The sequence below is a fragment of the Rhinolophus sinicus genome, chromosome 2 (genome assembly GCF_057876585.1).
Source record: "Rhinolophus sinicus isolate RSI-liver-muscle chromosome 2, RSI-T2T, whole genome shotgun sequence".
Lineage (NCBI taxonomy): Eukaryota > Metazoa > Chordata > Mammalia > Chiroptera > Rhinolophidae > Rhinolophus > Rhinolophus sinicus.
Genome location: NC_142502.1, coordinates 151,461,033 through 151,605,211, shown reverse-complemented (window position 1 = coordinate 151,605,211; position 144,179 = coordinate 151,461,033). Strand labels below are relative to the sequence as shown.

Sequence of the window (144,179 nt, the reverse complement as noted above, 5' to 3'; positions counted from 1 at the left end):
TTTACACAGGAAAAATAATGATTTATCTCAAACAGCATCATGATTTTTTTGTCTCATCAGGCAACGGCTAAATCTATGGTTCAAGTGTGGTAACTATCCTACTTCTCTGGCTATGCAATAGTTACTGTGAGCTCACACAATACTGGAGGGTATGTGTAATATCTGGTACATGTACCTCCTTACCTTTCTACAATAAAAATATTCTGAATTCTGAAACATATTTGGCCTCAAGAGTTTCCATTAAGGGATTGTGGACTTGTAATAAATATCTTCACCATGGGCCCAGGCAGACTTAGCGTCCTTCTTGCTCTTTATGGTTTCTGGTTTCACTTTCTAACATTATTGTTAATAATCCTGTTGCATATGTATTTTTAGTATGAGCTCTCAGTGTTTTTGGGAATAGGGGAGTGGAAATCCTTTTGGAGGATCCATAAGAATCCTTGCCCTTGTGTAATCTCCTATATTAAAGCAAAGCTGATTTGTTCTGTTCTTTTAATCACTAAGCTTTTGGGTGATTTGGTATGCAGCAATAGATAACTAATACATAATGAATTAATTCTAAAAAAGCATCCACTATTTGGAAACTGTTTTCTGCAGGGCCTCAAACCAACAAGTAGATTTCATGTGGTATTTGATCTCTGCATTGCATTTCCTGCATAATTTGCCTATTGACAAACTCTGGAATTTTATCATTTATTATACATAATATTTAAAAATTTTTCCTCTCTTCTTTCCCTCTTCCCCTCTGACAGAATTGCTGACATAATCTTATTTTCATGAATAATATGTTTATTCAAATAAGGAGTTTTACTAAACTTATTGTGTGACTTTTAAAAAAGAGATTTTTATTAAAAATATAGTTAGCATACAATGTTATAATACTTTCAGGTGTACACAATAGTTATTCAACATTTATATACCTGAAGAAGTGATCACCATGATAAGTCCAGCAACCATCTGACACCGTACCATGCTACGACAATATTATTGACTATATTCCCTATACTGTACATTACATCCCATGACTTTATACCTGTAAATTTGAACCTCTTGTTCCTCCTCACCTTTCCCCCTTTAAAAAATTTTTCAGTTACAGTTGATATTTAGTATTATTTTATATTAATTTCAGGTGTACATCAGAGGGTTAGATATTTATATAATTTAAGAAATGATCCCCCTGACTAGTCTAGTACCTACTTGGCACTATATATAGTTATTACCATATAATTACCATATTATTGACTATATTCCCTATGCTTTACTTTACATCCCCATGATTATTTTGTAATTTTGTCTCTTCACCTTTTTCACCCTGTCCCCTAAGCCCCTCCCATTTATCACCCCTGTAAACTAGTACCCATCTGATACCATACATAGTTATTATATATATTATTGACTATAATCCTATAATCCTTATGCTATAACTTACATCCCCATGACTACTTTGTAACAACCAATTCATACTTTTTTTTTTTTTTTTTAATTGGAGAATATTGGGGAACAGTGTGTTTCTCCAGGGCCCATCAGCTCCAAGTCGTTGTCCTTCAATCTAGTTGCAGGGGGCACAGCCCACCATCCCATGTGGGAATTGAACCGGCAATCTTGTTGTTGAGAGCTCATGCTCTAACCAACTGAGCCATCTGGCCGCCCCCCAATTTGTACTTCTTAATCCCTTCCCCTTTTTCACCTACTCCCAAACACCCACTTATCTGGCAACCATCAAAATGTTCTCTGTATCTATGAGTCTGTTTTTTTTGTTAATTTTGTTCTTTAGATTTCACATATAAGTGAAATCACATTGCATCTGTCTTTCACTGTCTCACATACTCCACTTAGCACAAGATCCTCCAAGTCCGTCCATGCCATGGCAGATGGCAAGAATCCATTTCCTTCCATTGTATATCTGTACCATCTCCTCTTTATCCATTCTTCCATCAACAAACACCCAGGCTGCCTCCACATTTTGGCCATTGTAAACAATGCTGCAATGAACATATGGATGCACATGTCCCCTTGAAGTAACATTTTGGGTTTCTTCAGATGAATACCAGGAAGTGGGATTACTGGGTCTTTCTTTGTCTCTTGTATTGCCTTTGTTTTAAAGTCTATTTTGTCTGGTATAAATATTTTTACCCCAGGTTTTTGTTGTTGTTGTTGTTGTTTCCATTTACATGGAACAACTTTTTCCATCTTTTTATTTTCAATTTGTGTGTGCCTTTCAATTTGAAGTGAATCTGTTATAGGTAGCATATGTAAGGGTTTTGTTTTCTTATCCATTTAGCCACCCTATGTTTTTCATTGGAGCATTTAATCCATTTACATTGAAAGCAATTGTTGATAGATATGTAGTTATTGTCATCTTATAATTCATATTTTTGATCTTTTCTTTTTCCATCTTACAGAAGTCCCTCAAAGATTCCTTGTGATACTGGTTTGGTGGTGATGAAATCCTTTAGCTTTTTCTTGTCTGGGAAGCTCTTTATCTGTTCTTTGATTTTAAATGATAGCTTTGCTGGGGAGAGTAGTCTTGATTGTAGGTCCTTGCTTTTCATCCATACAAACATTTCCTGCTAATCCCTTCTGGCCTGCAAAGTTTCTGTTGAGAAGTCAGCTAACAGTCTTCTGGAAGCTTGTAGGTAACTAACTGCGTTTCTTTTGCTGCTTTTAGGATACTCTCTTTGCCTTTGCCTTTGGCATTTTAATTATGATGTGTCTTGGTGTGGGCCGGTTGGATTCATCTTTTTTGGGATTTTGTGTGCTTCCTGGGCTTGTATGTTTATTTCCTTCACCAGGTTAGGAAAGTTTTCAGTCATTATTTTCTGAAATAGATTCTCAATCCCTTGCTTTCTCTCTTCTCCTTCTGGTACTTGTATGAAGCGATTGTTATACTGATGTTGTCACAGACATTTCTTAAACTATCCTCATTTTTATGGGTTCTTTTCTTTTCTTTTTTTTCTGTTCTGATTGGCTGTTTTCTGCTACTTACCTTTTAAATTGCTGATTTGATCTTCTGTTTCAACTAGTCTGCTTATGATTCCTTCCCTAGTGCATTCTTAATTTCAGTTATTGTATTCTTCACTTCCGACTGGTTCTTTTTTATGGTTTCTATGTCCTTTTTTTTTTTTTTTAATGCTTGCTATCTCTTTGTTGAAGTGCTCACTAAGTTCCTTGAACATCCTTATAACCATTGTTTTGCATTCTGTATCTGGTAAGTTGCTTGCCTCCATTTTATTTAGTTCTTTTTCTGGAGTTTTCTCCTGTTCTTTCATTTGGGATGCATTTCTTTGTTTCCTCATTTGGGCTGCCTCTCTGTGTTTGTTTCTATGTATTAGGTAGGTCTTCTAGTCTTGCCAGGGCCTCATGTAGTAGGGGTCCTATAGGGCCCAGTGGCAGTCTCCCTGGTCACCTGAGCCAGGTGTTCCAGGAGTGTCCCTTGTGTGGGTTGTACGTGTTGTCCTGACATAGTTGTGCTTTGATTGCTGTTGGCATGTTAGTGGGTGGTATTGACCCTCAGGCTGATTGGCTGTGGGGTTTGGCCACATCAACAGCTTGTGGGCTGCTGTGCAGGGGGCTTACTCCACTAAGTGGGATTCACCCCAGCAGGCTCTGGTGCCTATGGAGACTGCCTTTTGGGTGTGCCGCTTGTGGGGCTAATTGGGCATTGCTCTGTTGTTCTCTGAAGCCAACCTCCAAGTACATCGGTTCTGGGACCTCTTGGGAGGGGCCCTGGTGCAGGCCCAGGTACCACTTCCCACAGGCTGTGACTGGCTGGGGAGGACCTAGTAAAAGCTACAAAGTGATCCATGGTTGGTCGCTGCTTATGCTGTACCTGCAGGTGTGTTCATGAGGCCACACTGCGAACCGAGGATGGCTGCGACCAGTACTGGGTCTGGTAAGGTAAAGCCTCCTGCCCTATGCAAGTTGGGCAAGGCAGAGTCTCAGTGAGTCAGCAGGGTGGAGCAGCAGAGCTCACCAGACCAATCAGATTCAGATTTGGCTTGTGGGGGAGGGCTCAACACAGGAAAGATGGTAGCTGCCTGCTGGCTTCATCGGAGGAGGGCCCCACATAGGAAAAATGGGTACTGTCCCTCTAGTCCTTGCTCCAAAGTTTACAACTCACTCTCTCCCGATATGTCTCCTACACCCCCAGAGTCACCGTTTTCCCCTGAAGCCCAGGGTGAGTGCCTGCATGGGCCCTTAAAGAGGATATCTGGGTTTCCTACAGCCTTCTCTCCCACCCATTCGGTCAGAATCCCCACTGTTTTTCACAGCCAGAAATTGTGGTGGCTCCTCTTTTGGGCACCAGTACTGCAGGCTGGGGAGCCTGGTGTGGGGCTGGGCTCCTTTGTTTCTCCATGGGGAACCTCTGTGGCCAAGACATCTCTCCTGATTTTCAACTGCCACACTTGGGTGTGGAATCAGCCCGGTATTCATCACCACTCCTCCTATTAGTCTGGACATGGCTTCTTCTTTATGTCCTTAGTTATAACACTTCTGTTTAGCCAGATTTTAGATAATTCTCCAGGTTGACTGTTCTATAATTCAGTTGTAATTTTGATGTATTCACAGGATGAGGCAAGCACAGCATTGATCTCTTCTGCCATTTTGGATCTCTTTCATGCGACTATTCTGATTCTGGTCTGGAAATAGTTTTCTATCAACTATGCATATGTTATTGCTATGTAGCAAACCACTCCCAAACTCAGAATATTAAAACAATGAAAATTTACTATTTCTCATGGTTCTATGGATTAGCCGGGCAGTTCTGCTGGTTTTACCCAGACTTCTTTATGGAATTGCATTTGTCTGGTGTGTCTGCTGGAGCTAAAGAGTCTATATGGTCTCATCCTCATATTTGGGACCTTGGTAGGGACAGTTGGAAAGCTGGAATCACTCTCTCCATAAGTTTTCTCGTCAGTATTTGAAACCAAGATTTTTTCCATAGCGGCTGCATCCCAAGAGAGCGAAAGTGTAAACTACAAGGAAAACTTGATATCTAAGCTCTGGAACTTTTACAATGTCATTTCTGTCACATTATAAAGGTTAAAGCAAGTCACGAGGACAGCCCAGGTTCAAAGGATGTAAAAAGGGCCCCTTCCTCTCCATTGGAGAAGCAAAAATATCACATTGCATAAAACGCATAGGCACGGGGGGCGTTATTATAATGATTTACCACATTAGGAGAAATTATTAATAAATGTTAATTTACAAGATTCTAGCAGCCTGCGTTCCTGAACGACAGAACTAGAAGATCCTCCAGAATGATTTATTCATCAAACATACGCATATTGAGAATCTACTATGTGCTGTCCCAAGGGAATCAAAACAATCCCTCATGAAGCAAGAAAGATAGTTTATTTTTTTGGTTTCTTCATATGCAGTCCCATAGGATTGTGAAATGAGTGTTCTGCATAAATAAACAAAGCAAGAGATATTTCTTGACTGCCTTCTGTGCTAGAATTACGCTATTTATCCTTGAGGTGCTTTGGTAGGAGATAAATGTGGCCGCCTCTGTGAGTTATTGATTCTCTCTGCAGATGTGCCTATGAATCCCACACTCTTGGCCATAACATCTGCCCTCAGGGTGTTTGATAGGGCATCTGAGTCCTGTTTGGCTCCACCTGCCTTTCCTGTTATACACTTTACCATATGGCAAAGATGCCAGGAGTGAACTTTCATGTCTTAAAATAATTGGAGTAGGTGTCGGAGGGAGGTTATGGAATTGTCTGTCTGTACTTTATATGCAGAACGAAGTATTGAGCATTAGGGTACAGAGACCTGAATAAGATATAAGACATGGAATCATAGAGCAGAAAGAGAAAATATGAATCATCGGGCCACCCTTCTCACTTGAAAGATAAGAAAATTGAGACTCAGCCACGTTAAGTGACATGCTCACGTTAAAATATCTATTTAGCAACAGATCTGAACCTATAATCTAAGATTTCTGACTTGCTGCCTGATGTTCTTTCCACTGATGCCTGCCATCTTAACACCTTACATCCTTCAGGAAAGAAATAATATCTACAATTTATTGAGAGTTAATTTAGTATGTGCAAAACTTTGAGTTTCCTCAATGAATTCTCATGACAACTGGAAACGTGAGTATTGTCAGTACACACATTTATAGAGGAGTAGAGCTTAAACTTTCCGAAACTCCCAACATTAAGACTTTCAGAGACAGGCTCTCACCCAGGTGTTTTACTCCGGAGACAGTGCTCTTAATCATTGTACTAGTCCTACACTGTGAATGAGGGTGACCATATCCAGGGGAGGCTGGAAGCCAGCTGAAGTTACATGGATAATCTTCAGGTCCTGAGTGAAGGACTATGCTGGAGGCAGAGGACATGCACCTCCTGGGGGTAGAACACAGAGCCTGGCTCATGGTAGAAATGTAGGCTGAGTTTATTGAATGAATGTCCTGATATATCATTTCTTGGTGAATTGACAAGTCAGTAGAGTACACATTCTGATTAGAATTTTTCTCTTGCACTACAGACATTGTTGATGACAGTCTGGCTATGAATGAATTAAATACAGCCATTCTATGGCATGGGCAATAGATTCATTTTTTTTGTATTCCACTTTAGAAATGATTAGATTTGTGGGCCATTCATTCATTCACTCATTGTTTCATTCAAGAAATTGAACACCAGCTATGGTCAAGAAGACATTCTATTAGGCACTGAGTCATTTCAATGCTACATTTGGAAGCTGTCTCTACCTTCCTTTTAGCTTTGATTATGTCATCCTATTTGTCGTGGCTCATGATGCTTTCTTTCTTTTTTGTCTTTTCTTGAGGTAACAATTAATGTTTGCACATTCTATTTAAGTTCACAGCACAAGTGAAATTTGAAAGTCTCACGTGATTTTTGATCTGGTATTTTTTAAGGGAATCTCAGAAAGAATAAACACAAATCTGCCCTTGGTTAATCTGAATGTAAAATTATTGTTGTATTGGTGAGATTATAGCTAACTGATGTAAACAACCCAGTGATATATAATGGCTAAAACATGAAGTAAGTTTGTTTCTTGCTCATGTAAAATCCAAAATGGATATTTCTGATAAATAAGTGGTTCTCCTCCAAGTGGTAATGCAGATGCCTAGTTCCTCTCAACGTTGCCGAGCATATCACATCAAGTTGGCAGAAGAGGGAAGAGCACGAAGGATATCACACATGCTAGGTTTTTATGGGCTAAGCATGGAAGTGACACCCATCTTTCTGCGAATATTCCATTGATTAGAACTCAGTTACATGCTCAAAACCTAACTGTGAAGGAGCCTGGAAAATGGACACTTCTGTTAGCCCAGGAAAAAGAGGACATGACTGAAAAGGGGGAAGGACTCTGAAATACTCTGACTGACTTTACCGCTCTTAATTCACCAACTATTCTTTAAATCTATCCATTTTCTTGAATTTCATGTAAATATTCATAAAGTTTTTTATTTCATAAAGTTAAAAATTATATTGTCAAAGTTTTTTTTTAATCATGTTCAACCCTTCTATTTTATAGATGAGAAAATGAGGTTCAGGGAAGTTGAATAACTTGCCTAAGGTCCCACAGCTTGTTGGCAACAGAGCTAAGACTAAATCTCAGAGGTTGATTTTCCTCCTTCATTTTACTTTGAAATAACACCAATAATTTCTGCCCATTATCTAGTGTCTGTTTTATATTTTAGCCTCACACAGAACAGTTTTGTTGAATTCATTTTGTAGAGAGCCTGATGTGAATATTATTTATTTATTTAAAATTTTGTATTATTTTATTTTTCTTGGTCAAAGAGGTTCTCACTATAGCCTTTAGATGGCACAAGTTAGCTAATCCAAGGCTGTTTTGTAGCTACAGTAATTATAGAAGGTTCAAGAAAAGTTTATGGAAAATGGGAGCGTTGAATAATAATTTAAACAAGTAGACACGTTATCAGCAAAGTCTCCTTGCATTTAAAATCAGTCTTCTGAATGAGTCTTTATGGACAAGAGGCAAATGTTTGGAAGTTTTTCGAGGAGTTCTCTCATTCTGCCAATGTCAGGAGTCACTAGGAATAAATGACTCTTGGGATAGATTTGGGATAAGAACTGGAATTGGAGAAGGTTTTCTAAAGTGGATGGGATATATATCTGAGAGATAGGAGGCCTCAGTTTTCTACGAGTCCCCACGTATTCAGGACAAGTTTTCTCTCTATTGGCTTATGCTGCTTATCGTGGATCTTCATGGCATTTGCTAATTATTTACCTCATTAGGGTATTCTGAAGACCTTATGATGATGTTTGGAAAACGTTTTATGTACCACTGTAGTATGGTGCTACAAAAAAATACTACAGTACAATGCTTTGCCCTTGTTAGGGCTACAGGAATTGTTTGTGGAATTGAATTTCCCACTCAATTTTCTTTTCCTCATTATTACCCTTGGAGAGGTTGTAAACTATTTTCCTAAGGAGAAGTGGTATTTATCCTGTGCTTTTTATGTTGAGCCATACTCCTATAGCCAGTGTGATAAATCCGAGGCAAATCTGTTCTTTCTTGAGATCTAATTCACTTCTGAAGACAATAGCTAAGAAAAAAAATCATATACGAAGAAACAATATAAAACCAAAACACTGAATGATTATGTGAATAATTAGTCCTGCAACCATGAACGTGTGCAAACAACTATTATATATACCAAATAGATGAAAATGTGTTGAATTGAGGAAAGAGATGGTAAAAACACCCCTCTGGTATTCACTTAGAGTGTACTCTTTGGCTTCACTGTCTCTAATTTTCAAAATTCAATGAATTTGGAAAGAGTATTGGAATCTGAATTAGAGTTTGAATATGCTAACTTCATTTTTGCTGACTAAGTCAGTTTCCAGGTTTACATAATAATGTGAAATTGACAAGGCTAATTGTTGATGTTCCTAGACTCAGTATGGTGGGTCCTTTCTCATTTTGGGTGGCATTCCTACCCTTAGCTCACTCCCAGCAGTTAACGTCTTCTTGTTCACTGACAAAACCCACTCTCTCAACCTTTACAATAAAGCGCATGTGACTGATGCTGGCCTTATGTGTTCCTGATCTCTACCAGGTTTTCAATTTTAAATCATCTCAACCACCTCCTAATCCAAATATATAAAGTTAAAGAGATGTACTATTTTTATAAAAAATCTATACATGGTCATTATAAAATTTCAAATGGCGTAGATGAGTACATCCCAATTTTATCTCCCAAAGATTACCACTACAAACACTTTGGTGAAAATTCTTCCCTATGCATATATACATACAGACATATGCACAAAAATGGGATTTGAGGTGCTGTGATGAAATTGAAGGCCTCCAGCAAGTAGCCTATTCCAACAACTATGTGTTTTGCTTTGCCTATCAGTAAGACACCTTGTACATGTTCAATAATTTTAAAACATTAATTCTAATTATCCTCTGTGATTTAATGATATATCTGTTTTTCAAGTATTGTGAAACACAGAGAATTGTTTCTGATGATTCTAATATTGGAAACTTATTTAAATTATGACTAAAATGTCCATTCCTATTTTGGTCAATCATACCGCACAGATTTTGGTAGAAGGGAACAGACCCCTGTATTTTTGTCCTTAGTTCCCCATTAGAAGAGATAGCAAGTATGATTCCTATTGACTTCATGAGGGAAAAGGGTTAGGAAATGTTGGATATGATTCAGTGAAAAAGTGACTAGAAACATCTATGAGTCTAGTCTATTGGTTCAGTCACTAGTTTGTTTCTTAGAACAGAGTTTGATATCATGAAACTACGTTATGGTTTCACCATCCCCCTGTTAAATTTCAAGTTTACTGAAATTTTTATATGGAAATTGTCTTCCGTAGAACATAGAATTCTGTACACCTAATCTCTTGAATACTTTTTTTCCCACTGCAAATACCTGTTAATCACTTTTTGTCTTTCAGGTTTAGATTTGTCCTTTCTCTTGTCCTTCCAATCTGGACCAACATTTTTTCTTCTGTTTTGCATTCTGAAGAATAAGGATTTTCATCCAAGCTAATTAATTAATTAATCAAACAATTAAGTTTATTAATGGTGTGACTACTACACTGCCAGGCATTATGAAGGTTGTAAGAAGAGGCAGTGCTTCTTACATTTGGATTTTGGCCTCAGGCGGCCTGGGTTTTTATACCTGTTTTACCAGCTGTGTGACCATGGGTAATTTCATCTCTGTGAAGTGAAGATGACAATAAAAGTACTTCCATCAAAGATTGTCGACAATTAATTGAGATAATCTATATAAGCCACAAGCACAGTACCTGGTACATATAGTCAATAGATATTATTTATAATTCTTATTCTTCATTATTATTAAAGAGTATTAAACATGAATCCTCTCCTAAGGAAATTCATACTTCAGCTGAATTAATATTCATATACAAACCCACAAAGAACAGAATAAGAACAAAATTGAGTGATGTGGACTGTGATATTGGCAGTAAAAGCTACAACAAAGGAGGAATTCAAGAAGGATGCACAGATTTAAGTGAGCTTTGAAGGGTGGGTAGGATTTGGGTTTGCAAAGAAGAGAGACAAGACTCCTTGTGTAGACAATATGCATTAAGGTTAGTTTTTGTGTGTGTGGTGTGTGTGTGTGTGTGTGTGTGTGTGTGTGTGTGTTTTGAGTATCAAGACATTTAGGAATCCTCTACCTTTTATGGATAAACTGCTTCTAGGGCTCGTTTCTGGCAAGACCAGGAATACTGTGGCTTCAGGGTCTTAGGGTTTGATGTATTTGTTCTGTGGGGATTAATAGAAGAGATGAATGAGTAACAGAAATAGTAATTAAGCAATATGATAGGACAGACTGTGGCATAACAATGATTAATGGGATGCCTCAGGTGAGCACCGAGGCACAAGGCAAAACTGAGAGCTCTTGGTGTACCAGAGAAGTGTCATTAATCAGCATTACCTCATGCTTGAGAGTAGTTTATTGAAATTATAAAATAGGTACTTAAAATAACATTAAAAGCACAATTTTAAACATGCACAATTGATTCTAGTGAAGTACCATGCCAGAAATAAATTCCAACCTTCCAGAGTACTGTACCCCAAGAAAAAGAAAAAAGCTGTGTTCCTCAAAGCTGAAAGTAGCCCACTGACACTGTGTGGCCCTGCCAACTTTACCTTCTTAAAATGGTTCTTTTCATTGGAAACCACAGTAGAGACCAGCAAAAACAGAAACGAAATCTTGGCAGTGCTTCTTCCTGCCTCATGTGCCTTGTAATGTCGACCAAGCTGTCAGCCAAGGCTGGCTGTTTCTTTCACACTAGATCACCAGGGACTGTGTAAAGGAAGAGGTTCTGGACAACGCATAAGCATCTGTTGAATTTGGGACAATCTACCGCAGCTACACATCAAAGAGAAAAGATGGGGTTTGGGGTTGATGGTCAGGGAGAGGAATCAGGTCTTTCATCTTGAGCTGCTATAGTGGGTTCATTCCAGTAAGGGTAGAATTCACTGACAAGCACTAAAAATCAAGTGGTTAGACAAGAGGTCAACATCCAGAGTCAGAATTGTGTTGCTAGTTGGGTATCTCAGGGTCCAGAAAAGAGCTCAAGGTTGGGAGAAGGCTTTTCCAAACTGATTTTGGGGAGATGAGGGCAGGTGAAGCAATGTAGTACAGAGCTGATGTACCTGACAGACCCCAAAAAGATGCCTAGAATACCCGGTAAAACCACCTCTGCCACCTATCCCCTTCCATGAATCAGCCCCTCCTCACCTAAGCTTCACTGTCCCCTCGAGGGACCCTGATATTGATTAATCAGAATTAATGAACTAATCAGGCACTTACTTTTTCTCTTTTTTTTTTTTTTTTTCTATTTAAAAAGAAAGTCAGAGCTGAGACCTCATGCTAAAACAAAACAAAACAAAACAAAACACCTTTCCTGTTTCTCCTATTCTGGTCATATTGATTCAGATTACTACCTTATTGTAACTGCATAATTTTAAAAAAAATTTAACCTTGTTTTGGCCCTGCAGTGGGTTGAATGGTGGCCCCCAAAATATATGTCCACCTAGAACCTGTGAATATGATCTTATTTGAAAGAAGATTCTTTAAGGATACAATTAAGTTAAGCATTTTGGGATGCAGTTATTCTGTATTAGGATAAGCCCTAAATGAAATGACAAATATTCTTATAAGAGAAAAGAGGAGGAGAAGAAACAGAGGAGAAGACATAAATAAGAAGGCAATGTAAAGAAAGAGGCAGAGAGTAGAATGATATGTCTGCAAGCCATGGATTGCCAGGAGCCACCAGAAACTAGGAGAGAGGCATGAAATGGATTCTCCCCCAGAATATCCAAAAGAAACCAAACCTTGCTGACACCTTGATTTTGGACGTCTGGCCTCCAGAATTGTGGGAGAATAAATTTATGTTATTTTAAGCCACCAAGTTTGTGGTAATTTGTTATAGCAGTAACAGAAAACTAATCCAGTCTTGTAGAGCTTGCCTCAAGAAGCAAATTTGAGTTGAAGGGATCCAGAAACTTGCTAACTTGCGGATCTTAGGATCCAGCGATGACCCTCTGTAATTCACTCCTGAAGTCTGAGACTCTGGGGCCCAGGGAGCAGAGAGATTTGACATGGATGAATGGATGAGTCATTCTGCCAGTTTTACTGCAGACCATGCCATGATACTGTTCTTTTTTTCTTTTATTCCACAACCGATGCCAACCAGCTTGCTATGACAGCTGTCAAATCAGATGTTAAAATGCTTTGATGAATAACTGAAATACCACCTAAAAATGCAAAGGTTCTTTTTTTTTTTTGTCATCTGTTAAAAGAGCACCATTCTGGAAACCACAGAAAAGTGCTCAGAGCTTTGATTTTATTAATTTATTCATTAAAATATATACTATGCACATTAAAGGTTTCTGTCTTCCTGAGATTTACCTTCTATGAGGTCATTTCATTCCGTACAATCAACTTCATTTGACTTGATTTGCTCTTCCATCAGGTTCCTCTCAGTTTATGTATAAAACTCCAGACATGCAAAATGGATAAGAACGAGGATGATGATTTGCTTTATAGAAGGGTTCTTTGCTTTGTAAAAGGATTAAATGCATGGCTATTCATTCATTCAGAAAATATTTATTGAGAATTTATGTGGCAGATACCATTCTATGCACTGGGGATATAGGCGTGAACAAGCCAGCCTTCCCACCCTCAGTAAGATTACTTTCTAATGGGAAAGACAGACATTGAACAGACAAACAATTATATAAATTGATAAACATACAATATGATATTAGATAATAATAAGTAATATGAAGAAACCCCTCTTCCCCCTGAACCTGTTTTGACAGGATGTTTCTACCATTTAGGATTTTTTTTTTTTTTTTCGAGGAACCTTGGTTCCTCTAAAGGCCATAGCTTCCATTTGATCTCCTAGCTTCTACTCTTGAATCCCCTCAAATCTATCCTTCATCCAGTAGCCAACATGATATTTCTGAAACAGAAACCAGGTCATTTCCCCCTTGGCTTTAGCTTTCAGTGGTTTCTCTTGCCCTTAGAACGGGATCCAGACTCTTTCAAGGTCTTGCACTATGTGGCCCTTCCAACTTGGAACATTGTTCATGCCACTCGCCTGTTTGCTCACTTGTTCAGCCACATTGTTTTTCTCTTAGTTCCTTGAGTATACACGCAAGTATCCTCTACCTGCAGTGCTCCCCCCACCCCGACTTAAGGAGGTCCCTCCTGTTGTCCCTTATCACAGAAATCTATCTTAGATTGGAAATATATATGTATTTGTTTGGTTCTTGCTCCCTGCCAGTCTTCTCTTGACTTTACTAGTCTGAAACTCCATGAGGGGCTGGGATTACAGTTGGGTACTCGGCACATAGTAACTATAGCAAATACTTATTGCATTAATTTTTCAAAAAGGAAATGCACTATTGAATGAGCTCCAAACTTTTAATAAATCAACCCATTGTAAAGAATGAGTTACTTAAATTATTATTATATTCAATTGTATTGCTTTATATATTTATTGTTCTCCAGTCCTTTTATGCCTACTGTTGTAAAACCAGAAAGGAGAGTTTACTGGAGTCAGGTGATTTGTTGCCTTCAGAAGTATTTTTGTATTTCTTCCCAGGACCAATATATTGGCTAACAAATAGAAGACAGCTATCTAGTAAATATGACTGGCTGTTGACTGTACAAATACATTAAGTAGGATTTTGTGGGCTGATTTGGAAACCTAATAGCCCTTCACAACATTGTTTTAAAGGAGGAATGCAACCAGAGTGCCAGATAAGAAACCTTCAAGGAAAACTTCAGAACTTAATTCACCTACAAAATAAGATTGAACTTCACTTTTTTTGATTCCCTGGAGAGAATAAGAAAACAATTTTTTGGAGTTATTGGGTCAATTTCCAATACTCAGCCAAGAACATTTGATTTATATATTTTTTGAATTTCTGTAATGAAGAAATTATTTCTAGAAGAAAGGAAAGACACTTAGGGAACACAATGGTATAAGTATAATAAATGACATAAGGACCCATTGTGGTAGTGACAAGGATAGGAAATGTGTACACTGCTGGGATTCACTCACATGTGATGCTCGCAATCTTTTGCAAAGTTATCAGCCTTAGCCTAAAGAGGAACAGCCACAAATGAGCAGGTACAAAACCAGGACGTACACTGAGGTGATCTCTCGAGCCTTAGCTTTGATCTTTACCTTTGGAAGATGAGTCTAAATCTTGCGAGCATAATCTGTTCTCAGTTGGACAATGCGGAGGGTAACCAGAGAATGGACGAGTTTGCAGTCAGGCTTGGAACTTCAGATTGGTATGAAAATCCCAACCTGGACCAACTTTTTTCTCCTCATTTCTATTCTGCCCTTGGGGCTGTGGAAGTACAGATACTGTCATTTTGCCCTAGGATTCCCCTCTTTCCATCATTTATTCTAGATATTCAGAGGAGGATTAAGTGAGTTACATAAAATCCTCTTCTGGGGGAACCCACTGCTTTATAAATTAAAAAGCGCTAAAACATCATTAATACTTTGCATATGTGTGGCACTTTATAATCTTCCAAGTATTTTCTTTTTTAAAAATTAAAAAAAAATAAAAGTGGTAAATACGCATAACATAAACCTTACCACCTTAACCACTTTTAGATGTATAGTTCAGGAATATCAAGTATATGCACATTGCTGTGCCACCATCACCACCATCAATCTCTATAAGTCTTCTCATCTTGCAGCACTGAAACTCCACCCATGAAACAATAATCTGTCAAGTGTTTTCTCACACACGATTTCATATTTCATTCTCTTCTCTATAGCCCTAAAAGAGGAAGGGATGGTACTTTTAGCTCAGTAGAGCACAGTGGTTAATGGGGCAGGGTCTGGAATGCTATCCGGTTTAAACTTCACTCATCAGTTATTAATTGTTCGGTATAGAACCTGCCTTGCGAGGTTGTGAGGATTACATGAGGTCATTCCTAAAGTGTTTGGAACATTGTCAACACACAAATACTGGCTGTAATCATCCCCACTTTGCAGATAAGAAAAGTAAGACTCAGTGAACTTGAGAAATTGGCCAAAATCCACAAAATTAATAAATAGCAAGTAGAAACCTGACCTGTGGTTGAGTCAGTGTTCTTTCCTTTATACCAGTCAAGAATTAGTCAGGTCTTAGCTCACTACCAACACAGACAACATGTAATAGTCCAGACTTTAGGCTAGCCAAAGGAGGGAATTTCACTTGAGCCTTAATTTACATTTTGACTTCAGAATCAAGGCCTTACACACTTCCTTATCAGCCCTGGAATCCCATTGGAGGTGCCACATAGCCTTAACCTCAAAGCATGTTGGGAACCCAGGAGAGCGAGAGCTGGGGATGGGGAAGTAAGAGGAAAGGTTAACAAAGGTCAAACAGGAGTAAGGTAAATGTTCTGAGTTAGCACTGGAGGCCCAAAGGTAGTTTCCTTTGGGGGGACTGGCATAGGAGATAACTTTAAAATTCAGAATAGCAATGGTGAAGGAATCAAGCAAAGCAGGGTTATGTTAGGAAGCCTGTCTCAAAATTAAGTGGGGAATAGGATACGTTCCAGACCCATGTCACAGGTGTGTGTGTGTGTGTGTGTGTGTGTGTGTGTGTGTACGTGTGTACACCTATTCAGGTACCTAGGATATAAGGCAGGATTCTCTCCTCACCTTCCTGCCTCACGCTTTGTACTAGTGCTCAGGGGACATGGGAAAAATAGAGGAACCAAGAAAGCTCCAAGAGGGGCTAGGCAGGAGGGGGCAGAAAGGTGACCTGGTCACCTTACAGTATAAGAACTGGCAAGGATGGGAAAGAAGGTCTGCTCTTGATGGCCTCGTGGAAGTGCCTGAGTCTTCAGCTCTGAGGCATAAGAGTTCTACTAGCTATTTCCAAATTCTACCATTTTAGGGATTTCAAGTTCTTCGAATAAAGTGGGGCAGGTTTATACTGCTGGATACTTCCTTCAGAGCTGGCATGGGACAGACAGGACAAGAGATGGTAAGGGAAAGACTTGCAAGATGGGCTACTTCCTTAACCCATTTCCCATTTTCCCCTGCACGTTTCCTCTTCATCAACCTCCCACCCCCTTTTTTTCTGTACTAGTAACCTTTTCTTCTCCATGGCACATTTTTTTTGTACATAAGCACATTCACGTCTCTCTATAACTAAAAAATCAAACAAAATCAACAGAATAACCCCTCACCATCTGTTCTCCCCCTCTGGTTACTGTTGTTTATTCTTGGCTCTCTTCATGGTCAAGCTATTTGAAAGGGTTGTCTGCATTTGCCAGTTACACCTCCTCACCTTCAATCTCTCCTCAATGTACTACAACCCTGCTTCTCACCGCTTCTCTCCGCTGAAACTGCTATTGCAAAAGCCACACAGTTTTCTGCAATCCCAAATCTCCTGGCCACTTTTTCTTCTTTTGATGATGATCCTTATGTCATTTATTACACTTATGCCATTGTATTCCCTGAATGTCTTTCTTCTAGAAATAACTTTTTCATTACAAAATATTCAGAAAATGTAAAAATCAAATGTTGTTGACCAAGTATTAGGAATTGGCCCAGTAACTCCAAAAAATTGTTTTCTGATTCTCTCCAGAGAATAAAAATGTGAAGTTCAATCTTATTTTGTTAAGTGAATTAAGTTCTGAAGTTTCCCTTGAAGGTTTATTATCTGCTATTCTGGTTGCATGACAATGTCATGAACATATGCTTTTTACTGCTCTATCTTCATTACCCAGTAGCACATACCTGGCACATAGTAAATGCTCAATTAATATTTGTTGAATTAAATTGACCTTTGATAGAATCTGATGCTTCATCATTCTCTCCTTTCTGTTCTTTCTCAGGCTTTTTTCTTGCTCTCCTTCCTTGGCTAGTTCCTTAAGGGTCAGTGGGCCCCAGAGGGGCGTGTCCTGCGGTCCCTACTTTTTCCATTCTATAGACTTTCTCTGGATGATTTAATCTAAACCCTTGGCTTCAGCTGTCTTCTCTGAGAAAATGACTTCCAAGTCTATATCTTCAGCCCAGATGCCTACTAGAATCTCCATTTGAATGTCTGCCTTGTACCTCAAAGTCAACATTTTCAGAACTGAATTCATTATCTCCTTCCTCACCCTTCCTTTCCTGTGTGCCCGTAGCTCAGTGAATGATGCCGACCATGCTCCAAGCTGTTTAAGTCAGACACCTGGACCTGTGTTTCATTCCTTGGTCTCCCTCATCACTCACATCTAATAAGTCATAAAACCCTACCAACCAATCCCATCTCCTCAGTAGCTCTCAGATCCTTCTCTTTTTCTCTAACACCACTACCATCACCCACGTCCAGGCCACTATCATTACTCCCTCCATTATGGCAGGGGGCTCCTCAGTGCTGTCTTTGGCTTCTGGCTTTCCTCAGATTTTTGCCTCATCTTCATCCTGCTTGGCATGGGTAACTTCTAGTCATCCTTCCAGTTTCATTCAATATCACTTCCTTTAGGAATCTTTCCTGATTAAGCCTTCCCCACCCTTGAATCCTAGAATATGTTGAATGTTTCTATCATAAGTGTTCCAAGCATGTAAATCATCGTATTGTAATTGCTTATTTAATTGCTTAATTGTGTAACTAACCACTAGATCGTAAATTCTGTTTTGCACTGGTGTGTTTTTAGCACCTAGCACAGAGCTTAGGGCACATAGTACATAGCAGCACACAGTACATAGTGGATGCTCGACAAGTATTCGTTGAATGAATCCGTGAAAAGATTTTATAAAATGAAGAAGCACCATTTTGTGGTTCATCTAAAAATAAACAAGGTCAGTAGTTTAGCAAATAAATCTATGGTGCATGTGTAAACCTCCCACTCTCAGTGCATGTGGTTGATGAACCTCAACTATGTAAGTGAAACCTTATTTTCCAAGTAAAAATATTCAATGTGAATTGCAGTGTCATAACTTTTGTTGCTCATGGCAACAGGCAGCTGCAACAAACAAAATTAGCAAAGAAGCAAAGGTAACAAAACCTCATTTATCCATCCAAATCTTTTCTGTTTAACTCTGCAGTCTTAACAGTTCAATAATTCAACTGCAAATTTGTTAAGATGCATTGCTTTCCAAATCCATCACATGCTCAGGCTTATTTGCTTGTCTCTTTCTGCTGGGAAACTATTTGTTTCTAGAGTGGCCCAGAAAACAACTTTTTTCAATGTTAATTACTCAAAGATTAAGAAAGGTAAAATAAGAATTATGCAACAGAGGATTTGTTTTGCTCCTGGATTACTTGGTAGTCAGCATGCATAGTTATCTTTGGGAATGCTTACAATGATGTTATTTTATGAAGGATAGCTTTTCTTCTTGTATCCTTATGAATAAGATAATCATTTTTGTTTTCCTAGCTCCATCAATTAAATAGCTTTTTTAAAACTCTCCTGTCCCTGTAATTAAGTTTCTGGATTATTTACTATGTAAATTGCAACGTGAGAACTGCCAAAGCAGTAAGTAGATAAGTCCTAGGTCCTCAGTCCCTTTGGGAACACGTGATCCAAGCACTCATGAGGCACATGGGGTAGGGTGTGAGGAAGCAATTGTAACCAAATCCTCATAGATCAGGGTTTCTTCCTACTAACCATCAACCAGTGCTTTTGGACTTAATATGACCACTTAGATTGAACTTGAACTTGAATACCTTAACTCTAAGGGTGAGTTTTTTACAAACTGAAAAGCTGGGAGCAGTTGCTTTCTTCTAGCATTGCAATACCTAGAACTATTGTTCTATAAATATTTTTATGATACTACAGCATGTACCTAAATCTACTTTAAGGGTAATAACTTCATTCTTTTCTCCCTCTCTTCTTTCTTTCCTTTTATAAAAAAAATTACTATTTTCCTTTTTTTCATCCAAGTAATATGAGCACACAGTTTTTTTTTATTATTGTTAAATTTATTGGAGGTGACAATGGTTAGTAAAATTACATTGGTTTCAGGTGTACAATTCTCTAATACATCCTCTATATATCACATTGTGTGCTCACCACCTAGTTCTCCTTCCATCACCATATATTTGACCCTGTTTACCCTCTTCTACCATCCTCACCCTTTATCCCCTGGTAACAACTAAACTGTTGTCTGTGTCTGTGAGTTTTTGTTTCTTTGTTTGTCTTGTTCCTTTGATGCTTTCAGTTTTATATCCCACATATCAGTGAAGTCATATGGTTCCTGACTTTTTCTGTCTTATTTTGCTTAGCATAATAATAATAAGTGTTGGAGAGGCTGTGGAGAAAAGCACAGTTCATTCCTTCCAAAATAGTAGAATCACAATTCTTGGTTGAATCCATATTTAGTAATTTATTATAACAGATATGTAGTTATGTATGTAATTTGTACATACATATGATATATATATATATATATATATATATATATATATATATATATAGTTTATACTATGTGTGTACAATCGTATGGTTAGTTACACTATATATGCTATGTATTTAGTTTGTAATACATATATTAATATTATGTATATAGTTTATATATACTGTATTAGTCAAATACATGTATATAGTTTATACTATATATAAATTATACTATAAACTATGTTATATATACTGTATATAGTGTATGTATACTATACAATGTTTAAACATACTAAAAACATTATGTGTGCATATAGTGTGAGTATATATAGTGTATGTTATAGTTTCATTTCTTACACAATTTCTAAGTTTTCTTGGAGTTAGTAACTATTTTATATTTCATTTGCTTAGTTTTGTATATTTTGAATTATGGCTGATTCTTTTCCATAAAGTGACTCTCAATACAGCTTTTTTCATGATAAAATCTGTAAGGTAATCTGCAGTTTTATATTATTTCTTTCCTAGAGGAATCTATCCCATCACCTTTTATCTTTCTTTTTCAATCAGTATTGGTTGCTTTTTAAACCTATTACACATCTGTTTCCTAAGATTCATTTTGATACCATCTTGAGAATTCATCTCAAGGAATTCTCTCTCAATGGTGCTGAATCTTCCCTTTTCTTGGTTTACTCCATCGCTTTATGGAGTAAACCAAGAAATGGAGCATATTCCTCAGAAGCTTCCAGAGAATGGGTGCCTAGGTGTTTGCATGAAATTTTGTATGTCTGGAAATGCCTTTATTTTACTCTCACATAGTTTGATGTTGGCAATTATTTTTCCTCAGAATTTGTCTTGGTCTTTTCTTTTTATTAGAACTTTTCTTCAGATATCTGGCGATTCTTGGTTATTCACATTTTTTCTTTAAGAGTAAGGCATTAAATAGAGTTCCTTGTTTTGATTGGGGCAGGAGACAATGAGGCTGATGAGGTGAATACAGAGGGAAAAGGAAAGGCTATTTTCAAGCAGCCAAACGTTATTATTATTTTTTTTTCAATTTTGTTCTTTTTCAAATTTTGTTTACTTGCATCTTTGAGATTTTAAAATTTCCATCTGAAAATTTGGTTAAGTTTCTTTTCTAAATCTCTTGAAAAGAAAGTATGCAAACCTGAGCTAATGTTTAATTTTTAAATATGACTGCTATCTCTTGTATTAATTATAACTCCACAGATTATTCCTTGATTTTCTTTTTAAAAATAATTTATTTGATTAATAATGTCAATTAGTAAATTCTGCAATCAACTAAATAAACATACTTTACAGAAAAGATATTATGTGTTTAGCCATAAGATTGAGAAATCCTGGTTTAGGTGATTTATAAAGTTTAGGGTAGTCACTTTCTCTAAGTGAGTAATCTTTCCAGCTTTAGGTATCTCATATGGATTCCTATCAGAGGTTCATTCTGAAGCCCTCCTTTCTCCCCCACAGAGACTCTCCAAAATTACAACTGATGCTTGTTTTTTCTTTTCTTTTTTGATAAAAAAACAAAATACAGCAGCTCCCTTTTATAGTTGCAGGTGTTTACTTTGGCACTTAAAACAAGGCTTTCACTTGAAGCATTTCCAATAGTACATTATTTATAAATCCTAACTATCACTTTTTTTTCCTCTTTACTCAAGGGACTTCATAAATCAATGAATAAAGAAAGATGATTGCATTTATACAGCTAACATAATAAGCTTTCATTTTAACTTGGATTCTTTTTCCTAGATGTTATTGAATGAAAAATATATTCTTAGCAAAGTCTTTTTAAGACTTGACCATGTTAAAGGGATTTTCAGCATGAACACACCATGGCATTTGCTCAGGAAGTGATTTAGCATGTGTGCTGAGGACTCTTAAGTTGAGAAACTGAACTAGATCAATTTTTCATTCTCTCTCGTTGAACTTCAAGTACTAATAAACACTATAGCATGAAAACATGAGGATATTTTGGATGTGGGGCTGGGTGAAAGGTAGTTTGTTTTGTTATTTTCTTTTTCTTGCGCTTAGGTTTTGAACTAAGATACAAAAGGAAGTAGGAGAGTTGATGCTTTGCTCTGAAGTTTTAAAAAGAGAAAAGGGAGGATTTCTGTTTACTCCGTACTTCCTGATTAGTGCATTTTAGACTTCAACCAGGCAGATGACTTCCAGATTTCCTGAAAAGAAGTGGAGTTGCTGGGACCTTCTCATGTTTTCCTATTTGCATGGCCTTTAGAACACAGGAGCACATTTTGTTATTACTTACATAAAATATTTGTTGACGACATAGTATGCTAGCTGTGGGGAATGCAGAGTCATAAGATGTAGTCTTCACATTTAAAGGATGAGTGCATTAAAATATGAACAGCTTTCCAAATTAGAACCTGCTAACTGCATAAAGAGTGGGCCAGGCAGGTCCTGTTACTGCAGTTCCCTGTCCCTTCTCACAGCCAGCCCTGCCTTGATCTAGCTATGGGGCAAGGTCAGCGCTCCTAGAGATTTGCTTGGTATGACCCTCTTGCTTCTAGTGTGCTCAGGCCACTGCACCCTGGCTATTGGATATCCCACGTACATTGGGGTTTTCTGTCTGTAGTTAGGCCTCCTTAGCTTGGTGATGATGGATGATCAGACAACCTTTTCTTGGTTACTGACTTTTGTGCTTTGCATATCTTTTCCCTCAGCAGCCTGTCTTGATTCTGGGAGGTGACAGCCTGTACTGGTCCTATTGCTTACTGGTACCTACCAGTGCTGACCTCCTGCCATTCCTTTCTCCTGATCATGTTTCCTCTCCTGCTGGGGAACATACCAGACTTCATGGGGGAGGTGAGACTTCAACTGAAGTTTGCGCAAAACAGGGTCTTGAAAGATTAATCTGAGAGGGCACACACATTGGAGTGCAGACAGGGAGACTTCATGGAAGTTTTATAGTAGTCCAGAATAGAGGATAAAGTCCAAGTCGGTGGCAATAAGAAAAGAGGAGACTGAGAAAGAATGATTTAGATTGACTGAGCAGAAGGAGAAAAGAAGGCATCTTTGGACTCTTAGAAATGCTAAATGTAAAAATAAAAAGTTTTGCTTAGAAGGTAAAGGTGACCCCCTGGGGCAAAAACATGAGAAACCATGGAGGGATCATTCCCCACTAGGGTGACCAAATGTCCTGACTTGCCTAGGACTGAGAAGTTTTTCTGGACATGGGGGTTTTGGTTTCAAGACAAAGCTGGTTCTTAGCAAACCAATCAGTGCCATCATGATCTAGTGTGGTATTGAATAAGAATTTTATCTTCTTTGTGGCCGGGGGCTCTTTTGACATTCTGAGTCAACTTTGCCTAGGCCATCTTGAACATTTTAAATAGTTGTTGAGATTTTAGTCAAAGAGGTTGCGATTGTATGATGGGGGGAGGTTGCTACATATAAAAGTGGCAGGTGCCAGTTTGAGTATAGCCAAACTTCATGCTTAGCCCTTACCCCCCACTGCCAAATAAATATCAGAGTTCAATTTGCATAGATTAAAATGTTTTGCTTTTTTTGTTATAATTTCTTTCCTTACAGTGAATGATTGATTTAATGCTTGCTGAAATGGCTCAAAGCAGAAATCAGAGGGATGAAGAGAAGATAAGAACAAGAAAGAAAGAGAAGAATTCTTAGAGTGAACACATTGATTGCTGAATGCTGAACTTGACCGTACAATACCTCAAGGCAAGTATCTGGTCAGCTCTCTTCTCTGAGATACAGATGAAGAGCTCAAAGTGCTTGGAGCGCCTAGAATAGATACTGCACATTCCCGCACTGATGCTTATGCGTTTAGATCAGAAGACTGAGCTTCAGAATATAATTTACATTTAATGCAGATGTTATTACAACAAACTTAATTGGGTTTCCAGCCATCCGAATGCTGGAAGCAATAAACCCAAAGTTTGCTTCTAGGCGCTGACATGAAAATCAGTGCAAAGTGACCACTGATAATTTGATAGTATGGAAAGAGACAGACATAAAAATAAAAATTTGCCAAAGTAATCAAGAAAGGGTCTCTTTAATGCAGGGGTAATTATCCCATGCATCTATTATTGTTTTATACCTTAATGTAACAACTCATAGTTTAAAGAGGACCCTAAATTATCAAGAAAAAGTCAAATATACTTAGCATACCTTGTTTGAGATCCAAGAGAACTATTTAACATTTTAGAAAGATTTTCTGTCAAACTTACATTAACAAGTCTTCAGTTTCTGAAAAATTGACTTCTGTGGAATACTTTATTCCAGGAACTATCAATTAGGGAAATGTTACTGCATGTTTAAAACAAACAAAATGAGGAAACTATGTGAGATCCAGGCCTCTGTGCTAGAATACCAGGCACCCTGCATTTCTGAGAAAACTGACTTGCAATCTCCCTATTCAGCTAGGGCTGCACAATGGATGCCAACTGTAGAACAAAGCCTGATCTTGTAGACATTCTGTTGCCCTGACTGCCGGCAGAGAGCCATCACAAGCTTTAGTGCAGCCCCAAGGGGCGCATATATTAAAGAAAAAGCAAGAGCCATGCTCCAAAATGGCTTATTTAAAATGCAAAGGGTAACAAGAGAGCTACATTTGGGGAAAGCCCAGCTCTCAGAAACAGGAAAGTAATACCGAATCTTGGGTAAAGTTGCTTGCTCTTGAACTAATTAGCTGGGGTTTGAATTCAGCATGAGAAGTCAGAATGTGGGTTAAGAGTGAAGGAAAATGTTATTTTTCCTGTTAGGTACCAGCCTGGTACTTCAGAGTGTAGTAGCAGGCAGCATGTGAGATTCAGGCAATTTGACAAAATCACAAAATTGTGAAAAACACCACGACTGAATGAAAAGGGGTTCCAGAGGTATAATTTGGGTCAGATGCATGATAAAAGGAATTTTTATCTTCTTTGGTGGTAGCCTTTTTGTAATAAGATATGAGCACATTTCTCATTAAAGAAAAAAAAGAGGAACGAATTATACACAATTCAGTGGAACAGCAAATAATACGTTCCCACCAGTTTTGAAATACTATCCCTACCTAGCATTGATCTGCTATTGTTTTCTTTCAAATCTCTTTTCTTGTTTTTCTAAGATGGGAGATTTGTGGGAAAATCATACATAAAAGAAGGAAGCCAAGATATTTTACTTTTGTTTTATTTGTGAACCTTTAAGAAAAGGATAGCATTTATAATAAAGTCGTATTACCCATTGATGGCATCCCTCACTGGATATGTGTCCATGACAGAACATGTCTGCATTTAACAAGATCTTCTTAACAGGCCTGTGCTAGATTCAAAATTTTCATGCCTAATTAGCTGTGTAAACAAATTTGGAATTTAGGGAATTTTCTGTCACAAAGGGGTGAAGTTTAATTACTTATTTTGTAGATGGATCTATTTTGTAGATGGGTTCCCCCCACCCCAAATTTGAAGTGTCTGAAATCCATGCTATTCTCCATGGGCTCATGTTGACTCTTACGTTGTGTATTCTATGTTGATTCAGTTGCAACTTCTGCATTCAGAAATGTTCAGAGCTAGAATCGAGGGTAGACCACCTCAGGGAGAGTTACACTGCCCACAAAGTGCAGGGCACATTTCACCAGAGGGCACCCCCCCCCCATTCAGGTCCTGCTTTGCCAATGCCCAACAGTTATGTAAGGTTTCAGATATCTGCCAAACTTGGGGGTTTTGTGAATTTCTTGTTAGTCCATTGCAGAATGAAAAGAAAGGGAGACACAGACTGTGCCAAATCAAGAATTAGGAAAGAAATAGGATAATTGGGTGTGGCCATCTATGGGCGGAGAGCACCCACCGCAGTACCAGCTGGGCAGGAATCCACAGAGAAGCCAGGGGGCTCAGTACAGGTCACCCATAGGTGGCGTTATCTTCTATGACCCACACTTAAATGGCAGAGCTCATTTGAAGCTCTTCCAGGCTTGCTGCTGGGTGTTTCTAATCGTGTGTTTTAATTAATGTTTTTATTGTACTTGGGCCCAGAGGCTGTTTCAACGGACCAGCATATATTTAGAAATCTCTGAATAAATAAATGTAAAATAAGGGAAAACTGACTCTGCTGGAATGATGAGAGTGATTGTTTCTAAACAGATAGATTAAGGCTTCAGATTCTGTTGCTTAAGACTAACTCCTCTGAAATATCATGGCCTGTCACCTAAACACATTTTTTAGGTGTAACAGAGCATGGTTTTGGGATCTTATCCAGGATCTGACTTTAGAAGTCTATACGCTGGGTCTTGAGGCAGTTGGGGACACTGTAGAATTTGCTACGTCAATTTTGAGTGTAGGAAAAAATTAACAGAGAAACAGTAGCGATGTTAGGTTGGCAGTAGTAGCAAATTTGTGAGGCAACATTTACTTGGACCAGTGTAGGTCTCTTCCCACTGCTGGAGAGAGGAGACAATTGGAATGGGCTAGTTCCTTTGTCTCCCCTTACTGTTTTCTCTTGCATTTTTGCTCTTCCTTTTAAAAGAAGCTTATATCTCTTCCCCATTCATTTTGAGTTAGTAGCACTTTTAGGGAGTGAACTTAATTCAATTTTGCTAATATTTACTGAGCCATCTCTTCATTCAAGGCAAGAGCTAGACTTTTAGGGAAATGAGACATTTACAAATTAAAGGAAATGCATTTGTATGATACATCTTTCTTCTGCACATGTGCTAAGTTTGGGGCAGAGGAAAGCATCTTCCGCTTCTCTTTGTCAGGATCCATTAGTAGTTAAATTCTCCAGTTGTGATTTTCTTTGGGCTCCAGAGAGCTTGTGAAAGTTACTCAAGAACTATAAGCCTGGAGTGTTAGCAAATTGCCTGGCAATAGTAAGGAGGTCTGGTCCGGGGCAGATGAGTAAGGTTCTGAAGTCTGTCTGGTGATCTGCCATCACTTTTTAGTTCTCTTTCCTAATAATGGCACCTCTTCTGTCCCCCTTTCTCCATCTTCAGGGGTCCAAATTCTTCAAGGTGCCCTAAATTAGTGGTTCTTGACCCCAACTGCAAAAAGCATTGAAAAAATACTGATGTCTGGGCCTCATGCCCAAACCAATGAAAAGCACTGCAGTGATTCTGTTGTACAATTAGAGTTGAGATATAGTGCCCTCTGCCCACCTTCAGTGATTCTCCTCCAGGTGCAGTTTGGCAAGCTTGCCCTCAGGAAAATATCTGCTTAAACTATCCTCCTTCCTTCATTCAACATGCCATCATTTCTAAGATAGGTTGTAGGTTTAATAACAGCTTTTTGATTTAACAACAACAAAAAGAACAAGAAAAATATCACCATATTAACAGCACACCTTAATTTTAGGTCATGACATGGTTTCAGAAATACTAAAATTTGAAAATCATGTAAATATTAGAATAAAGAGATATAGTTTTTAATATAATATTCACTGACAGCAAAACTTTACCTGCAGTTTTATTGAGGGTTGTTAGCTTTGTGAAAGAGAGTGTACTTTCTAAGCCAATAATTTCCCCCTGTCGAGAACAATTAGGCTAGTCAAATATGTATTTTGGGAGTCACAGCTTGTATCAGTTATTGCTCAGTTGCAGAGAACAGACCCCACACTAGATGGCTTAAGCTGAAATCTATAAACGACAGGGTATTCAATGGTCTGCAGAGCTGGTCTGGGGCTGAAGAAACAGACTCTAAGCTGATGAGCTTCCAAAAATGAATCCTGAAGCCACGCCACAACTGAGCCATCAAAAAAGGAACTGCTGTGCTTGCCTTGATCTGTACACTGCCTGTCAAATGGAGAAGCAGTGGTCAGGAAGCCAATTCTGCTAAACTGGAGAGTCAACACTATCTACAGCAGCTGAATGATGCCTCATGTCCAGCTTTCTTCCTCAGTCTGGACTTACATTCTGAAAGTGAATCTGATGATGGAGCCTACAGTATACCCAGAACCTTATTTCCAAGGAAGCATAGGAAAAAGCAGTTGTTAGTTTACCAGATTTTGTAATACATAAGAAAGCATTCCAGGAGGAGGTTGGAATAGACGTTGAATGAACTCATCTTTAATATCTTCTAACTCACACCACTGGGTAACCACCTATTTTAGGTAACTGGGTTTGGCCCAAGTATCCTCTTCACTCTCCATTTACATTTTTATTATATCGAGTTAATTTTTTTCTTTCTTTTACTTCACTCTACTCCCTATTTTCTCATTGATAACCATTATTTTCACACTTCTTTCCTTTCTCTGGCCCTAACTATAAGTTTTCTGAGAACTTGGAGAGTATGTATTTCGTACTTGGCTTTGTCAATAGACATGACATGTGCAAAGTCCAGGTTGATGAAAAGTTTGAGGTAGATGAGTTAAGGCCTCAACTAACACCACCTATATCTCTAGCCACTCAAGATACTGTGGGAATAAATATTCTGGGGCAGAGGTTTATATCTTTTAATCATATTTTCTCCACCTAGAAGACTGGAGCAACAATTAACATGAACAATTGTCTGATTTGAAGTAAATGTGGATAAGTAGCCATAAGTCCAAGTGGATAAGAGTCAAGCTATGCTTTCTGTCTCTGGGTTATAGTCTTTTGCAATTAAAAAACAAAGGTGACCCCTTATGGTTAGACATAGTAATGATTGCTTACCTGATACGTTTTTCTTTTAGTTTGTTGTTAAAATCTCCTAATTATTAATTTGGTTTAAGCTATGGGGACTTTGATCCTAAGTTAAATACCTTAGGAGAGGTAAAAACATCACAAGTCATTTATTCTTTAAGGTAAGATTGCCACATAAAGTACAGGACAACCAGTTAAATTTGAATTTCAAATAAACAATGACTAATTTTAGTATAATTTGAGTACCATGTTTCCCCAAAAATAAGACCTAGCTGAACCATCAGCTCTAATGCATCTTTGGGACGCATTATATATTATATGTTATTATATATTATATATAATATCATATTGTCATATATAATATTATATATTATATATTATTAATTATAATATATATTATAATTGATATAAGACCCGGTATTATATTATATTATGTTATATTATATTGTGTTATATTATATTAAAGACCCAGTCTTATATTATAGTAAAATAAAACTGGGTCTTGTATTAATTTTTTCTCCAAAAGACGCACTAGAGCTGATGGTCCAGCTAGGTCTTATTTTCGGGGAAACACAGTATCAGTATGTCCCAAATGTTGCACAAGATATAGTTATACTAAAAAATTATTCATTTTTTATCTGAAATTCAAATTTAAGTGTATATCCCGTATTTTTACTTGCTAAGTCTGGTGTGAATGAACTGATCAAGTTATTTCTTGAGAATCCATTTCTTGAGAGGGACAGGGGATGAAGAAAATCTGAGGGTAATACACTCTTGAGAGGAATAAAGTTGACCACTTTGGGCTATCTACAGCAAGGAAGAGGGAAGACTAAATATAAAGAGTCACTAAAGTGGTTCTGGTTACCACTGACCATTTACTAGACATGCATGCAAATAAAGCCCTGATGTGAAGATAAATCTCTGCTCCTTCTTTGCAAATGTAGCCACTCTCCTCAAATATTTGGATCTGGTCCCAATGCAGTGTTCTGTTGCGCAGGCTGAACAAGCCAAGCTTCGAGGTAAGTGGAAGGGATGAGCAGTGCAGGCATTGGATACCTTGGAGTCTTGTAATCTTGCTTGCACAACCTCCAGATTGCATGGTTCTTGGCTTCAGTGCAGCTGGGCACAATTTCAATGCACATCTATGGAGACCATGTCACAACAACAAAACAAACTAACGTAGCTGCGAGTTACATTAACAGCTTGAAAAAACAAGTCAACAGACTTGAAGACTGCTCTGGGAGCCCCTCCCAGGGAGTCAGATTTTGGCAGAAAGGGTGTTACTGTGCCTCCTCTTTGTAAAGCTAAGATTATTCTATATGATCTGCAGTGTGTCCCTTCCAAAGAGTTTTTGTTTGGAGAGAACCCTTTTTTGCTTTATTGTTGATCAGCATTAGATCTTCCTGAGGTGCAGAGTGTACTGTATGGCATGCAAATTTCTTGCCCTAAAAAATGCTTTCCCTGCTACAGATGTCATACCCACACAATGGTACATCTTTTCCTAAGCTCTTCTACTGGTGTTGGGCACAAATACACTGAGCCAGAGTTTCCAAATCTTCTGATACTTAAGTCAATGTCTGGTTACAAATTGGTAGTGAGGAAGACTTTACACACCTTGCAGCAATATCTCATATGATTATCCTGAAGTAATTTTGTTGGAGACGTATTCCTCCTTACAGAGAATACATTAGTACATGTAAATTAAGGCTGGTAGCAGCTGCCCCATTACTGAACTAAGAACAACCTGGCTTCTTAATGTTAGTGGATCAGGCCCAGGAGTATATATGGATTGGAGATTGACCATTATCAGGAACGGCCTGTGTTTTATTTTTATTTTTATTTTTTTACATTTATTTATTTCTCATCTTATGGAAGGTTTGATTTATGTGCCACTAACATCAGTGTGTATGGGTATATACACTGAGGAAGCTGGTGAAGAGAAGGAAAATTAAACATTTTGGAAGGTATATTCTTAACTGCTCTTTGTGATTTCTTTAAAAACAAATGTAAGGTATGCCTTATTTTGCATCTTGAATGTTTTCGTCTGATTTGCATATGTCCTTGGACTATCATATTTCACCTCAAAGTTTAGTTCCCTACACATACGGTACATTATAACAATTCTAATTTTTGCCTTGTTTACTAACTGTAAACTTATGTCTGTAAGACAACAACAAAAATAGCAAAGCCATCCTCATTTTCCTGATTTTTCTTTGGTTGTCTTTTTTATACCAAGCCTCTTCTGACTCATATCCAGGGCTATCTCAATTTGTGCATGTTTCCAGATTTTTTTTTTCCATTTTCAGTATTTCCCTAGTTCTTCTTTTTCCTGTTATTCGTTTCCCAACTCCTCTTTCCACATATCCTCCTTTTCTACACCATCTCTTACCATTTCTCTAGACCTTTGTGGAGAGATATAAACTTCTTTGCTTATCTATCTATCTATCTATCTATCTATCTATCTATCTATCTATCTATTTATTTTAAGTGTGTTTTTCCAGGACCCATCAGCTCCAAGTCAAGTAGTTTTTTTCAATCTAGTTGTGGAGGGCACAGCTCACAGTGGCCCATGTGGGGATCAAACCGGCAACCCTGGTGTTACGAGCATCGCGCTCTAACCATCTGAGCTAACCGGCCACCATTCTTTGCTCTTTTATCACAGAACTTTTCATGAGGTTCTATTCTAAGTCCCCTTAAACTATGTGGAACAAATTGCCGTAGCTCAAGGAAACACTCCAGTGAGAGGCATGGAATGACTTGGAATTTTGAGTGTGAAAGGAAATGGGCTATGATCTCTTTTAGGTCCATTCAAACCTTAGGATGCCATGATTTCTTGAAGAAATGCTCTTGGGATTGGTGGGTCAGGTGAACTCTTTTTGTGCATTTAGATTCTACAACTTGAACATTATGGTTTGAAATTAAGTTTTGCTGAGCTGAAAAATAAACAGACAAAATAATTTCCAAGCCACAAAAATATTTGCGTCTTTTCAGAGAGGTCAATATTGTTGGATGGTCAGAAATCTTTGTAATATCTGAAAGGAGATTAACTCTCAGAAAGGAAAGTAACTGTGAAGAGATTAATTCCTTCCTAATGTAGGTAACAGGTCTTTCTCTGGCACACCTTGGTTCTCCCTACATTTATGGTAACTTTAAATCCTACCGGGGGGATTAGAGGTCATTGATATCTGTACCTTTCCATGCACTCCCTTGGATTCCTGGTGAAGGCTTTATTCAGGGTTAAAAAGCTTCTGCTTTTACGGGACCATGCTCAATATGGGAGACATTGAAAAGGAAGGCTGCAAAGTTGTATATCACAAATGATAAGCATAAATTCAAATCTACTTATTTTGTTGAGGCAAAATAATATTTGTTTATTTGTTTCATAGTGAACCTACTCTGTTCCAGGCACACTGTTAAACAGTAGTGAACAGTGGTGAGTAAAGCAAGATATGGGACTTTCACCCTCATGGAGTATAGAGTCCAGTGGGGAACACAGACAGTGATCACATAATCTTACAAATATATGTAAAATTGTATTAATAATAATAAGTGTTAAAAAGGGCAGTGCATGGAGTGATTAGAGACAAAACAGTTGGGTTTGACATAGTTGTAAGACGGGAGGAAGAGATCTGAAGGAAGAAGAGGATTTGCTTGATTGATGAGTGGTGTGAGCAGTTCCCTAGAGACAGGGGCCAGATGCCAAAGCTCTGTGATAGGAAGGATGGACAGGGCCAGTGCAGTTGGAGTAAAGTGAGTTAGAGGCAGCAGCAGAGGGCAATATGAGGATGGAAAGCAGGGGCCAGATCATCCAGGGACTCAAAGGCCATGTTATGGGCGATTTTGGTCTTTAATCCTAATAACGGGAAGCCATCAAAATTCGTTGGGGGGTAGGGTGATCAGACTTACATGTCAAAAATATTTTATTTAGATATCATGTGAATTATTAGAGGAACTAAAACATTTACAGCTAAGATATATTTTCTTATAAAAATGTATTGTGATTAGAACACTTTACATGAGCTATATCTTGTTACACAAGTTGGATACACAAGTTGGGTGAGGTGGGGTCTCAGGGAGTCACTAGAGTGGGAAGAGTGTGGTCAACCGGTTAATGTAGACTCTGGTTTGGTGCAGAGCCTGGAGCTACTCAGCAAAAGTCTCAGAGCACACCGAGGCCAGTTGCAGCCCACCTGCAGCCTGTGGACTCTGATAGTTTTCTAAGACTTTAATGTGGGCAGGACTTGCTGCTCTCCAGCATTGGGGGAGTTGGGTGGGGTGGGATCCCAGTGAGTCAGCAGGGTGGAGGGAGTGGAGCTCACCAGGCCAATCAGATTCAGATTTGGCCTGTGAGGGTGGGCTTAACAAAGTAAAGATTGTGCCCACCTGCCGGCTGCATGGGAGAAGGATACGACACAAGGAAAATGGCAGTTGTTCTCCAGCCCTCACTGCAAAGCCACAGACCTCAGTCTCCACCTCGTATGTCTCTTGACAGCTCTGAAGTTACTGCTATCCCTCCTCTGGAGCCTAAGGTGAGTGCCTGCTAGTTTGAAAATCTGTGCACGTGCCTTTTAAGAGGACATCTGGGTTTCTTGCTGCCTTCCATCCCACCCAGATGGTCCGAAGCCTCACTGTTTTTCACAGTCAGATGTTGTGGGCGCTCCTATTCCCAGCACCAGTACTCCAGGCTGGGAAGACTGGTTTGCAGCTGGGCTCCCTCGTTCCTCTTGGGGAAACGTCTGTGGCTGAGATAGCCCTCCTTGTTCTCAACTGCCACACGGAGGTTTGGGGTTAACTTGTTTCACGTCTCCACCCCTCTTGTTAGTCTTAATGTGGCTTCTTTATATCCTTAGTTATAAAACTTCTGTTCACTAGACTTCAGATGGTTCTCCAAGTTGATTGTTCTATAATTTAGTTGTAATTTTAATGTGTTCACGGAAGGAAGCAGACAAAGTGTTTATCTACTCTGCCGTCTTGGATCTCCTCAGCTTTGGGCTTTTCATATATGGTCTTTATTATGTTAAGGTATTTTCTTTTTATTCCTAGTTTGTTGAGAATTTTTATCCTGCAAGTGTGTTTGATTTTGTCAATCACCCTTTTCTGCATCTATTAAGATGATCATATAATTTTTATCCTTTATTCTGTTGTGGTGAATTACATTAATTGATTTTTGTATATTGAATCATCCTTGCATCCTGACAAATTCCACTTGATTGTGTTGTATCATTTTTTTTAATGTGTTGTTGGATTTGGTTTGTTAGTATTTTGTTGAGGATTTTTGCACTTATATTCATCAGGGATATTGACCTGTAGTTTTCTTTTCTTGTGCTGTCTTTGCCTGGCTTTGGTATCAGGATAATACTTGAGATATATTTTCAAAGGGTTAACTTATAGTTCTCACTCACCTCCTAGGTATTTGTGTACAAATCTGTTGGACATGTTTTTTATTCTCTTTGTGGCCTACTTATCATATCTATATAATGCCCTAATGTGACTTCCAGTGTGGGTATGAGTCTCACATTGAAACAACAGTTATGAAAACATATTGAGAAATGTCAATTGCTAAGCAAGTTAGCATAAATATTTTAATTTTTAGGAACAGTGGGCAGTCATTACAGCAAAAAATGAAAATCATAAGGAGGTAACAGCCTTTGCATTAATTATATGGTGTTGTATTATATCTTCACCGAAGTGAACTTAGTATAGAGTTGTTCTTAAAACAGCAATATGGTTGCTAAATTACGATAGAGAATGTAATGCGGAAAATTTCTTCTGTCTTTCAGGGTAGACTTGTAAATGAGTTGATACTATGAGTAAATAAAACAGAATATTTTGACCCCATTTTTTTTTTATTAGTTTCAGGTACACAAGACAAAGTAATACTTAGATGTTTATCATTTATATCCCTCACACTGTGTGAACCCCCCTCCCCCCATCCACTATCCCTCTGACATAGCACAGAGCCATTACATTTCCACTGTCTCTATTCCTAATGCTGTACTCCGCCTCTTGTAAGTATATACATACATAAATATATATATATATATATATATATATATATATATATATATATATACATATATATGTATATATATATACACATATATATGTAATTATAGTTGGCATTCATTATTGTTCAGCTTCAGGTGTACAGTGCAGTGATCAGGCATCTACATCATCCCTGAGGTGGTCTCCCAAATGGAACAAGTGTCCATCGGATACCCTACAAAATCTTTACAACATTATTGATTACATTCCCCAAATTGATTTTCAAAACCCTGTGGCCATCTTGTGGTCACCGACTGTTTTCTAATCACCTCACCTTCCCCCTTATCCCCAACTCCCCACCCATCTAGCAACCCTCAGTTTTTCCTCTATGTCTCCCAAACTGTTTCTGATTAGTTCATTCACTTAGTCTTTTCTTTAGATTCCACATATAAGTGAGATCATATGGTATTTGTCTTTCTCTGTTTGACCCCATTTTTTGACCTTCCTGTTTTGATCTTGTCATTTGACTTCATCATATTGACATTAAGGACATTTTGACTCTTCTAGCTACTCTTTTTTCTGCCACTAATAACAATAGTGAAAAGTATGATAGCTGTATTTATTGAGTGATTACTAGATGCCAAGGTCCTTTCTAGGTGCTTTATATTTATTTTCTCTTAAAGTTCAACTATTTGATAAGGTATGCAGTATTATAATTCTAATTTTATAAATGAGAAAAGTGAGAAACAGTCAGACAATTAGGTTAAGCGACTTGGCCAAGATCATTCACTCAACGATGTTTACAGTTAGTTCATGGAATACAAAAATGATTAGAAGTATACAAACCATACAACTGGCCAACCCTTCATGATATGTCAATTCTGAATTATCTGAGAGAAATTACTCATAATACTATCATGGAGCAACAATCAGTTACTTTTAATCAAGATCATAATGAATATTAGAGGTATAAATAATCAATAAAAATAACAATGTGAATAATTAAAACTTTGCATGATAAAGTGTGTTATTTACCAAATTTAACAGAAAAATAAAATATTCTTGACAAAATTTATATAGCAAAATTTTTACTTGGTATAATGAAAACCTCATAAATGATAAAATACCATAAAATTTACCCCCCAAAAATTGATCCCGATGAAAATAGTATTATAAAATAAAAATAGAAATGGAAAAATTAGAAATACTGTAAGTGTATATAGAAACTTGGTCAAAGAATTACAATGATTTAGTGAAATTTTCTTCAGTATTTATCTTTCTCTATAAAAATGTGGTCCAAACAACCCAGAATGAAAATAACAAAATCAAACTTGTGAGGTAAAATTATTTTGGCTCCGTTTTTGCATTTTTATCTATCTTACCAGCATCTTTTATGGAGCCTTCATCAAAAATGCTTACTAAAGTAATCTACCATACTTGGTATACTTCGTTTTTCATTCTTTTTCTTCAAATCAAAATTTTACTTTATCTCATTGTGGTTTTTATTTGCATTAAAGTCAATAGAATTGTAACAGCTATATACAATGTCACAGGGATAGTAGATTAGGGGAGGAGGGGTTATCACTTTGTGAGGGGAGTAAATATTACATTGTTTGGTACACCTGAAACTAATAACATTTATTTTTTACTTTATCTTATTCGGAAAATGAGTGAATAAAAATTGACTGTTGGGGTTCATATACTAAAAAGAGGTTGATCATTCACATTTAATGAATAAGTAACCCTTTTATTTCTGCCTGGAAGTAATATGGATACTTGTTTGGAACTGCTACAGACTATTTAGTCACATTATAGTCACCTAATAAATTCTATTGAATTATAGTTACTCAATTAAATTATTTTGTAAGTTGAGAGTGAGTTTAATTTGTAATTTATGACAGTGATTTATAATTTGACAGTTTGGAGAATTCTGATCAGCTTAAAAGTATGAGGTAAGTAAGTATTTGACAAAGAAATCATCTTCTATTTTGACCATTAAAAAAAAAAATTCAGATTCTGTTTGAAAAAGGGCTTACCTGAAGTTATAGTTAATTTTCCATTGGTAAAATATGTAGTAATTATTGGAATCTTTCATTTACCTATAGTGGAAAATATCTGCATTAGAATCTGCATGGGTTGTTCAAACATAACTTCCACTAATAAATTATGAGAACTAGAACAAGTGATGAATAATGACCAAGAAATACAGATACTAAAAAATGCTTCCTTTTAGTTAAAAAGAAGCAATCTTTTAGAAAAAAATACAAGTTGTAGAAAATATTAAAATATATGCATAGCTATAGTTCTTAAACTGGAGGCAATTTTGCATTAATCTGCTATAAAAAATAGCTAGTGAAATAAAATGCAACACATTAGTAGAAAAGGCAGCTTGAGAATTGTGAGTTGTAGAATTATTTTACTGTTTTAGATTAGCCGTTTTAAGACATTCTACAAAAGAAGAAAAACCTCAAATTTTGTATATAAAATGAAACTCTTTTTTAAGCTCTGGGAAATCTGTTTGCAAATCAGTGTCATGCATGTTGTTTATGATTGGGTATATTAAACCTAAATCCAGGCAGTGTATCATAGTGCTTAAGAGGGCAGTATCTGGAGCCTGACAGCTTAGGTTCAAATCCTTGCTTTCTCATTTATCAGCTATAGGACCTATGAACAATTGGGAAAATCATTAAACTTCTTCAAGACCTTGTTTCCTCACTTCCAAAATGGGGATAATCGTCCAACTTCATAGAATTGTTGTCAGGATTAGATGTGTTAATACATGTAAAAAATTGTCCTCCTCCTCCTCCTCCTCTTCCTCTTCCTCTTCCTCCTTCTCCTCCTTCTCCTTCTCCTTCTTTTTCTTCGTCATAGCTACAAGAGAGAATTTTCTGGTCTAATACAAATAGCCTTCTTCTCAATTTAATCTATAGCTGGGTTTGGAGAATGTTCTTTCCTACCTAAATCGTTCTTTACCTCTATATTCATGTTCTTTCTAAAGGGCTCCTTGATAGCTGTGGGGTGTGTGTGTGTGTGTGTTTGGGGTTGTTAAGATTATAAAACGTAGCGTACTGTTATATTGTGATGTGAATCTAGTATTACAGGTACTAAAATAATAGAACACACAGAGAATAAAACTAATTTTGAGAAGGTAATTTTAACTGTGACCTTGGTAAAGTACTTTCCCTCATGTTTTGGCTTGTTTAAAAATTTTTTAAAAGCATGTAAAATGCAGGCATTGGACTAAATCCCTAATTTCCTTCCTAAGCTTCAGATTTATAATACTCTTCCTCCTATCTGAAATGCTTTCCTTACCCAGCTGGTCCCAATTTAATGAGGCCATGCATCCTTGGACACCTGTATGATGGACCAATATAAGGTGGATTATATGTTTTTAACCCTCTCAGGGTTGTCAGTGGAAACCACAGTGTTAAAGGGATCCAGGAATGAAATACGCAATATTATATGCAATATTAATATGGAGGCCATGCTGAATGACAAAATGATGAGATGGAAAGAGGGTCACCTGAACTTCTGCAGTTTTTAATGTTGAAAGGCATTCACTAACGTCTTACTGAGCTGGTTTGTTTAGGCAACATATTACAGATAAAAGCTGCTGCGAATTTTGCCTTTAACTTTCATCTTTCCTACTTTGTCCTCCTCTGTTTATTAAAAAGCTACCGCTTAGCGGACTATTTGTTACCCGTATTGAGTGTCACCACCATCAAGGACCCACCATTTTTAAGGAACTCTTCTGGGCATTAAGTAAATATTTGCAAATGTTCTAAATGCCAGGGCCTCTTGAGAACTTAAGAGGAATGTTGCTTAAGCAGGGATGGGGGTAGGGCAGAATAATTCCTGGCTCTGCAGTGTGCAGCAAATTTTGGAAGTCTGGGCTGAATGTCTCCAAAAATATGTACCACATCTCTACCACTTTAACTATTACTGTGTTGGTGGCTGCCTCTCCCTCAAACTGCCTTGAAATACTCGCATGTTGACACTTTGGAGGAGAGCAAGAATTCTCTTCTTCACATTTGGGTTTTGATCTGTGTTTGAAAAGGGAATTATGGAAATGTAGGTCTGCAAGGGCATGACAAGGCAAGCCATCGACCTCACAATGAGGTCTCAGCAAGTTGCTTCATGTTTTCCATTTATAGCAGCTTCTTTTCTGCCAGCTTTTGAAACACCCATAAAACAAAATAAGCTCATTAAATGTGAAGGGATAAGTGAAGTTGGTGGTTGCACCTATTCAAATAGGCTTTCTTTTTTAAATGTTTACATGCCAGAAAAAAGAACAGTCAGAAGATGAATGCCTCCTTATCAGTGGCTGCTCATGGCCTCCGTTTAAGGGTAAGAGATCAGTCCAGGTCCAGAACTCATGTGTGTTTTGCTCTAGACCTAGCACTAAACTGCCCATCAAGGTTAATGTCACAGTGAAAAGACAGGATGGCCTCATCACTGTTATTTCATTCACTAAGTTTGGATGTGAGCATGAAGCCTGATTGTCTCGTGTTCCTTCCTAAACAATCAAGGACATGTTTTCATGATGCTGCCAACATGGGCATGGGCTTGTCTTAGATGTGCCATCTTGGTGACAAGGACAAGCGGTAGTCCTGGTTTTAGACCAGCTCTTTCTATCTGTAGATCCTCTTCTTTTATGAAGTTTTCCCACAAATGTGGCTCCTTTTCTGAACCTACAGCAGCCATATTTTAAAGAGCTGAGGGGGATGCAAAGATACATAAGAGATGGTTTTAACCCTTGAAATCTACAGTCAAAGAGGTAACGTGATGATGTTTAGTAAATCACCACACGCATATGAGGCAATTTGAGTGGGTCCTTGAAAGGTTTCTATGGTTTTTGGTTGTGGAATAGTTTGAGCAAAGGCACAGAGGTCTTTAAAATCAGTGGACACTCTTTTGGGCCCTTATTTTATTTGGTCTGAGGAATATATGACACTGTTGACGACTTGCTTCATCTTGAAGGGTTCTCTTGGCTTCCATGGCACCACTGGATTTCCTCCCATTTTCCTCACAGCTTTTTTCCAATCTCACTCCCAGTTTTCTCTGACCAGATAGATGCTGATGATACCTGGCCTGTGCCTCTAGCCAGTCTGCTGTCTTAAAGGTCAGTCCTATATATCTAGCTATCTGCTATTCACATTCACGTATTCAACTCTTACTTACATACGTTAAGTCCAGCATGTCCGAAACTGAACTCGTTATTTTTCTCCCCACTTCTGCATCTTCTGCAGTGCTTCTTATCTCAGTGAATGATGAATATCCAATTATTCCAGTCAGAAACATGGTATAATCTCTGACTCCTCCCTCCCCATCCCTCTCCATATGATAAACCATCATGGCCCTTATATTGTAGTTTCTTAATGTCTCCTGAATCTGTCCAGGTCACTCCATCTCCATTGCCACCTCCTTGGGTAATCACCCCATCTTTTGCTTGGATGTTGGCAGCAGCCATCTACCTTAGATCTTTCCTCCAGCTAATTCTTTCTCTACGTTGTAGCTAAATGAATCTTTCTAAAACACAAGCATGACCATTGTATTGTTTCTTTTCTTAAAGCCCTCTAATAGCTCTCCTTTGCCCAAAGAATAGTATCCAGATCCAAAATTAGGGCTACTTGTCTTTCTTGTTTTGGCCTTTCTGACCTCTCTTACCTTATTTCTTGCCACCACCACTCAAGTTCTCTGAACTTCAGCGATTTTGCAGTGCACTTGCCGTCTACCAACTCACCAGGTGAGTTTTCATATTTCAGGACTTGTGCACATTATCCTCTAGCTAGCACCCTCTTTTCCCTTGCTCTTCGTGTGGTCTCAGCTGGGAAATCATTGTTCATACTGTATTCTAATAGCCTGTTTACTTGTCTATATCCCTTTAAGTCAGTCGACATCTCTTATACAGTCTGGAACATTTTAGACGTTCAGTAGATATTTTTTGGAAATATGAGTTAGAAGTAATACATGAGGTATCTTTAAGAAATGACAGATAACTCAGTTTAACTAGAATGTAGGATTTGTGAAGGATAGGAGTGAAAGTTATGAAATAAAAATGGTTAGTTGTCTTAGGTTGGGTTCCCTGAACACAAATTCTGAGATAAAGAACCCAGTGCAGGAAGTTTCTTGGGGTCAACTCCTATGAGGGCATTAGCGAGGCAGGATATGGCAGACTGAGAAGGTGAATTTATCGGAAGCTGCCGCAGGGCCCTCAGCTAATCTCACATGGCACATAGAAACTAGCATTACCCTCCCAAGTTGTCCTAAAATGAGACAAGGGTGTCAGGCCTTTGTGTACCCACAGCAATCAGTCATTGGATTTGGGCTGCCTCTGGGGAGGGAGCAAGACTTGGGCCAAACAGCTCCTTTTGGCCAAAGAACTTTCTGGGGAGGAATTTCACTAAGACCTGTCAGAAGCCAGCAATTCTGGCTTCTGGGGGAAGGAATGCCTTGGTACCGAAGGGGGATTTGGGTGGCACTCCGCAGCATCCACAACACTAGGTGTGCTTCATGCCACACTGAGGAATTTACGCTTTATTTGGTAGGTTTGGGGATGTCATTGAAGGTGTTTACACAGACAAATAATGTGAGTCAGAGCTGTATTTAGGAAGATTAACCTGGCAGAGGTGTTTAGATTGGATTGGAGATAGAGAAATTGGAGTTAGAGAGGAATGTGGGAAACTTTTGAAATAGTCCAAGTAAGGAAATAAAGGCCTGAGAAAGGGTGTTGGCAGTGGAAATGGAAAGGGCCGGTGGTTGGTTGCAAGAGATATGACAATGCTAGAATTCACAGGCGCTGGCAACTGATTAAATATAGGAAATATGGAAGAGGAAGGAGACTCAAAGGTGATTCCTAGGTTATGAGCCTGGCTGAAATGTAAGAATGGTGGTGCTGGTAAGAGAAATTCAAGAAGCATATAGGCTTGTTGGTAGATTTGTTGAATTTTCAGGAAGGCAACCACTCAAGTAGAATTGACATACAGATGGCTGAAAAGTTTTTCAGGAGGGCAAAATATGCATTAATAGAAAGTTATATAATGATGTAAAGATGGTCATGCAGTGGTGTAAGTATCAAATGGATATATAAACAGTTAATGTTAAGAGAGGTCTTAGAAGAGAGAAATCACTGTGGCTAAGATGTCTTTGTGGATGAGATGGCTTTTCAGTCAGGTCTAGAGGGAGTTGTGGGATCTATGTTTGGAAAGGAGAGATAGGGAGGGAGGCATAATGACATTCTAAGTGAGGGGCAATGCTTTGAGCAGAAACAGGAATAGGAATGCACGCATGTTCAGGAGACTATGAGAAGATAAATTTGGCTAGAAGAAAGGATTCATTGAAGGAAATTTTGATTTAAAAAGTTGAAAAATTGATTGTGGAGGGACTTTAATGACAGGCTGAATGACAGGAAGGTTAGAGGAATTCAGGAGATTTCTTGCAGAACTTTGCCTCTGTTTCTGAAGTTTGATCCTATCTACTGCCTGAATGTGGGTCTCCATTAACACCCAGAAATAACACTTGCCACTTGACAGACACTCTCGGTGTTTTTTACACTGAAGTGGCTCTGATGTAGAAGACTACTGGTCATTGGAATTCTTTTCGGTAGAGATTGTATGAAGACATTAAAGGAAAGTCCAGCCTGCATGTGTTTCTGGGGTTTTTATATTCACAGTCTTTGCTTAGGTTTCATGAGGCATTAAGAATCTGCAGCCTAATTGGTCCGCTGGTTTACAGGCTCACCCTGAAAAGTAAATATTGTGAATCTGCAAGTGGAAAGTCAGTATGTATAATCTAGCTGCCTAGTCATGCCTGCCCCAAATGCTGTTGAAAACTTTGACCAAGGGCTATAAAGCTGTCAAGAGCTGGGGCCCAATCAAGCTTCCACATTAAATAGCTCATTATTGAAGCTATTGGGAAGATAACAGGCCATGCATTTGACTTGCGGGGATCATTTGACTTGTTTGCTACAGAAGCATCTGGCAGAGCTAAACAGCTTTGTATTCCATCGTTTTTCGTATCTTATTTTTTATTTATACTCTGATTTATTTGACGTCAAAACTTGTCCCGCTCTTTTCTAACTACTACACTGTAGGATAGAAAGGGTATCTTGATATCAATGCAGTAACTTCTAGATGGAATCTTGAGAATGGCACTCAGGCTGTTAAAATAAAAACAAAAACCAAATTACTTTGGTGACTTTGAACAGATATTTAATTTCACCCTCCTCCAAAGTGACCCTGGGCTGCTATGAGACTTCTCCACTGCATTTTGTGACAGTCACATCGTCAGTTACTTTCTATTTTCTTTGCCTAATAATTTCATCACAGGGTGTTTGAAGCATCTCTTGGGAAAAGGATGAGAATTACTGCTGAAACAACTAACTTTTTTTTTTTTTTTTTGGAATAGGAGAAGGTAAATGGTATGTGCTGAAGCTCCATGGTTACTTTTGGAATGGCCTGCTAGGTTGAGCACCAGTGATAGAGAGTATGCAATTGATCTGTGAACAGTTACTTCTGTTAAGGTCAAGTGGCCCATGCATGTCTGTAGCTTTCCACACAGCTAACTGCACAAGATTTCATTCAACAGAAGAAAATACATCAATTCTTGAACTATTTTTCAAAAAGCAACCGAGCATGTTATTAAGTTGCAACTGATATTCAACAGCTCTACATTAATCTCCAAGAAGCAAAGGAGTATTTACTCTTTTTATCTACTGTTCAACTTTGCACAATGTCCTTTAGATGTTTGGTCTAAAGTGGGTATGTTTCAGTGATTCAAAGAAGAATCATACAGGGTTGGGTGTTGTGTTTTCAATGTTAATTAGTGATCTTACTTGCTTAATGCCTTACTTACTTCATTTAGATCTTCCCTAAATCCAGTCTAATTTTCGCAGCTGCCTCAGACAGCACTCGTATAAACGTTTCATTTCCTCCCTAATTTCCTCAGCTAGAGATGAAGAAGAGTCATCTCCTGACCCCATGGAATGATGTTAAGAGCGCTGAGAAGATTTCCTTATTTTCCAAATTAACTCTCATAAATCGTTTTTTAAAATGAGGTATAATTGACATATGACATCATGTTAGTTTCAGGTGTACAACATAATGATTTGATATTTGTATATATTGCAAAATGATCACCACAATAAGTCTTTTTAACATCCGTCACTATACATAGTTACAAAATTTTCTTGTGATGAGAACTTTTAAGATTTATTCTCTTAGCAACTTTCAAATATGCAATAGTCTTTTATTAATAATATTCCTTTATTATTAATAAAGGAATGCAATTTTAATGCAATTTACTTACCCATGGTCTCTATTAGTCTCACCTCTGGCAGATGGGGTTTTGGTTTACTGACATGTTTTATTTTAAAAGACACAGAAAATATTAATAGCCACATAGAATTAGCCACTGACCAGTAACGAGGTGATTAAGCCTTTGGAATCAAACTGAGCTGGGTTACAGACCTGGATCCCCCACTTTCTGCCTGTGTGACTTGTGCAGTTTAGCTCTCTGAGGCTCAGGCTCTTCCTCTTTCAAATGGGCCCCTGTCATAAAGTGAGGTCACCTAAGCATATCAAGTGTTTAGCACAGCGGGAGGCAGTGTTTGGCATATAATAGGTACTCAGTAAATACTAGCTTTCATTATTACTATTTAAATATGTAGGCATTAAAAGGCTACAGAAATTTGCTGACACTAAGCTATACCTTTAAGGTATTTGATATATAGATTTTCAACTGAGGCACTAACCTAAATTCTAATTTAGAAGATGCATGTGAACTGCTCAATACGTGTATCTTAACACCTCTGAATTCAAACTGCTCCTGCAGCTTTTGCCTCTTGCCTCTGCTGTGGTAGCCAAAGTCTGGCCTCTCCTCCTGGTTGTCTATTACCAGGAGGTTTGGCTTTGTTATGCCACCTCATGTACCCAGGCCTGACCTTCTGGCTAGAGTTCTGTGTTGTTGCTTTGCCCCACCAGGTCGGCAAAGATGGAGCCATCTCATGGGCTGCACGTAGGAAACGAAGATGTTAAAGTCCTCAGTCAGTGGGACTGGTAGACTCTATAGCCAGACACTATCTAACAAGCACCCATATGGAAGACTCCAGTAACCCACTCCCAGATTTGGGAGTTCACCTCCAATTTTAGTTTAATGCCCATTTTAATGCTTAGGAAGATTAGTATGGCGTGACTGTCATTACTTATCATATTTCCAAGTTCCCATGAATTCCTTGAGTTTGCTTTGAATTTTTTTTTAAAAAAGGACTTCTTAATCTGATATGACAATCATTGTGAAAAAATAAATTGCAGATACAGGAAAAGTATAGAGAGGAGAACACACTGGTCTTTTAATCCTATCCCAGAAATAACTACAGTTAACAGTTGGAGTACTTTCTTGTTTCTGTGCATATATTTATATAATTGGGATAGCACCTCCTGCATTTTCTGCTTAACACTGTATCATAAACATCTCCCATTCCATAATAAAAATCTCTTTATAAACATTTTAATCACTGAATAATATTCTATCATATAGACGTGCCACAGTTTTAATTATTGTATATTTATAAACTGTTTGGTTATCAGAAACACTAAAGTAATCATATTTGTGCATAAACATTTTCTTATAAACTTCAAACCCAGTTCTAATACTCTTTTTTTATTTTGAGTAAAAGAATAGTTTTCTTTTTTTCTGTCATCCTTGGACAAGGAGTAAGCAACTAGACTGGGACCATTGTAGACACTTAAATATCTAGTGCATGAATAAATAAGTATTGAAAAGGTGATTTGCCTTCATTAGAAATGAATACATGGAAGTGTGGAACTAAGTAAGGATTCTACTTACCCTTAAATACAGAAGTATGTTAAAAAGAAGGGATTTAGAGAAAAATAAGTGAAACTAACAATAAATCTGGGAATTAGAAAACTGTTCTCTGCCGCAGGGGAACACTTCCATTCCTAGAATAAAGAACATCCTCATTTTCTAGCTTCTTCGTTGAGGCAGAGAATGCTGGCTAGGGACCAAACTTGTTTGCTCTTCTTCCTGGACGCACTGCTAGACTCTATTTCCCAGCCTTCCTCACAGGCGTGGTCAACGGAAGATGAGCCGAGTGATGTAAGCCACCTCCAGGCCTACCCCATAAAACATTCTCACTTCCATCTGCCACTACCTTTTGATGTAGATGAGCACAGTGACCTTAGAAGTCATCTGTTGAAGATGGTAGAGCCCCTAAATAGAAGCTTGGATTCCTGAATCTCTGCTTGGAAACAATTGCCTACCTATCTTGTTACGGGAGCCAGAAACCTAGGCTCATTTCTGACATGTCCTCCCTCACTCACCATATCCAATCCATCACTAAGTCCTTTATTTTGTCTCCTATATATACTGAATCTGTTCTCTTCATCCTCTCTACCAATACTTTTTGTCCAACTTCACATTATCATCTTTCCCTGGGCTGCTGGCAAATCCTTCTAACATGGATCCATTCCGGCCCCCTTCTAGTGTCTCAAATCTTGTTTTTCCTCTACTACCCTCTTTGCTGCTGGATGCTATAGGGCACATTGTATTGTGATAGGACCCCTGGCCTGAACATTTGTGCTTGCTGTCAAGTAAGGGCAACACTAAGGGTGGTAGGAATATGTGTAGAAGCTATTCCTATACCAGACAGGAACTAAGATTAACCATACATAGATGTGACTGTGAACTGCATGGATATATTCTACTAAACCCAAACTAAATGTACCTTCCTAACTCAACTTCCCTGGACTGAATTTCCAAAAATGCTTGTGACCACTCCAGTGCCACCCAACATGAGAAGTGTGATGTGACAAGAGGGGGGCGTGCAGGGGAGGCTAAGAGGAAAGAGCAATCCTAACCAATTAGCTAAAATGTATTACGTTAGCAAATTTTACAAGAATAATATGACCATGTGACACATTGCTAGGATCCCTTCAGAGCATTGGCAACAACTGGTGCAGGGAACGGGGCTTGAAGCTTTATCTTCAGTAGCTTCTCTGAAAATTCACCTTTGAAGGGCAACTAGTTTTACGCAATACTCTGTAGTTGCGCTTGTGATGTGCTCTGGGAGCCGACAGACTCATGGTGTTAACTAAAAGACACCACTTTACATAACATCGAATTTGTCTTTGCATCTAATTCAGAACCAAGTGTTCTGGGCATGGTTGGTGCCCGATTTGCCTAGTGAGTGATACTAGGAGGAGAAGGAAGCCAGAGTAGAAGAGAAAGATAGAGAAGAGAGAAAAAATGGTGGAGAGCCAATAGGAAAAAGGTCAAAGAAGAAGTTCAAGAGGTATGAAGCCATCAGGCCAGTTACTCCTGCTTCAGGTGTCACACTCATCAAACAGCATGCTGACCTTGGGCAGCAGAGATTGATGCCTGCTCCACATCCCCTCAGTCACATGACTTTCCTGGGGGCTGCAGTAGAAACTTCTAGCTCACTGACAGCATTCCACATCAAGCCTCTGTGTTTCTTCTCCTCTGCCCGAGGGCTTTCTTCAGTGCCAGGGAGCTCGCCCCCTGCAGGCAGTTGTAAGGGGATGTGGCCTTAGTGCCCTTGGGGCAACCCTCACCACAGGGATGGAAGTTGGTTGACAAATGGACAAGCGGAGGCAGCTTCTTGTGGGAGGCTTTTAAGGTGAATTCCACACTATTTCCCAGAGGATTCCCGGAGAGATTGAGTACCAGTTGCCCACAGAAGTGACCCTTTCTTTACCTCTCTCGTTTTTGGCATCTCTCCCTTCCCTGACTCATTTTCCTCACTTCCTCGCCTGTGCTTCCTGAGTTAACCTTGCAAACTATCCACACTCAATGCTTGTTCAGAGTCTGCTTTGGGGGCAACACAAACCCAAACACCTGGTTTAAGTAAGTAACTTGGCATTTAAAGAAACATGCTATAAATATTAAAATACAAAAACATGAGATATAGTTTTTAAAGGAAATAAAGAATGTAGAGATACTCCCAAAATTCAACAAAAGTATGTATTTGTGTTATATGCATCTATTTAAAAATAATGCTGAGATTCTGCAGAAAGTAATTGAGTTTCTATGGGAAGATAAAAAGGAACTGAATTATTGCATTCAGGTCTTTAAAATTCTCTTGCGTTTATATTCCAACTCTGGCTTATTAAAGGGGTCTGTGCTCCGTTAACATACACATGCGCTTACAATATAAACAGCTTAACTAGACATCTGTGTTGACTACATATAAGAGGCAGTTAACTTTTTGCCTTGTTTCTGTTCAGTGATCCTGATATTTTAGTCTGCTGGCCAGATGAAACAAGATTGGTTTTTTGGTACCAGATGTGTCACAGTTTGGGTTTGTATTTTGCAGGTGCTCCCCCCAGCTGGGAAGATGGAAACTTGCCATCTTTTTGAGATGATGACTCAGGATAGAAATATAAGTGTGTTAAAAATAATTCAACATATTAATGAAGGGCTTTGTCCCTTGTGGGCTTCTTATGCATAACACATGAGCAGACCAGCAGCTGTTCTGTATTTTAAAAGAAGACTTAGAAAGTTAGAAGCATTTATGGCGATTCAAAACATAAGCAACTGCTTGGAGTCATGGAAACAAGATTCAACAATAAACTTGTATTTGTGAAGCTTCCCAAAAAGTAATAATCGCAATGGGCTGTGTTCAGGTAGTCTTCGGATATTGAATAGTGTTTCTAGTTCCATCATTTGGATTCACTAAAACATCTTTTTTGTAGAGGTGGAGTGGTAGAGATGACTACATTTATTAGACATGGAGATTGGTCTAGCTGATTTCTACCGTCCAATATTCATATTTTTAAATCACATTTAAAATCACACATTTAAATCACATTTAAAAATCCTTACTTATGTCTGCCATTTTCGCTGAAACATATTGTGAAAGAACTAAAAGCCTCACTGAAAACTGAGGTGTTAGTAAGATGTATATTATCTTCTTCCAGGCCTCGAAAGCAAGAATCCATTTGGTCACGGTGTTCATTGTTTGCCCCTTCAAAAATCACCTAATGAATATTAGCCAATATCAAGGAATGGCAGTACTCTTTACATTAACTCCTTACCTTGACACTAATCCTATGGAAGGAAGGGCTCTGTAAGCCTCTGGATCCAGCTTCTAAACCACAAATGTGTTAGACCCACTCCATTTTCACTGCGGAGGCTCTCAAAACTTCCGATAGGCCGACAACTCCGTTTGGATATTTGGTGATAGGCTTTTTTTTTCCTTTTGGAAATTGCTGTCCTCTCAAGTATAGTAAGGTCTACATGATTGGTTCTTGAGTTTCAGTTTCTGGAGTTCCAGGGTATTTGGTGTAACACAATTACTTCTGCCTCTTTGGAATTTTGAAAGAGAACACATCAGCTAAAAATTAAGAGAGTAGATCAGAATCAGTTGGGTATCTGTGTTATTTCAACCTCCCTGCGTATAACAGCAGCAGTGACAAGTGGTCCTGGCAACCAGCAAGACAGGTCCATGATTTGGGTGGACACTGTGCAGGAAGAAGCTTGGAAGGAAAGGGATGGCTTATTGGTGTTGAACTGTGGAGTATGGCCAATGGCAAGAGCCCTAATCTAAGTCATTAGACCTTTAGTCTGGGCACAATGCTCTTGCTCAACAAACTGTGCCCTTGAGCAGTTCTTAAAAATAAGATGGTTTGACAAGGAGACATTTAAGTTTAGAATTCTATTATTACGAAAAAGAAGTGTATGTCATAGGAGATTTTATGTTTCAAGGAGATGGAGGTTGTAAGTTGTCAAATAAACTAGCTAAGAGGGAAATTTGGCAGCAGGAGGGAAGTTATTTTGCTTTTGAGAACTCTTTTGACAACTCAGAGGGCTTGCCTAACCACTGTCAGAAAATAACTCTGTCCAGTCAGAGAGCATGGAAGACTCAGAGCCCAGATATGGGTATTAGAATGGTGAAGTTCACTTCTCACTACTGAGTAAGAACATATGAATTTCCCTAGAAGCATGTTTGAAATGTAGGAACCCATGGCTGGGCTTTTTTTCACTGGTGAAACAAGGTAAAATGTCTTTCAGTTTAACATGAGTAATCATATTTCAGTCAGTATCAGAAGAAAGGAGCAAAACCATACAAAATTTGACAGAATGAATAAAATCTTTTAATTTGAATTGTAATTTAAAAAATTTATAGCTAAATTGGGTTATTCCTCATGTCCTTGGCCCCAATAATGAAACCGCATTGTGAAGACCTGTTTTGGGGAAGGAACTATTGATTTTCCCTTCCACCAATGTCCCATGCTTTCCAACAGCCTTTGCATACAAAGAATGCTCAGATGCTTTAAAAAAAAGTTGGCAAATAGAGCCATCTTTTCTCTCAATGCAACCCTGGGGTAGGGATTAGTTATACTTTTTAAAGCTGGAAAAACTCCTTGTTTCAATAGTCCAGTTTTATGGATAAAGAAACCAAAGTCCCAAGAAGCTAAGTCTCACAACTGATTAATGTTAGAACTGAGACTAGAATCTTGGTTCTTCCACACTACATCATGCTGTTAGATGTTGGAAGGGATTACCATAGAAGTTGCTCAATAAATGTTTGCTGCTGAGTAAGAACAACTTTGATGATGAGTTATTCTCATAATTCCCATCTCTGGGAGCTGGTTTAAATCAGTGATTCCCATGGAGGAAGGGAAGAGGGAGGGATGTGTAGCTTGAAAACATAGCAAGGATTTTTCTTACTGCTTTGGTTTGATTTTGGTAATGATATTTACTTTGTTTTGAATTTCAAATTACATTAAAAGAGAGTATGAGATTTTTGTGTTTACCAAGAACGGATGTACCTGTAAGGGAACTCATGTGTTAACTTTTCATAGTTCTTTCCAGGATTTTGTTTCTGTGAATGAACAAAAGATTTTTTTTCACTTGCTATTTTTTTCAGTTAAAAACGAACCTGAAAATGGGTGATTTAGGCTGTGAAATTTGTGATTGAATAGTCTAGGAATCAGATTCCTTTTTGACACTCAAGATAAAAAGGAATTGCATGTAGAACCAACCCACAAACTGATGGTCATCAACTAATAAATGGAATAACAAGATATGGTATTTCTAAACAATGGAATACTACTCAGTCATAAAAAGGAATGAATGATGCATGCTGTGACATAGATGAACCTTGAAAACATTATGCTAAGTGAAAGAAGCCAGACACAAAAGGCCACCTATTATTTGATTCTATATATATTAAATATCCAGAATAGGCAAATCCATAGAGACAGAAAGTAGATTAGTGATTAACTCCCACCAGGGCTTGTGGGAAAGGGGAATGAGGAGTGACTGCTAATGGATATGGGGTTTATTTGTAAGTGATAAAAATGGTAGGGAACTAGATAGTGGTGATATTTGCATAACACTGTAGTGTACTAAATACCACCGAGCTGTACTTTAAAATGAATTTTATGTATAGTTTACAATCAACCAAAAAGGAATTGCATCAGTAACACTTTGGTACCTAAACCCTTTCCATGTGTCTATGATTTGTGTATAGGACTAAGCTTTGGGATTAACGGGCAACCATCTTTTCTGCAGTTAATAGCTTCTACAGATCCAGAGATACAAATATATATGTATATATACATAATGTGTAATTTGATAGTAATATATAATTATGTTATATATAATAATATAATAATATATATGTTTAGCAGTCAGGGCTTATGTATAATTATTTCAGAGAGATTTCTGTTTCTGCCACATCCTCGGAAGAGTTATAGGTAATACCCTGCTTTCTTGTTTAAGAGGGAAAAATCTGTGGAAAGAAGATCTTGGGCTTTTTAAAAAAACTCTTACCATTCCTAGCTCTGACTTGAGATCCGTGTCTATACGTAGAAAAATCACTAGATTGATTAAAAATGGAAGAGTTTAGATTAAGCCTTAATTTATCTGGAATGTAAGTAATCATGAGGACAGATGACAGGAACACCCTCAACAGTCCTGCTGTGTTATGGCTCATTGTTTACTCTGCTTCCTTGTCTGGCACTTGTTTAGACCTATTCTCTCATCACTGTTTCTATGCCCCTTTATTTTTTAAAAATCCAACCCCTGCTCTACTCACACAAGAAGTTTGTGTTTTGTTCCTTTGTCTCTTGGTGAACTTTCTTTGACAATTACTGCACATTTAGTCAACTCTTGAGAAACATTTGTTTCAGTGTCAAGGTTACCTGGTGTTAGAGGTTATTCATATGAATTTTGAAACTAGATGGAAGAGAAAATTGGTTGTACACCTTTTTGTGGCACAATTTTCAGTCTTTTTGTTTCCTCATCTCGTAGATTATTTATTTAAAAAAATCAAGTGGTGTTCTTGCTCTGGCAGCTATAACTAATTTCTTCCCAGACACTAAAGTTATATTGGCTGCATTAACAAATACCTCCAAAGACTGGGTGATCCTCTAAAAGAATATTTGTTTTTATTTAAAAATATGATACATCAAACTGAAGCAGTTACATTTTAAACAAAGAAGAAGACATAAAACTTTTTCACAGGATTGGGAGGATGATTTACTTTTGTTCACTGTCACTCTGGATGCCAAGAATAAGAACCATCACCATTTTCTTGCTCTGTGAGCATCGAATATAAAGATGAGAAATTTTAATTATAAATTGGTGAAGTTTTAGGCCTTTAATTTTATTCAGAAATTGAAATTTCGTCTAATTTTATTCAGAAAGTAAAATACCTTTTCTTCACTTTGCTCCACATCTTGCGGAACTCCTCAATGTACTGAGCCTTACGGACTGAATGTTTGTGTCCTTCCAAAATTCCTATGTTGAAATCCTAAAGCCCAGTGTGATGGTATTAGGAGATGAAGTGTTTGGGAGGTCATTTGGTCATGAGGGTGAGACCCTCATGAATCGGATTAGTGCTTTTATAAAAGGGACCTCAGAGAACTTCCTCAGCTCTCTTTCTACCATGTGAGGCTATGAGGCTGCAACCCAGAAGAGGGCTCTCACCAGAACCTGACCATGCTGGAACTCTGATCTCGGCTTCCCGTCTCCAGACTGTGAAAATTAAATTATGTTGTTTATAAACCACCCAGTCTATAGAGTTTTGTTCTAGCAGCTTGTGAGATACTGATTTTGCTTCTTCGGATCTACTCCATTGTGGTTTAGAAAGAATTCATTATCGCATCTCCTCCCTGTAGATTTCTCAATATAATAATTTTACTGGGGATACCTTATTCATTTTAGGAATTTTGCCTACTTTTTTTTTCACATTCAGTATCAAAAGTTTCTGACAAAATGTAAAATACCTACAGAAACCAGCATATCATACAATGATTTATTACTATGTAATAAACAACCATGTTAAGACTGACCATGAAAATAAAAACCAACACAAATATGGTAGATCCTCATTTTCTAAAGAAATATATCTTTATTGACTTTTTCCATTTTCTTACAAAGCAGTTTAAAAAACTCATCCTTGAACTTGCTAGTCAATGTTATGATGGCTGCCTCCTTATAAGACTGTCAGTGGAGCTACAGTAAGGTTCCTTAAGCACCACAGAAGATAATCATTGCTTGGTCCCACCTTTTCAGAAAAGAATCCAAGTTTCCCCGGATAGAATATGCCTAGCTCTCTTGAAGAAGACCAGTTTAGTGGATTAATGTCTAATTTACATATAGTAATAAAGACACACTTTGAATCTTTACAGATTAAATGCCCACTTTATACCATGGTGTATTTGTTTGAATTATTGGTGAGTGTACAGTATATAGATGTAGATGTACTAGATATGTCTATAAATAAAATAGTGCTTTAAGGTAACAGTATTCTTTGGCTGATTTAAACGCCTCTAGTGGATTCTTTTAAAAAACTAAAATGAGAATGGCCCCACTATTATTGTCAATCTTAACACTGAGCTGGTGCGGAAGGTTCCTATACTGTTGACTGTCAGCATCTCCAGGTCCACGATATATTCTCTGGGTCCCGATAGTGACTTCACCAGCACAAGCATCGCACTGACAGGACTTATTTGCTAAAACAAAAGAAAAAAAGAGGTAGGGAGAGAATAATTTTTTTTGGATTGGAGTTTCTATTTTTGGTGAGTTGTACCTCATATACGAATTAGGGGAAGAATGTTGAGGGTGGGATACAAGTCACTACTTAGTTGCTTCTTGGTTCCAACCCTTCCATGGCCTTGTCCTTCGTCCATACATAGTCATTAGTTCCAAGGTACAGGGGCCTACCTTTTTCTTTGTTTTCTATTTGTCCCTCTCTGTTAATATTCTTTTCACTTTTATTGAGTATATCCAGCCTTTATAGAGACTGGAGTTCAAGTGAGAATCTGATAATTTTTGAACTGATAAACAAAGTTATCATCTTTCACTTCTCAACATTGTGGATCTGTTTACATTCTAGTAGATGAAGGGACTTGTAAATAGTTAATTTCAATGGAATGTGGCAAATGCTAAGATATATGGGGGTATACATGGTGTGTATAAAGCTACATAAATGTGTACATATGCAGGGAAAAGGAGGAGGTACCCTCAAAAATTGAGGGATGGCTTTTCAATGCCTGAGGAGATTCCCCCAGGATAAACGGAAATTTTGTAGAGAAGTATGTTCACAAAAACTGGATGCAATTTCATTTTGATGAAGACTGTGATGGGTGCTGGAAAGTGAAGGAAGGTGAGGTTGGAAGGGCAGTTCAATGGATGTGTGAATCTGAATGTCAAGAGGAGGGCAGGGATAGAGACAATGGATTAAGATTTAGCAGTCACTTCAATGGGTGGATATTAAACCAAGATAGAGAATGTGTATGTGATAACACTGGGTCTGGCAGAGGCCAACAGTTAAAGAGTAGGCAGTGGAGAAGCAAGGAAGGAAACAGAGAAGAAATAGAAGATAAAGTGGCAAAAAAAATGAGTGGCCATCAGTATCCAATAGAGCAGGAAAGGCTGAGGGTGACTGGAACTGAAAAATGACCCCTGGATGTTTGTTGTTGGTGGCTTTTTTCCAGAGCAATTTCAGTAGGGTAGTAGAAACAGACAATAGAGATGTGGGATACGAAGTGAGAACGCAGAGATTATGATTACAGACTATGCTTTAAGAATATTGGCCAAAAGGGGAGAAGAGAGAGGGGGCAACATTTAGAGGAAGAAACAAGTTAAATATGTAGGAAGTAGACTGGGGTTTGACAGAACAAGGTTTTAGAAAAGATGGGACCTTCAAGAATTGAGGTGGTAGCTTGGCCTTCATTGACAGAAGTAAAACCTTGTCTTTGGAAAACTGAGGGAGAGTGTAAGAAGGAGGACACTTGGACTTAAGTTTGCAGGGGATGGGATGCAAGGTTCAGGTAATTCGTGCCTGTTGGTCTCAGTGGTTTCAGAAGAATAAGAGGTGAGATTACTTATTGAAAATGATAGCTGTAAGGACTTTAAGAGTGTGGGAGACATTTGCTATCAGGAGCTGAAAAGAAGAAATAAAAGAAAGCAATAGGACTGTTGAGCATACTAAGGACCCATCTGAAGTCAGAGACTTACGGTATTACCAATTTGTGCTGATAAGCTGAGTATGAAAATAGATATGGATTATGGGATTGATCTAGGGTTACTGGCCTGGGAATTGAGGTGTTGGTGACAGAGTAGTTCAAGGGTCTACCAAGCAGTTGATAGACTGGAAGAAACTGGGGGGGGGTAGAGGTCAGGGGAGTAGCATCATTTTGAGGGTGAAGAGCAGATAGAGTGGACGTGAGGGCATGAGAGAGAAGGTCAGTTGTTGGACACTAAGGTTCTGATATGGAACTGTTCAGAGTGATACAAGTCCAGTATGTAGCCATGGGGTTGCTGGCAGAGTGGCATGAAGCTGAATGTCATGGGGGATGAGATGGTCAGGGAATCATAGGCTAAAATAGTGCCCAGATCAGGTTACCGAAAGGACAACTTCACAAACTTGCCCCTCCTTATCGCAGGTCATCTTCTCTTCTGAGTGATCTCGCCCACTCCCTACACACTCTCCCTAAGTTATCTCGTCCATAGCTATGGCTTCAATTATCATGTATTTGCCAGTGACTTGAAAGTCTGTGCTTTGAATTCCAAGCCCACTCTGTTCATCTCTACTTCCATGTCTCATAGGGACCAGAACTCAATATGTCCAAACTGAACTCACCTTCCTCTCTACCGTGGCTCTTTCTTCCCTATCTTAGTAAATGGCATCACCACTTATTGTTGCTCAAGACAGAAACTTGGAGGTTATCGTTGATGCTTCCTTCTCCTCCACCACCCCACAGCACATGGATTAACAAGTCATGTAGTTCTTTTATGTCTTCATAAATCTGTTCACTTCTTTTCGACTCACTGTTACCACCCTAGTCTCCCACCTCTTGAACTACTTACTGGTCTCTCCATTTCTATTCTTGCTTCACTCCAATCCACGTCCTACAGTAACAACTCCTCTACTTGGAACCCTTAATATTGTCTGTAAAACACTGTGTGATCTAGGCCTTGTTCATCTCTCCAGGCTCCACTCAAACCACTCTGCCTGTAGTACCCGGAACTCCACACCAACTGGTCTTCTTTTTATTCCTTCCATGGGCTACTCTCTTTTTCTAGTTTTCAACTTAAATCATCTTCTTCCAAGAGGCTCACAGACCACTCCTGTTTTGGTTAGGGGTTGACTTGTTATGCATTCATGAGCAACTTGCAATGCTCAGTTGTAATATTCAGCATACTTGTGAGCCCTCGTTCCATGTCTTGATTATAAGCTCTCCCGAGGCAGGAATTGGTTTAGTTTTATTCACTGTTATGTCTCTATGACCTAGCATGGTGCTTGCCCTTTGTAGGTAACAGTAACATCTTGAAGGTGTTGATTAAATTAAATGTATTTCAAAATAGTTTTTGAGCATCTGTTATGTGCCAGGTACCATTCTATGTGCTGTGTATACAAGAGTGAACTGACAGCTAGTCTCTACTCTCTTTACAGTCATGCTCTAGTGGGTGACATAGACAAATTAATACTATGCAAGGTGTTGATAAAAGCTATGAAGAAAAAGAAGGCTCAAAAAGGGAGGATAGATATTGGGTGGTATGGAAAGAGGATTGTATTCTATCTTCAATTTCATGTAGTACTTTACAATATGTTCCCTTTTCTAGGGAAAAAAAGTTTTCTCAGTATTTTCCTCAAAGGAATATAAATAAAATCCTGTATCCCACAAATCCTTTCAAGGATCAGGTCCAGTCTCATAACCACCAAGAAACATTCTTTGACTATTCCAGCCCATATTAATTTTTTGATGTCTTGGACCATAGATTTAAACACAAACTTCCCCTAACCCCCCGCTGCTTCCCCCCCGCCCCCGCAGATGTTAACTTTTGCCAAATAGTAATGTTGAAAGCTCTTTGAAATAAGGAACTGTGTATTACATGCATGTAGCATAGAGCTGAGCACACAGTAGGTATTAATTAAGGCCTGCTAATTGATTCTTATGCATTAAATACCCACTGCATAAGTGGAATTTCATTGGATAAATTTTGTAGGATTTGATCCAACTACTTTTTGAATTATGTGATAAGAGATAGTCTGGAAATGTTTTTTTCATTTTAAATAGTTTTTTTTGTTTCAAATAACTTAATATTATTTAACTCAAAATGGGCAATGTTTCAGATCATTCATGAGCAAAAAGGATTTTACTTGAGAGAAAACACTGAGTATATTTGAAATCATCAAGTCGATAAATGCACTGATAAGAATCATAAAGCTTTTAAAGTGCCATGTTTATTGCAAGAAAAAAAACATGTGGGAACTTTGCTCAACTGTTTGTTGATTCTGCTAGGAAATTTTATTTTCTTAAATTATGGCTAAGGGTTCAAAATGGAAAATTATTTTAAAAGAAGATTTTTAGATGAACCTATTTTATTGCCATGGGTTACAAATAATGTTATTTGTTTGGGCTAGAATTGTTAAATTGGTATTATCTGAACTGTTTGAAATCACAAATATCTAGTATATCTCAAATTAAAAGCATCAAATGTTACAAAATTCATTCTTAGCTATTAGAAAAAAGAATAGTAACAGATCGTATTTTGGGTTTGTTTTTTCTCTTCATAAGTTGGTCATGAGAAATTAATCATTTCTAATTTACTGGCAAAGAAACAGAATCACATAATTCTGGAACTGGAAGGGAACCTAATATATCAAAGAATAGTGTAAATGTGTAAACATTAAAAATCTGTAAACTTTACCACAAGGATGAATTTCCCAATTTACTTTTCATATTCTGAAAATGAAATATTAACTTTAAAATTTGATTAAAAATGAAGATTGCCCAAAGGAGTTTTGAGAAAATTGTAACTAGATGAATAACATCCTTAGCGTGAAATAGTTACCGTAACCCTGCAAACTCCTTGGTGGGGTGCCATCATTTTCACATGAAGTGGTGAGCCGTATTTAAAATATGTCAGAATTTTAACCTAAAATGAACTTGCTGAGATTTTGCAGGGGGGCACTGGAAGGCCAAGGCACTGGAGTCAGGGAGATGTGCTTGGACTCTCTTGGAGGGATTGGGGTGGCCAGTTTCAAGGAAGAGAGGCAGGGGAATGGGGAAGCAAAGATTACCCAGGAGACACTGTGCAGAAGAAATGACAGAATTCAGAGGAAGATTTCATATAGGCAATGAAAGAAAGGGAAAACACAAAGGTGACCTCACATTGTCTGCCTGGAGGTGGGTAGGGGTGGTACATATGGCTATTGACACATCCGGTGCAGAGGGTTGAGATCACTTAGAGACTTCCAGATTTTAGTTTTGGTGCAAATGTAAATAATCTTGTGAATGTAACAAAAAGGAACTCATGGTTTTATGAAAAGCTCTCCAGGAATAAGTTTTTCTATGTGCAATTAATTAACTATCACTAATTTGTGGTATCTATTTGATGTGTGTGTGTGTGTGTGTGTGTGTGTGTGTGTGTGTGTGTGTAAGCTTGTGTTTTAATGGTCACACACAACTTCATTAGAGTCTGCGACTTTTTATTTGCATGACTTTAGAGAAGCTACTTAATCTCTCTGAGTCTTACTTTTCTGTAAAAAATGGAGATCAATATTAATATCTATCTAAGAGTGTTACCACGAGGATTAAATGAGGTAATGCACACAGGAAGACCGTACTCAATGCCTACCTATAAAACTTTTTAAATATTAGCTTTCCTTCCATGTGAATGCTACCAAACAACAACAACAGATTTGAACCTTTCTCAACAGCTAAGGCTGCAGTCTGGATACTTACTCTTAGGTAGAATTCTCCATTTTCATTTCCAGATTTAATCTGAAAAGTATTAATAGTGTTGGCATAAATGGTTGTGGCCTGTATCTGGAAGATGTCTGATGGCACAGACCTATCAGATCGGATGCTCATGTATTTGTAGACTATGGATTGCGGGAGTTCTCGGCACACCGCATTTGCGACTGGGCAAACACATCGGCTGCAAAGGCAAAAAAAAAATACATTCAACAGTTTGGCTTGGTAAGCCCAGAAGATTCTTGCTTTCATAAGTTCTTACTTCTCTGGTGTTAGAACGTAGGGATCTTGACAAGGATTGCGTGGGTAACAACGGAAGCCGCCGTGATAATTCCAACACATTTCATCTTCCCGACATTCATTTGTTGTCTCACACTCATTTATATCTGCAGAGACATAGGGTCAAAGAGTTTACTGATCTAAGCAAATTATATAAGTGGCAGATTCAGGTTTGCAAGGAAGGAGGTGTTTGGAAATCTGGGCTGTGTTTAATTTGCTTTTAGACACAGGACTGGGTAGGACCTGAGTTCATTGCATTTAATTCAGGATAGATGTAACTAAGCCAGATAGTCAAGACAGATAAATATGTGTCATTTTGTGATATTTTATCAAGCACCTATTGTTCATGTGTTGAATTCAAAGCCAAATGCTAGCCACTGACCCTGCTTATATAAACGTGAAAGGCACCACTTCTTGCCCTCAGGGAGAGTACAATTTAGTTAGGAATATAGATATGGCAGCAGTTAATTATAAAATAAAATGGAATTACCTGAGAGATTGATGGGTGCACAGGAAGATTAAAAAAGAATTGATTAATTCTGCTGCCTGGGGGATTAGGGAAGGCTGAAGGAAGGAGGAGGCATCTCAACTTGGCCTTGAAAGGTGGTGGTTAGATGGGAATCTCATGGTTGGGGTGGGGAGGGCCTTCCAGGCGGAGAAAGCAGCAAGCAAAAACTAGGAAGAGGGCAGTGTAGTGCCTGGCTCAGCAGCTTCAGAGAAAGGTAAAGTCTAGAGATCTGGTTTCAGTAAAGAATAGCAGAAGGATAGTGGATGCTCTGGGAGTGGATTAGACCGTGCAGAGGAAGCAGAGCACAAGAGTGAAGCTATGAAGTGTTCCACTTAGTAGAGCACAGCTATTTAAAGACAGTATGGAAGAAAAGGACTTAAGGAAGGGCTGTCAGCTGTGAGAAGCAACCCAGGAAAAAGCAGTGCAAGGATATCAGAGGGAAGAGAGTCCTGGGAAGGAGGGTTGTGGGTAAGCCAGTTTGGGCAAAGACTGATTTTAGATTTAGGAATTAGGAGCTCCCAGATAACATGTGAGAGAATAGCTTCAGTGGGGAGCCATTACATCAACAACAATTGTATTAATATCCACATCACTATCTATGTTTATTTCCCTTTACATTTGAATAGTGATTTAGGTTTTATCCAACGTAAGCCTTTTCTGAATCATTCTTTCCCCACAATTAGATATTTTCACTTGTTAGTTCACTCATTCCATAAGTAATTTACTGAATCCTTGCTGCACGGACTAGTAACTGGGATATGATCTCTTTTTCTTCTCTGAAATTCTCACACCTCATGTCCTCCTTTTTGGACCTTTATTGCTTTCTGCTTTGCATTATTGAAATGTGCAAGTTTGTCTTCACCTTTCTATTAGCTTGTAAACTCCTTGAGAGCAAGGACTATCATTCACATCTTTATATTCTTTCATCACCTAGCACTGGGGACTCCTGATTTTTAAAAAAATATTAAATTGAACTAAGTTGTTCCTCACACAAAGGAAGTGGAGAAGGGTGAGAAAGATATTATCTCTATTTGACATTGGAGGAAAGACAAATAAGGGTTAGGTAACTGACCCAAGTTCATACAGTTAGTGACAGGCAACTTTCCATTGCGAGATACTACATCCTCTAAATGAGAATAATTCCATGCCTTGCCTTTTGGATTTAAAAAACAACTTTCTTTTAGTTTCCAAACTGACTAAAGCTATCTGGAACCCAAAAAAAGACTGGAAAAGTTATGAGGTTTCCAAGAGTAAATTACAAGAAATGTCTTCTTTTGGACTGACTATGGCTAAAGAAAGAACTTAACTTACTCAGAAGAAATCACAATCAATATTTTTCACTTTATTTTTTTTAAAAAATAAAGAGGCTGTTTAGCTGCAGGGCAAACTGATTGGTTTATTATACAGAGTCCCAGCAGTAGCAGAAGGACATTTTATGTAATAATTTCATGTATTACTTTCAGTAATTTAATTTAGAGCCTAGCACAATCAACACCTTAATTGTTCTGGAAGGTTTCCAGAAATTATCAACAGTATTAACATATTTGATGAGTGTGTATTTGTGTATGTGTATAATCTGTCACTATTTCTCTGTCTCTCTCCCTTTCCCTCTCACCCCCTCCCTAATCCCCAGTTTTTATTTTTGCAAGACTATGGAAATGAGCAAAGTTATTTCATCCCCAAAATAAGGCTTCCGGAGGAATGTAAGAATCCAAACTCCTTCAGTTTTACTTTAATGTGTGGATGAGGTTCGGAAGGGATGTTTTCAGTGGAGGAAACCAATTGATTTGTACCTTAACAGAAAATCTCTTTCACACACACATACAAAAAAAGTTTTGGCTTAACCAAACATGCTGAAACTGTATATCTTCAAGATATAACATTCATGAGTCCTCTATTTGAAGTTCCAGTGCATTTTCACCTTTAATTATAACAGATATAAATGTTTGCAGATATACGGACGAGGCAGGTCAGATTCCATTGTACATTAATTTGCTTCTGTCTTTTGCTGAATATCAAATCCATATAAGACGAGAAACACATAGACATTTGTTTGAAGGATGCCAGGGAAATTGGTTAAGATATGCCACTGGCTAACATTTTTCTGCATGTAAGGTTGATGTTAAAAGTCTCAATTAAGGTTCAGAAAGTACAACCATTACAATGCAATATTTTTCCACAATTAGCGTTCAGTAAGTACAACCATTGCAATGCAATGTTTTTCCACAATTAATGTGTTACGGAGTCTCTAGTAACCTGGAAAGGGGTATAAAGATGTTCATTGTGCAATGACTGACATTCTGATTGTGCTCATACTTGGTGGTTGGAGTCTAGTTGAAAAATCATATGTATACTAATAAATCCCAGGTCATGGATCTTCCTCTGAGTTAATATTTCTTTGTTAAACCATGATATAGACTGAGAATCCCCAGTGTCTCCTTTCCTTGATCTTTTCCTTTCTTAACAGCATTTTACTGCCCTGTGGGCCCTCTCTCAGTTCTGATTAGAAAGGATTCTCTAGGGTAGATTTGCTACTAGTCATTTACATTGCTAGGTAAATTTCATAAAACATCTTGAATTAGACAGGCTGTATACTTCACACATAATTTTTTACATATATTATTCCATTTCCCTCCCTCAACTGCCTTTTCCAAATTAGAAAGCTGAGAAGTTTGATAATTTGTTCAAGATTGTACACATAGAATGTAGTGCAGCTAGGACTCAAACAGATTGTCTGTCTTCAGGTTCAGTCATTTTTTCATTCTCTCATTGCTTTATGTAAATCCAAGTGATGTACTAGGTTTTCTAGGATTATCGACATTTTTGGTTTTATCTGAGCAGTGTTTTCCCTGTTAAAGAAATTTCAAGCTACATGTAGCATTGATGGTAGGGAGAAAAAGGTGCATATTTTCAGATCTTCCAAAGAGACTCTGAAATCATACCATGTAGAGAGTTACTTCTTCCACCTATGTGTATGTGTGAAGATCACCTGAATATTTATTTTAAAACTGGATCCAAGGACCTTAGCTATTTTTGAATCAATAGTTGTTTGCCAAAGAATTCAAGCACATTTTAATACATATGAGGCCGATATTCTCAACATCTAAACTACTACCCAATTTATAATCTTGGTGTTTTAGAGGTATGCCTAACCCACATATTAAGCTTATGCTCTAGACTCAAACTCATGGTGAGCTATTTTAATAATTCGATCTTTTCTGGTAGATGATTAGAAGACACATAGCATGGAGATTATATCAGCTATATAGAAGGGACATCAATATTTTACTAAAATTATTTCTATTTTAAGAAAGAAAAACCATTACTTTAAATTTCAAGGAAAAGGGGTGTTAACAGTGAATATCCTTTTTATGAGATGTGCATATCTGATGATAAGCAGGGGGATAAGGGAGCTCAAATTGTACATTCAAGGTGGAAAAAAATGAAAGTCTATGGCAGAACATCCTATAACTTCCTCCCTGCTCTTCCTGGTTAAAACTAAACATAGCAGATAGGAAAACAATAAACTTACCCTGACATGTTCTACCTCTCACTACTTGGTATCCCTGGGGGCACATACATGAGAATTTCCCAGGTTCATTCACACATTGATATTGACACAGGTAACTTGAGGTTCTGCATTCATCAATGTCTGTTGAATCAGAGAACAGCAAGGACACAGAATTGAAAAACTACATTGGTAATATTTTTTTAGATGATATAATAGAGTAAAAACACTGCAAACGCTGTAACTGAAATACAATACTTTATAAGACGCTCAAGGGCAAATTCTAACAGTTTACAGGTTATTTCCCCTAGAACTTCCCAGCACAAAGCCATCAGTTTTACTTAATCATTACTGACAGTTTAGCAAATCCTCGACCTAACTGTACAAACTGAAGAGAGTGAATGAATTAGCTTATGGTAGAGGCTTTTCATTTTGGGATCTGCAGACCCACCCATGATGTAGATTCATATGTGTTTTCTAGAAACTGGGTCACTTTGATACCAAGTTTATTTGAACTTTGAACTTCAAGTCCCATCACTGGCTAGCTTCTAGAGGGGACATCCTGTCAGGATCTGACCTTCAGGGGAAGAATGCTTTTCATTTCTCAATGGTGATGTCATTCTAGTTTCCTTAGAAGGGTGGAGACAGGTGTCCAGAGCCGGCTTCTTTTGGTTTTGAGCATAGTAGCATGATGTGATGTCTCTCTGGGTGAAGTATGACCTTTGTGACCCCAAGTAAAACTAGGAGGGTCCATGAGGAACTCAGAGACATCAAGTATCAATGGCATCCCCTCAAGATGTCTTATGCCTTTTAAATTACACAGTGGAATGTGCATGTGCAATGGACTCTGAAGGTCATCCCTTCAGTTCAACAGCCCCCTTTCTACTCATGTGGAAAATGAAAACCAGGCAACGTAAGAAATGTGCTCACATCAAACAGTCAGGAATAAGACTAGAAGCCAGCTCTCTGGGTTTCTATTCTAATGTTTCTGATATGCGACCAGCATTTTTCAAACTTAAATGTGCACACCAGTCACCTGGAGTTACGTGTAGCCTCTGACTCAGTAGATCTGGGCTGAGGCCTGAGAGTCTGCATTTCTCACAAGCTCCCAGGAGGTGCCAACGCTGCTGGCCATTGGGTCACACGTTGAGAAGCAAGACACTAGTGCATGCTTTCTAATTATTAGACCCACCCTGCACTTCATATTTCAGTTATTTTCCCCCTCATTTCTCTTGATAACATACGAGAAAGTCAATGTTACAATTGAATTAACTGGATTTTAGAATAGGATTTCTATGGATAAAAATTTGTTCTCATAAACAGGCACATAATCAGATAAAGGAACAGCAATCAAAGGGATTGGAGTCTTATTAAAAATTATTTGGAAAATATTTTACCTTCACAGCTGAGCCTATCACTACTTAGCTCATATCCTTGATTGCACTGACAGATGAATGAACCAAGAATGTTGTAGCATTGCTGAGCACATTGATTGCTGGCATCACATTCATTTATGTCTGAAAGGAAAGGTTATATACATTTATATATCTATGGATTTAAACAAGTCCTTGCTCTTTTGTACCTGTGTCATCTGATGGTAAGTGAGTAACTCCCTAGCTGGATTCTTTGCCCTGCAGAAGCTCATTGGAGAACATTCATTCAGGTTTCATATTTGTTGGAACAGCTTCAAACATCTGTCATATGCTTCTTTTAGAAATACCAGAATTTTTTTTTCTGGGAATGACAGATATTTTGGGGTTTGATGAAACTTTCCAAAAGAATTTAATGATCCTAATAAATATACATTCCAGTATCTATTTTCTTTTGTTGTTGTGCAGAAGCAAAATGCCAAGTCTATAAATAATTGATATAAGACACTCATACTGATATGGTCTCTCAGCATGCTGTAGTGAAGATTTATCTGTGCTATTTATTACTTTTTAAATGGGTTCTGTTAAATTCCATTACAATTATAACATAAGCCTTTGAGACACATACGGAGTTTTGCAATGCTCTAAGGCACTGAAAATATTGTGAAAAGGCATTTTTCCTGCACTAGATTCTTTCCATGTCATGCCAATCTTAAAATTGTGTGCCGTGACATTGCATTCTGAAAGGGAGAAGAAGCATGTAAAAATCAGATGCGCTTTCAGTGGAAAGTTTATGTACTTGAACTTGCAGTAACTCCTTTGGCACCTTCAGCATTTCTATCACACACTGTTGACTAATTGGTGTGTGTATATCAATGGATCTGTATTTTTTTTAAAAAAAATTTTGATACACCCACGGAGGAGAACTAAACAAAGTTTTCCATTCACATCTTGATGTGTTTTCAGAAACAGATTGGTTATTGTCTTTTCAGCTTTAGGAAGTTGATGGAAACCAGTTCACTCAAGAACACAGAAAACGGGCAATACTGCAGTGTGACATGGGGTTTGTTTTTTTGGAAGACAGAAATCAGGTAGTCAGGTGGCAGTTCCCGAAACGCTTACTTACCTACGCAGGTATAGTTGTTTGCCGCCAACTGAAACCCAGGACTGCACTGGCAATAAAATGATCCTGGTGTGTTCACGCATCTTTGGTGGCAATATGGAGGCATGGTGCATTCATCTATATCTAAGTTATCAGGCAAACAAACACACACACACACACACAGATACATTATTCATTATCCACAGCTGTTTGCTCTCAAGTTCTCAGCAAAACATTATCTAGAAAACCTACCTAGAGAAGACCTCATTTTAAAAGTAATTATTATTATTTTTTTTTAAATGAGGGTATATGTGTTCTAAATATGCTTTGCTCTACATTCTACAGTTAAGTGATACATGAAGAACAAAGACTTCATAAACTTGGCTGGGTGGGTTGAGACTTAGAAGAGAGAAAAGAAATTAAGACTGTTTCACATATATCTGAGAATGTCAGTTTGAGGAATCTAAAAGCTTATTTATGATGACAGAAGTATAAAAGAACTGTCGAAGAATTGAGTGATGTAGCATAAAACTAGGAGAAAGAAGTGTGGGCTGCTGTTTAGTTGGTGAGTTTGGTGAAGTCACTTAATAGTTCAGTATCTTTGTTTTTTCTTTTGTAAAATGCGGACATGCTCGTTGTGAGTATCTTATGAAGTTTCTCTGAGAATCAAATGAAAGAACACTGTGGAAAGAAAAGGATGCTAAACCAAAGTGCCCTCTGATGCATTGATGAAGTGTTCCAACCCGTGTCCTTCTCATATAAATATTTCCAACTATAAAATGCTCAATTGAGAACTTGCAGAGTCGGATTAACATCTTAGAAGCATAATAAAATTTCATTAATTCATGACTCTATACTTTGTGACAATTCCAAAATGGCATGTGTAATTCAAAATAACAATCATGCATGTACAATGTAAAGATTATATAGTGACACTATCTTATAGTAAAAAACAAAAACAAAACTATGCCGAGCTCTTCTGATATTTTAATAGCTAAAAGCATGGGAAGCAGTGTGACCAAATGGCCTCAGGGTAATCTGAGTTTGCATCTTCTGGCAATCACTAACTTGGTGTTAGCCTCTTGGGGCCTCCATTTCTTCCTCTGTAAATAATAGTACAACCATGTGGTAGAATTGTTGCAAGGATTATATGAGGTAATATAGGTAAAGTTCTTCCTACATCCACACAAACAGGTAAAAACTAAATGGGAGCTATTATTAATAAGTTGCAAAATCTATTTGACTTAACTTCAATATTGAAACAAATGATAATGATAATCACAGAGCTTCCCCCCTCATTTATTTAGGGGGTTTCTCAAATGTAGCCTCAAGAAGGCCATCTCTGACCATCCATATAAAATATTCAGCTATCCCCTTATCCTGCTTTGTATTTCTTTGTAGCCATTGACACTCCTTAACACTGTGTTATGTGTTATGTGTCTCCCTCACTATAATGCATGACAAATAAAACAGGGCCTGGCGTAAGTAGGTGCGCAATAAACATTAGTTGAATGAATGGAAATGTCATGCTAGCTAAGAGCAATTTTAGCATACTTCTTCCTAGTACCCAGGTGCCGCTCTTGATACCTAATTTGTATAAATAGTACTTTCTAATAGCTCCATGAAGGCTGTGATTCTGTCAAGTGTTTGTTCACCATGATGGTCCAGCACCTAGAAGAGTGTCTGGCACACAGTCAACCCTCAATAAATATTTGATGAATAAATGATGCAGGTCTTCACAACCAGCAAACACTCATCAAACCATTGTTATTTGCTAGCATTATGTTTGGCACTGCAGGTTTACAATAATGATAAATATACATATGTTCCACCCTTATCTAGTGTGGAAGATGGGCACGAAAACAGATCACTGCATGGAATGATAAGATCAACAGTGGAAAGGTGGAAAGGGATACGGGAGCACTGTGCTCCTCAAAATGTGGCCTGCTAACTGCTGCTGGTCCATGGACTATTTGGACCAGTCAGCCACAAAGAAGTACAGAAAATGAGAGTACTTATTTAGAAATAGCAACTGGGGTTTACCACAACATTTTTATTGTACTTTCCAGAAAAATTATTCTGTATCTGATAGGAGATTTACAAAAAGGATCCATCAAAATGTGAGAAGTACTGGCATAGAGAGGGATGACTAATTCTATTGGTGTAGATCCTGGAAAGCTTCCCAGAGGAACTGACTCTGAGCGGGGATTTGAGAGTTGAATAGGAGTTTGCCAGCAGAGAGTGTTCTTGGTGCTGAAAGAGCTTATGTAGAGGCACTGAAGTGTGACACTGTGTGATGTATGTGGGGAACTATAAACTAGTGGGATAGAGCTGGAGTATACTTATTTTTGTGGGAGAGGGGTGTTCAGAGCTGGGCAAGGATAGATTAAGGTAGACCTTATAAGCTCTGTTGAGGAACGTAGAGTTGGTTCAATGGGTAAAGAAAATACCATATGATTAGATCTGAATTTAAGAACATCTCCTACTCTATCACAAAGGGCTACAACCATAACTTCCATTCTCTTTGATTCTTCCCACAGTAGTTGGGGTTAATTCTTTTTCTGTACTTTTTATGCTCTCAATTGTTTATTTTCCTGACTAATACAATGGGCAAAACTTCGGTGTCTGTGTTTTCCCACACAATCTTCTCCCAAATCTGTTTCATCACTGCAAACCCGGGCCTTCCTCGGAGGTTCAGTGTGAACACCAGCCTTTGGGCACAGCCCTGTGGCAGGAAGAACTCTGCAGAGCTCAGTGTTGATTTGACATCCTGACATCACCAGCTCACATTCTCAGGCAGAAATGGATGCTGGCTGCCTGTCCCCACATCCTGATCCTCTGTTCCTAAGAGGTAATAAGGGCTCTTGACTGGTTTCTGGTAAGAGGTGGTGGTATGTAAATCAATGGACAGAGGAATTCAGTGAAAGGGTTTCATGCCTCTTGCTGGACCTCCCAATTGAGCCCAGGATGCTTTAGTTAACCTCTTATTTACTAGTCGACCTCCCCATACGGTGTTCTTGCAGTCATTTATTAAATGTGGTGGGCACTCGTCAGGGACTAAGGAGGCAGCAGTGACACAAATCAGACCTGTCCCTAGCCTTCAGGGAGCTCAAGTAGAGCTCTCAAATAGAGGCACAGGATGAACTTGGCTTTGCATTCCTAGCACTGCACCCTCTTGCACCATCAAGAATGTTCAGTATGTTAACTCATGAGATAATGATAGCACACAAGTATTCAGCCCGGGAACAGGCACTGTTCTTAATATTCCCACACACGAGCTCCTGAGGTAGGGCTAGTACTATCTACATAGTACACAGGAAAAAAGTGAGACAGAGAATTTCAGTAACTCACCCAAGGCCTCACTGTGAATTAGGAGTGGAGCTGGGATTTGAACCTCATGATTTGCCCTATAAACTATGCTATGCTAAACCCGGTGAATGAAGCCTGTATCATCAGTGTTTACATGCTATGGTCCCCAAATAGGTAATTTAAAATTATTTTCTCAGTTGCTTTTGTGGTCCCATTCATACCCCAAATTTCTGCTTTTGCTGAGTCTAACAGGTAACCAACATTCTGATATCCAGAATATGCTCCATCTTTAAAGCTAGTTGTTTTTTGTGAATGTGGAAAGTGAATTGGCAATCAATGAAAGGATAAGCAGTTGTTAGCTGTCATTCTCCAAATATATATGAGAGCTTTGTTTTGAAGACCTGATGTTTAAACAATTAAGTACTCAAGACAGGACTTTGCTTATTGTATGGTTGTACTTACCTACACACTGCTCTCCTCGCTTCTGATACCCTGGAGGGCACTGACAGGCGAAGGACCCTCGCAAATTGATGCATACTTGGTCGGATCTACAGTTGTGCGTCCCTGCAGCACACTCATCTATGTCTGTTAAAGACACGCAATGTAGAAAGGGTTTGAGTTGGTTGTGAAGATGTTGATATAGCCTTCATATTGTCCTAATACTTTTCTTAAAGATACTGACTTTTTACTTTACTTTTAAAATATTACTTTGCAATATTGCTGTATTAGAAATATTTAAAAAGATCAATTGAGTGTTCCAAAAATAATTTCATAGATGCCAGTGTGTACCACCCCGATTTAACAAATGTTAACATTTTGCCCTGCTTCCCTCAGCTCTTATTTTGTTAAGAAATGAAATATTTTAGATATAGCTATATAAAGCTATATCTAAAGATTCGTCCTCATCCCTTTACCCATCCACCTACCACTGTCTTTGTAGGTGTGAATCCTTCTTTGAGATGTTTGTATACTTTTGCTATACAAAGATACACCCATTAGAATATACAGTATTGTTTTGTGTGTTTTAAAATGTAAATAAATTGTATGATACTTGTTTTTTCTACCCACTACATTGCATTTGAGATAATTTGTTGACAAATCTCTCAAATCTGCTCAATAACAGGGTATAAACCAAATTTTAATATTATACATTACCTGTTGTTGTTGTTATTGTTGTTGTTGTTGGTGTGTGTGTGTGTGTGTGTGTGTGTGTGTGTGTGTTCGAACTTTAGGGTAACATAACTGTATAAACCTTTTATTGCAAATTTCAAAATGCAAAGGATTGAAATTGGTAATATTTCTCTAGGAGAGATAGGCTGGTGTAGTGTAAAATACATATTTTCCCAAAGCATTTCAATTTGGGGAATAATATACTAAAGATGCCTTGAGGAATAGGTACCAGTTGATTGCAGTTCTAGAAAAGTAAGAAATGCTCTGTCAAAATATAATGAACCTGTTATAATAAATTTCTTTGGGGTCAAAATGTGATGTGAATCTGTGTGTGTACATTTATATTACACAGTAATTTATAGGTGAAATTTAATTTTGCCTTATCTACATCACTTTGCATTCATTCAGAGCTCTCATATTATGAAGTTAAATAGCACAAATGAAAGGATTAAGTGAATTTGGTGTTCCTCAACAACTTAAGACTCTTAAGTGTCATTAAAAAATATAGCCTTGAAATTCCTTGATGACAAATTTAGCATAAAAACTGTGACAAGCTAAAGCAGTCCAGAACATCTCTGTGGTAGGCCCAGGGTGGTGCTTTGGAAGAAAGGGCCAAGAATCACTAATAAAAGAATGAACCATCGGTTAATTAAAGTTTATTCCTCAATTCCTGCCCAAGCTCAGAATGTTGCCATTCATCTTTCTTACGTTTCCAAGGAGAATTACTGCACTTACACTACCCAGTAAAATAATATAGGAAGTTCAGGTTATAAGAGGGTTGTCCTCAGATACGGGCTTTGAGTAGCTGAGTGTGGAAGTAATAAGGGAGATTCTTTCCAAAAGAAAGAGGAAGTAGCGATGAAAAATACCCGAGGGATGTATGGCTGTTTATTGGATAATAACCTATTAAAGTATCTGCTTACACAATTCTTTGAACCTGGTTTTCAAAGTTTGGTGGATTTATTTTTGTTATTTTTTAAATTTTTGTTTTGAAATTTATTATTATTATTTTTATTTTTAAATCAGTTATTATAATTCTGTCCTTTTTAGATACTATGTAAAGGTGCAGCAATCTTGCTTTGAAATTATCCATTCTTTTTTGTGTCTTTTATTATTTTCTCATATATACTTGATGAAAACATTTCTACTGAGGTTTCTTTGGAGCTTTATGACTTGCTAATGCAGAAATGACAGCAGAATTCCTATTGTTTTATGTCAAGAACATTTGCCAACATTTGCAGTGATAACAGCCCTGAGAGATACTGCAACGTGAGATTCAGATGTGGCAAGTTTCCTCGGTAAGTGCTGGCCGAAGATCAAGGGCTCAGGGTGGCTGCTGCATTTTCTAAAGGAGGCCTCACTAGTGACTGGGGCTTCTTTCTGAGATACCTCTCTGCAAACCACGCCATCGCGTTCCCGATGTTCTACAACTGCCTTTCTATTTTCTGGTCATTCAGTTCTAAGTCTCTTTGATAAATAGGTTAACATTTCCAGTGGAATTCGTATATCATTAAATAGGTTTTAAACATTAAAAAACCTGCTGCCTGGACCTACTCCTTTCTAAGAACCGGTCCATTTACCTTCTGAGAAGGATTATTTAATAAAAATATGAGGTGAGTTAAAATAATTTAATAAAAACAACAACAACACCAACAAAAAACACCAAGTAAAATACCACAGCCTCCAGTACCGGTACATTCTTTTCCTTTCTCTATCAAAAAACAAACAAAACCGCAATCAGACTCCCCTCACCCAGGCCTAACTGGTGATATTTTTCATACGTTTTCTACTTACTTGGATTCACTTTTATTTTAATTGTTTTGGAGGGGAAACCTCCTGAAATTCAATAAAACACAGTTGCCTGAAATCCCCTTTGAGAAGTTATTCCAAAGGAGTCTTGGGCATGATGCTTTGTCGTATACCCTGAACTGGATCTGCTAGTACACTAAATGACTACATTTGCATTTATGGCTTCTCTGACTTGAGTTTAGAATAGTTATCCTTTCCTTTGCTCTTAGCAGGTTATCTAATGCTGAAGGCTATATATATATATATATATATATATATATATATATATATATATAGAGAGAGAGAGAGAGAGAGAGAGAGAGAGAGAGAGAGGGGGGGGGGGGGATTTCCCTGTCATTGCTTATTCACAAAACATATAAGTCATGAGAAAGTCATAAAAGAATATACAAAGTCATATAAGAATCGTTATACATTGTTAAACTCTTATGCTTCTTTTCTACTTGCATGCATTTCTGTTGGTCTTAAATATCAGAAAGTTGAATGTGATAAGAAAATCACTAAAATATACATCTATGTCAGAAGCTCAAAGCAAAATATCCGTTCCTGCACAGGGGTACCTGTTTATGAAAGCCCTCTGTGGTGAGAGTATCGGTAGTGGCGAAAAAGCAATGCTGTATTTATAAGGGAAACTGCTCAGGTCACTCATGATTTTCCTGATTATCTAAGAAAGAAGTACTCTGGGGAGAAGAGTTTTTGTTTTGTTTTTAAACTATCTAAAATTAATCCTTGACAGGTAAGCTCACTAGGTTCTTAGGCCATCGGTGAACACATTCCCTGTACCCTGGTCCCCACGCTCTTTGAGGAAGTGGTCTGTGTCTTACTTTTCTCTCCTGTATTCCTAGCACCTAAGCAGAATGCATGAAACATGGTGGATTTTCAATAAATATTTGTTCAATAAATAGATGAATGAATCACGATTGCTGAGAACTGATGTTTAAGGAAAGGATCGATGTTTTATCTCAAGGAACTAAACATTTACAAGGCAGGTTAACAGGCAAGATGTGAGAAAAACAGCAAAATCAGCAAGAGGTCAGCAAATGAAAATGGATGTAAAGCATGGGTGTTGAGAAGTGTGGCAGCTAAGAAGAATAAGTCAACATCAGAGGTGGGTGGCTATGGAAGGTTTGCCGGGAGAGGTGCATTTTGAGCAGCCCTTTGAAGAAGATGAGATACATGGATTGACAGAAATAGGAGGTTATTTCTAGGCAGAAGGCAAGTTACCTTAGAGAACACTGACAAGACAGAAGTGGTGAATGGCTGACAGCTGGAGTCTGCGTCGCTGAAGGGGCTATGTGAGAGAAGTCTGGTGCAGTGCCTGGTGGAAGGTGCTCCTAAAATGGGAGTTCAAGTCAGGAGCAAAATTCTGGGCCTTACAAAATTCTGGGATTAGAGTTTGGATTAACACCACAGGGAGCAGCTCTGAACTATGTAGACATAGCCTAATGTAAACATTATCAAAGAACAAAATAATAGAGTGTGCTTTCTACTCTGTAAATCAACTCACAACATGTAAATCAACTCACATTTCATCAGTCTAATGCATTAAGAATAGCTAATGGCAATATCTGGCGATTCCCTCATTTTTAAAAAATGTGCCCGTGTTCTCCCTCCTAGTGGTTTATACTATTGCAGGTCCCTCTCTTGCTGACTTTGGCACCATCGCTGCTTTAAACAATCCCGTCTGATCTTTACTCAGCTCGTGCTCCCAGCCTCTTTGCCACGCTGACCCCCAGTCTCTGCAACTGCATACTCAGTTTTCTCTCAAAGTTAATGGAGGCAACTGTGTGAACATCCAGTAAGTCCCTGCTCAGGCCCTTAATTCTCTATGGTTTTGGCTCCTTCCCTTCAGCCTGACTCATATTTCCCAAACCCCTGACTCATGCCGCTTCCTCTCTCTTATGCAACATTTTAATCTCTGCAATGTTCTTTCCATAATTTGATAACTTACCACGACATGGAGTCACTTCAGTGTGTTTTCATGGGCAAACATTTTCTGTATCTTAAATGCCGTAGATTACCACTTAGACTTTTTAAACGTTGTGCTGCTTTAGGTTTAAGAAATAATTCAGAACTATATTGGAATAAGACACCATCGACCAGTTATGAGAATGCACTGAAGTAGGAGGAAGGGGATTGCAATTATTTTGATTCTGTCACTGCCTATATGATCTTGGGCCACGGCATCAATTTTTTTCTCTCTCTCTGTTCTCCGTCTGTAAAATACACTGTCTATTTCTAAAGATAGTGCAGATTAAAAAAAAAAAAATCAGAATCTTCAAAATATGTCTTTTTGTTTCCAGACTGTAAACGCTTAAAGTAAAATAACCATGTCTTTACTAGTCTGTGTGGGACACTCTGTATACTCTGTAAATATTATTTGACGGTGCTGTCCCTTGAACTCCTGTGGTTAAAGCAAATGTAGTGGTTGGATTCCAATTGCTGCTCTTTATTGATCTGTGTGGATTTAAAATTTTCTTATATTTTCCCCAACCATGCTGATTTAACCTCATAAATGGAGTAAAGTAGGGGGGAAAAAGGTCAAGCCTTCATGTTTGTTGTAAAAAGGGGTTTCTCTACTCCTGGTCTCTTTCTTTCCTTTTCTTTCTATTTTTTTCTCCACCCTGCCCTCCCCCTTCGTAGTCTTAATGATTTAGAGAGACATCCATCTGCTCCGAGTGATTGGTCCTAATCCTTTTTAGTGACAAGACAATAAATTAGTATCTAGCAAAGTACTCTTTTTATTTACTCTGTGAAACTTTTTAAATAGAAGGGATTCAATGGGTGAAGATCTTATAGTTATTGGAGGTATTCATCCTAGTTTTCAATATAATCCTGGAAGGTAGGAACTATCTCAACAAGAGCTGAGGGCATTACTGTCTTCTTGCTGCCTCATCCATTAAAGGCTACTGATAACAATAACCTGAGTAATCAAGACATTGCATTATGCCAATTGAAATCTGATTAAGAAGGTATGTAATATTTTATATAACTTCCTATACACAGCTGTTAAAATTCTAAAATTAATTGGTGTAAAAATTGGTAAATGCTTGGCAATCTTTAAACACATATTATTCGATTAGGAAATCAGATCTACAGGCCTCTGGTTTAATCTTGTTAATCGCCCTGTAGAATAAGTGGTCATGTCACCCACAGTTTATGCGTGAAGCAGGTGGATGTCACTGAAATGTAGATTGGTGAGATAACCTGACCAAGGTCATACAGAGCAGAAATTCAAACCCAAAATTTCCATTTTGCCTATGCATTTTAGGTTTCCAGAAACACTTATTCCAGAAAGACTTATCCAAACCTAAAAGTTCTGGGTAACAGTTTTATTGTAGGTGTATATGTATATGTATATGTATATTATATATTGTATATATTATATATTATATATATATGTAATTTTTCTTAGAGTTAAAGAGAGGGTCCTTAATCTGTAGCATCTTGATTCTTCCCTTGCGTCTTTCTTCTATGTTGAAATAACATTCATAGCTCTCCAAGTCTTCTGTTTCCCTCCCCAGTCCTTAGCCAATTATCAACAATTTTTGTCAAAGACTTTCTATTTCCCTTGCTGCTTCTTTCATAGTACTGGAATCAGATTTATCTGGGCCAAATGCCCAGTTCTAGTTAGCTTTTCACCCTTCTGAAATTATCAACCAGAATTCACCCAAGCTAAGCAGTTCTAGTGGAAAAAATAAATACTGATATTAAGTAACAAAAAAGGACTGTCTTCATCCATGGCCAGCAGTAGATTTATAGTTCTAGATTCTTATCTGTTCTGGCAAAACAGATTGTTAATAATTTGGTGTGCTTTAAATGATCAACAAAAATATCACCAAAATCAACAAATATCAGTCTTGATAGTGCATATTTTTGTTTTAGAAAGTGAAGTGGCAAATCAAGTGTCCTGGAAGTCCTTGGCATTGCACTGTGTTCTATCAGAACCTTGAAATACGCTGTTCCCTTATGGAAAAATGCTACATGTACTTGGAGATGCTTTTCCAGCAAAGATGATGGATTTGCCCTGCAAATTGACCCTCTCCTACCTAGTATCCTCTGTGGCTAGTGGTATTCATTTGCAAGATGATTGGATGAGGTTAGACATAGGGTTCATGAACGTGGGGGAGAAAACCAACTCATGTGTGTGAACAATCAACTCATGACTCATCTGTACTCGGCACAGACCAAATGAACGAATCAGGAATCGGTCGTAGGCTAAAACAGGAGAATGAGCCAGGGAACAAAGGCCTTAATTCTCATTCTTCAGGTCTTTTCACACACTGGCTAAGTGAAGCTTACTGCTTTTAGAATCTTAAGGAAAAGACATTTTTCACTGATAAATAATTAATTGTCAGGGATGTTCTCTGGCATCTCAGTCATAGCCAGCTAACCTCCCCCCCTTTTTTCCTTAATTATTCAAATGTTTGGGAAAAGATGAACCTGGTATTTGGGATGATATTATAACCAATCATCAATCTACAAAACTTGTGGAGATAAAACTGTATTTTGAAGCAAGCAGCACCATCAGTCTTTGTTTCAGGGTGGCTCAGTACCAGGAATTAAAGCCCTCTGTGTGAAAGTTCAAGTCCAACCCACATAAGTGGGGGGCCTGCTTCTAACTGGATGGCCTTCAGAGGAATTATGATCCCACCTTATCGTGAGATGCTTATGCACTGACATTTCAATTGTGTTTTCCTGGAGCTCTATCATTTCACCTTACCCTCTCCCCCACTCACATCCCCAGCTCCAGATCAAACCCCTGGAAAGTGATGAATGGAGACTGACTACACTCAACTGAGTCCACCATGCCCTGCCCGAGTACTGTGATCTGTTTCTTGGCTTCTTTCCCCCAATCCTTACAGCCAGATTAGTCAGACTCCTTAGCCCAAAGCATACACATTCCTGGCTTACTCCCTCAGGCCAATCATCACTTGAGGTCACATAAGCCCCTGGCTATGGCAATGCCAATTGTAACAAGCAGGGCTTGGTGACCTCCTAATTGCATGAAACCAATTACATTATACTTGTTGTTCATTCAACAATAGACAGCTTTTGTGCCCACTAAATTGAGGTATAATACTAAATTTGCTGAGTGTAATTTGGCAGCACTTCTCCAAATCACTAACTGCCTAAGGTTTTTGAAATAAAGTATATCTTTGTGCCTCTTGCCCTTCAGAGCATGTTACCTTCTTGTGTGTATTTTCCTACCCAGTTCATTACAGCTTACTTACGATGTTTCTGTACAATGTTTCCCCATAGGCCTCCTGGCCCTTATGGTTTTCTGAATTCCAAATGGAGCAGAGAGGTAGGATGAATGTATATGTATGTGTGTGTGTGTGACTCACCAAATTTGCACTAAATACCTTTTTTCTTTTCTCTTTTTGATTCAAAATTCCAGCACAATGAAAAGCAATGAAAGCATAAGTAAGTAGGTAAATCTAAATGAATATTGAATATATAAAATAATAATAGCAAGGTCTTTTAGGATTTATAAAATATGTAGAATGGAAATAAGAATAGTAGCATATAAATTGGCAGCAGGGTGAATGGAGTTTAAGTAGTTAAAGGTCCTTGCATTGTTTGGGAAGAGGTAAAAACTAATAATTTATTTTAGACTTTAATAAGTCAGGGATACTCATTAAATTAATCCCAAGGGAAAGCTCTAAAGGAATAGTAAAAGAGTATAAAACTACAAAGGTAGTATGGGAAACTAAAATAATACAAAATACTTCAGCATTTTAGAGAGAATGGAAGAAAGAAAGGAAACTAAAACATGCCTAATAGAAGGCAAATACTAAAATGGTAGTTTAAACCTAAACATATCAATAGTTACATTAAATGTAAGTGGATCAAATGCTCTTACTAAAACCCCAAATTCTCAGGTTGATTAAAAAAATAGAAGCCATATATACTGTTTTAAGAGACATAATTTAAATATAAGGACAGATAGATTAAAGAAAAAGGATTGAAAATATACCACTCAAACACTAACCTAAAGACCTTTGGCTTTGCATTATTAATATCAGACAAAGTTGACTTTAAGGGAAAACAAGATTAGTAGTGAAAGAGTAACACTATGTAATGATAAAAATTTTAGATCCCAGGATAATATAGAAATTATAAATTTTACTACACTCAATCACCTGGCTTCAATATAGATAAAACAAAAAAGGATAAAACTAAAGGGAATAATGCATAAACATAATTATATTAAGAGATGTAACATACTTCTCTCAGTAACTAAAAGAATAGGCATACATATTCAGACATGAATAGAAAATATGAATAACGATTAAAAACTGAACTAATTAGCATATATAGAACACTGTACAGAATACATAACCGTTTCAAGTATTGAGGGAACATAAAAAAGAAAATGATTATGTACTGGCCTTAAGGCAAGTTTAAATAAATATCAGAAATTGCAATGTACAGATTTTATTCTCTAACTACAATGTAGATAAGATAGAAACAACAGTTACAACAAAACTAGAAAAATCCCCTTATTTTGGAAAAGAAGGCACATACTTCAGAACAACTTATGGTCTGAAGAAGATAAAATTGAAATTTGAGACTTCTTCAAACTGAGTAAAAATGCAAATATTACATATCAAAACCTGTGGGAAAAAATGCCAGCCCATTAGTAGGCCTATAGCCCCTCCTTTTTCCTTACATCATTCTTAACTTTCCCCCCCACTATACTCAATTTACAAGAGAAGCATATGCAGATGAGATTCGTTCCTATCTGAGATGATCCCCTATGAGAGTTTTGAGGGCTGCTAAGCAAGAAAAGAAGGAAACGATCTTGACCACGTCTTTCCAAAGGGCAAAACTAGAATAAATTGGTAGAAATTCAAGGAAGGCAGATTTTAGTTCAGTGTAAGAAAAAAATGCTGTGGTCCCTGGACATTTTAATATATTAGGATATGATGAGGTTCCTATCACTGGAAATGTGCACATGGTGCAATGTGGATCCCAGCAGTGGGTGAAGGATCTGACTAGTCATCTGTGTTTAAAAATGGTGTTAAAGTGCTGCAAGCAAATATGGCAGAATATTAACAACTTTTGCATCTGGATAGTGGTTATTCAATGTTCATGGTATTGTACACTTAAGTTTGAAAAAGTTCATAACAAAAAATTGAAAAAGAGATGCTGCCACCACCCTAATATGGAAAGCTGTGAGGATTCAACAAAATTGAAATCTGTACTTTTTCTCATTCGACACGGAGTGCATACACATATATCTTTTTATAGTTGTGAAGCTTACTTTTATACTTTTATAATGTATCCTCTAACATCGGAAAAACTTGCTTGATGATAAAGTATAGCAAGGAAAGAGCTCTTCTTAAGTGATTATTTATTCCCTCCCTCTTCCCTGAGCAAGGAAATAGTTAAGAAATCCTAGACTTATTATTCTTTGTCCTGTTTTAAGAATTTTTCAGGAGGACTCTGCAGCCTTCATCATATTAAGACACAAGATTATTCAGGGATCAAAATGTTAAATATGAGCAACTATTAACTTGTGCCCAAATCTTTAACATACCATTAAACCAAGTGAGATTTGACTTCTTGGTTTTGTTCCAAATCAATACTATAGTTAGCATTTTCCCTAAGTTATTCACAAATTGTCATGCATACTTGAGTTTAATTTGCTGATAAATTGTGTTTGATATACATAGGCTGTGGGATTTCCCCCACCTTTCTGTGTTAAAACACTTTCAGTATTGTGAAGCAATAGCATTTAAATAACACCTCAGCATTAGTTTGAGGAGTACCTGAAGGCAATAGAGGACAAAAGAAAACACAGGTTCCATAAAACTACGACCCTGAGAGGGTTTCAATTCTGAATACTTCTCAAAGTTAACGTATAAAATAGTCTTTGGACTTTAAATAAATTGTAGGCATTTTACCTTCTATTTCTATTGGGGACATAAATAAATTTGAACCAATTCTCTAAGGTCTCTTTTAGTTTTAAGACTCTGAAATTCAGCTCACTTTGCTGAATTCCTTAATGCTATTATAAAAAGTATTCATTGTTCAGCTCTTATCTCTTCTTCCCTCTCTAACTGAAAACGTTGAATCCTGGGAAACCTGAATAACATGCTCTTGCTTTTTGGGGGCTATAATCATCGGTCTCTATACCTTCTTCCCTTCTTTTTCATTTTTCAGCAGTGACTTCTCCCTCTTTCTACTGTGCAGAATCAAAGGAGGGTCTAAAATGGACTCATCTTTTTGAATAGGATTAAATGGCTCTGTTAGCAGAGTGAGATGAATAGAATGTTCTCCTCAATGTTTAAATGCACTGCTGTGTACTTGTAAAGCTACATACCTGTCAGGAATTTAGAGTAGCTTAATGCCTGTTTAGCAGCATAAACTCTGAAGAAAAATCTCACAGGGAAACATGCCCTGTACACAGTTTCTATGCCTGTGGAGTACAAAGGGAGATGGACCCGTGCCAGCTGTGCAATTGATGTGTTAAAGGTAGATGCCAAACTAAGGCAGTCTTTAAAAGAATTTCTTGGCATGAATAAACACAGATGAAAAAAAAAAGGACTACATTCTTAGATCTGTTATATATACTTAAAATGGTTACTGCATGAAGCACATCCGTGGAGCCTGTCACAGTCCAAGTTTTCATTTCAGAAGAAAATGGAAAAATTGAGCAATTCATATTGTTAATTTAAAAATTAGTCTAGAATTATTTTTCCTTAGAAATGCAATAATTTGTTCGTGGAAACCTTTAAATGCAAACCTTTGGCTTCGGGCCCATGATGTGCGTGACTGTGAGGCTGCCAGATAGGTGTAAGGAGGCCCTCTGTCAGTGACCTTCAACCATGGATCTCTTTCTACCGCTTTAAGAAGGAGAACAATCATACTATTTTCTCACTGCATAGTCTTTTTAAGTTTTCAATGATTTTATGTGAGATTGTATCTTTCTTTAGTTGCTTGTGCTAGCTTTTTTTTTTTTTTCCTAGCCTTATTATACCAGGAATTTATCATACCAGGAATTAGAGTTTATGGGAGGACTTGTTGATCTTTTGAGAAAGTCTGAGAACCACAGAATAAAATATTTTCTTATGCAACTCACTGACAGGAAGATATGAAATATGATTGAGACAAAAGAGTGGTTAAGATCATGGGTTTTAGAGTCAAATAGGTCTCAGTTCAAATTCAAGCATCACCACATTTTACTTATGTGTCTGGGGAAAATTATTTAACCTTTCCAAGTCTCTCCAGCACATCTGTCAAGTAGGGATAATACCCATTTCATAATGTTATTGTGAAGACTGACTGAACTAATACACACCCCAAATAGTACCTGGTTGACACTAAGTGTTTCTTAAATTGTATTGAAGATTGTGAAATGACTACAGTTGATGTATTTCAGATTGGTACTTCTATTATATACAGAAGGAAGGAAGCAAGAAAACTGCAGAAAATCAGGGCTTTTAACAGAATTTTCTATGTACTTGCATATAATTACACATCCTATCTTCATTTCCTTGCTCAGTGTCAGATTTTGAAGGTGGTCCCTCATGACTGAAATCCAATTAGAAAGAACACCATATTGAATGACTTCCCTTCCTTGGCATATTCCAGATGAATGGATTCAAGAACAGGCAAATCAGCCTTTCTTTCTTAAGGTCACCTCTCATTAGAGAAACTGCAAGTATTCAAATAAAAGGGATCTGGCAAAACAAGAGAATCTAAGATCTTTTGCTTTTCATAATATGTTGTGGTATAAAAGGACAGTTAAAGCCTATAGGACCCTTTCGCAGCAATGGAGTGCTAATGGTTATAAGAACTTCGGGTACTTAGCAAACATAGCTTTAATTAGACCTCTAATTAGAACCTTGGAGACAGAACTTTTGTGTGAACACATTATAGCAATGAAAAAGTGATGAAAATATAAATTTCAGCAGCAGTTTTTATTATATTAACTACGTCAGGGACAGTATGGTCATTGTGTTTCAGGCAGTGATGAAATTATACATCAGAACCAGAGAACACATGGGGAATATTTTCAAATGTCGTGGAAATAACTGCATGGACAGTCAGGACAAATATTTCTGATTGTTTGCTCATACAGACAAAGCTCAGAGTTAAGACGCTAAGATGAAAACACCAGATGCTTGCTTGACTTCTCAAATGAGCAAGTCCCAGGAGTTTTTATAAACCATAATGGTAATCTATATCACTTGTAGTTAACAAAGCATTCATTCAATCTTATCACACAGGACAGTTTGATTTGGAGTCAATTTTTTTTTTTTTTAAAGCTATGCTAGTAACATAGTAAAACCATGGCATATTAGAAAAATATTCTTTTTGAAAATTAGTTTTGGTTTCTTTGAACAACAAATGACTTTCTCCAACTGCTTTCCTTATAGCAAGAGGTAAATTATGTATGTGAATATGATAGTCTCTTGTTCCCTTATTAAGGGTGTAACAAAGAAAATTTACAAGAAATAATTTAAAGCCTAAGGAGAAACACTATGCTTATGGTGACAGTATGACAAATCTGCAGGTTGGTTACACTGGCTTCCTTCTCTGTCATCTTCTTAGCCTGCCTGTCTCCATCCTGCATTTCTGACTCCTTCCTATTTAAATATTTGACTTTGCATTTGCCGTTTCTCAATTTCACCCTAATTGAATAGATCATTCTTCTAATTTGAGTGATCTGACTGCTGCCACATTGAAGGTAGTGTGAGGACCATCTCCGACTGCTGTGTAGGCCTTGGGCACTGCTACTTCAGCAATGGTTTGTGAGTACTGTTTCTCTGGCCCAGCACTGTGGCTCTCCAGTGTTCCCCACCCCCCAGCCCCCAGGAGCTCAGCAGGGCTGCCTCTGCCATCCTCATCTCCTCAGTGAGGCTGGACCTCAGAACTCCAACCTGCCAGCTAATCTTGTGACTATGCAAGCAGATGTCAGTAAAATGCAGGAGGTCCTGTATGGTTGGTTTGAACCTCACTGCAGCATAGCAGGTGGTTTCATATACAAGCTAGTCTTTTCTTTAGATTCCCACTCACCAATGCCATCTTATATGACCCCCCACATCAACCAGGTTACATACTGCCACGTGCAACACACATGTTGCCACTTGTCTACCTTTGCCTGTGAGTTTCTCTGCAGCCCCTCTGTCTTAACAGAATAGATTCCGCTTCAAGGTCCGGCTCCCACCCACCTTCTTTATGCTGCTTTTTCCAGGTCCTTTTGTGCAATATAAGATCACTACAGAAAGCAGCTTGTCCAACTCATCTTTGGGACAGCTGTATCCACAAATTATCTTTGTTAAGAAAGAGGAGTAGCAGCAAACTTGCAATCTCTGGAAAGTCAACTGCCTTGGGGAGGTCTTGGACGACTGCTCCCCATCTCACCTCAACTAGAGCCACCTTAAGGGTAAAGGGGTGACCCTAGCACTTGGTCTGGCTCAGGGTCCTAAACAGTTCTGCTCTGACTACTGAATTCTGGCATTTTCCATTAGGAAACCAGCAACTGGATAACTCTAGTTGCCACATCAGTGGCCTATATATAATTTTATAGTCTCAGTTTGTTGAAGGTACCAATTTAGCTCACCATTAGATTTGATACATAAATTCTACGATTGTTACATTATAAAGTGGCAAAACACAATAAATAATACTCAACTGCTTCCATAGTATTTATACAATTACATTGCCACTGCAACAAATTTTTTATAGGACTATGGAATGCTGTGCCAAATAAAGCGAATGTGTAGAACCTTTTGCAGCTTCTGCAAAGGTTGGGTTACAGTTTCACTTTCAAGCTAGTCTCCCAATAAGTTTTAGTACAAACTTTAAGGTGGAACAAACCTCAAGTCGTAAAAATCCTCTAAGAGTTACAGTTATATTCTGTGTGGACAAAATCATAATGGCCTGGAATGATGCACTAAATGCTGAGTGGATTTTTAAGGCTGGTGTTGACATTTTTAGCCTTTCCTGCACTAAGATATTTTCCTCAGCATATTATATTTCATAAAAAATTTAAGCTTACAAACAGAGCTGTGTTATTTTTAGAATGAAATCCATACTTAATATGCCTTTGAGGCAGTGTTGTAAATGGAGAATAAAACCAATCTTAATTAGTTACAATATAATTACCTAACTGGGTTAACAAATTGAGAGCTCAGAAATAAGTTTTGAAAACAAATGTGTTTAGTTCTGTGAACAAAGAGAGTGGCCTTTATTTGGATTTACATAAGGAAGTTTCAAATTGGTATAGGGCATCTTTCACTTGGTGCAGAGGAAATCTGATTATGTCATTTCCCAGTATCTTCAGGACGAAATCGAAACTTTTTAACATGAGATGCAAAGCCTTCATGATTTGAGTCCTGCCTAACCTCATGTGCTGTACATTGAATTATACAGAACACTTGTTCCCTTCTTCTGTCTTCTACTTATGACCTTAGCAAATGCTATTCCTCCTGCATGGAACATTCTTTTGCCTTCCCTACTTCCCTCCCCCAGTTGGTTAAAGGCTTATTTCCACAACTTCCTAAGTTGGAGGCTTGGCATTATCTTCTCTATGAAGTCTCTAAAATGGGACTCAAAACGCTATATTGTAATTACTGTCCAATTCCTCACAGACTACGAGCTCTCTGAGGGCAGGTACTGTAACTTTTTATCTTTTATCCTCAGCACCGACTGTGCTTTGCAGTACAGTAGTTACTCAACTCAGATGTGTTGAATAATCTCACTCTGAAATTATGTTTAGGGATCGCTTCATTCAGGATGCCTACATTATGGTCTTCTGCCACCTCCAAAGTGTAAACAACAAAGCAAATGTGAACATTTTCTTCCCGTCTTATTATTCCCAAATCCAATATAAAATAAAAAATAAACCCAGACAACTAACACATCACCTTCAGCAGTCCCCACTCTTGAGAAGGAAAATTACAGGCATGACTATTTTTTATGAAGTGTTCCAGAATGGAAACTTAAATAGGTCAATAAATGGACAAACCAAGTGTTTTATCTTTGCAAAATTCTAACTGTGAGTAGGTTTTCAAAAACAAACAAATGAACAAACAAACAAAAACAAACGAAAAACCAAAAAAAAAAATCCCAAAAACCAGTATCATGACTTAGTGAAGTGAGATCTAAATCCAGTTAAAATTCTTTTGGATTCCATAAACAAAACTATATATTCTTATTCTCTTAAGATTTTGCTTTATTAGCTTAGCTGTCTAGCCTCACCCCTACTCCCAAACTGCCATTCCCCTTCTTGTACTCTATTTAGATTCTTATTGTTAAACAAAGGTGATTTTTAACTGGAAAATTCATTTCCCCTAAACATATCAGGAGAACTTGCTGCTCTCCTCTGTTTATAACCACATTATTCCTTAGTTCATGTTTATATGCAAAATAGATGGTAGGGGACTGACAGGGGAGAGTGGGCCCATTGATAATTGCCTCTTACCATAATTTCTACAATTGCAAAAACCATGTTATATTCAGGGCCTGACTCTGCTTAGGTTGTGTTCATTGCGTTTTGCAGTATCACAGCCTTAAACATGTTAAAGTAAGAATAAGTACTGTTAAAGGTCTATGTTTAGCCACAGTTTGCAGACAGAGACTTGCTCCGTATTCCTTCTGTCATGTATTATGACTAGTGAACATTCTGCACTTTAATGGATACAGGCATGAGGCAGAAAGGCTGATTATTCAGAAGATCCTTTCAGGGCTTATTTAATTCCTAATTGGTTACTTCATGGGGTGCAGGAGCTGAAATTGCACCAAAATCTTATTAATTTAGAATTTGATGTTTACCTTTGCAATATGCATATGTATAACTATATTGCTAAACAATATTGTAACCATATTATTATCCTACTTGGAGTGGAACTTGTTTAGAATCATCATTTGACTCAGAAGAAGCACTTGCCTGCAAAAATAATGAATGTGTCAGTTAGAAATAATTTTAAACAAATTTTTATAATCCTGACACATAATCCTTGTGGATCAAACTCTCTTTTTATGCCTCTTATTAGCATTGTTACTATATGTACAGTACTTGAAAGTTAATGCCATTCTTTCTCAAGAAACTCACCCACCTTTAAATAAACCAGACTGACATATGACCTCTCCATCCCTGTTCCCCTCGCCAGTCCTATTAGAATGATTTAACACATTTAACCATATGTGTATACCTATTTTTCTTCCTCATCCTACAACTCTCTTGAGGTAGCATTTTCATTATGTCACTCCTTGTTCAAAATCTTTCACTAGTTATGACAGCGCTAAATCTAAACGGCTTAACCAAGAATTCAGGGTTCTACATAACTGTCGTCTAATGACTTCCTATCTTCTTTCCTGCCGCCCTATAACAGCCCTCCTTCCCCTCATCTCAATGACACCAATACTGTCACCATTATTTTGTATACGGAGCGTCTACCCAGCAGAGCCTGTCCTTTGTCTTCGGGATTCTTCACATCCATTTCATCCTTGGTGACCCTGATCACATCTACTTTCTCCACAAAATCCTAACCGGTCCTGGTTCCTGTATCCAGTCCCTTCACTGGACTCCTCCAGTGCTTTTTGGTAACCACCATCTACCGTGGATTACACAGGGACTGAGGCTCTCATCTAGGGTTTTGTTGACTTCAATTGTTAACTTGAATTACCTTTATCATTTAATTTTTTACAATCTGACCTTAATTACCATTTCAGATAGACTGGAAAGTTTTTGCAAGAACGGTGGAGTGTAGGCGTTGAGCACAGTTTGAACACATATTAACTGAATGCATTGGTGCATGAATTGATGAGTAAGTGACGAAAAGTTGAACAAATGAATGCATGAATGGTGCAGATTTCAGGGTATACATGGAAAAATATATCCTAAATTTACTCTAAAAATTTGGGGTCTAGTGAGGGAAAGAAAGTCAAGACTCTTGATATTTAAGGGATCCTTCAATGCCTACAGGACAAAAAGTAATGTGTCAAGCAAGAAAGGCTGGAAATAGGCTCTTTTGGTTCCATAATCTCTCAGTTGAGCCCTGTGTGTTTGGGAATTTAAGATCAGCATGAAGTTATGGTGACAACCTGGCCACACAATGTCTCCCTTGCCTTCTACCCAAGAGGAAATGGTGACCTCATTCTTTGGGAAGTGGACTCGTCTCCAAAGCGTTTGATGACTGCCTTTCTAAAAGAGTAAATGAAATGCAAAACGGGGGCAGGACAGACCCAGTCTTACTCTGAGAGCATGCACCAGTTCTGGCGGTAAAGTTATTACTGAGTTTTATATATATTTTTTTTCTTCTGAACCTTTTAAAAGATCAACTCTGGTTTCAGTTTAATTTTTTTTTTTTTCAAAAGAAACCTACATGGCCACTTCAAATTTGTTCCAGATGGATTTAGTCATAGAATGATTGATTATCCACTCAGTTGTGAGCTATGTGGTTAAGCTCAGAAACCTACAACAAACTGGTTTGGAGCAGTGTTTCATGGTAAGTGGCAGAAAGGATAATCCTTAAGCTGTCATTTTAGAGTTAGTGATGAGGAAAGAGGAATTTAGTGGGGCTACTTATGTCAAGAGAATGTATTAGCAAATGGATGGCTGGATATGAGGAAATCTTATGAGCATAATGCGTTCCCCCCCACACCTCATCCCTCCAGACTTCACAGTAAAGGGAACCAGATATGACTGGGGTACCCCCTGAGGGCTGCCCCAGCTCTCACTGCCTGCTTCATGGACCAGACCAGCCTCCCCAGGATGCTCCAGGCTCGAGGCCAGAGTCTGGCCTCTACCTGGCTGCCGAGACACCCATTTATATCCCACTACCTACTCAACAGGCCTACAGAGGTTTTTATTATTGGCATCAGAGACACCTGGACAAATCTGGAAAATAATTCTTGCGGAGAGTGACCAAGGAGGAAATGTACTACACTCCATACAGAGCTGTATTATGCACTTTAAAAAGTAATTTAAGAACATTTGGTCCATTTCCATGTTCTTTAAGAGGGGGGAAAGAAACACCTTCCTTTGACTAGCTCCTTTTAATAGCTGTATTAGCTTTTTCTCTATTCTTTCCCTCTGGTTAATTCACAATCTGGCTACTAGAATATTCTTGGATGTGGCTGGTGGATGTGGCTGGTGGCCTTCCCTACATGGCACTATTTTATAGGTCCTCCGATACATGGTTCAATTTCTTGGTTTCCACCTTCATTGATTTTCCTGTTTTTGCTCACTTATCTTTTCCTTTCCCTTACAATGCTATTCTAACTTATTGCCTTCTTGTTGAAAAACAAGCCATTATTCTGCCTTTTATCAAGATACCTACTCCTTAGAATCCCAAGAAAGATCGTGTTGGGTTTAATGGCTTCTGAACTTCTAATGATGACACAACCCATTTATTATAATCTTAGGATATGTTTAGCACATGTCGCTTAGTAAACATCTGAGGCAAAAGAAAAGATGTAAACATATTTAGACATGAAAATGACAATTCTAGGAGCAGGCTTTTGAATAGGCAGTAGGAAGAAAAATGTAACCAAAACAGAACACAGATTTCTATGGGAGATGGAGAACATTTTCCATGATTCCCTAACAAACACAAACTTCACAGATGTCTAGGACAAAAGTTAACATGAAGCAAGAACAGTTGAAATTTCTTTTATGCAACAGGCATGTGAGTACATGTTAATCTGCAAAAATAAAGGTAGTTTTTATGTTTGCTCATACAGTTTTTATTATGCGGACATTGTTTTTTGGTAGAGTGGGGTTAAGGAAGATTTTAATAAAATGAAGTTTTAAAATAAAGGAGGTAGTTACGATTATTTAGGAGTGGTTTTGGAGAGAATTCATAGCATTTTAGAAATCCCAGGTCCATGAATAAGAAAAGGGTACATTCATATAAAAGGAACTGTTAGAAGCAGCAAGGTTCTTCTTTTGGACAGTTCTCTGCCTATTTCAACCACACCCATCAGGCTGCATATCTGAATGAGTCATCCATTCTCTTGCATTGCTGGGGATGTGGGTGCACTTTGCTTTTTAGCTTATATTTTGCTTTTTGAAATTATTTATAATTTTAGATTTAACTTTAAAGATTTGGTTGGAATCAGTGCAGGGGGGAGTTTTAATGACAGATTGTGGTCGTCAGCTTCTGACGTAACTCGCAGGGATGCCATACTCCTGGCATTCTTGCCCTTGAATGTGGGCTGGATCTAGTGACTTGTTTCTAATGAATAGAATATGGCAACAGCAATGAGTTGTCACGTGGGTGACCACATTACAAAAAACTGTGGCTCCAGTTTTATTAGGACTTTCTCTCTTGCTGGCACCTTCTCTTGCCCTTCACTTCCTTACAGAAAGGAAGTAGGCTGCCATGTTGTAAGACGCTCTTTGGAGAGGTGTATGTGGCAAGGTATTGAAGGAGGAAGAACTCGTGAGGAAAGGAGGCAGGAAGTGAATCCTGCCAACAACCATGAGTGAGAGAGCTAGAAAGTGGGTCCTTCCCAGTCAATCCCAGAGACAACTGCAGCCTTGGGAAAGACCCAAAGCCTCACAACCCAGCTCAGTCACATCTTGATTCCTGACCCAGAGAAACTATGAGATAATAAATGTTTGCTGTTTTAAGCCCCTAAATTTTAGAGTAATTTGTTACGTGGCAATAGGTAACTGGCTGACAAACTTTCTTGTGGTTTCTGTGTGATGGATAATAGTGCTTAAGCTCAGGAAAGACTGGTTGCTTTAGTTGTAAGCTTGGTTTGAGTCTGAGAGGGGAAAAAAAATCCCAAAATGTGACATGAAGAAACTTATAGACTTTAAAGAGATTGTTCTTTGCTGAAAGGTCATCATATCCCCCAGTGAAGGTATTATATCAATTCAAAACCAAGAAAATAAAAAGGAGCTTGTAACATTTAGTGTTGTGTTGGCAACTTTACATTTTAAAGGAGTTTATACAAATACATGCAAAGAGTATATTTACTGTGCACCAAAATAAAAATAACTGCTTTGTAAGCTAGGATTGAAATGGAGTCCTGAGCAGTGGCTTGAACCCTAGTAAATGCCCACGCCACTGTCTGGGAAAATGGCTGCAGTGAACCAGCTTTTAAAGCTTCGGTGATTTGGTCCAGGCTTTTAGGAAACAACCAGTACTAGATGTGAACTGTTTTGTCAATAAAGAGTCAAGTCATTAGAACTGTCTGTTTTTTTGTTTCTGAGTCATTAATGCTATTATAATCACAGAATGCACCTACATTCTTCTCAGGGCAGATTTTAACTTGCCCTGGTATGTTTTCCTGAAGAAAAAAAAAAAAAAAAAGCCATTTGAAAGGCAAAGAAGAACTCCTATCAATAGAAACAGTTTAAATTCCAGGCATATATCAATTATGAACCATACAGTTACCACGCGCCCAAGGTTTGTAACTTAGACAAAGCCCAAGGTTTGTAACTTAGACAAAGCGCGCTCTCTCTACTCTCTCATTCTTTCTCTTGTCCTTTTGATATAATGTTGAATAAGAGCTGGAAAGGACAACTCTTAATTTTAACAGCTGAGAAAGCTGAGGCCCAGAAATGTTAACTGGGTTAATACAGTCACTTAGGGGCCAACCCAGATGGGGACCTTTCTCTCTTGCTGAATTTCATCGGGTTTCTGCTGCCAAAGACTATTGTCTGGGATCTTCTGGAGCACTCAAGCATTAAAAACATTCCACTATAGGAGAAAATTCTATTAATTAGTAAGGAAGGGAAATATCTATGTGTCACAGCTGTAGCTGTTACACTGGAATTTATATCAGAGAAACTGAGTATATAGCCAGAAGAGAAAAGTATCTTTTTGAAAAAAAAAAAAAAAAAAAAAAAAGACACCACGCACCACGTGCAAATCTGATTCTATCTAAATTATACCACATATTGCTAACTGCAGAAAGTAGAAAATGAAGAATCACTAGACTTATCAGCTTCTTGGTAGGCTCTGTATATATCAACAAAATCTAGGAGCTTGTTAGAAATGTGAAATCTTCAACCTCACGCTAGACCTGCAGAATCAGAATCTTCAGTTTAGTAGGATTCCTGGGTAATCTGTATGTTCGTTAAAGTTTGAGAAGCACTGGTCTGTCATACATGGTATATAGAAGATTCTCTAAAACAAATTAAATAATTGAATCACAAATCTAAAGTTTCCCTCAGCCAATTTTATAAAAACAGTGAAACTGATTTATTCAGGTGTCATCTTTTCTGTTTTCCTTCATTAGTCTTTTGAAGAAAAAAACGCATTTATACATGTATAGTTAGGTGGAAGATTGGTAATTATATTACTATTTTATTAGATACTATAGTAAAACCTGTTTTCGATTCGCATAGTCTTATGCTTCCTTATTGTTCTTTACTCGCCTGTCTCGTTCTCTTTTTATCTCTGTTCCAGTTCTATTTTGTATTTTTTTTTTTTTTTCTTTCTTTCTACCTCTCATTCCTCTCATAGCTAGTTACTTCTGTCTCCCAGGGTGAGTTGGCTCCTGGAAGAGAAAGATAGGGCTCAGCTGTTTGCTCTATTTTGCTTTTCTTCTCCATAAATGTGTGAATACAGTCTTGGCCTCTACTTTAACAAGTGTTCACTGCATTTCTGCTTTTTCCTTAGATGATTGATTTTCATACTGAGTTGTATGTAGTGATGGTTGGTGGTGCTGGGGGAAGAGTGTCTCTGTTACTTGAGTCGCTCACTCAGCAGAGGAGCTGGGGATGTCCTTAAACTGGCTTCACCATTTCATCCTAATACTATGTGGGGTATATATTTACAATCGATCAATGGGCAAGTAACACTTAAGTCACAATTTTCAGCAATTGCAGTTACGCAGTTGTTATCTTTGTGGTTAACAGGCTTTACCTAACTGTAACAGAGAAGAGGGAAAGTGGTGTTTTCTTTCTGCTGAGTAATTAGATCGACATAAGAGTGATGTATCATCTGTTAGAATAAGTTTTAAATGTAGTTCTCCGAATCCACAGCAAAGGCTTGGTCTCAGTTTGAATCTGCACTGATTCTGCTTTTTCTAATCTGAGATCTACACTGAGGGTTAGGCAGGCCCACTGCTTGCAGTTAGTTTTGCCCATTTCTTGGGATCTTGAGCGGATTTTTTTTAAGCTCTTGAGAAAATTCAAAACAGCATTCATATTTAATCAAATAATTAATTGAATCTTTCTTATGGAAGTCTTCCTTCTTTTCTCTTGTCACTATAAACTGTTCCCTCAAGATGAGACCAGGAAATGTGTATTTTACCAAGAAAAATATACAATTAAAACCATTTTGAAATAGATTCATAATACTTTTGGTAATGTGTAATTCCATCTACCCCTGACTTTGATATATTATCCAATAATTATTTAAAACTCTCTATCAGAACCCTAATATGGGGTGGCCAGATTTTTACATTGACAACTAAAGCGCTTTGTCTAACAGGGTAATATTCAGATAGGCTATCTGAGGTATTAACGATCTGTGACAGCTTGGTTTGTTGGAAACTATTGTTCTAGCATGTTTACACAACCGGGTTTTCTGCTTAAAATTAAAGAATCAATAGAAGATTCTGTAGTTTACTTAGAGGTGAACTCTAATTTATAATGGTTTTGTGATTTAACATTTTTGAAAGAGCTATTCATCAAATAATCTTCCTGGTTTTTCAGAACAATCACTAGCTGGTTAAATTGCACCACAATTAAGTTTCCTTCTTTCATTTAGCTTCTTTTATCATTAGTTCACTTTTTTTTCCCCATTCACTAAAGAAGGGAGGTCATGCAACTGAAGTTCAAAACAAAGCCCTGAATCTTTACCGGGTTGTGTGGGAGGACTTTTTTCTCTGGCTACCTCCCTGGATTAGGGTCCTTCTGATATACCAGGTCGTGAACTATTTTTACAAAAGGAGCCCACAGCTTTTACTGGGAAGTTTAATTAATCATGAAGGACTGGAATTTTCTGCTTTGCTTGTTCAGTGGAGTTTTATTCTGGGCTATCTCCTGACTGTATAATTTACGGAAGTCTAAAGAATGAAAGCGCTTCGGGATTCAATGTCAGTCCCAGATAAGCTATTTTCTAATTTGTTCTGTGATGGTGTATCTAAAACATTTGTCGTGTTAAAAATTCAGTTCCTCATTATAGATTACAAAGGTGGGTTAGGATGGAATCCAGGTAAATCTCTAAGAAAGGTTAGTAGAGAAATGGCCAGGATGCTGCAGAAGTGAAAGACAACAGAGCCTAAGAGGTTAGGCCTTAACACTTTTACTTCTATTTTGTTGACCCTTCGTATAGTCTATCTAACAAAATGCTTTGTTGATTAAATACTATAGTAGCTGTCCAAGGTGCCCTATTCTCTCATGATAGGGATACACATGAATTTAGAAAGCAGTTTCTAGTATTGACTTAATGGGAATAATGAGAGGGGAATTGTGTTCTGAATCATTTTAAAAGCATTATTGGCTTTGATCAGTTTAATTTTGGTACCTGTTACTTTCCTTCCAAAAATAATGGTGCATTATATGTTTGTATACCTGTGTGTATATGCACATGAACTTGAGTGGGTATATGTATATGTGCACATGTGTGTCTAAATAGCTGGAATAAACTTAATCTAGGCAAGAAATGGGGCATTTAGCCTGCATAGACAGGTTTCTAAAGTGCCTTTTAACAAGTTCTTTTGGAATGTCCTTTTCTATTTTAAATGAGGTATCACCTGATATCACAAACTGCTTAGGAAGGAACATGGATAAGGAGAGAAACTATCTTACACAACAGTATCTCTTTAAGCTTCAAATTAGAAAAAGCAGTAATTTGAAAAAAGTTCATTGGTGGGTTTTGCAAAGAAGAATGATGCCAGATGTCTAAATTGCTCATATATTTTAAGAGAATGATTTAGGTTGAGCTAATTCTCTAAGAAGCCTCTTCAAATCAATAACAGTTGGAAGGATTCAACAGCAGACTAAAAAACAGACTTATACTGCTCTTTGTAACTTTGGTGTATTAAAAAAATATTGAGATATTTAAATTTTTCAGTGAATAGTAAAAATGTCAATGACAATTTAATGACATACTTATTTTGTGAATGTATGTATGAGAGAAGAGCTTGGCTGCAAAATATTTCACAAGTGAAATCTAACTAATCACCACTGAACAAAAATTCTTCCCTAATCTGGATCATCATAGACCTGGTCTCCAGGGTGGGCACTGACTAGGATCCTTCAAGCCGTTTCCCATTTTGGATTGAGTTCCACACCGGCACTTGAGGGAGTAGGATTAGATTCCTTGCAGCACACACAGCTCTTTAGAGTAAAAAACTCATTTCACTATAGTCCCTGGGGCTTTTTGAGATTTAACTACATGCACAAAGGCAGTTCCAATTCCCATCATAATTCTCACTTTAGCTGGGAGAAGCTAAAGCTATACAAACAAATAGCTTTACAAACACATAAAACTATACAAACAAATAGCTTTTATGGTTGTCTCTAGTTCAACTCCCTACTTCACACTTGTACTTCACCGACAGTTTAAGTATAAACTAGTTATCAGGTCACCAGCTGTCCTCAGTAAGCTGGGTTCCTTCTTCCTGTGCCCCTGGGATCCACGACCTTCCTTCTCACTTCTCTAGCAATTCAGCTCTTCCTACTTTGGGACCAGATCAGAACAGAGCTGCTCTAAGTCACCTACACCCAACTAAGTGACTTTCCTGGATTCCACCCTTTAGCATTTGAACAAAGTAGACTTTAAAAGGATAATTTCTGGCCTGTGGGAGAGGGAAATGATCAAGATGGACTGTTCTGATCCTTTTTTCCTTTCTTACTCTTATTATATAGAGCTTCAAGTGCCCCGAGTTTCTTCACAGTTATCAGACCAGTCTTATGATTTTTTCACTTGAAATATCATAAATATTTTAACATTTCCCCAGTTCAACTCTATTATTGTTATTCACCATTAGATTTCTAGGAAGGATATATTTGACACAGAGATGCATTCATTGGTTAATGGCTTGCCAGAAAGTAAAAAGAGTTTAAGTATTTCCAATTACTGGTCTTGTTCTAGGGATAATACCAACCTATTTATGCACCAATGTTTATTAAAAACTTAACCATCCAGGATATAAAGAATAGATTTTATAACTTTTCCTTTCAAGTGGCTTAAGCTTAAAATGGGAACAAAATATCTAAGACCTCCAAAATTAATGAGAAATTTGATAAAAGACATAGTTGGGAAATTTGATAAAAGACATAGTATTTTGTTGGGGAGAGTTACAGAGGACAGGAAAATACTAGATATTTGCTGTATATTTCCTGCAGCCAGACAGAACCAGCGTGAAGCAGCATTGCATCCATTTTCCTTATGTCTTAGAGTGGTTTCCCAGGAAAGCCCCCCCCCCCTGCCCCCAGAAGCGGTGTGTTGCTGACGAGAATGCTAACAAGAGGATATGCGGGGGGGACACCAAGTCAGCAAGTACACTTGATGCTGAACCACCGATAAAAGACATATGCTGTATATACATATGGTCCTCAATAGCTCATTTTCAAGGATAGTTTTAGAACTCAGAGTAAACTTTAAGCCCGAGTTCTCTGATGATTAAAAACCATTCACTTATTGAAACGCACACACATATACATACACAAACCAAATATTTGCTTAGTGCTAATTCATTAATAAGTAAAATAGAACCCGGTTCAAGAAGGTATTGAGACAGATGTGGAGAAACACGTTAGTATTTTGTTGGGGAGAGTTACAGAGGACAGGAAAAATACTAGATATTTGCTGTGCAGTGGTTCAGCATCAAGTGTACTTGCTGACTTGGTGTCCCCCCGCATATCCTCTTGTTAGCATTCTCATCAGCAACACACTGCTTCTTGGGGGGGGGGGGGGTGCTTTCCTGGGAAACCACTCTAAGACATAAGGAAAATGGACGCAATGCTGCTTCCTGGACACTGGCTGCAGGATGCTTACTTCCTCTGCTGCATGTATCTTAATTTCCTCATCAGTCCTCCCAATTTCCCCTCATCATTCTCTCCTCACTGGTCCATTCCAAGGAGGAACCAGACTTTTGTTCTTGACCACATTTCTGGGGTAGGTTTTCTTTTTCAGTCCAAATATGGATTTTAGTAAATTGTAAGGCTACCTTTGTCATAAACTACTTTTACTTCTACTTTTAGCAATTTGTCATGTACTTGGTGTGATATACCATGCGTTTTTGGAACTGTTTGTTTCTTTTATTGTTATTTGATAAATTATGGGTTGATGATGCCAAGTTCTTTAAGGATTATGACCACTCTCTCCTTCTACTTTGATTTTATCAAAGTGCCTTAAAATAGACAGTGGTCCTCCAACTTGATTGAATTTATTGAACACTAATTGAATGGTTTTGTGTTCTGTTTGATCAACTTCACTTGCAGTATTGCCTGGTTACCCTTGACTAGTACACATGTACAACTATTTGAAAGGTAGTTCAAGTTTTAGAATTTGAGTTAGCCCAAGTCTCAAATATTTTAATCTACTTAGTACATATTTACGTAACATTGGTTCACTCTATCTCCCTCCTTTTAATCTGTAGTCATATGAAATCGACAGCAATAAGCTATCTATTCTGCTGCCAGTATCCTGGCACTCAGCCTTCCTTTGATGTTGTTTCTTCACTTCTTTATTAAATGTTTACAAATCATTTAGGTTCAAGCTACAAGCCTGCAATTGTGGCTAAATCTTTGTAGTGGCAGCCATTTTATTCTGCCAATATTTGAATGCAGTTTTCTTGATCAGTTTTATTTCTGAGTGTGCAATTTGCAGTTGCCTCCTGGAAAAAGAAGCATACTAATGCATTTCAGATGTGGCGTGAATTACTTATTTGTACATTCATGCAAAATCAAACACATTTGGGGCAAACTTTGTTTACTCTTTGGTTTCAAAGAATAAAATTGTGCCAGTGATTCAACAAGTGCAAAAGCAAACCTTACAAATGGGGCAACTTGTTGATTTCAGAGAACAGAGTTTGAGACTCTCTGCTGGAGAAAGAAAGAATGAGCCAGTATCAGTGCGCATTCCTGAAGTTACCCAGGCTTGCAATTCTACTCTAATCTGCTTCTTTTTATTTCTACAGAGAGAGGGAAATTCATTCCACAAATAAAAGTAACTGTTAACTAGTTTTAATAAGAATCTTCTTGTCTTTCATGGAAAGTAAATCTTTGTTCAAGTTTAAATTGAACAGAAGATACTTGTGTGAATATTCTAATATCTTATAATATTCACAGAGTCTAAATAGAATGAGATGTCAGCTGTGCATGTGGTATTTTGGTAACTGAAAGACACTTTAAGGCTAAAATCAGAGTCAACCTCCTCTTTTGTGATTCTGTATTAACTGAACCTTCAAACAGTATTGCTTCATCTCACAAGTTTGTGCCACAAGAGTAATGGGGATGACTGTAGATGGTATGGGTACATCTTAGCACCAATCTATATTACCATACCCATAATGTAACTTAGAGATTCACCAACTGACAATTTAAGGACAGTTACAGTATTTCACATTTGCAGGTTTTATAGAGAGGTGTAAGATCTCTGTTGTCTTATTAAGATAACTCCTTTTCCTCTAGATGGCGCATATCATGTCCTCAGTGCAGGGATATAGTCGTGATGAGACTCATGACCAGTCATGTTTAGGGATCACAGTACTGGTGATGACAATAAGCAGGTGAGAAAAGTAAAATAGAAATATTATTCTATCCTAGAAGCAGAATGTACATTTTTGACGTTTTCTCTTTGCTATTTCCCATATTCCATGTAAAGTACTCTGATCCTGCCCTCTGATTTTTGTAGCTGAATGCAGCTTCCTGAAGTTAAGATTAAGTTAGAATACTGGTTCTCAAACTTGGGCAGGGACCCAAATCATGGGATTGTTAAAACACAGGTTGCTGAGCCCCACCCTCAGAGTTTCAGATTCAGTAGGTCTGATGGGGCCCAGGATTCTGCATTTCTAAGAAGATACTGGATGATGCTAATGCTTCTGGTCAGGAGACCACAATGGGAAACATTGAATTAGGCAGTTACACAGCATAGTGTTTAGTGGCAGAAGAGTGATCATACTGATCTCTTCCGTCTTTCTACCTCAAATAGTTGTAGTTTAAGTTGCATGAGGCAATTTTAAGGACACTTCCTGATTGTGCACAAATCAGATACATATACATACTGTTCATAAACGTATATTAAAAATGAGTCTTAGGGGCCGGCCCGGTGGCTCAGGCGGTTAGAGCTCCATGCTCCTAACTCCAAAAGCTGCAGGTTTGATTCCCACATGGGCCAGTGGGCTCTCAACCACAAAGTTGCTGGTTCAATTCCTCGAGTCCGGCAAGGGATGGTGGGCTGCGCCCCCTGCAACTAGCAACGGCAACTGGACCTGGAGCTGAGCTGCGCCCTCCACGACTAAGACTGAAAGGACAACAACTTGAAGCTGAACAGCACCCTCCACAACTAAGATTGAAAGGACAACAACTTGACTTGGAAAAAAGTCCTGGAAGTACACACTGTTCCCCAATAAAGTCCTGTTCCCCATTCCCAATAAAATCTTAAAAAAAAAAAAATGAGTCTTAAATTAACTAAAAATTCAATGACTGCAGTATTTGGAAAAGTAAATTATGAAACAATGCTAGATTTTTCAGGAGTTAATCATTTTTGTATTACATTGCATTGGCTTATTTAAGAAGTAATTAAATTTTCCCTATAAACCCAACTCCTATCCATTTATGCGGCTTTAGAGAATACTCAAAGGTAACAACTAAAAACAATGAAGAACTGTAAGCAGACTAAATACCCATTTACTTTCTGCTTGAAGTATTTCTTTTCTGTTAATATCATAATTTATTCAATTATAGTCTTCCTTTTACAAAATATCTATTTTCTGAGATCAAAGCTCTTTGGTGGGGGGCTGTATAATTATGTTACCAAAAAATGGGCATTTCCTCACAAAACTAATTGAGGCAACCAGAGACCCTAATGATGATTAGTGAGGATCCACAAAAGGATACTGTTTGAAAGTTGTTTGGTAATGACGATGCCAAGTGTGCTAAGCCCTCTTGATTACACTATAATTTATAGATTCTCTTTTGGATATGAGATCATTTAAGTTTCAAATGAAAGAAGTCAAAGAAAGATGTCCCTAGACTGAGACGCTGAGACTCTGTGCATGTTAGCTCAAGTTTCTCTTTTTTAAAATAGCTGTATAGACAATAGCTTTCATTTTCAAAATAGTATTTTAGTTATCCTTATGTTTATAAAGAAATGTGCAGAAGATAATAGATGGTCAACAAGAGTCTGGAGCTTTTTAACCCTGAGTATAACGTTTTTGTTCCTTTAGGCTTTATAGAAGGCATTGTTTTTTTTTTTTCTTTTTAGCTGTTTAGTTGTTCCTGTGTCATAAGTAATAATGATAAAAATCAAATCAAATATAGCTAAAAATTAAAAAAATGAAAAATTTGGCAAACAAAAATTTACAGTTGAAATATGGTACTTAATTTGGCCATGTACCAATTTTGAGGAGTAAAATTTTTCCCCGCAAAAATATGGAAAGATGAGCTGTGATATGACATGTATCTAAGTATGGAGGTGCTAATGTTCAGGTATCCTACACCTGCAATCTAGAACATGTGGAAACCAGATCATTGACAAAATGGCAAGTGGGATCCTGACAACTGAAAAGAAAGGCTCTGTCCAAGTACATTAAAATCAATGCGGTTTGGTTTTTGAAAGTTCAAAACAAATGAGAAAACAGTCACACTGGACAAACAATACCTTTACCCGAAAAAGAAAAAAAAGTGGGTCTAACGTTGAGACTTTCTCACTCTTGGCTGTGAGGTACAGGAGATTTGATTATTGGGGGTGTTCTAGGGTGTTCAACCATCCCATTTATTAAGGACTGAGGCATTTCCAGGGATGTGGGGATTTTAGTTTTCACACCAGGACAGCCTCAGGTAGGCAGTAATGGTTGAAAACCTAGGGTGTGTTTTCACATCTTTCACCTTATATAATACAAGCCAGGCACTGCATTCTGGATTTGGTTCCATAATCAGTTTTATTAGGCATTTCTATTGCATTCATTTTTTAATGGCATAGTTTCTTTAGCAAGTTAGTAATGATTCCTGTAAATCTTGACTGAGTTTAATTATGGCTTAATTACCAGTTATACAAAATATCCTGTGTTTAATTTTTCAAAAGTTCAATTAAATGAGCAAATTCCTTCAAATTGGGCAATCGATGCTTTTTCTTACTTGTCAGTTCCCAGATGATTATTTTTAATACAAGAATGGGGCTCTTAAAAAGTATATATTTAAAAAAAAATCCTTTTTCAACTTGAACTAGTAATTTCTAGCTCCATTTCCTTTGAGGAAAATTACATACAGACTGTGCACTAAAGATGTAGAAAAATAAAGTGAGTCATCAATGGGTTACAATATATTCCCCATTCATCCAATTTTTTTGGAGCAGGTGAATATCTGTTGTCTTTGAGGTAGATGATATCTTATGAAGAAACTATTAATTTATAAAACTTTATTTATACATGACTCTAGATATGTAAAACTGAAGTGATCTTCATGTAATTTTATAACTGCCAAGGATGGTTGGTGCCTGTCATTTGAAATTCTGAGCATGAATGACTCCCCAGCATCACCCTCAGTTGACAAAAATTACCTGATAAAAACAAAACTGCTCACTCTGAATTTGATATTTGGGTAGTATATCGCATTTTAAACCCCCTGTTTCTGCACAAAATTGAAAAAATTCTGGACAAATTTTTTAAAAAGGAGTAAAAAGATCACATTTTCACTAAATGTTAAAATACAGACAGCTGGTTAAATGTATATTTATAAAATAGAGTACATTTAAAAATATCTAGTGGTATGTAAATTATTAGGTGCCAGCTGTGATTGGTAACAGTAAATTCAAAGTACAGACTGAAACAGTACAGATTTCATCCATCACATAAACATGTCTTCAGTTTTAGGTTATGTAATAATAAACTGTACCTGCTGAAAACTATATGTGGAAAAAAAATTTTTAATACAAATATTGCTCATCCACAGGCATTCATTTATTCCAATCCCATGACCATGGTAAATGTATTTGGATTACTGGGCATAAGTACACAACATTGAAAAGGGAATGGAGGTCTTTATTAAAACAGAAGCCTCCTCAAACTCCTCAGTGATGTCAGTAATATAGGTCCTGGGAGCACATTATTGTTTTAAGCAGAGGTCCCCACACTTTCACATTGGTTATAAAGCATTATTTTGTGCTGCTGGCCTGGAATGAGAATGTCATACATCTGTAGTCAATTAGAAGAAGCTGGACTGAATGTTTGATTAGCTCAATAATAAACGGGCATAAGTGTGACTAGACTTATGTTAGTCAGATTCCCTAGACATCTTATCCTGTTGTTATCGTATGAAATAACCCCCTTTTATCAACAATTAAGTAAATCCACATTTGTAGGCACTTTGTAAAATTGTGAGGTAGGAAGAAATCCAATTTCAGCCTTAAGTCATCCAAAAAACTTTTAGCTCTTCTTCCAATGACATAGACCCCCAATTCCAAGTTTTAGAAATTGGTTGAATTATGCAGGACAGTTTGGGTTGGAAATATACCATGTGCAATCAATAAATACACACACACACACACACACACACACACACACACACACATCTATATAGCATCTCCCATAAGCAAAGTATTAAATAATTTTAGCTTATAACTATAAAAATTTCTTGAAGAAGTAAGAATTATAAATATTTTAATATGTGAAAAGTAACTTACTTTGTAAGGTTGTCTAAATCTTTTCAAGAAAAATTAAATAGGATTTCATTTTTATTATTCACATTTTATTATATAGTTTCAACTGTAACCAATGCATGTTGTAAGCCCTGAATATGTTTTATTCTAGAAGTTACTCATTCGGTTATAGGCATCATTTTTCAATTCAACCACAATTGTCAACAATGGACTACAAACTACTTTGGGGAATAACCCATTCATTTCTCTGTTTTTTGGTCTTCTAAGTACCAGTGAAATATACATCTGAAGTATGAAAAATAATTCAGTATATAAAAGTCAATACTTAAAAAAATTTCAGCAAAATGTTTCAGTTTCAGGAAAAATACCACCAAACCTTCTAAGATAATTATATATTTCAGTAACACAATGAAAATTGATATCTTAAGTAATCTGAGGCATTTTTTATCAATATTCACTCAAATACATATATGTAAAATAACCTCATGAGGTTATCTCCTTGACATAACCCTTAAATTAAATATCAGAATATCAAGCAGATGCTGAAGCATTCATCACCAATATTGGAATTCTGACTCATGACAGTAACACAAAACAGATGCTAATATGATGGGCTCTCTGAAAAGTGACACCATCACAGCATGGGTTAACTCTTGATGTAGGGTACTTAAAATTTGAACACAAAATATAAACTAAAAGTCAGGGTGTGATTTATTTCCTTACTTCATTTAGAAGCTGTTTAAAATCTCCTATCTCCTATACAGAAGACATAACTCAACACTGGTAAATAAGGGGCAGCGCATACCAGGAGACCGGAAGATACTTTTTGCACTTAATGCAGCAGCTAGTTGATCCCAACTGAACTGCTCAGTGTTGAGGGAGGAAGGTGCTCTCTTTCTCACTCATAAGCAGGTAGAAAGTCAGAACTCTTGGGCCCTTTTCATTGATGCATATGTCCCAGGCATTTATGGTATAATATGGGATCTACTCATTCAGCCCTGCAGTGCAAAAGGAGTCTGGGTTTCCTATGGCCTAGCTCAGTAACACAGTCTTCCACGTCAGGCGGATCTGAAAGGGTTTGCTAAGTAGGAAAAGGGAAACAAAATCCCTTAGCACAGTCCAGTTAGCTAATATCCTACACGTCTTCAAAGCCTAAGATTCTTATCGCTTTGCTAGGCTGAGTCTACAGCTGTTTCTAGAATACACAGTGATGTGTACTCTTTGTGAAAACAAACAGAAAAACCCAGGCAGATGGTGCTATGGTGCAAGTGATATAAGTGAAATATGCTCAAATGAGACCTTTAAAAAACATGTGAATATGAGTGGGGGACATTCCCTCAACAGTACTGAGAAGCAGGAGCTCATTTCTTTATTCCTCAATAAGGAAAAAAGTCAGTGGCAAGTTCAATGAAAAGAAAGTTTGAGAAGCCAAAAGGGAATATTTATGGAGTAGCTTGACAGCACAATTTCAAATTCCCAACGAATAATCTGACTGCTCCTTCTGACAGCTGTGACTCTGGCCCTGCCTGCCTGGCTTTGATGGCTGGCTCTGCACTCACCACCTGTGTTACCTGTGGTTCTCAAACTTGGCTACACGCTGGAACCACGTGAGGAGCTTTAAAACATACTGATGCCTGGAACTCACCCCCAAGACTATTATTTCACTGGGCTGGGGTGTGGCTTGGACATGGAGGAGTTTTAAAGGCTCCTAAGTGACTCTAAATATGCAGCTAAGGTTGAGAACAATTGATGACCTCTGAGCCACAGTTTCCTTATTTGAAAAATGATGACTATACAGACAGCAACCACCTTTTAGGATTATTGTGATGATAAAATATGATAATGTGGGAAAAGCATATATAGCCAATGTCTGGCACATGTGGGAAGCTCTCAAAAATTTATGAGTTGTTATTTTCACTACAAGGTGCACTTGGGCAAGAACCTTCTAGTTAGGATAATAAATCATGCTTACCTTGGCAGATGTTATGATCACTCTGCTCATAGCCTGTTGTACACTGGATCCGGTGAGAAGGGTTGGAGGGAATGCGCTGAGGGTCAGCTGGGTTCCTCCGGATGACAAAGTTATTTCGGCCAGTCTGCACTTCTGGGCCTGCAACTGCAGTAGCACTGGCGACAAAACCACCCCCAGGCATCGTTCCACTCGTTGCCATGCCACTGGCTGCTACACCCCCAGCTGTACCTGAGGCTGCGGCTGCATTTGCGGCTGCACCCACATTTTCGGATGCTGGTGTTTCTTGTTGAGGTTGTTCATTATTGACAATAATCTGGGCTGTTTTAGGAAGGCAGAGGTATCCTCCATAGTGGTTGACGCATTTCATTCCACCTTTGCAAGCGTCTGGGACAATGTCACATTCATCAATATCTGTGGTCAGTAATAAAATAAGTCAGTAATCTTCATAGGGGGAAAACTGAATATGTAAATATATGCTCATGCCTTGTTGTTATAATACAAATAGGACAGGAAGAGTGACAAGAGATGGAGTCAGAAAGCTATGCTCAGATGGAAAGTCTTGGAAGCTGGCTCACCTTTGCATTGCTGTCTTACAGGATCCCACTCATATCCATCTGTGCATTGCTGTGAAGAAATGATCAAGATGAGGCCAAGAGACAGTTAATTGGGATATCCAGTCCCTAGGAAGTCACTCTAAAAGCTTCATTCTTATGGCAACAATCCTTGCACTAGAGTCCTAGATAGGCGATGAGATGGGTGGTTGAACATTCTCTAGCTTTGCTTTTTTTAAAGACAAATCTGTGCATTGGCCTACTTCAGGCATCCCTTCTCAATCACCAGTTGCCTCAGCTCTTCTCTTGCGTTTGGTACAGTCACCCATGAATATCATCTTGGAATTCTTTCCTGTCTTGGTACTACTCTCCAATCCCTCTGACTGTTCTGCTTTTTTATTACTTTATTTACCTCTCCCATATTGTGTATTTTACAAAAAAAAAAAAAAAAAAAAATCGACCAAGTTCTTTTTCTCAGCCCTTTACTGGTTCCTTCTCTTTCTGAATCCTCTTAGAGCATTCCAGCACCTGGCTTTCCTTATCATTCCTATTCAGCTGAGTCCACAGCCTCCCTCTCACACCCTGGCCTGTCTCCTAGTTTCAGTTCCCACACGTCCTCTCTCGTTCATTCACTGAACAAACCATCTATCAAGTACCTTCTCACACAAGACACCATCCTAGTCCCTGGGAATGCAAAGATCCTGAAGACTTTGTCCCTGTCCTCAATCAGCTCGTAGGACAGAAAAGGAGACAGACAGGTAAATGAGTTGGAGCAAGATGTGAGGTGCTATGACACAGCATACATGTTGAAGGAGTGATGGACTCTGGCCAGGGATGTGGGTGGCCATAACAGGGTAGAAGGGAAGGCGTTATGGGGGAGGCGACAACTGAATAGGGCCTTATAGGATTTTTCCAGGGAGATATGGGAATTCTAGGATGAGGGACCATGTGAGCAAAGGTGCAAAATTGTTAAAGAAGGGAGGAGCTGCTAGAAGTTCTGGGTGGGTCGAGATGAGGTTAGAGAGATAGGCAGGGCCAAATGTGGGAAGCCTTTCTTTGGGACAGGCAGGAACTGAATTCTCAATGAACTGAAGGTCAGTGAATCTCAAACTGTACTATGGTTAACAACCCAGGGTGCTTGTTAAAATGCAGGTTACTGGGCCCATCCAAAAGATCCGATTCTGGGTAGGAGGCCTGAAATCTGAATTCCTAACAAGCATTCCAAGTGATTCTGATACAGGTCATTTCTTCAGATACAGAAGAAAGATGCTTCAGGAAGTATTGAGCAAAAGTAGGGTAAACAAACAAATGAACTTAAATTCTTTCAATAGAGCTGAGAGTTGCTCATATACACAACAGATGCTTGGCAAGTAAATAGCTGAATGGAGACAGAAAGGTCAATTTAGATATTTTACTGATATCTGAAACTTAACAGGGTAAACACTAGACTCACTTTATTTCCCAAATTAATTTTCTAGCTTTCCCAACGCTGTCCAAGGCACTGCCATCATTCTCAGGACCCAGGATTACAATGTTGACATCAGCATTGACTTTTCCAATTGTTTCCCTTCAAGCTCTGCTGACTGTGTGTCCATTTCTGTATCTACCAATTGGTATGAGCCTCCCTAGCCTCCTGAGCAGGCAAGTCTCCTTAGCTGGTCTTCCTATGTCTACATGCTGCACACACAGCCTCCATGGCAAGCTCTCTTGTTCTCTTGGTTATATTGTTCTTCCATCTAAGAAATCACAGTGGCCTGCAGACCTCTCATCTCCTATTCTTACTCTCTCCAGGTTCTCCCCACTACCCAGCTCCAGCCCATTGGACTTTGTCACCTCCTGGACTAGTTTTGGTTGTTTTCACTCCTAGCCTTTGATTATGCCAGTTCTTCTGATTCAGATGTCTCTCCAACCTTTCTAGATTAATCCAAAGTTATCACTTCCTTCAAGAACCAGCACAGAGTTGTATGTCCCCCAATATGGTGTATGTCCCCCAGATTGACATCGATTACCTCCTTGTTTTTCAATTGCTTTAGCAACTTGTATAATCTGTATAATAATATTATTTGTACTTGCTTAGGAACTTTGTAGTTTTCCACACTATCTTCCCAGAGTAAATTCCCTGAGGTTAAGGTCTGAATTTTCTTAGTAAACAAATAAACTTAAATCCTTTTGATAGTGATGATAATTGTTTATATACATGGAAGATACTGGGTGAGTAAATAGCTGAATGGATCCTATCTTTAGCATGAAAGGGGAATATCAGGCTATCTTGTGGATGTGAGCCCATCCTTCTGAAAATATCTTTCAAGCTAGGCGAGATGACCATTCACTTGAATAATCTGTATGCTAATAGAAAAGACAGTTTGTTTTAGGTATTTAGTTCCAGTACCTTTAATATGGACCTACTATTAAACAAGCCTAGAGTGAATTTAGCTTCAACACCTGCTGGCCATGTAGCCTTAAGCTAAGTAAGATATTACCTCTGATCTTCAGTTCTATCAACAGAAGGAAGATGATACCACTTACCTCATACTTTGCTGTGAGGATGAAAGGAGAAAGTGTCTCCACAGTGAGGTACTCAAAAAAATAGTTACAACTTGTCTTTTAACCATGAATTATTAAGCATACACAATTCAAAAGAGAATACACCTAATCTTAGCACAAAAAGGATGTCATATCAGGGAAATCTGTTATAATAATAGTGATCTTAAAACAATAGTGTTTAATCTACAGGGAACTTTCTCTGCTAAAGATGAGTAAGATTTAGGTGATTAGCAAAGGGAAGGAGGTATAAGATAAGCAGTTGTAAAAGCAATAAAATTTCTTATTAGATGAATATATAAATGGGTAACTCTTTATATCTTAGCTCCCTGAGAAGGTAGCCTGAATAACAAAACACTTGCATTTGAAGATAAACAACACATGTATTCATTTCTCTTGCTTTATTTATCTTCAGCAGAGGAAGCAATTACATTTACCATTAAGTTAACAAAATATTTATATTGAACTTTATTTGATTTATAGTTGACCTGAAAAACAAGGAACATTTGCCAGATGAATACTAACATTCTAGGGATAATGTAGTACCAAAAAAGCGAGATAATGTTTATTATCAGTAATTGACATTAGCTCACTTTTAAGAGTTTTACTTAAATTTTTTTTCACATTCCTTTGAGTAGGATTACTTAATTTTAAATTGGGAACAAGTAGAAAAATATGTTTTTCATATTCTGATCCAGGACAAATGTCATTTGCCTCACAACGCTGATTAAAGAATAGAAAACACAAAACAGAGGTGCACATTCACCAGAAGTGAAGTAAGTGCTACCCTCTGTTCTCACCACATCCATTTCTGACAGTGGGAGAGGTCAGATGGTATTTTTAATATTTCAGTAAACATTAGTTATACCCAGGCAATTCACTAATTAGTTAAATATTACTTGGAAATATCAGATATGCTAATTAGAAAATGCAAAACCAAATTTCACACAATGCGTTTTGAAACCAGTTTAGCAAATACCACCTCCTGGTAATACATAAAGTCTATCTGAAGGGCATTTATGTGAGTTATCGGTTATACTATAAATTAATATTAGCCTTCATAAAGGCAATAAAGGCCACTTATATGAGAACATAAGTCACACACAAATGAGGTGAAGTGCTTTTGTGACGTTCAACTATTTTTTTTGACGTGAGCCTTACTCTGCAAGTTTTGGTTTCATCTCCATGCGCATAGGAATCCAGGTTTTCCAATTCCGTATATCCATTAATGTATTGAATGTGTTGAAAACATGTAGCTTACTTTGGTTTTTGTTTTAAAAGGGTTCCCCTTTTTTGACCTTGCACTAATTATTACACTTTGATGCCTACCTCAACTGGTGATCCAAGTGAGCTTTTGAAAGGACAATTTACAAGGAATCTTAATCTTGAACAATGCTAAAGCGTTGTTTAATTTATTACCCTCCGGAGTGCAGCCCGCATACACTGGCAGAAGTGGAGAAAGTCTCCCTTGTGTCACAGAATCCCGCTGAACTGCACTTATCTCAAATTCCATCACCCCTTACCGTGTACGTGATGGTTTCTTCGGTGTCCTGTGACTTGACCAGAGCCAGAATCAGCATAGTTAGGAAAAGCTCTTTCAACATCGTGAATCTCAAAGAAAACACAGGACAAACCGATGCTTAGTATCAGCTGCGGGGGGGGGGGGGGGGGGGGGAGAACAAAACTTTAGCTGTGAAGTAACAAGTAAGAAAGAGAGGGCGGGGGAAAGCTGAAGCTTCCACCATACCCAGTTTTCAATCTCCTTTCTCATCTCCCCTCCCCTTCCAAACCCCTCATCCTTGACCCCCCACCCCACACCTTTCCGGGGCCAAAAGAGGCACCAAAGACTGTAATGCCGCTGCAGAATTATGTCTCGTCTCACTCTATCGGTCTGCGCTCAATATATACAAAGGTACCGTTCTTACTGCACCTACACAACAGGCTCAAGAAAGGAGGCGGAAGGGAAGGAATAAAGGGTAATTAATTTCAAAAGAGATGGCGCATTTTTATTTTTTTTCCCCGAGGGTGGAGGTGGGGCAGCAAACCTCATATTCCCTTGAACGCTAAGGCTTTTCCGTTTATGCTCACCTTCAGCGAGTGAAGTTCTTTGCACAACACAGCAGAAGTACCTGCTAACCAATACGAATTACCTTGTCCTCACACTTTGTTCTTTTTTTAAACAAAACACCAAAACCAACTCGGGGGCAATCTCCTCCCAGTTCCAGCAGAATACTTGCCCTTCAGAGCTCCTTCTCACATCCCCCAGCACAAACTCTCAAAGTGGTCCCTATTTCCACGCGGTTCTCTGCGCGCAGCTTTGTTTAAAAGCCCCAGGTTGTGTGGAAGAGCGTCTGATTGCCTTGTGCCTTATTATTCCGGGATAAGCTACCTTCAGGATCTGGGCTGCGTAGGGCCGGAACCCGGGGACCACACCGCAGCCCGAGGTGCCAGTTTCCGGGCGGCCGGCCTGGTGCCTCCAGGGAGGTGAGGTCCTGTTCCTTAACAGTAAGCTACCAGGCGGCAGTCCCGAGACTTGCTCAGTGCTCCAGCTTCTAACCAGCTCCTATGGAATTCAGGTGCGGCTTCAATCTCGCACATTGAACCCCTGAAACTTTCAAACCTCGTTTACCGGCAAATCCCTGTCTACTGATCGTCGGCGCGCACACACATGCCCATCCAAACAGATGTCACCCTGGTACTTGCACATGCTGACAGATCGCATTCCGAGACCGCACACCTCCACCTCCCTTTCACAATCTGGGGAAATTCTCGGGTACACTGCACCCCTCGGATCACCCCACTTACTCCCTGGAGCGCGGCCCTGCGGGCACTGGGCATACTGGTGTGACCCCCGCATCAGGGGCTCCTACCTGCGCGGCCGCGCTGCGCTCCAGGCCCAGGCAGCGAGGGGAGAGCGCAGGGGAGGGCAGCCCCGTGGGTCTGAACTGGCGAGGTCTAGCAGTGGCGCAGCGGCAGGAGGAGAAGAAAGGGAGGGAAAAGGGGAAGGCGAAGGGGGGCGGAGGAGAGAGCTGAGGGAGGCGCAAGGGCTGAGCCAAGCGCTGCAAGCCGGGCGGGAGAGTGCGCTGCGCAGCTGGGTCCGCGCCCCCTGCTCCAAGGGCCCTCGGCCGCGGTTCCCAGACACGCTGGAACCCCACGCCGAAAATGGCACGTTTGGCATGTGATGTCTGGGGTTTGAATCAGCCTTGGTGATGCTGCAGCCTCCCTGGCAAGTTTTCGTGTCTGCGGAGGGGAAAATATCTCTCGAGGAGAGCTTCTGAGGTTCCTGAGAAATTGCCTTTTTTTTTTTTTTTTTTTGGTAACCCCCAATTAGTGAATTCTAGGAGAGTAAATTAATCCCATTCATAGAACTGGTTCTTTTGCCTTTTCTTTCAGATACTTTTTGGTTTTATGGAGTGGGAGGAGGATCAGCTTCGTCAAATGTGGAAGAAACAGCATTCATTCACACATTATTTGTGACCTACTATGTGCCAGGTGTTAAGAATAGGCCAAATAGAGCTCACACAAACAAAATTGTGAGGTGGGGTTTGTTTTTGTTCTCCCCAAACTTCCTTTTTATGGGCCTCTTCTCTGTGTACGGCCTTTCTTCTCTCCTCTGGTACATTTGTGGGAATCCCTAGTACTGGTCATTCAAAGTTGGGCATTTCACTCTCACCTTTCATACTAATGGTGGAATTTCAGGAATTTGGAGAGGAAAAAAATTTTTTCTTGCTTCTTCAAATCATTCCACATAATTTAAGTTATCTCTGAAGGCTCCAACTCTAAAGTCAGATTAATAGTTTGCTTCTAAGGCAGTCATGTCTTCTAAGAAGCAAACCGCCAAACAAAATTTCATGAATGAGACAATGTGCAAACTGAAGGTATTAAGGACTTTGATCCAGAGCTGGAGGCATAAGGTGGGAGGAAGAAGAATCACTGACCATAGGGGGAAAGGTGATAGATAGGGCAAGAGGCAGGCTGTCAGGAGGAAGCCTCTCTCCTTATCAGCGGGTATGCAGTGGGTTGGCCCAGACCTTGCCAGTTTGGTTGCAAGCCATGCAATATTGGACAAGATCACAGGAGCTTCACAACCTTGAACCTCACTTGAGTATGTAAGGTTTTGCTAATAATATTGAAGATTTGTACTACCCAAATTCAAATAAGTTTGTTGTCCTAGTCATTAATGATCTCCAAAATTTTCAAAGAAAAAATTGAATTTTTGCTTTTGAATAGTAAAAAGTAAAAATATGTCCAGACATTTTCTTTTGTTTCTTTTGGAAAATTTTCCTACCTATCTTCAGCCCTTTCCCCAGAAAAAGTGGGTTAAAACTCCCAAAGTCTATCTCCAGCCTGGAACTCTTCCCGTATACAAGTATACAACTGCTGACTTGTAATCTTCATCTCTAGACCTACTGGGCATTTCAAACTGAACAGGTTTGCTGATTCTCTTCTCATCCTCTTTCCCCACCTGCTTCACCATTTCAATTAAAAGCAATTTCATCTTTCCATTTGCTCAGGTCCAATATCATGGGTTTAATCCCTTGATTTCTCTTTTTTTTTCACACACCCTGCATTCCATTCTTCAGAAAAGTCTGTCAGCTTTATCTTCAAAATATATCCAGAATCGGACCACATCTTATCAATTCTTTTGCAACCACTCTGTTCTAAGCCATGCCATCATCCACTTGGATTATCACAATAGCCTTGTAATAGGTCTCCCTGCTTAAACCCTTGCCCCCCTGCAATCTTTTCTCAGCAAATGTTCATTCAAATGGAATCCCAGAGTATGTACTCTTTTGTGTCTGGCTCCCTTCACTTAGCATGCTTTTGAATTGCATCCTTGTTGTGAGATACACCAGAAGTTCATTCCTTTCTGTGGATGAGTAGTATTCCATTGTGTGGCTATACCTTTATTTGTTTATCTGTTCACTTGTTGATGGATATTTGGATTGTTTATGAATAAAGCTGTCATGGACATTCACATAGAAATCATTGTGTGGACATGTGTTTTCTTTTAGGTAAATACTTAGTAGTGGAACTACTGGGTCATATGGTAGGGGTATGTTTACCTTTATGAGAAAGTGTCAAACTGTTTCCCAAAGTAACTGTACCATTTCATTTTCCGACCAGCAATATATGACATTCCATTTGCTCTACATCCTTGTTAACACCTAATATTGTCTTGTCACTTATAACGTTAGCCATGATTAGGAGTATGTAAGTGACATCTCATTGTGGTTTTGTTTTACATTTTTCTGATGTGTTAGTGATGTTGAGCATTTTTGTGTGATTATTATCCAACAATATATGTTCTTTTGTGATGAGCCCAATCGAATCTTTAATCCATGTCTTTATTGTTTTCTTTGTCTTACTTAGTTGTAATGGTTTTGTTAAAAATTTGGTCTTCCTGCAAGTCCTTTGTCAGATATATATTTATTGAATATTTTCTCCCAATCTTAATCTTGCATTTTCATTTTCTTAATGCTGTCTTTTAGAGCAAGCATTTTTAATTTTGATAATGTCTAATTTATTAATTTTTTTCTTTTATATTTTGTCCTTTATATGTACTAATTAAAAAAAAATCTTACCTTGGGCAAATCTTTTAAGCTCTCTAAACCTCAGTTACTGCTCCTGTAAAAGGCGGAGGATAATACTCTCTGCTTCTAAGGTTGTGAGGATTGAGTGAGAAACTCATGACAAATATCCAACACATTTGAATGAATGTTCTTACATATTAGAACGTATGGTGTGAAGGGCTATAGTAAACCATTCCTCCCCCATAATACAACCCAGTGTTATTTAAGTATGCTTCCTATTCCTAACCACAGGGTATCTCCTGACTAGTCTAAAGATAGTAAAATCAGCAATGTATTTTCTAGCTATTGTTTCCAGGTAGGCCATTGTCCCACTTCGGACCAATCAGAACTCAGGATAAGGATTTGTTTTTTCCATAGTTAGGGGAAAGGTGGAGAGGAACAATGGAGCCCTTTGCTTCAGTTGCCACTGGCAGCCCTGTTACAGCCCAGAGATAAGCCAGCTTGAGCACAAAAATGATACCTGCTGTGTATGGCCAACACATGGAGACAATCTGGATCCTTGATGGATTGTTCATAGGCCAGATTAACCCTAGGACCCGTGATACTTTTAGGGATTCTCCACAATGTTTTCTTTTCTTTTAAAGTCAGAAGACAAAAATTTACATCATCTAGACTGGGTTATATAATATTTGTCTTTATACCATTGCAGTCATAAAATATAATTGTTTTATGGAGGAAGGGGCCCCCGAAGGCAAAAGTGCCTAGGTAGGAACCATGAAAGTCACATGGTTGCCCTGATTGTTGAGGACTTTTCCAGTTTTTGCACTGAAAGTTCTATTTCCTGGGAAAGCCCTCAGTCCTAGGCAATCTTAAAATTTTGTGTAGAGGAAAGGTGTAGTAGAAAGAAAAGAGGACAGGTAGCCAGGTGTTCTTGCCTGGACTTTGGCGTGTGCTAGCTGGGTCACCATGGCAGTCACTGAACTTCTTTGAGTCAGTTCTGCATAAACATCCACTAGGGTAATAACATCTAGCTGTAGTTATTGTATTGTACTTTATCATTGTTGTTATCATAGTTTTTACCAGTTCTTCATTGATTCCCTTTTCTCCTAGTAATAATATACTGGTTTTCTTTCGGAAACCAAACTTTATAGTGGTAGACCATGACCAGGCCTGCCTATAGAATGCCCTTAAGTGTATACAAAGGGAAAACTTCTAGGTCCTAAAAATAAGGGGAAATGGCCGAGTGCCAGTACAAGAATGTCAAGGCCCAGCCCCTGGCAATTAGGCATGTCAATGTGGCAGAATTATCCTGGAGTGGTTTAAGTTGTTTCTGTATGCTGATGAGATTGGGCACATAAAGAGTCCTGGGCCCCAAATTCTGGAAGACGGCCTTTTCTACATGAGCTGTCAAGACTTGTAGGATTTCGGCCTGTCTCTGTGAACTACAAGACAGGCCAGGAGCTGGGGTATCCACCCTGAGCCCTTATTTCATTTATATCCTTTGCTCACTGATTCTTACTATCCTTGAATCCAGACACTACTGTTTGGCCTAGAGCATATCCAGTTCATATGATTTGTTTGGAACTATTTTTCCTCTGAATTTTGTGGGTGAGCATGTAGCCCTGGCTATGCCAATAATAACATCAAATCTCCTGTAGCCCCAGTGATTAGCTCAGAAATGATAGCTATACCCTAAGATAATTCCCAGTGAGGGGACAGTGTGCATCGGGCCTGGGCCCAGAGAGCTTGGCTTCAAGCCTTCACTGTGCCCCTTACTGGGTGTGTGAAATTGGGACAGTTCCTTGACATGTTTGGGCTTTAGTTTCCTCACCTGTAAAATGAGGATAGTGATAATTATCTATCTAAGTATCTATCTTGGAGAGTTTTATGAGTATTAAATGAGAATGCACGTAAAGCCCTTAGTATAGTTCCTTTCACGTAGCAATCGCTACTGCTATTATTATTAATCACACCGCCCTATCACTCATCAGTTTATGCTGTGAGCTTAGTAAGTCAGATTCACTGTATGAGAGAATAAAAAAAGTTATTAACAACGAACATTTTCTTCACATTTTTTGTTTGTAACTAGTTGATGGGATATTTAGAAGAAGCAGGGTCTGGACACTTCACTCCCAGTTTGATGACTGGGGTCATGGAAATGTGTGGCCCTATCCTGAACAACATCCTGAGATGATGGTAGTTTTGGAATAAGTGGCTCTGAGATAACTAAGTTTTTGAATTTCAAGTGGCGTATAAAAATTATACTTCCTTACTCATGATAAATAGTAACAGCTAACATTTAAGGAGTACTTAACACTGTATCAAAAACTGTAGTTAAGTACTTCATATGTGACAGATCAACAGTACCATTATTAATGCCTACTTTACTAAAAAGGAAATTGAGGCACAAGCAGTTTAGTAACTTGTTCCGCTCATATAGTGAGTGAGCAGCAGAGTGGGGTTTCAAAAGCAGGCTGTCTGGTGCCAGAACCTCTGCCCTAAATGCTCCTCTATATTACTTGCTCTGTACCAACTGAGTTTAGGATTGCGGGTGTATTGGCATAGAATTAACCCCTGGTCATTCGCAGAATGTGAAAGTGTTTACGAGACTCTACAAGAGTAAGAAAAGATTTATTAAAAGTCAGAGAGAGAGAGAGAGAGAGAGAGAGAGAGAGAGAGAGAGAGAGAGAGAGAGAGTTCTGTTTGGAACTGGCAGAAGAAGTTTTACCAGGGCAGTCAAAGGGAAAGAGCTGCATCCATTTCTGTTTAGCTTGACTTTTATATTTTTCTAAGCAGGATGTAGGGTGCTTGTCAGCTTGCAGGGGGCTGCCATTACAATTGTCTTCTCCTGGGAACCGTCCTGTTCCCATCTATGATGGATGTCACTTTGCAGGGGGTTGCTGCTGCAATTGGGAACTGTTCTGTTCCTACCTATGATGTATGTAAGGTGCTTGTCGGCTTGCAGGTGCAGTGCTAGCCAGGGGATTCAGAGCCAAGCGGTTAATGTTTAGCTGTTCCTGTTAGCCCACAAGCTCACTCCTGTTAACTGCCTGTCCCATCCTGCTGGCTCACAAGCCCACTCCTGTTAACTCTTTACTTGTCTCATCATCAGGGACAGAAAAGAGGCATGGATGACTTCTTCTATGTAGTATAACGACAGAAGTTCTAGCTGGATGCATAGACTGAGCAGACTGCAATTAGAGATTGCAATAAATTCACCTTGCTAAATTGCTGTGAGCTTAGGGGAACTGGAGACCTTAAAGATTTGAAGATCTGTTTGGTGGGGGGAAAATATCACAGTTTCAGAAGAGATTCAGAGATGTTGATGACCATGCATTGGGCTTTAAGTCTTCATATGCTTTGAAGTGTGTATCTGAATCAAAGATTTCATATCAGTGTGGCTCAGGCCTAAGAGTAGCTGACTAAGGTATAAGCTACCTGTGTCCATTGGGTATCCCTGGCATTCTAGACACCAAGACATGAATCACAGAGTTAGCCTATGATGTCTGGCCATGTAGCCAAACCAGGCAATTTTGGAGTCCAGTTGGTTTGTAAAAGTATATTCCCTTATGAAGCTATTGAAGGAGAAGCCAGTGTTGGATGTATACAAGCCATTGCCTTTCATAGAAAGTGTTCATTTGTTAAATACTAGTATTCTTGGTGACATGATCAAAATTGATCACTGACTACTGTAGGTCTGTAACATACTCTTGCAAGAATACTGTTGATTAAATTATTTTCTTGGGCTGCATTCATTTTGATGCTTAAAAATTCAATATTTTTGAAAAGCTAAGTGTACCATTATTATCCATGAAAATATTCTCGTGGTGAATATACATATGGATTTTTGTTATATTTGCCATTATTGAAACAAGTCCTTGGAAGAGATAACTTCTAATATTCTTTTTAGTGCTAAAATTCTTTGATTTTATCTTGTCGTTTGTCACTGAATTAGAGTCAGCATCCAGCTAAGAGAAAAGATGAATTTAAGTCGGTTTTTGGAGATGCTAAGTGTTTTCTAACACACACATATGCATACACACACACCATTATAAACCTGTACACAAAAGATAATGTGTACTTATTAAATTGATTAATAAAATAACCCCAAACATTAACCCATGTGGCTTGTTCTTTACAAAAGGACTCATTGAAATACATGGAGGTTGGATTGCAGCTTTGGACTCAAAGAATATTGGCAAATTTGCATTTATGTGACATTAATTTGCCTCAAGTATGTCATTGGTGAGTTTTTTGTTTTAGTGAGTGCCAGATGTATTCTTCTTCTGAATATATTTAGTGAAACGATGCCGAATGCCAAATGGACATGAGAAAACTTTGTCAGTCATCTGGAGCTTGTAAATTGTTCTGAAATTTTTGGAATTTTATTGAAGGCTTGATTTCATCATACAGCAGAGAATACCTTGGATGAATAAAAAGCAAATCAATCAGAAATGATTGGAACCAGTAATTAGAATTTCCTTGGAGAGATAAAACGTATGATGTAAATCCACTGCCTTGCAAAAAAGATTGCTTTCTAACAAGTTATCAGATCTTACAGAGCAACTTCAGATGCGGACACAGATGTGAAGCTTTATTTTGTTTTTGGCTACAAGTTCTTCCCTCTCTCTCTCTTTTCAAACTTAACTTTTCCGGAAACTTTATTTGGCTAATCAAGGCTAATAGGGTTTAAAGATGATTGCATTATAGAGCATCAAGTTAGAAATAATACCCCCTGAAAATTAGTAATTTTATTTCAATACATAATTTTAAAAAATGGATTATTACTCTCCCATTTTGCCAGTTTGGAATCTTTCATAATATTTTGTTAACTTTTAGTTTTAGAATTTTTGGTATTTTATTTTCCAACTTTCTTTTACCTTGCTTGAATTATTTTTTCCCTTCACTTCATGGATTTTTATTAAAATAGAAAATCCTCCTCTGTCCTGTTGTGACTACTTAAGCTTGTACCTTGATACTGATTACAGATACCAAAATAGATTTTAAAATCTCTTTGAAAATATTTAAAATAATTTATTTTTTTTAGGGAACAGTGGTTCAAACAAAATTAAAGACATTGTGTATGTTCAAGTCTAGAATTTTAAAACTGTGTAATAGCATTAGTGATACTGATTTATGATTTTTTCCCCTTAGTATGTCATACCCTATACCAATGGAACTGCTGAGAGCAAAGCCTAAAACGGAATGGAGGTTATTTTTCTTTCTGCTCTTAGAGAAATTTTAAGGCATAAATTATTTTGATAAACTGGCATTAACTTCTTTCTCACTGCAGAATGTGGAAAGGCAAAAAAAACAAAACAAAACAAAAAAAACACCCACAGGAAAAACAAACAAAAAAACCCCACCTTTCTACGTGGAATTACAGTGTGCTGCTAATGGAAAAAATATAAGAAATGACATATCTGACTTTTATGGTTGATTAAATAGGGCAAATGTGGAAACACTTTTCAAGGTAAGAGGTTAAAAGTTTACATATTCACAAGGGAGATATTGCAAGGATATTGCTTAGATTTAAGGGTTTTTTATTTTAATTTTTTTTTTTAATAACACTGTTCAGGCAGATGCTTCAATTGTAGTTAATTTTTAAAAGGGCCAAGAGTTATAAAACACTTGAATTTGTTCAATTTAGTTGGAAGAATGGCAGGATCAGAAAGGACTTTTCAATCTGATTTAAGATAGATGAATTCATTTTATGGTGAAAAGGAAATAGAAGAAAAGAGAATCTTAGCAACCATCTGCTCCAACTCCCTCATGAAACTTGGAGCTTAGATGACTTGTCCAAGTTAACCCTAGTTAGTGGCAGAGCTGAGGACTAGAACCAGGTGTCTTAACTCCTCATCTTTGGAGCATTCATTCCACTTCCCTGTTCTATCTCTTTATCAGAAGCCTCCTTTGTCTATTTGACATAATCTTTACTACCATCATCCATCCATACAACACAAATTGAGCATTTGACTGGGGCATGTTTCCAGGCTTAGGGAGCTGTTGGGTGGAGCTGACATGTACGTGTGGGGAATTAAATGGGTTTTATCTCTTTCTTCCACCAAACTGTGATCTTCTGGAAGGTGGGAACTGTGTTTGTCTACCTCCCTTCCAGCCTACATGGCAGAACATACTCTATGAAACTTTATGCAGAATGCACTGCCCTTCAAGAAATTTCTCCGCCTGTCCCTATCCTATGAATCCTCTTGTCTGTTTTGATGTCAGTCCCCATTGCCTCCTACTAGGAGTCCTCCTCTCAGCCTGACAATTCACCTAGTCAGCCTGACTTTGATTTTGGTATCTCTCCTAGAGATGACCTTTCCTATTATTTCTGCTTATCACTATGCTTTGCAGACCTTGAGCAAGTGACCCCCATAACTACCCCTGCTTTAAGCTTCCAGGACACTGCCCTAAGCCCATTCTATGCCCAGGTCCCACTGGTCTGGGAGCTGAAATTGATAGTTTTATCTTTGTATTGCTGAGGAAATGAGGATAGCCTGGCACTTGGTAGATACTCAACAGATGTTTGTGGAACGAGCAGCAAAAACACTTCATAATATCATCTTTGTCCTCATCCTTTTCATCTTTTTCTTGAATATTTAGCTTGGAAAGATGGTGTCAAGCACTGTGTGTGATGTAAAATGACTCCTGGTTTGTTGATCACACTCAGATACATAAATAAAACTTACTCTTTGTCTTGAACTTCCCGATACGTGGTTTAAGCACCTGGAAAATTTAGTGTATAATTGCTTATTTTTCCTCTTTTCTGTGAATTGTGAAGACTTAGTTTGGTTATAAGTTTGTGCTATATTAAGGGGTTATTTTCTCTTCTGAGGGCCTATTTAGTCAGTGAGGAAAATCGGGGTTGTGCTCTATACCCAAAGAAGACTATGAGTCTTCTTTCAAACACTCAGAAATTCTGGGCTGGAGCTAACTAATAAACAGCAATTTCAAAATAATGTGTGAATCAGCTATATTTTAGACAACATGGTAGTTATTTTTCTTCTAAAGTATATTAAAGGATTATAACAATTGGTTTAAAAGTGACAATCTTGATTAGAATCTTTTCCTCAGTGATTTGCTAATATTTAAAAATGAATTTATTATGTTTCTAAACATTCTATAGTTTCCTTCTTCCTAATGGCTCTTTCAAATAACAGTGTTTGGTTTTTTTTTCGGACTGGAAAAGTAATAATGCTCAATGTAGACATTTACTAAAACTATAGGAAAAAATAAAGATGTAAATTAAAATCATCTATAATGAAATTGACTTAAATATCATCACCCTAAGAGACAACGATTGTTAACATTTTGTATTTCTTTCCAGACTTGTCTATATGTTCACTTACTCTCTCTTGACTTCTCTCTCTCTTCCCCATATTTATTCTAAGTATATATGCAAATATAGGCAATGTTTCTTTTGGAGCATATACATTTTATATATATGTACATGATTTTATATATTGTGTTTTTCTTTCTTAACATTATATTTTAAACATTTCCTCATATTGTGGAATATTTTATAAAACTTATCTTTGATTTTCTCTATGAGTAATCTTTAGCCCTTGGTGCTAGTCATTACTGAACTGGACAACCATAATTTCCTGGATAATAATCATGGTCCATTTCAGTTGATTGAAAATCCAGTTTTCATGGGAAAATTATCCCTTCTATTTTATGACATTATAGATTGAATCAAATGCTTGTCTGTCCTATGACAGCACCGTGTATATTTCCGTTTTTATTACGTTGACCTATAGTTTATGATTCCCACGTGTATGTGCATCTGTATGTAGGTCTCCCCTATAGGACCAAAAGCTCCTTGAGGGGTCAGGTCACATTAATCTTGATATCATTAGCTCTCATATGAGTGGCTCTAGTTGGTGCTTCATATGTGTTTATTAAAGAAAAAACGAAGAAATGGAGGCCCAGGGACATTAAGTGTTCTGAGAGCAGGATTAGCCTAAGCCTCTTTGCTGGAGGGTAGGGCTGGTCTCCTCAGTTTCTTTGTTACTAGAGTTACTCCAGGCCACAGCATGCCTACATTGAGAATAATTATCTGTTTCCTTGTCTTTGTATCTGCTTTTTACTGCAGGACCTTCAGTCCCACATTTTCTCCTTCTGGGCAGGGCAGGCTCAGGTCTTACGTGGGCTCATGAATGCATCCTTCTCACTTCTGCTTACAGCGGACAGCTGCTGAGCCCGCAAAATGGCCTAACTCTCCTGGGCATGAAGTCTGAGGTATTCCATCGGGCACTGCAGTTTCCACAGTTGGGCTGGAGCCCTTGAGGCTCCAAAGTAAACTGTTTTCTGCAGCCTCCGAAGCTCTAAAACCACCCTGGACCCATGCAGAAGTGAGGGAAAAGTCTCTTGCTCCTTCTCAAGCTACACTGTCACATGGGCACCAAAGGGGCATTGATTGCATTGGATATCAATATGTACAGTCAATAACAGAAACAGTTTCTCTCATCAGCACTTTTCCTTAGGAATTGATATTTTTTGAGACTTTGGCCATGGGGCAAATCTGAGTGGCCATACTATCCTCAGCACATGTTGCTACTCTCCTCTCTTCCTCCCCAATTATTGTGTCTTTGTTATTGAATCAAACTTTTGTTGTCCCTAGGAGGCTCCTCTTTTGCAAAGCAAATCACCCTCCAACAGACCTACCCTACCTGCTCACCAGACAAACTCCTACGTATGTCTGAATTTCAATGGAGAGCATAAAATTTTTATCTCTATATCAAATTATACTTTAGTCTGCAAGGCTGATATGCTGGTTGGTAATGAAGATAGAAAGGATTTTGAATTTTAACCGCAGAGTCAAAAATCTGTGGACATTTGCTAATTCTAGACTTCCTTTCAGATTTTCCATGAAAAATTATGCTGTTCTTGGTACATGCTGACTCTTATTGGTATGCCTAATTACTATCACCTTTCTTCTCTTCTTTCTTCTCTTGCTGTTCGTTCCACCTAGCATCTACTGTTTGTGTTTCCTCTCTACCATCTTTTAGGCCCTCATTTATTGTTCTACTAGCGGCTGAGGAAAGCCAGATTCCTTAAACCAACATCATTGCATTTACACGGGATAGGTAACAAGTAAGTCACAGAAAATAAAAGTACTCTTGTTCCTTTCATTGTTACTCATTTTTCTATAAAGAACCTTAAAACTGCAGTTGAACAAATTGAGAATTAATTTAAATGAAATAAAACATTTCAGAGTCACGTAAAAGGAAGTGGATTCCTGTCTTCTGGATTTCAGCGGGAGGATCATTTTTGAGACCCTTCTTATTCCCATTATTTCCTATTTATCAAAGGTCCTGCACCATTAAACAGGTACTAGATCTGTAATCATTTGACCTCCCATGCCTTTCATATGCTTTTTATGATTATACTTCAGAATTAGAGGTTTAATTCCACTCTTCTATCATATAGATGAAGAAATTTAATTGAAAATAGATATCCCCACCCACCCACCCATACACATTTAATAGCAGAGCTGGGTTTGGAATCCTGTTTTCTTGATAATATATAATATTCATCCCTTCATTCCTTTTTGAGTGTTCCAGGCCCTGGGCTGTGTGTTGGGGAAATGAAGAAAGCCCCGTCTCTGGCCCACCCTTATTTGGTAGGGGAGACAGATAATCCTTATACCTTTCTGAGGGAATCAAAGACACTTTTTTTAAAAAAACAGTACAGCGATCATTTATTGTTTTACACTTATCATGCCATGAATTCATAGGGAATGGGTTCTGGCAGCTCAGGCTTCTTTTCATTGGTTCTCACAAAGTGTGCTTCTCTGGGTGGAACAACACACTAGCACTTCAGCTAAACCCAGGTATCTTTCTCTTTGGCTTCCTTCTTTTTTTGATCATTTTCCTTCACACATTTCAGGAAGCTGTGTATTTCTGCTCTTAGCATGCTTAATATGCTCAATACAAACACTAATGCTCTTGGCAAGAATCTTGCCCTTAACTTGTTTGTTTACAACAATGCCAACCGACTACATGCTGGGTAACACTGTGGACTCTTCCCGTTTTGCCATGGGAACATTTGTGGGGCATTCCTTTTTGAATAGTGCTCATTCCTGGATGTCTACAATATCACCTTTCTTGTAGGTTCAAATGTATGTGACCAGAGAAACAACTCCGTGGTTTCTTAAAGGTCTAGCGAACATAGAGCAGGCGTGTCTCTGCTTTCCCTTTGTTGGTCATTTTGGTGAATTACTGGAAGGTGGAATTTCCAGCTGAAAAGAAGCTCAAAGGTATTTATTGAGACACGTACTACACATTAGTAAGATAGTTATCCAGGTTTGGGAAGTGGTTTATAATAACAGAGTAAAATTACAAAGGCATAGTTTTGAGGTAAAAGTTTAGAGATTCAGATTTTTTTTTTCCCCAGTAATAGCTGCTGTCAAACATTCACTACATCTGCATTTAAGCTCCTCCAGGGCAGGGGCTATTTTCTGCCCATCCGTTTCTGTGTCAATGCTTGCCATGGAATAGGTTCTCAACAAAAATATGTGGGATAAATTATTGAATAAATAGTGTTTTCTTGGAAGCTGTGGTTATTTGAAGAATCTCTCTGAACACCATGAGGATGTTATGAAGACTATGTCTCCTTCCCTCCTACCCTCTGGTCAAGAGTGATTATCTTTAGGAATTGCTTATCAGCTACCTTTTGTGATTCTGTTTTGCTACCATTTTCTTTGGTATATTGAAAACCCTGAAGAGTCTGCTTGCTTAATGGACCTTGGAAATACAATAGAGTTCATTTGTGTATATTTTGCTCTTTCCAACTAGATTTCTTAAAGTGCAAATTTATAAAAGCGAGGGTTTATGTCTGATCCTTTTGATTCACTATTTCATTTGGACAATGATGAGATTTTTAAAACACATAGAATGTTTAAGATACAACCAAATTGAAATTCCTTTTCAAATGAAAGTGAATGTGTATTTCTATTATTTGTAAGAGGTAATGCATTAAGTCTGAATTTGTGGAAATAATACTTATATGAAGAAGCTCTTAGTCATACATTTGAGATTGATTAATAGACTGCTCCTAAATTATAAAGTCACTATAAAGCCACTGACTATATGCTTTAAAAAAATATTTTTATTAATATGTAGCTAACATACAATATTATATTAGTTACAGGTGTACACCATAGTTATTCATCATTTATACACCTAAAGAAGTAATCATCATGATAAGTCCATCAACCATCTGACACTGTACCACACCATCAAAATACTATTGACTATATTCCCTATACTGTACATTACATCCCCATGACTTACTTATTTTCTACCTGGAAATTTGAACCTCTTATACCACTTCAACTTCCCCCCCCTTTTCAAATTTTTCAATTAGTTACATTACATATTATTTTATATTAATTTCAGGTGTACAGCATAGTGTTAGACATTTATATCATTTAAGAAGTGATCCCCCTGACTAGTCTAGTACCCACCTGGCACTATACATAGTTATTACCATGTTATTGACTATATTCCCTATGCTTTACTTTACAGCCCCATTTTATAACTACCAATTTGTACTTCTTAATTCCCTTTACCTTTTTCACTCTACCCCCCAAATCCCTTACCATCACCCCAATAAATCTAGTACCCATCTGACACCATACATAGTTATTGTAATATTGACTATATTCTTTATGCTATACCCTACATCCCCCTGTATGCTCTTCAAGTATCCTGTTAAGTCAGTAAATTCTGTGAAAAAATAAACCTAATAGCCAAACCATTTATGGGCAGTAATGTAGACTAAATTACTGGTTTTATTGCCATGCAGAGATACAAGTGTTTAATTTGGTGATTAGATTTAATTAGGTGATTATGTGCTGATCACCTGCTAATGCATTTTATTTGGAATTATTAACTACATTTGGTTGCTATAATTGAATCTTATGAAAAGAAAGTAAAACTTAGCCAAATGTAAAATAATCTGGATGGTTTGTGTGTGTGGATATGTGTTTTTTATTTATTTTAAAAATTGTTTGTTTTTAATATTTTATTAGTCCTCAATTTTTCCATAGATATTTGTAGAACACATACTATGTACTAAGCATTGGGTTTACCACTATTCCCCTAAGGATATTACAGTCTGGAGAGGTGTCAAACATCTAAACAAGCAATTATAATGCAATGCGATAGAGCAGCTCAGAGAGCGCAAGGAAAAGGCAATTAACCCCACTTTGGGAGGTCAAGGAAGGCTTGCTTCCTGGAAGGAGGGACATCTAAGGTGAGTCCTGGAGGATAAGTCAAGTTTGCCAGGGCACGGGAGGAACTGGCTTATCACAAAGGCTTAGAGAGCCTCCAGGGGAGCTGTAAGTCATTCAATATGAATGGAGTAGAGAGATCAAAGAGGGGGGGGAAAAGGAGTTGAAGCTCTATAAGTGGGTTTCAAGTATATTTGTCTCAAATCGAAACCATGTTAACTGAATTTAGAAACAGAGGTCATATTTAACCTTGAAGAGAACTGTTTAATGGGAGGGGTGGCGTGGATACTAGACTGCAGCGGGTTGAAGAGTGAATAAAGAATGATAGAGACAGTGGTTGCTGTCTGGAAGTTAATTCAATTTATGAAACATTTAAAGTTTGTATGTCATTAAACATATAGGATTAGTATGGAATTATAAATTGGCTACAATAACAGGTGATAGATTTACTATCATATACCTCTCTTGTTGTATGCTAATTTTATTTTCCAAGAGTATTATGAAAAAAATAATGTTAGGTGATAAAAATGTTTCCTCCAAAAAGAAGTTATCTTTTTATGATCAAGGCTACTGTCTTCTACTTAAGAATTATGGTGTATCTGAGATTTGATAAATTTCTACAAAGTTCTGTCTCATAAGTGACTAATTGAGACAACTTAAAAGTAGTTACAGTTATTGCTATAAACAAAGCAGGTCACAGAACGTAATTTTTGAAAATTGCTTAGTCATTTCATACTAGAATTCTTGACATAAAAGATACAGGCTATAGGATTTCTTTGGTTCTTTTATACATGAAAAATTATTTGATTAGCAAAAATTCTTTCACATTACTATGCAAAACAGCCTTCTTGTACTGTATGTACCATCTTGCCTACCTTTCAGAACAAATTAGTTCTTTTTCAGGGTGAAATAATTAAAAATGAGAATGATAGATGATGCTTCTGATGTTAGAACTGCTATCAGGGGTGGATTTACCATGAAGTTAATGAAACTTCAGAGCCTCTTCACTTGCATAGCCTGCTACCTAGTTTTGTATTTCTAATTTCTAAGGCCTTGTATCTAATTTTGTATTCATAATTTCACATTCTTTTTCTTAAAGAGAGCCCCCAAATTGTGTAAGTTCCAAACCAAGAAAAACTGTGTCTGCCCTATAATAGATTTCTCTATAATAAATAATCCCTAGATAAAGAATTTCATGGTAATTATTTGAAGCTTCTAATTTGAAATTTATCAAGTTTTGGAGAAATAAACTACCAAAGAGAGAAACACACACTTAAATTTTAAACAGACGTTAATGAGTAGAGAATATTATTGAAAACCAGCAAGCAAAAAATTCCTATAATTATGTAATTAATAATTACATAATTATTAGGATGCCAAAAAATGTATACACATTTTTAAGAAAGGAAAAAAACTGCATTAAAATTGTAATACTCAATATATATCAATAACAAAAGATGAATACGAGTCACGTTTGACTTCTGCAATTACAAGAGGTGCTCAGAGTGGTTACCATCAGCATAATTTTAATACAGTTTTTTCTTTTCTTAAAATGTGTATACATTTTTTTGGCAACCTCCGCATTCTATCTATATGTGGCTTTGTGATCTAGAAAGAGGCCACAATTTTTGAGGCTTACTGTGAGTTAGGCTGAAATTAATCTTTATAGCAATGCTATGAGGTATTACTGCCTGCATTGTACAGATGAGGAAGCTGAGGCCTAGATGGCTGAGACTGACTGATCTGGGCCTGCCTGTTAAGGATGCACTTAACTTTACCTTGTATTGTTCAGATATATAGATGGTCAATACACACTGTGCAAGTTTGAGTTTGTCTGTTTGATACCTGAACAAACTTAACTCTTCACAGAGAAATACATCTAAAGGCAAATGCCCTTGGTCATAAGGTAACTACTAGGGGCGATGGCTGGCTTAAGGCACATCTATAACGACACAGAAAATGGGACCCTAAGCACTTCAAGAGTGAGTCTGTCTGTGGCCTCATTAGCATATATGAATGATGGCTTATTACTTTAGCGTGTTTTAGGTAGCTCTCCTAGCTAAGATGTTTTATTGATTTTCCACCCAGGAGAGCATTAAACCACTCAAAATCTTCTGGTTGTCCACAATCAGTATCTTATTATAATAGAACATTTGAATGGCTATCAGGAAATTGGCTTTTTAAGAAAAGAGAGGTAAAGTTGTGTAGTCTTTGGACAAAATAAAATGAAAGAGATAGACCTAAATTAACCATGGCCATGGGAAAAAAGAAATATTCAGTAAAAACATTCAATAAAAATCTCCTTGAATAATTTCTTATATGACCCAGATACCTGTTGTCATACAAACAGCCTAAGATTTGTATTGTCTCTAAAATACTCAGCACGCATGGGGCTTGTGGTAGATATAATCAGAGTCAGGAACCTCATCTATTCTAAAGCCATCCGTGAGTAGCTAATAGACAAAGAGTTACTACATCTTCCCATTTTCTGTTTTTTATCCAGCTGTGAAAGCATTTATGTTACCCAAATGGATTCATGTTATTCCACATAATCGAGAGTATGTTTAATTGAATCCTCCTGTGGTAATTGTGTTTTTAGGCTGGTCCCCGGTCTTAAAAATTCTTTCTAGAAGCTGGGAAAGGGTTTAATTGTTTATTTCAGGCTTTTCCCTGACTATTAAGGCCTCCCTTAATTTTCCTCCACTCCAGTTATATATATGAGCACCTGGTATGTCAAGCATAGTTTATTTTCTGTTTCAAATTTGAAATCTTAATTTTAGAAAAAGTAAAAAGCCAACAGCTGGGATCCAGCAGAATCTACTTAGTTTCAGTAAATTTTTCTTTTAAGTAGCTGTAGTTGATTTTGTTTTGTTTTCTTATTCTTTTATGATTGTAAAATTTTCTTCAGAAGTTTGGTAGGAAAGGGGGTATAACAAGTGAATTTTTGAGGGCTCTTATCACTCTATAGTATTACTGTATAATGTTTTTTAAGGTCTCTGTATTTGGTAAATTATAAAAAAAACACCAAACCAAAAAAAAACCCTGCTGTTAAAAATTTACCAAATCATTTTATAGCTGAAAGAGTTGCTTCTGAATGTTATGTTTAACCTAAATAGTTGACAGATTTATCCTTCCAATAACCTCCTACCCCTGCCCCTCTAACCCCCTGCCTACTAATTTTGTCTTATTTAGTCATGAATAAATAACATTTATGGTTACAGTTTGTGATGGCCCTTGGGAACTGTGAGATGCTCTCAACTGGAATTTAAATTTCTACAAGCAGTAATCCAATTTGTCAGATTTTGGGATCTTAGCCATGTATACTTAACATTATTCAATCACCAGAGTCATATCTCGAGGAAAGAACAGGTCTCGCTACATAAATTCAGTCTTGAATGAAAGCCAGCATGAGTCAAACAGACACAACTAATTGGGTCTTCACTGTAAAGAACATTTGTTAGCAAGTTGTGGCATAATTGTTCATTATCTCATAGAAAACTCTTAACTCTATTGGGAAAATATTCTACTATGAAAATACAAAATATATGAGTTGGAGGTACTTATTGGGAGGTTTAAACCATGCTTTAAATGTAACAGAAATCTTGGACTTTTGATAGTAGGGCATCAAATTTGAAATGAAATTTAAAATACTAGGACTGATCAAGTTTGTCTTCTAATTACAGCATGGTTTAGTGTTTAATGAAAACTTACTAGCACTTGTGTGAAAGTTAGAACTGGACTATTTTACTTGGATTTTAAGCCACCTGTATCCCTGAATTTTTAACCCTCTCATTTCCTCTTTTTATACATGCATGATTATTTAGAGAAAGGGTTAAAATCAGGATTGGTCTTTAATTTCTACAGTGTTTGCAGGGTTCTAGGAGAAGTGCCACGTTAGTAGGCTGCTCTTTGGATTGAATACTTTTTCTCCAGGCAAGAGGGACCCTGTAACCACTGGGAATGAAGTGTATGCTATAATTCTTAGTCATTTGTTGATGTAGGCTAAATTCCAAACAATGAACTGGAGGTGAAAGTCCCTAGGTCCTATTACTAATCCCCACGGTCTCTTAGGTTCCCTTTGTTTTTCTTCTTATTACATTAACTGTGTAATGTCAGGGGATACATCAAACTCCATAATGGAAGCACAATGTATAAACAATTTATAACTTAAAACATTCCTCATCTTATAAGTATGGTTCTCATATTAATGTATACCATCATTGAAATCCAGATAACTTTTTAAAATGTTTAGATTTCTATAGATTTTCTACTTTTTTCCCTGATATTGGATTTTAATTTTTATGACTTTCTACTCTGTTGTATTAAACTATAGCCACAATAGGGCATTTAAAAATCATTTCACTAGTGACTTCTGTTGTTGAATGGCCTTGTGTTGAATTCCACAGTTAGATTCCTTTCCTTCCCTCCCTCTCCCCTTCCTCCCTCCTCCCTCACCTTTCTTCCTTCTTTCCTTCCTTCCTTCCTTCCTTCCTTCCTTCCTTCCTTCCTTCCTTCCTTCCTTCCTTCCTTCCTTCCTTCTTGAATTTCAACATCTTCCTTTGAAAAGTGCCACATTCACCATAAAGAAAAATGTGAAGTTTAAAAAGTTGTAATGGTACTGTTTACACACACTATTGTTTTTCTAAGTACTATGTTTAAATTTTTTTCTTTTAAAATTATTCATTATGCATGATTATTATAGAAAATAAGAAAATAAAGACAAGCAAAAAGACAAAATCACCTAAAATCCTACCATCCAGAGGTTATGAGTGTTAACATTTTCATTTTGATAGTATCTATCATTTAATATCTCTCTATTTACACACAAACACACACACATATATTTATATGCATTATATTTATAATTAAATGGGGTTATAGTATGTCCACTTATATTGCAACTGTTTTTCCCCCCACTTAATGTTATTATCAACACATTTCCCTGTCCATGATTAGGTATCTATGCTATCATCTAATAGTTGCTTAATGTGATATTGTATATATTGCTATACTGTATTCAGTCAATCCCTAATTCTTGGACATTCAAGTCGTTTCCAAGTTTATATTGTTATAAAGAGTTTTCCAATCAGTGTCCTTATACATGAATCTTTTGCATTTGACTGTTCATTTCCTTAGGATGAATTTCTAGATGCATAATTCCTAGGTTAAATGGTAAATACACATTAAAACTTTTGAAATCTGTTGCCAAATTGTTCCCCAGAAATAGTATATCAATACATAGTCTCTCCTAAACGTGAGTGATTTTTTTATCCCATACTATCCTTTTCTTTTTAATCTTTAACATTCTCACAGTTGAAAATGGCATCAGATGGTTACTCTGATTTCTATTTTATTATTAGTGATGTTGAATGCTTTTTTATATATACAGAGGGTGCCAAAGAAATGTATACACATTTTAAGAAAGGAAAAAACTGTATTAACTGTAATACTCAATATATACTAATAAAAGATGAATACAAATCACGTTTGACTTCTGCAATTACAAGAGTTGCTCAAAGTGGTTACCATCAGCGTCCAGACACTTCTGATTATGGTGAACTACTGCTTGAGCATAGATACTATCTCTTAAAACGTGTCTACATTTTTTTGGCACCGCCGGTATACTTATACATCTATAATTTTTTAAATGGGTTGTCTATTTCAGTGTTTAGCCTATCTTGGAATTAAATCTATTTGTAGACTTTAAAAAATGTAATAACTCTTTGTCTATTGCCGTGTTTCCCCGAAAATAAGACCTAGCTGGACCATCAGCTCTAATGTGTCTTTTGGAGCAAAAATTAATATAAGACCCGGTCTTATTTTAATATAATATAGGACAGGGTCTTATATAATATAATATATAATATAAGACTGGGTCTTATATAATATAATATATAATATAAGACTGGGTCATATAATATAATATAATATAATATAATATAATATAATATAATATAATATAATAATACCAGGTGTTATATTAATTTTTGCTCCAAAAGGCTCATTAGCACTGATGGTCTGGCTAGGTCTTATTTTCGGGGAAACACGGTAGATAGGATAAAAGATTTTTTTACTTTGTTTTATGCCTTTGATGTTTGTGATATTTTTGATATATAGTTTAAACCTTTAAGGTTTATTTTAAAAATTAAATACATCGTTTGTACAAATGAACACAAAAATGACATATATATATTGTTTGAATAATAATAATCATTAAAGCAAGTAACCCTGAATACACATCCCAGTTTAAGAATAGCACATTGCCAAAACATTGAAGTTTGCATGAGTTCCTATGATATCACATTTCCTCTCCTCTTGAGAAGTAACCAATTTCCTTAATTTTGGTCTTCTTTTCTTTATAGTTTTATCACATATGGAAAATTCTTAAACAATATATATGTATTATTTAATTTTGTATATTTTTGAGCTGTATATAAATAGAATCATACTTTATGAATTCTTTCGTGACTTCCTTGTTTCCTTTAAACTAAACATTATGCATTGAGAATCATCATCCCCCTTTTTAATGCATGTATGGTATTCTACTATATGAGCATATCAGAATTTATTTATTCATCTGTCGTTTCCAGTTTTTTGCTATTATAAAAAAAAATGCTACCACAAACCTTCTTGTACATATCTCTTGGTGCTTGTATGCCAAAAGTGTATTCTTAATATTACAATTGCTGGGTTGTAGGGTAAGCATATTTTCTGCTATAAGAGGGATAGTGGATGGGGAAGGGGGGCTGTCACTGTGTGAGGGATATAAATGATAAATGTCTAACTATTACATTGTTTTGTGCACCTGAAACTAATAAAAAAATGCTTAAAAAATATAAGCAATCTGCTATTTAAAAAGCCAAATTGTTTTCCATAGGGCTTATACCATTTTATATTCCCATCAGTAATGTTTAAAAGCTTCTATTATTGCACATTATTGTAACATTATTATGTTTCATGTTATCAGGCTTTAAAAATCACTGGTGGCTGTAAAATGGTACCTTATTGTTTTATTTTGCATTTGTCTGATTACTGATGAGGTGAACATTTTTTTCATAAGTTTGTTGGTCATTTGTGGATGCGCCTCTTAAGAAAGCCTTTTCATGTCTTTTGACTACTTTTCTATTAGGTTGTCTTTCCTTCCTTCCTTCCTTCCTTCCTTCCTTCCTTCCTTCCTTCCTTCTTTCCTTCTTTCCTTCCTCCCTCCCGCCCTCCATCCCTCCCTCCTTCCCTTCCTTTCTTCCTTTCTTTTTTTACTGCAAGGTATTCTTTATATATTCTGCATGGTGATCTTAAGTCAGTTTTGTGTATTGCAGTGCCCTCTCTCAATTTGTGACTCCTTCCCCCCACTTCCCTTTATGGTAATATCTGAAATTGATTTTTGTGAATGCTTTCATATGCTGTGTAGGTTGTATTATTGGTCCCAATTCTTTACCCATCCCTGTATCCCCTTCGGTATGTGACTTCAAACTCCTCCTACAAAGTTAGATGCTATTTCCCCAGCTCTTGACTTGGGATGAGTCATATGGCTTGTTTTGGCCAACAGAATGGAGAATGGACATTGGTCCCAAGCATAGGTTTTAAGATGTCTTGTGCATTTTTGCTTCTCCCATTGCTATGAGAACATGTCTGAGCTAGTCCACTAGTCTCAAGAGAAGGGGAGCTACTTCAGCCAAGCATCATGACCTGAGCCCAGTGGATTTCAACTGAATCCCAAATGACTCATAGATGTTTTAGTGATAATAAACCATTGCTGCTTTAATCCACTGAGTTTGAGGTGATTTATTCTGTAACAATAATTAATTGATGCAAAGTGCTAATCTAATTTCATTTTTGTTTCGGTATGAAATCTAATCATCGCTTATCTTATATAATAATGTCTCTAGTCTTTTGGTTTTCTCTGGGTTAATATTTACCTAGTATGTTCTTTTTCCAACGTTTCACTTTCAACCTATTTTGTGGTCCTTACATGTTAGGTATATCTTTTGTTTGTTTGTTTGTTTGTTTTTTTAATTCCAGTCTAACAATTTTGTTCTATGAAGGAGTTTAATCATTTCATTTATAGTGATTATTATTGCTTTTGAATTCATCTCTACCATCTTAACTTTCATTTTCTCTGTCTTTTTCTATATTTTTTCTCCCTTTTTGTTTTCTTTTGGATTGGTTTGTTATTATGCTATTTTATTCATTCTACTTTTTCTAGCTTTTAATTACACATACTCTTTCCATTAATCTTGTGGTTATCTTAAAATTTGTAGCATGTACATTTAACTTAAAAATCTTCTAAGGTAGTTACTTCTTCACCCTCTTAAACAATATAAAGACCTCAGAACCCGTTAACTTTGGTAACCATATTTTGCACTATACTTATTTTTGTTCTATCATTTTTAAAAGGCCACAAATTAGACATTGTTATCATTGACTGCAGTCAATGTTTATTACATTTGCCAACGTGTTTACTATATTTTCTCTCAGTATTTCAGGTCTTCCTTTGGAGTTTTGTCCTAGAGTGCTTCGTTTAGAATTCCTTTACTAAACATCTTTCGTTGGTGTACTTTCTCCATTTTTGTTTGTCTGAAAATGTCTTCATCATACTTATCATGAAAGTGCTTTTGTTAGGTATATAATTCCTGGCTGAGAGTTACTGTCATTTGGCATGTTGAAGATATTATTCCATAATCTTCTGGCTCTCATGGTTACCCTCAAGATACCAGCAGTCATTTTAATTGATCATTTGTAGATATCCCTCTTTTTTCTCTTGCTTCTTTTAAGACCTCTTTAATTCAGGTATGCTGCAGTTTTTCATGATGTTTCTAGGTAAGGATTTATTTTCATTTGCCCCTTTTGGCATTGTTGTAATTCCTGAATCTGAGGATTTATGCCTTTCCACAATTCTAGCAATTCTCTTGCATCTCTTCATTCTCTTTATTATCTTCTTTTGGCTGTCCTATTAAACATATCTCTGTCTCCTGTCTCCTCCAAGTCTCTTGACCTCTTTTTTTATATGTCAATCTTTGATTCTCTTTGCTGCATATATGTACTCAGATTTATCTTCTGGTTCACTGGTTCTCTCTTCAGTTCTATCTACCGTGTTTCCATTCAGGATGACATCCCCTGAACATAAGCCCCAATGCGTCTTTTGGAGCAAACCTTAATATAAGACCTGGTCTTGTTTTGGGGGAAACATGGTACTCTGATGATTAACCTGACAATTAAGTTTCTAATCTTAATTATTATAGTTTTCATTCTTAGAAGTAATATTTTATTTCTTTAATCCTGTCCATTTTTATAGTCTCCTATTTCTTCATAATTTCAATACTTGTTTTCTTTAAACACATTAATCTCACATATTTTTATTCAATATCTGATCATTTTAATGCCAGCAATTTCTGTAGCCTGATTGAATTACTTGGTTATTCTGCTGACTCTCGTTCATGGTGGCTTTGTTCCTGATGTGATGTGTTTTGTGATTTTTATTTGTGAGCTCACAATCATTGGAATGCTATCTGTGGGAAGTCTATGAGGCATGGGTGAAAGGTATCTTCTATAGAGAGAATTTTCATTTGCTTCTACAAGCCAATTGGGGCTCTACAAAATCAAGAGCTACTTTCATCTACTCTAATCTGTTTGGCTTTTTTTACCCCCTCAGGCTGCATAGAAACCAGTGAGTTCTGTTACTAAAGCAAATTAAAGTTGACTGAAGTTACAAGTTTTCTGGAATTCTCTTCTTTTTTCTTTTATTCAGACTCCATAATCCAGAGTACCACCCTCTATGGGGCAGGAGGAAAGATTTTTGTTTTGTTTTGTTTGTTTGTTTTTGTTTTTGCAGTTTGCCTTTTTCACTTAGAATGTCTCCTTTCATAACATCAGTTTTGTGGAAGCATCTTAATTTCTGCTTTAAATTGATCCTGTCTCCTGTTTCTCATTAAAATTCAAATCTCCAAACTGCCAGAAATCAGCAACTATAACCAATATGCGCCCAGGCAACTGTGCATTTTAGTACTTGATTATCTTTCTAGACTCCATCTTTTACGTTATTATTGCATCTGAAGAATTCCCTTATTTTCTTGCCGTCTACACTATGCTGCTAAAAGGTTTTTTTAAATGTTTTGTTCAGAATTTTCAGGTATCCTGTGCAGAAATATTATTTGGTGTACACCACATTTCTGGAACTATACATCTAGAAATTTAAAATGTTGATGTAGTCAAATCTATCAACATTTCCTTGTATAGTTTTGTTTTTGGTGTTAAACTTAGGACACCCTGCTTCACTTCAAGAATATTCAGAGGAACATGAACAGCCGGCGAGTGGGGATTCCGCATCCAGGGCCCTCCTGGGCAGCTCCCTCAGTAATTTCAATGGTGGTCCAGGGGCAGTGTGTTGTGGTTGCCACAGTCCACGGGGGACCTCCTCCCTCCCCACCCGCTTCTGGAGGCTCTATCTCCATTCTAGGTTCTGATGATACTACACGTGTCACATTGTGATCCTGAGGCACACAAGTAATGGGGCTACCTGCTTGACACTTTGTGATGGAACCAACACCAAAGCTGAGGTCCCTTTGATCACGAACTCCATAAAATCCTTTTCTGACCACACTCACTGTGGAAGGCTGGAAGTGTACCTCGTCGGCGGCTTCAGTGGTGATAGGCGGTTGTCACAAAAACTTACTCATCAACTTCTTAGCGAATTTGACAGTCAAAAAGGTGACATTCACTTAGTGACATTATGTGTGACAGAATTAAATGACCAGGAAGAAAATGAAAACCACTTTCCAATAATTTATGGCGTTGCTATCCACATGAAAACTGCCGAGATTTACAGAGACTCCTTCCAGGATTGCAGTCCAGGGGAGGAGCTGCGTGCTGCTCCAGCTTTAACAGGAGGACTGATGATTAGTACTTACGATTCAAGGACAGGACAACTCCATACTGGACTGTATTCCTGGATACCATCTCCACGTGGGGATGACTGCTTGCAGCAAGATGATAAGGAAATACTAGAGAACCTTTTCACTTCACCTCTAGCGGAGCCCTCCCACTTTGTTGAACACATTAGATCTACCTTGATGGTTTTCTACAAATACCCATCTTCAACAAACAAGCTGTTTCCTGGAAATAAAGCTCTACTCTACAAGAAAAGAAAAAACAAACAAACAAGCAAACAAACAATGAAGATGGCTTATGGGAAAATATCTCTTCTCCAGGAAGCTGAAAATAGGAATGACCAAAGAAAACAACTTTTTGGCAAGACAGAGACCATTGGTGGGGGTTGGACAGAATATGAGTTTGAATTTGGAATCTATATCTATTGAGTCTTAGGCTCTCCTTCTTTACTCAGTGTCTTTCAAATGACTCAAAATAAAATCTTGGCAAAAGCGAAAAAAATATTCAAATATCTACATATATTTTCGTTTTGTAATTTTATGTTTTAAATATTTAAATATATAATTCATTTAGAATTTATCTTGAAACATGAGAAGTAGAAATCTAATTTTCTTTTTTTTCCTCAGGTAGTTAAGTTGTTGTCCCAACATCTAGGTAATTGGTCAAAAAATAAAAAGATGAACTAATAAAGGCTGAAGTTATCACCAATGAAAAGGGTTGTATCTGAATAGAAGTTATAATCATAGTTATTAGCTGCATAATATGGAAAAAAATATGAAAATGGGTGGTTTTGTGTTTTAAAAGTCTCTTAATTTTCTTTGTACTCTTGGAAAGAAGAAGGAGTTTTAATTCCTTGGTTTCATTTGCCAGCGCCTACTGTGGAAGATATCTTTTTCCTTAAAAAGTCCCAGAATACTCAAAAATAGGGCATTCAAACAGGAAACCCTGGGGAGCTAGAAATTTTGCTGACCTCATGTATATATTCTGTTTTTCTAAAATCAGAATCTTGCATATATTGAATTCCTCATTGTGACACAATTATTGGTGGTCTAGTAGAGGATTAGGAACAGAAACACATTAATTTGGAAGGCAAAAATGAAACTTTATTTCCCCAAGGATATATACTATGAAGATGGAGAGAGGGTTGCATGTATAATTTCTATGGAAGAGTATTAGGCTCTTCTTTATAGATTGAAGAAGAGCTTTCTAGTCAAACTTCCCTGTATCTGTAGAGTCATTTCCATGCAAACTAGAACTTCACTGCCTGAGAATTAAAATTAAACTTCAAATTGTAACTTGTAGCTTTATGTCCACAGACCTATGTGGGAATAATAACGCAAATAACATAAGATTTGCATTATGGACACAATCACAATCGCTCACATTTATTTGTCAACCCTTCAAAATCCCATGCTGGGTGTTGTGTAGGATAAGAAGAGACTTCTTCCTCTTATTTATTAATCCTCACTTACTTATTATGTAGGGGAATAGGTTATTTTTATTAATAGAACATGTAAATTATTAGTTACAGTTTATTAAAAAGTCAAATAATACAATACATGTGAAAGTAAAAGTATGCAGAAGAGATTTGCCTCTCTTTGGCACTTCCAGATTTTATACTGTTTTCCTCTTACCATCAGAGTATTTACTGTGGTTATAGATAAATAAGGCAGTTAGAGTTGGAATCAGAATAACCTTTTTGAGTGTTGGAAGTGGCTTTATGAGCTACATTTCTGAAAGCTTGGTCCTTGTTAGTTTTTTCCTTATGAAAAAGAAGTTACACAATTCTAAGCAACATTTGTGACATATTTCATATGCCCACAGTAAATGAAACACAGCATTAGGAACGTAGTAGGCATTCAATAAACACCTGTAAATTAAATGAAAAGAGAATATAAGAGAACATCACCCTGTTTATTTTCACTTTCTGGTTGGTTGCATTCTAGATAAATGACAGTTTATTGTAGAGAGAAACAGGACTTTTCGGAATCTAGGAAATATGTGGAAAGGGAAGGTTGTCAAGCAGGTCAGGAAATTTGAACCTGTTGTCGAGTGTTCTGAATGTTTTTCTTGTTAAATATTATGAGATGCTTACCCATAATTAATTTTAGTTTGTTTTTATGTGAGCTTGAGTTTAAACTTTGGGTAATTTCTTGATGAGTGCTTTTCTTTTCTTTTTTTTTTTTTAATTTAACATCAGATTTTTAATGATTTGCATTTTGTTTCACAACAGTTGCCCAAAATATTCTTGAAAAAGGAGAGCTGTGTTCACCTTTAATACTTAAAAATCACTTGGAGGAAGTTCAATTGAACATGAGTATGTGTTTGCAAGGAAGTAAAACATAACCAGAGTGAGTAACCTCTGTTCTCTGAGGCTTATTAAGCATATCATTTATGCTTGAAATAACAGTGAATTTATTTGTTTTAATGTCCAAAAACTTTGACCCAGGAGTTAAAAGGAGCTAGCTGACCAACACAGTAAAAATAACAGCAAACTTACTTTTTAACTGAGATGATATTTAATTTTATGTCTCTTCATCACCGAACATTCTAAAAACAGTTTGAAATAATTTTCTAGTGTTGGAAACACATTTAAAATGTCTACTCTGATAATATGCGGTGTAGGTCCACCAAATTATCTGAATAACCCAAGTCTCAAAACCTACCCAGGAGATAAAGGAGAATTATTTTTTTAGTTTAAATTATCCAAACTGCTTATCTTTAAAATCCCATGACACTCAGTAATTGCTCAGTTTTCATGAGATCCCTGCTGCCTTGTGGACAGAGTTATATTAATAAAATGAAAGGATTTAAGGAACCAGTATGCCAGGAACAAGCCCTGAAAGGCTCATTTTACTTTAAAAATGTTGTTGTTAAATTAGAGATGATACATTATAATTTAGTTAAATTTAAACAAATCCTGATTAATCTCCTCATATCTCTATATTTTGTTAACTCCTGAGAGATTTTGCTCCGTTGTTTTCCATTTTCTCTAATGGAGTGGTTTGGTCTTAGCTTAATTTGATGTTCACTCCCAGGCCTCTTTCCCAAATGACTTTTTTTTTATTTTCTCTCTAGAAAAATGCTGATGACAACATCTTTTGTTAATACCCTTTATACTAAGCCTTCTCAATTGAATATGGTAACAGTTAATTATTTAATATTTAATAAATAATTTTGGGTCAAACAAGGACTTTTGCCCTCCTACCAGTCATTTTGTAGCTGTAAGTGTACCCTAGAAAGCACAATAGAGAATATGAAACGTACACATTTAGTTGAGTTATTTTACACTCTGAGTTTGATTATAGAGAAAGTGACATTGATAAAATCCTTTTAATAATTAAACACTTGTTTTGTCTTTGGTACAGTGCCATATATACATTGTGGGGTATAAAATCTTAAGATGTGATTACTGCTACCAACTTACTTACAGTATGGATGAAGTGATCATACTTACATATGAACATTCAGTAATTAAATAGCAACATAAGACAGCGTATGACTAAATGTCCAAATAAGCAGTATAAACAGCAAGTACTATAAGGGCTCCCAATAGGAATTAAGTATTAGTAAAGGACATTTGATTTAACCAGTGGAGTCACCTCTTACTTGGATGTTAGGTGCTAATGTTAATCAATATACAATATAAAAACTATTTAAGTCCATTTCCTTGAAAGTCTCTTAAATTGCCCATAGCTTTCAGGATATATAGTCCCCAAAAAATATGTGCTACATTGGATAATGACACACACTCTCTCTCTCAGCAAGTCAGTACAGGTAATGTTTCCTTTGCTGTACAAACAGATAACTGAAGAACCTGGCTCAGATTCATCTTCAAACCCATCAATCAGCCTCAGAATCATGAGCTGCTTATACTATGAGAGGTGCATGGGAAGTGGGCCTGACTGACGGGGCTTCCCTTCCTTCTTTAAGAGAACAGTGGACAGAATTATCCACACTCTACTGTTCTTTTTCTCTCACCCTTTCATTTCTAATAAGCCTGTAGAAATGACCTTACATAAGTTAAATATATGTATGATATGTTCTACTGCATATACGTTACACATACTCTTGCCTTCTCTTTCTCTCTACCCACAATAGATGGTATATTCTAACTTGTTCTATTTGGCTGCATTTAACATTTATGTGGCATGCTTAGCTTAGCATATTATTTTCCCATGATTATTTTTATAAGATCGAAGCTCGTTTATTCAGATCTTTCGTATTCTCTATCATTTTCCTATATCTTCCTTCTTCTCATTTTAGTTTAATAGGAAAAACAATATACTCTTTCTTTCTCTAAGCTAAAACCACCACCTGTTCTGGGTGCCACCCACTGCTTCTCATTTCCTCTAAAATCCAATCCTCTTAAAGATTTACCAATCAGCAAATAATAAGGAACACCTACTCTGATGCAAAGTAATTAGACTAAACTTTGGAAAAGGAGCTTTGAAGTGCATCAGAAAGGAAAATGGAAACAATCAGTAGCTCAAAGAACCATGTTGTAAATGCCACGTTGGTGACACAGAAGGTAATTGGTGTGGCTGTTCAGAGGAGGGAGACACTCATGGCCTGAAGTGACTGGCCAAAAAGGTCTGGGGAAGGGCCAGGAACTAAGTCAAGCCTGGAACCTTGGGTAGGATTCTGATAAGCAAAGGGAAGGATGGGTGCATTCATGATACCGTTCATTCAGACTGGGATAAATGAGTATTACCTGGTCCTGGTCTTCTGTGAGCTCATGATCTAGTGAGGGAGACAGACAGCTAAAAAGATAAATTTCAGCACAGTGTGGTAACTATGTTCATATAGGGATTAGAAGAAAGTTCTGTGGGGACACAGAGACTCTTGGATTTTGATCAGAGGTAGGAAAGGAGAGGTCATTTGAACTTCACTTTAGAGGTGGATAGGGGCTTACCAGGGCACAGAAGGGAGAAAGGCACAATAGATCAAAGAAAGCACGCCTCCTAGGCATGGATCTGGAAAGGGAAAGATGCCCACCATGGCATTGACAGAGGGCTGGGGTTTAGGAAGGGTGGCACATGGGGAAGCAGGTTGTGAAATGTCTTTTATGACTATCGGAGGAGTTGCAATTCATCTTGTAGGAAAAAGGGAGTCAAAAGAGTATTGTAAGTCACAGCATGACATTATCAGATTTGATTTCTTACAAAATGCATTAACCCTGGTGGCAGGGAGACCAGCTGAGATTGAAAACTACACGAGGGCAAGGTTGTGTTTAATCCCTCTTGGTATGCCCAGCACCATCACGTGGTAGGTGCTCTATAATATTTTATTTAATTGAACCTTGTTGTTGCTTGAATTGTCTAAGGAAAGGTTGACAACCCAGACTGAGGCCTTAGCAGCAGAGGTGGAAAGAAGAAAAATAATCTGAGTGAGTTTTGTGAGATGGTATCCCACACAAGTGTATCTCAGACAACAGCGTCTGTTGTCTGATTAGATGTAGTGGAAGGTGAGTAGGAAGAACAGAAAGTTGAAGATAACACTAAGGCATTTCACTTGGGAGACAAGAAGGATTTATCATGAACTAAAACAGAGACCACAGGAGACACAACGGGCTCTCTTTTTGAAGAGGACATGTTTTGTTTTAAGGGCTTGTGGATTTCTTGCTCAACTATGTCCAGTGGGCAACAGGAAATATGAGTCTAGAGAATGGAGTTAAGATTGAGACTGGGGATACAGATTTAAGAGTCATGAGCAAAGAGTAGATGGATTGGGGGTAGATGACACCACAGTGGAATGGCCGCTGTCCGAGGAGTGAATGAGGATTTTACCAGGTTGAGTAGTGTCCACCCCCAAAATTCATGACAACCTGGAACCTCAGAATATAACCTTATTCGGAAATAAGGTCTTTGAAAATGTAATTAAAGTTAAGATGTAGTCCTACTGGATTAGGGTGGGCCCAGGGGTCCTTCTAAGAAGAGAATATAAAAAACACAGACAGCCAAGAAGGCCATGTGAAGACAGAGGCAGAGATTGGAGTTATACATACATATAACTGGGGCTGCCAAGAAAATGTATACACATTTTAAGAGGTATTATCTATGTATTACTTTCTGAAGTTGAATTGAATTATGTAGCAATGTGTAGCAGGACGTTCACTCAAAAGATGGTGTTAATAAAATGAATGGTAGCGTCATTCATTATATTACAATTTTAATACAGTTTTTTCCTTTCTTAAAATGTGTATACATTGTTTTGGCACCCTCTGTATATTGTATATATACCAAGGAATACCAAGGATTGCCATGAATAGCCAGAAGCTAGGAAGAGTTAAGGAAGGACCTCTTGTAGAGCCTTCACAGGGAGCAATAACCCGGCGACACCTTGATTTCAGACTTTGAGTCTCCAGAATTGTGAAAGAAGATATTTATGGTGTTTTAGGCTACCCAGTTTGTGGCATTGTTATTGCAGTCCCAGGAGACTCATACAGGGACCGTGGAAGGACCTTGCTCAAGGGTAGCAGAGGAGGACAGATGAAGAGGCAGACCAGTTCCAGAGGGAGGGGAGAGCCTTGTGAGCACAGGTGTGGAGCAGTCGCACAAGCACGGTTCCATTGGAAGAGATAATTTGTGTCAAGGGATGGTTTACAGATAGGGTCCCAAAGGTGCTTAGAAACAGTGTGAGGTTCACTTCTGTGCCAGAAGCAGATACGTGGCTAACCTCTGACTGTCGGGGGCAAGCAGGGCACACTATGGTTCTGAACTATTTCCACATCTTGAATCTTCTGTCTCTGTGTTGGCGTTTCCTCCTCTTGCCTCCAAACTCACACTGGTCTTCACTATTTTGTAAAGGATAAGACAAGTGACCCTGGGTCTAATCTGCTGTCACTTCTCAACTCCCTTTGTACCCACTGCCTCCATTTCCTCACCTACTCATCCTCTGGAATTTGATTTCTCTCCTTAGTTTCCCAGTTAGCCTTGAACTTGTTGCATTCAGTGCCCTTTCCTCTCTCTTCGTTTTCCTTGACCTCACTGCATCTCTGCAGCATTAACATTTCTGATCTTTTCTTCCTTGTTGAAAGTTTGTCTTCCTACGAATTCTCTGCTGCTATATTATTCCAGTTCTTAAATTACATCTCGGTCTCACCAGGGTTCATTCTTCCTGCTGCTGCATAATATGGACTAGATGATTCTCTTGGTTTGGCTATGACTGCTGTGATTCTCTTCCTGTCTCCCCCAGTCAGTTTATGTAACTATTCATTGAATGAATTAATTCAATGCATGTTAATGCCATCAAAATGCGTTCCTCACATCTGACCTCCCTCAGGCCTAATCTAATTTTGGTCAGGAATATTGAGCATTAATTGTAATCTGTGTCACCTTAGAATTCCTCTTATTTTATTTAAAATGTTTCCTTAAGGAACTCTTTGAAGAAAATTTGGAAAATGTAGAAAATGTTAAAGAAAATATTTACCTAATATTTCCTTTCATTTTTTATTTGTAGAGATTTGTTGTTCATTTATACGCATAGTTAAAAGCAAATGTTACATATAAGTGTGTATATCTATAACATATATGATATGTTTGTCTTCTGCTTTTTAATTTAGCATAATATAAACATTTTCATGTTGTTATCAAAGCTCACAAATATTTCTCATGAGTGCATAATATTCTGTTGAGAGTTTATATTCATTTTTTTTCTTAATCATTTTCCTAGGTTCAACATATGAGGTCAGACAATTAAGTTAACAAACTCATCCTAGAATAAGTGCTACATACCTCACTGCCGAATATCACTATGGTCACCTTCAAAGTACTCCCCTTGGGAAGCTATGCACAAATGCCAGCACCTAGTCCACCCTTCAAAGCAATTGGGAACTCTTTTTCTGGAATGGCCATCAGAGCTGTCGTTATATTATTCTCAATGTCCTGAATGTCATCAAAAGATCTTACTTTCAATATTTCCTTTATCTTCGGGTAAAGAAAGAAGCCAGTGGGGGCCAGATAAGGTGAGTAGGGAGGGTGTTCCAATACAGTTTGTTTACTGGCTAAAAACTCCCTCATAGACAGTGCTGTGTGAACTGGTTCATTGTCGTGATGCGAGAACCATGAATTGTTGGTGTCAGGTTTAAGTTTTCCATGCAGCCTTTTCAGCACTTCCAAATAGTAAACTTGGTTAACTGTTTGTCCAGTTGGTACAAATTCATAATGAATAATCCCTCTGATATCAAAAAAAGGTTAGCAACATCATTGCAATAAAGTTCGCAAACTTAATTATCAGCCTTATATAAATTATTTTTATGCTTTTCCATTATAAATCATTCTGCAATAGATATCTTTGAGCATAAAGCTTAATGTTACTCTAGGCTTTTCTTTCTTTCTTCTTCTTTTTTTTAAATAACTTTCCTAAGATGGACTTTTTGGGTCCAGGGTATAAACATTTAAAACTTTAATATAAATTGCCAAGTTGCTTGTAACAAAGTTCTACCAACTTGCATATCAGCAATCTATAAGAGTACCTAATCACCACAGCCCTACTAAAAATGTTTACTTAAATTTTCTGCTCTCTAAGTAGACTTTTTTTCCTTTAAGAACACTGATGGTCTCAGTGAATAGACCTACAATTCAGATATTTTTGTGATACATGTATTTAAGGACTGATGGTAGAAACTAAGTTGATGACAAGGGTTTGCCTTTCACTAACAAAATTATGTTTACTTGGAAAGCAGAATCTCAGAAAAGGAATGATCTGAGAAGAAAATTTGATATGCTTTTTAGAGGCAATCTCTTTGAATCTGTGGGACAGTATTTTGGCTTGAATTTCTCTGTAATTCCTTTGCAGAAAAGAAAATATTCTTAATTTCTTAATTTTAAGCAGAAAAACAATTCTAACAGAGAGGGAATAACTTTCTCTCTGCAGATATGAGAGTCCCATATCCTCCCAGTAAATGTCTTCCCAGAGGCATGTATAGATTAACATGTTCTGATATGCTTGTTATCTGCTCGCCAAATGAAG

At 37.6% G+C, this 144,179-nt stretch overlaps 1 protein-coding gene, 1 long non-coding RNA gene and 1 pseudogene across 3 annotated transcripts; 1 reads left to right on the top strand and 2 right to left on the bottom strand.

Annotated features, from left to right (window-relative positions):
* Positions 1–51,831: 51,831 nt before the first annotated feature.
* On the bottom strand, positions 51,832–52,254 carry LOC141571546 (uncharacterized). Its single transcript, XR_012496359.2, has 2 exons — positions 52,124–52,254; positions 51,832–52,007 (listed from the first exon to the last, which is right to left on the bottom strand). It is a non-coding gene; the product is annotated as an uncharacterized LOC141571546 (long non-coding RNA).
* A 544-nt stretch (positions 52,255–52,798) lies between these two features.
* On the bottom strand, positions 52,799–109,646 carry EFEMP1 (EGF-like fibulin extracellular matrix protein 1). Of its 2 annotated transcripts, XM_019719812.3 has the most exons (11): positions 109,418–109,646; positions 108,071–108,158; positions 104,031–104,079; positions 103,456–103,866; positions 69,217–69,339; positions 65,470–65,589; positions 64,371–64,490; positions 62,998–63,117; positions 58,941–59,064; positions 58,667–58,862; positions 52,799–53,425 (listed from the first exon to the last, which is right to left on the bottom strand). In XM_019719812.3, the coding sequence occupies exons 2-11, from the start codon at positions 108,149–108,151 to the stop codon at positions 53,264–53,266; spliced, it is 1,506 nt and encodes a 501-aa protein (XP_019575371.2). In that variant the 5' UTR covers positions 108,152–108,158; positions 109,418–109,646; the 3' UTR covers positions 52,799–53,263. The 2 variants fall into 2 exon arrangements, with proteins under 2 accessions (XP_019575371.2, XP_019575386.2); XM_019719827.3 differs by lacking the exons at positions 62,998–63,117; positions 64,371–64,490 and having other exon boundaries at positions 109,418–109,577.
* Positions 109,647–134,615: 24,969 nt separating this feature from the next.
* On the top strand, positions 134,616–135,634 carry LOC109459012 (protein N-terminal asparagine amidohydrolase pseudogene; annotated as a pseudogene).
* Positions 135,635–144,179: the final 8,545 nt, after the last annotated feature.

Bases quoted from the DNA above. Each gene is read 5' to 3' on its own strand.
- EFEMP1 (XM_019719812.3), bottom strand. From the start codon at position 108,151: ATGTTGAAAGAGCTTTTCCTAACTATGCTGATTCTGGCTCTGGTCAAG. The intron at 104,080-108,070 runs GTAAGGGGTGAT...ATTTCTTCACAG, and splicing joins AAGAAACCATCACGTACACG to CAATGCACAGATGGATATGA. The intron at 69,340-103,455 runs GTAAGCATGATT...TGTCTTTAACAG, and splicing joins TGATCATAACATCTGCCAAG to ACATAGATGAGTGTGCTGCA.